The following is a 102278-nucleotide window of genomic DNA, read 5'->3' as shown; positions in this document are numbered from 1 at the left end:
TTTATTTTGTACAAAATTTAAATTTTCTGTAGCATACAATCTAACTTAACCTGTCTGGCCAGTTCATTTAAACAACCTAAACACATGAAACCTAGAATAGGGAATAAGATCTTGTAATTCTGAATACCAAAATGTAATACACTGTTACATACCAGAGTATGTTGGGCAGATAATAGAAATGTATTTGCAAAGTCTCTTTTGGGACTGGAGAAAAATACAGAACTATTAAACTTTCCCATCTGGGAAATTCCTGATACTCTCTCAAGCATTCGGGACTCCCAATTTAATAGTCCAAGCTCTCAATCTTGAGGCCTGCTCTTATGAAACTTATTTCTGTAAAGGGAAGATAAGCCTACTTATAATTATGCCTAAAGTGACTTTCAGAAAACCTCTTTTGTTGCTCCGATGTGGCTTCTCTCTCTCGAAGCCCAACTCTGCAAATAAACTCATTACCTCCTCCCTCCCCAATGTGGGACATAACTTCCAGGGGTGTAAGTCTCCCTGGCAATGTGGGACATGACTCCCAGGGATGAACCTGTCCCTTGCTGGCATCATGGGATTGACAATGCCTTCTTGACCAACAGGGGAAAAAGAAATGTAACAAAATATGGTTTCAGTGCTAAGAGATTTCAAAGAGAGTCGAGGGGCTATTCTGGACGTTACCCTTATGCAGACTTGTTTCTATGCCAGCTTAGCCTGGAAACCCAGGGGTACCAGTCTCTCCAGCTAGTTGCATCAACCTCATCATATCGATACCCCTTCACATGAAGAAGTTAGAATGGTTATTATTGCCCAAATATCCCTTGAGTTTGAGAGAATGATCAAATGAGAGGGAGGGTTTGTAACAGAGAAAATAGGATTTAACAATTGATTATGACTAGTGAATCATTATACAGATATTTCTTTTTAGTCTTTAATGTTTGGAATACCTGAAATTGTGGAACTGAAACCTGTACCATACTTTGAAATTTCCTCTATAACTACTTGTTAAACTCTACCTTGATATTTATCACTTTTCTGCATATATGTTACATTTCACAATAAAAAATGATTAAAAAAAAAAGACTTAAAAGGAACAGGGAGAAAGCAATGTAGAAGGCACAGGGAAGAGAAAGCACAAAAGCAAGAGCAGACTTGAGTTTGTGGAGGAATAGCAAGGAAACCAGGGTGACTGGGTGATATGATCAATTATGCCTAATCAATTACTGACTTGACTAAAATCAAAGTTCTCCAAATGACTTGACAGTCAATTTTGAAATAACAATTCCTTGATGTCATTTCTTTGGGGTTGGGAGATAGGAGTGATTTGGTCCTGAACACCTTATTAAGTCTTTGAAAACATAAAGTAACCTGAACAATTGAAAAGTAATTCTAAATGTTTTGGTCATACTTAGCTCTTGAGGTGTGTCTCAAACAGGGAAACAGGGTTTCACGTTTTCTCTTTATCCAGTTTTTCCTTTTGGGTTTCAACTAAAATGGAAGAAATCTTTCTGATTAAAAAGTAAGGGAGAAATACTGGGCAAAAAGTAAATTATTTTTAAAAAGTAAATTATAATTTGATGACACTGTGCCATAATATTACCTGGTCAAAGAAAAAGAGGGGCCCAGTGTCCAAGGGCGTGGCTTGAGTAAAGTCTTCCATTCTGCCATAAGACCTAAAAAAGGAGAAATTGAATATGTGAAAACAAATTATTATGTCTCTAGGCAATATTTCAAAGCACTTGATAGCTTTAAAGTTGAGATGTTTTCTTTTCAGTGAAGTATTAAAAAAATAGATGGGGGATAAGATCATAAGAGGAAATACAAATTGGAAAAGAAAAAAATATATATTAAATTTCTCCTGGTGCAAGAAAGGGAAAGAGACCAGACCCTTGCCTTTATTTAGAGCATTCTTTAGAAAATTTATCATTGTAAAGCCTTTCCCCAACCCTTTGAGATGCATGTAAATCTTTTTAAAAGCTAAATAAGTCTTTTGCCAGCTTTACAATACAGGAATATCTTTCTCAAGGACCTGGGAGGCTTCTGTCTGAAATGTAAACATCAAGGAAATTAGCACCCCAATCTCCCCATTTCCATGGGACTTTACCTTAGGCATCTGGCTCCACATGGTAACTATTTACCTGTCATAGAGATCTGAGATTTATTATTTCTTCAGATAGAGGCAATTAGGAAACAAAAAGACACCCCAATTCCCAGGTGAAGTAAGATGAACTGTGGGTGACAAATGATGCTTTCAAGTCCTCTTACTTGAGGACTAGCTATCATTTATCTTGAGAACTTGTTTGCAATGGGTTGTATCTGCTTGGCTATATAAAAGGGTGAGATTTCTTTCTTTCTTTGCAATCTCTCTAGCAGACTAGTTGCTAAGTGCTTATTCAATAATGAAATTTAGTGCTTATTTAATAATAAAATTGCTCATCTTACTCTTCTACCTTTGTGGAGAGGTGTTCTGGGTTAGGAGAAGATTTTGTTTTTCTTTATATTTCCCCAACAGGATGCAAGTGTTCCTATAGCTCCATCTTCATTCATAGGCTATTGAGTTGACATTGATGCAGTCAGAATGATTAAATGCTTTTGGCAAACAAATGAATATCATACTAATGCAGACTTTCTCAACTTCAGCTCCACCGACATTTTGGGCTGGGTATTTCTATGTGGCAAGGAGCTGTCTTGTACACTGTAGAATGTTTAGCAGTATCTTTAGCCTCTACCAAAAGATGCCATTAACACTCTACCTCACCCAACTGTAATAACAAAAAATCTCCTGACGTTGCCAGGGTGGGTAAGATCACACCTGGTTGAGAATGACTATGTCAAGACAATGCCTACCCTCACCCCCCCCCCCCAAAAAAAAAGTTTTGACAGAGAAAGAACTGACACCCATGAGGATGAGTGATGTTGCAGACGACAAGTCCATTAGAGCAGTGCCACTCAAAATGTGATCCCTAGAACAGCAGTAGCATTGCCTGGAAGCTTATTCGAAGTGCAAATCCTCAGGCCATATCCAGACTTAATGTATTAGAATATCTGGAGTTTGGACCCAGGAATCTGAACAAACCTTCCAGATGGGAAGCACTGACTGAGAAGACACATTTCCTAAGTTGGTTGTGAAAGCCCCACAATTGTGAATGGAAGAATTATGTCTGGAGCTAGTTGAGCAAAAGCTAATGGCCTCGTGAGTTTGTGTGAGGAAAATGACCACACAATGGAGGACTGAACAGCAGCAAAAGCAACTGAGGTCTGGGATACAAGGTGAACTGCTGATCATTAACTATTATTGTTATTAACAAAGAAAATTTTCTGGGGTTTATACTGGACTAGCCCTTCCCTAAAGAGGAGTAGGAAAATGCCTTTAAAATGAGATTTGATGTATACCAAAAGCTCCTGCTTGTCTAAACATCTCTTCCTAGTTGTCCTGACACTGTAACTACAGATCCTACTTTGAGTAAATGCAGTATCTACAAAATCCCTGGTTAAAATGTAAATACAGGAATTTCTGCTGTAACATGATATATGCATTCCTGAAAAACCTCATGGGCTACAAAACTGTGTATGAAAATAGTAAGGCTTATGGGAAAAATAAAGTAGGGGCAAACCACTTAAAACCGATGCAATTTTACAACCAAGGGGCTAAAGAAAAACAATAACTGGTAACCTCAGGAGATACTTAGCACAAGCAGACAGTTCATTTTGGCCAGAAGCTGCTTCAGGAGATATTAAAGAAACAACAGAGTGAAAAAGCACACTTGTTGGTACTGAGATAATGCGGACAGAAGGAGTCACCTTTAAAGTGGGCATAGAAGGAAAGGCAGCCTGCCAGAAGCTAAGAGCTCTGAAAGTCTGGAGGTGTGCCTCTCTGGGGAGAGAACCCAAGGTATTAATGCTCCTTTTTACTGTTTTTTAAAAAAGAATGGACATAGTTCTTGCCTGTGCAGCAGTTGAGCCTGAAGGCTTTTTCCTTTCCTCATTAAGGTTATAATTCTACTGTTTGTATTGTGGCCCCCTGTTGTGGACTGAATTGTTACCCCACAGAGAGATATGTTCAAATCCCAATTCTGAAACCTCTGAATATGATCTTATTTGGAAATTGGGTCTTTGCAGATATAATCAAGTTAAGATGAGATCATACTGACCCACCCTACCCTAATCCAATGACTGATGTCCTTATTAGAAGAGGGAAATGTGGACATGAAGAAAGACACACACACGGAGAATGCCATGTGAAAATTGAGGCAGAGACTGGAGTGATGCATCCACAAGCCAAGGAATCCCAAGGATTGTCTGCGGCCACCAGAAGCTAGGAAGAAACAAGGAAGGATATTCCCCCAGAAGCTTTGGAGGGAACTTGGCCTGCCAACACCTTGATTTCAGACTTCTAGCCTCTAGAAATGTGAAATTATAAATTTCTGCTATTTTAAGCTGCCCAGTTTGTGGTAATTAATTACAGCAGCCCTAGGAAACTATTATATCCCCCTTTCACTGGACATGAAAAATCAAGGATAACAACTTCCTCATTTTGCTAACATTATTCCCCTAATAATCATGAGTTAATTTGCATTATACAAACATAAATTGTGGTAAAACAGACTGTATGCTTCCTTGTTTGGAGAGAAGAATAGCTTAAACAAACCAACATGTAGTGTTTCAAATGAGGTCATTATCACATTGAGACCTAGGGAGCAGACACAGAGGAAATGAGGGAGGTAACATGGTAAGAAGTATGTGGTAAATTGAATTATGTCCCCCACAAAGACATGTTCAAGTCCTAACCCCTAGTCCTATTGGTGTGAACTCATTTGTGAATAGTATCTTTGAAGATCCTATTTAGATGAGGCAGAATTGAATCAGAGTGGGCCTTAATCCAAGCAGAGGATATTTATTGGAGACACAGATACCCGATCAGGAGAAGTAGAGAGAGATCTCCATGTGAAACACCTACAAGTCAAGGAACCCAGCAAATCAGCACCAAAACACTACAAACTCTGGGAGATAGCATGGTCTGGAGATGTCTAGCCTCCAAAACTGTGAGACAATAAATTCCTCTGGTTTAAGCCAACCAGTGAGTGGTATTTATTATAGCAGCCCTGGCAAACTAAGACAGCAGGCCTTAATCCAATATCACTGAAGTCCTTCCAAGCAAAGGAAATCTGCATACAGAATGGAAGCGGGGGGGGGGGGGGGGATACAGAAGGAGACAGTCATGTGACCGAGACAGACTGTCAGCAAGCCACATCCAGAGAGATACAGACTTCACAGAAAGCCTGACCCTGCCAACACCTTCCTTTTGTACATCTAGCCTCCAAAATTGTGAGAAAATAAATTGCCTGTTGTTTAAGCCAATTAGTGTATGGTATTTGTTATAGTATCCCTGGCAAACTAAGACAATGAAAGAATTAAAAGGTTGACCCAAGAATATCAAAGAACTTCAAACAGTTCTACCCTAAACCTACAGCAAAAGAAAAGCTAGAACTATCAAAAATCAAGCCTCAAGAGGACTCAACACTCTTCCAAAAAATAGGAGGAAAAACTTTCCAAATCATTCTATGAGGTCAACATTACCCTGATATCAAAACCAAAAACATCACAAAAAGACCAATATCCCTTAAGAAAACAGAAAAAAAAATCCTCAACAAAATACTAGCAAACCAAATTCAGCAACATATAAAAGGTGAATACACCATGACCAAGTGAGATTTATCCCAGGAATGCAAGGTTTTTTTAACATCCAAAAAGCAAACAATTTAATACACCATAATAGAATGAAGGACAAAACCCACATGACCATCTTAGCAGATGCAGAGTAAGTATTTGACAAAATCGAATACCCTTTCATGAAAACATTTTCAGCAAACTTGGAATAGTAAGAAACTTTCTCAACTTTGATAAAGGGCATCTACAAAAACCCCACAACTATACCGAAACCACTCCCACTAATAGGAAAACAACAAGGATGTCTGCTCTTGACACTTCTATTCAGCACTGCACTGCCAATTTTAGCCATGGTGATTTTCAAGAAAAAGAAATAAAAGGCATCCAGATTGGAAAGAAAGAAGTAAAGGTTCCTTTATTTGCACATGATGTGATTCTTTTTTTTTAAATCATCATTTTATTGAGATATATTCACATACCACGCAGTCATACAAAACAAATCGTACTTTCGATTGTTTACAGTACCATTACATAGTTGTACATTCATCACCTAAATCAATCCCTGACACCTTCATTAGCACACACCCAAAAATAACAAGAATAATAATTAGAGTGAAAAAGAGCAATTGAAGTAAAAAAGAACACTGGGTACCTTTGTCTGTTTGTTTCCTTCCCTATTTTTCTACTCATCCATCCATAAACTAGACAAAGTGGAGTGTGGTCCTTATGGCTTTCCCAATCCCATTGTCACCCCTCATAAGCTACATTTTTATACAACTGTCTTCGAGATTCATGGGTTCTGGGTTGTAGTTTGATAGTTTCAGGTATCCACCACCAGCTACCCCAATTCTTTAGAACCTAAAAAGGGTTGTCTAAAGTGTGCGTAAGAGTGCCCACCAGAGTGACCTCTCGGCTCCTTTTGGAATCTCTGCCACTGAAGCTTATTTCATTTCCTTTCACATCCCCCTTTTGGTCAAGAAGATGTTCTCCGTCCCACGATGCCGGGTCTACATTCCTCCCTGGGAGTCATATTCCACGTTGCCAGGGAGATTCACTCCCCTGGGTGTCTGATCCCACGTAGCGGGGAGGGCAGTGATTTCACCTTTCAAGTTGGCTTAGCCAGAGAGAGAGGGCCACATCTGAGCAACAAAGAGGCATTCAGGAGGAGACTCTTAGGCACAAATATAGGGAGGCCTAGCCTCTCCTTTGCAGCAACCGTCTTCCCAAGGGTAAAACTTATGGTAGAGGGCTCAACCCATCAAACCACCAGTCCCCTATGTCTGTGGTCATGTTAGCAACCATGGAGGTGGGTTAGGCGAATACCCCTGCACTCTCCACAGGCTCCTCAAGGGGGCACTATTTCTTTTTTTTTTCTTTTTTTTAACTTTCCCTTCTTTTTTCAAATCAACTGTATGAAAAAAAAAGTTAAAAAGAAAACAAACATACAATAAAAGAACATTTCAAAGAGACCATAACAAGGGAGTAAGAAAAAGACAACTAACCTAAGATAACTGCTTAACTTCCAACATGTTCCTACTTTACCCCAAGAAAGTTACATAATATAGCAACATTTCTGTGAACTTGTTCCTACTATATCCATCAGAATTTAACAGACCATAGTCATTTCTGGGCATCCCCAGAACGTTAAATACCTTATCTGTTCTTCTTGGATTATTGTTCCCCCTTCCTTAATTGCTCTCTACTGCTAGTTCCCCTACATTCTACATTATAAACCATTTGTTTTACATTTTTCAAAGTTCACATTAGTGGTAACATATAATATTTCTCTTTTTGTGCCTGGCTTATTTCGCTCAGCATTATGTCTTCAAGGTTCATCCATGTTGTCATATGTTTCACGAGATCGTTCCTTCTTACTGCCGCGTAGTATTCCATCGTGTGTATATATCACATTTTATTTATCCACTCATCTGTTGAAGGACATTTGGGTTGTTTCCATCTCTTGGCAATTGTGAATAATGCTGCTATGAACATTGGCGTGCAGATATCTGTTCGTGTCACTGCTTTCGGATCTTCCGGGTATATACCGAGAAGTGCAATCGCTGGATCGAATGGTAACTCTATATCTAGTTTTCTAAGGAACTGCCAGACTGACTTCCAGAGTGGCTGAACCATTATACAGTCCCACCAACAGTGAATAAGAGTTCCAATTTCTCCACATCCCCTCCAGCATTTGTAGTTTCCTGTTTGTTTAATGGCAGCCATTCTAACCGGTGTTAGATGGTATCTCATTGTGGTCTTAATTTGCATCTCTCTAATAGCTAGTGAAGCTAAACATTTTTTCATGTGTTTCTTGGCCATTTGTATTTCCTCTTCAGAGAACTGTCTTTTCATATCTTTTGCCCATTTTATAATTGGGCTGTCTGTACTATTGTCATTGAGTTGTAGGATTTCTTTGTATATGCAAGATATCAGTCTTTTGTCAGATACATGGTTTCCAAAAATTTTTTCCCATTGAGTTGGCTGCCTCTTTACCTTTTTGAGAAATTCCTTTGAGGTGCAGAAACTTCTAAGCTTGAGGAGTTCCCATTTATCTATTTTCTCTTTGTTGCTTGTACTTTGGGTGTAAAGTCTAGGAAGTGGCCGCCTAATACAAGGTCTTGAAGATGTTTTCCTACATTATCTTCTAGGAGTTTTATGGTACTTTCTTTTATATTGAGATCTTTGGTCCATTTTGAGTTAATTTTTGTGTAGGGGGTGAGGTAGGGGTCCTCTTTCATTCTTTTGGATATGGATATCCAACTCTCCCAGCCCCATTTGTTGAAAAGACCATTATGGCTCAGTTCAGTGACTTTGGGGGCCTTATCAAAGATCAGTCGGCCATAGATCTGAGGGTCTATCTCTGAATTCTCAATTCGATTCCATTGATCTATATGTCTATCTTTGTGCCAGTACCATGCTGTTTTGGCAACTGTGGCTTTACAATAAGCTTCAAAGTCAGGGAGTGTAAGTCCTCCCACTTCGTTTTTCTTTTTTAGAGTGTCTTTAGCAATTCGAGGCATCTTCCCTTTCCAAATAAATTTGATAACTAGCTTTTCCAAGTCTGCAAAGTAGGTTGTTGGAATTTGATTGGGATTGCATTGAATCTGTAGATGAGTTTGGGTAGAATTGACATCTTAATGACATTTAGCCTTCCTATCCATGAACATGGAATATTTTTCCATCTTTTAAGGTCCCCTTCTATGTCTTTTAGTAGAGTTATGTAGTTTTCTTTGTATAGGTCTTTTAGATCTTTGGTTAAGTTGATTCCTAGGTACTTGATTTTTTTAGTTGCTATTGAAAATGGTATCTTTTTCTTGAGTGTCTCTTCAGTTTGTTCATTTCTAGCATATAGAAACATTACTGACTTATGTGCATTAATCTTGTATCCCGCTACTTTGCTAAATTTGTTTAGTAGCTGTATCGTCAATTTCTCAGGGTTTTCTAGATATAAGATCATATCATCTGCAAACAATGACAGTTTTACTTCTTCTTTTCCAATTTGGATGCCTTTTATTTCTTTGTCTTGCCGGATTGCCCTGGCTAGCACTTCCAGCACAATGTTGAATAACAGTGGTGACAGCGGGCATCCTTGTCTTGTTCCTGATCTTAGAGGGAAGGCTTTCAGTCTCTCACCATTGAGTACTATGCTGGCTGTGGGTTTTTCATATATGCTCTTTATCATGTTGAGGAAGTTTCCTTCAATTCCTACCTTTTGAAGTGTTTTTATCAAAAAGGGATGTTGGATTGTTTCAAATGCTTTTTCAGCATCTATTGAGATGATCAATTGATTTTTCCCTTTCGAGTTTTTAATGTGTTGTAATACATTGATTGTTTTTCTTATGTTGAACCATCCTTGCATGCCTGGAATGAACCCCACTTGGTCATGGTGTATGATTTTTTTAATGTGTCTTTGGATTCGATTTGCAAGTATTTTGTTGAGGATTTTTGCATCTATATTCATTAGGGAGATTGGCCGGTAGTTTTCCTTTTTTGTAGCATCTTTGCCTGGTTTTGGTATTAGATTGATGTTAGCTTCATAAAATGAGTTAGGTAGTGTTCCCTTTTCTTCAATGTTTTGAAAGAGTTTGAGTAAGATTGGTGTCAGTTCTTTCTGGAAAGTTTGGTAGAATTCCCCTGTGAAGCTATCTGGCCCTGGGCATTTATTTGTGGGAAGATTTTTGATGACTGATTGGATCTCTTTGCTTGTGATGGGTTGGTTGAGGTCTTCTATTTCTTCTCTGGTCAGTCTAGGTTGTTCATATGTTTCCAGGTAATTGTCCATTTCTTCTACATTGTCCAGTTTGTTGCCATACAGTTGTTCATAATATCCTCTTATAATTTTTTAATTTCTTCAGGATCTGCAGTTATGTCACCCTTTTTCATTCATTATTTTGTTTATATGGGTCTTCTCTCTTTTTGATTTTGTCAGTCTAGCTAGGGGCTTGTCACATCTTGTTGATCTTCTCAAAGAACCAACTTTTGGTGATATTTATCCTCTCTATTGTTTTTTTGTTCTCTATGTCATTTATTTCTGCTTTAATCCTTGTTATTTCTTTTCTTCTACTTGGTTTAGGATTGGTTTGCTGTTCATTTTCTAGCTTCTTCAGTTGATCCATTAGTTCTTTGATTTTGGCTCTTTCTTCCTTTTTAATATATGCGTTCAGTGCTATAAATTTCCCCCTTAGCACTGCTTTTGCTGCATCCCATAGATTTTGGTATGCTGTGTTCTCATTTTCATTCATCTCTATATATTTAGCAATTTCTCTTGCTATTTCTTCTTTAACCCACTGATTGTTTAGGAGTGTGTTGTTTAACCTCCAGGTATTTGTGAATTTTCTAAGTCTCTGATGGTTATTGACTTCTAATTGTATTCCATTGTGGTCAGAGAATGTGCTTTGAATAATTTCAGTCTTTTTAAATTTATTGAGGCTTGTTTTATGTCCCAGCATATGATCTATTCTGGAGAAAGTTCCGTGAGCACTAGAAAAGTATGTGTATCCTGGTGATTTGGGATGAAATGTCCTGTAGATGTCTGTTAAATCTAATTCATTTATCAGATTGTTTAGGTTTTCAATTTCCTTATTGGTCTTCAGTCTGGTTGATCTATCTATAGGAGAGAGTGATGTGTTGAAGTCTCCCACAATTATTGTGGAAACATCAATTGCTTCCTTTAGTTTTGCCAGTGTTTCTCTCATGTATTTTCTGGCACCTTGATTGGGTGCATAGACATTTATGATTGTTATTTCTTCTTGCTCAATTGCCCCTTTTATTAGTACGTAGTGGCCTTCTTTGTCTCTCAAAACATCCCTGCATTTGAAGTCTATTTTATCTGAGATTAATATTGCTACACCTGCTTTCTTTTGGCTGTAGGTTGCATGAAATATTTTTTTCCATCCTTTCACTTTCAGTTTCTTTGTGTCCCTGTGTCTAAGATGAGTCTCTTGTATGCAACATATTGATGGTTCATTTTTTTTGATCCATTCTGCGAATCTATATCTTTTAATTGGGGAGTTTAATCCATTTACATTCAACATTATAACCGTGAAGGCATTTCTTGAATCGGCCATCTTATCCTTTGGTTTATGTTTGCCATATTTTTCCCTCTCTCTATTAATATCCTTTATTGTACCCATACCGAATCTCTTTAGTACTGAACCTTTCTCCAAGTCTCTCTGTCCTGTCTTTGTTTCTCTGTCTATAGGGCTCCCTTTAGTATCTCCAGTAGGGCAGGTCTCTTGTTAGCAAATTCTCTCAGCATTTCTTTGTCTGTGAAAAATTTAAGCTCTCCCTCAAATTTGAAGGAGAGCTTTGCTGGATAAAGTATTCTTGGCTGAAATTTTCTCTACTCAGAATTTTAAATATATCGTGCCACTGCCTTCTGGCCTCCATGGTGGCTGCTGAGTAGTCACTACTTAGTCTTATGCTGTTTCCTTTGTATGTGGTGAATTGCTTTTCTCTTGCTGCTTTCAGAACTTGCTCCTTCTCTTGTGTGTTTGACAGTGTGATCAGTATATGTCTCGGAGTGGGTTTATTTGGATTTATTCTATTTGGAGTTCGCTGAGCATTTATGATTTGTGTATTTATGTTGTTTAGAAGATTTGGGAAGTTTTCCCCAACAATTTCTTTGAATACTCTTCCTATACCTTTATCCTTTTCTTCCCCTTCTGGGACACCAATGAGTCTTATATTTGGACGTTTCATATTATCTATCATATCCCTGAGGTCCATTTCGATTTTTTCAATTTTTTTCCCTATTCTTTCTTTTATGCTTTCATTTTCCATTCTGTCATCTTCCAGGTCACTGATTCGTTGTTCAACTTCCTCTAGTCTTGTACTATGAGTGTCCAGAATCTTTTTAATTTGGTCAACAGTTTCTTTAATTTCCATAAGATCATTCATTTTTTTTTTAGTCTTGCAATGTCTTCTTTATGCTCTTCTAGAGTCTTCTTGATTTCCTTTATATCCCGTACTATGGTCTCATTGTTCATCTTTAGTTCTTTGAGTAGCTGCTCTAGGTGCTGTGTCTCTTCTGGTCTTTTGATTTGGGTGCTTGGGCTTGGGTTATCCATATCGTCTGGTTTTTTCATATGCTTTATAATTTTCTGTTGTTTTTGGCCTCGTGGCATTTGCTGAACTTGATAGGGTTCTTTTAGGGTTTGTAGACCTATTGAAGTCCTTATCTCTAATTTATCAGATCTACAGCTTCGTGGAGTACACTTTCTCTAACTAACCAGCAGGTGGCGTCCACGAGCCACCTGTTCTCCACAAGCCAGTTCTCCCCTGCTTAGCCTTTTTGGTGATTGGGGGAGTGAGTCTTGTGGGGCCCAATTGGTGTACCAAGCTTGCGTGTGTAGTTGGTGTTGCCTGCCCTGTATGTGGGGCGTGTTTCTGGGCAGTCAGGGAGGTGGGGGTGGCCCTAACAATCAAATCTCCCTGGTGATCCTAGAGTTTTAAAGCTGCTGCAATAGTCTAATCCTTCAGTTCAGTCCTGCCACAGTTTGTCTCTGCCATTGACCCACAAGTCCTTGGTACTGGCGTATGGCTCCTGAGACTTGCAAGTGGGCCCCTCTTCCAGGCTGTGCACCCCGGGTTCTCTGTTGAGGGATGACTGTGCTATGTCACAGGTGAGTGCCGTCCCCCCAGGGCAGTTCTGGGCTGCTGGGCTGTGTAGGGAGGCTCCCAGACTGCTGAAATGATGGCTGAATAGGGCTTTGTTAATTCACACTGCTCCACCTTCCCAACTCTGGGACAATCAGCTGAGGTTGCAGGGAAGGCTAATGTCCACGCCCAGTTTTGTGGTGTGTGCCTGTTATTTGAAGCACTTCCGTCACACTGGGTTGTCTGGGGCAGTTCTGGGCTATGGGGCTGGCGATGGGCAGGAGTGTTTCCTGTCCACCAGGATGGTGGCTGTGAGCGGACACCCCCCTTTTCTTGGGAAGTTGTGGTGTTTAGTGAATTTTCTCAGCCACTGGATTATTGCCTTTTGTCTCAGAGCTCTCTTAGTTCTGCTCTTGACTTGACGTGCCCAAATTGAAAGTCTTTGAAGCTTTCTGTACTGGGCTTCTTAGAGTAATTGTTTTGGAAAAAGAAAAAAGGATTAAAAAAAAAAAAAAAAAAAAAAGGGCCCTCCTCAGAGATCTAATGGGTTATTGAAATGCTAAGAGACAAAGCAACCAGGGCCATTAAGGAAAGGTCCACAGGGCAGAGAGATCAGCTTTTCTTCGAGGATTTGCATATGCGCCTCAAGGCCTCAGCTCCGCCCTTCCCCTTTCTGTGTTCACCAGAACTCCAAAAATCCTCTGCTTTTATTTTGGAGTTTTTCGTGTTGTTTTTTTTTCTCTATGTCTGTCTCCTCTCTTCTGTGCTGGCTGCTCTCAGATTCTCTGGTGTCTGGTCTCAGTCTATCTATGGTTGGAGTTTGGATCAGTAGAATGAGTTTCCGATAAGGTCTGCCACTGCAGTTCTCCCTTCTCCTTCCCGGAGCTGACAGCCCCTCCTCCCACGGGACTGAGCCTGGCAGGGAGGGGCGCGGGTCCCCTGGCCACAAAAACTTACAGATTTCGCTGATCTCAGCAGTTCGACATTTTCATGAGTGTTGTATGAAGTATGCCCAAAGACAGATTGCTCTGTGGTGTCCAGTCCACGCAGTTCCTGGCTTTCTACCTACTTTCCTGGAGGAGTAACTAAAACATACAGCTCACCAGTCTGCCATCTTGCCCTGCCTCCCACATGATGTGATTTTGTGTATAGAAAATCCTAAGCCATCTCCAAAAAATTTACTAGAGCTAATAGACAAGCTCGGCAAGGTTGCAAGATACAAGATCAACATACAAAAATCAATTATATTTCAGATTTCATAATCTGAAAATAAAATTGAGAAAATTCCATTTACAATAGCATCAAGAAAAATAAAATGTTTACGGATAAATTTAACAAAAGAATTGCAAGACGTGTACACTGAACACTAGAAAACATTGTTGAATGAAATTAATTGGAAGACTTAATACTGTTAAGATGGCAGTACTACCCAAAGTGAAGCACAAAGCCAAGACAATCCCTCTCAAAATTCCAAAGGCCTTTTTGCCAAAATTGATGTCAATCCTAAAATTCATGTGGAAATCAAAGGACTCAGAATAGGCAAAACAATCATCAAAAAGAAGAATAAATTTGGAGAATTCATACTTCCCAATTTTCAAAACTTACTACTAAGCTGCTGTAATCAAGATAGTTTGGTACTGGCATAAAAATAGGCATATAGATTAATAAAATAGACAATCCAGAAATTATCCCTCATATTTATGGCTAATTCCTTTTAAACAAGGGTGTCAAGATAATTCACTGGGGAAAGACAAGTCTTTTCAACAAAAGCTAATGAGACAGCTAGATATATACATGCAAAAGAATGAATTTGGACCCCTACATCACACTATATACAAAAATTAACTCATAATGGATCAATGGCCTAAATGTAAGAGTTAAAATATAAAACACTTAGAAAAGAAATGTAGGTGTAAAATATTAATGATTTTGGATTAGGCAATTATTTCTTAGCTATGACACCTAAAGCACAAGCAATCAAACAAAAATAGATAAATTAGACTATGTCAAGATTAAAATTTTTATGCTGTAAAAATACCACAAATAAAGTGAAAAGATGACACCCAGGATGGGAGAAAATATTTGCAAATCATATATCTGATAAGGGTCTAGTATCCAGAATAAATAAAAATTCTTACAACTCAACAATAAAAAGAAACCCCAATTTTTAAAACAGGCAAAGGATCTGAATAGACATTTCTCCAAAAAGAATATGCAAATAGCCAATAAGCACATTAAAAGATGGTCAACATCATTAGCCATCAAGGAAATAAGAATCAAAACTACAAATGAGATACCTGTGCCCACCTACTAGGATGGCTGTAATCAAAGAGACAGACAATAACAAGTGTTAACAAGGATGAGGAGAAACTACATTTGTACACTGCTGGCGTGAATGTAAAATGGTGCAGCTGCTTCAGAAAAGCATGGCTGTTCCTGCAAATGTTATACACAGAGTTATTTTATGAAGGAACAATTCAATCCTAGGTACGTACCCAAGAAAACTGAAAAAATATGAACACACAAAAACTTATACATGAGTGTACTTAGCAGCATTATTCATAACAGCTAAAAAGTGGAAACAACCCAAATGTCCATCAACTGATAAATGGATAAAAAAAAGTGATATATCCATAAGATGAAATTTTATTCAGCAATAAAAATCAATAAAGTATTGATATATGCTATAACATAATGACTCAAAAACATATGAAGTGAAAGAAGTCTGACTCAAAAAGTTACATATTGTATGATTCCATTTATATGAAACATCCAAAATAGGCAAATATATTGAGACTGAAAGTGGATTAGCATTTGTAAAGGGCTAGGGAGAGGGACAAATGAGGAACGACTGCTAATAAGTATGGGATTTCTTTTTTGGGTTGATGAAAATATTCTGTAATTAGATATCACTGATAGTTGCACAAACTAGTAATTATACCAAAACCCACTAAGTTGTATACTTTAAAATGGTCAGTTTTATGCTATGTGAACTATATCATAATTAACAACAAAAATTTACCCAAGAGCCTTGGCCAGTTCCAGCTTCTGCCCATACCAACCTAAAGATGTCAATTGCCAGAAATTACATCTTAGAAATATTTGAGAGCCTTAAAAAGTATCTACTTGCTGCCTCCCCAGCTGCTGCTAGTATTCAGATCCAGAGAATATTAGCAATCTGTTGGTTCTGACCCCAAAAAACTTTATACCAGAGTTCCATTCAGAACCTTGAGGCTAGTTGATTCCATCTATGCCTTTTAAATCTGTCATCCTCCTTCACTAGAAATGGAAGCTTGAAATTTCTGAATCAAGAAAGCATACTGAATGCATGATTTTTTTCTTGTTGCTGCTAGGTCCTTATTAAAATAACAATAAAAAAATAAAAAATATATCAACCCATGACAACACCATGTGTAGTGGTTTGAAGCTGTATGTACTCCAGAAAAACATGTTCTTAAATCTAATCTATTCCTGTGGATATAAACCTATTATAAATAGAACCTTGCTTCAGTTAAGAGATGGCCCGCCTCAATCAGGATTGGTTTTATTCCTATTACTGGATATAACTTTATAAAAGAAATGAATACAGAGAAAACCAGGGAAGCAAGAAGCTGAAAGCTATGAAACCTGAAAGAGAAGGGAGAGACCAGCGGACGCCACCATGTGCCTTGCCATGTGACAGAAGAGCCAAGGATCACTGGCAGCTGCTCTATGAGAAGAAAGTATCATGTTGATGATTGCCTTGGTGCTTTCATTTGGACATTTTTTCTGGCAAATTCTGTGAGGGAGTAAATTCTCATTGTTTAAAGCCAACCCATTTCCTGCTATTTGCTTTGAGCAGCCTAGGAAACTAAAACAGTATAGAATAGGAGCAGGGCTTAAGAGTATAAGGGATATTGCATTTTTTCTGACTGAAAGTGGATGAAGAAGTGGGGACTCATGAAACAGGATGGAGGAAAACACAGCCTTGAATAACGTTCTGTTGAAGAGGGACCCAATCAGCCTTGCAAAACCTCAGAGAAACTCAGCACTTGCAAACACTAAGTATTCCAGAAAGTAGAATCTGGCTAAAAACAGAGGGATTAACTTAAAAGTTTGTATTGAGAATTAAGTAGATAAGGCTTAATTGTCTGGTGTCTAGGCATTTCTCCCTAGGAAAAAAAAATTAAAAATAGAGGGTTGTCTTCTAAAGAAATTGAACAAACAATCTGGGAGCATTATGGAAATTAGAAAGGAAGCTGACATCTAAGCACTAAGTCCTCTACGTTCTGGAGTTTGTATCAGTTAGCATGACTTTGTTTATATGCATTAGAAATCTCTGTTTTTAACAACATGGACATTTAATATCTTACATGTTTGGAGGTAGAATGACTCTAGGGTTTTCCAACTCAGTGGCTGAATAATATCATCAATGGCCCAGCTTTATTTCATCTGTGGTCTTTAGACTTCACCCCCAGGGATCATTCTCAGACTTGAAAATATCTAAAAGAAGAAAAAGTACTATATGTATATTTTTTCTGACAGAAAATAAAATTTTATTTGGCATCTGCAAAATAGTGACTCACTACACTACAAAATTTTTGTTTTTGCCTTTATCTAAGAACAAATTAATAATCCACTGCTTATGGGCATGACTTGGTTCTCCATCTAGCCCAGGGGTGCCAGACCTGGCTACATAATAGAATCACCTGGGGAAATTTGTAAAAATATGGAAACCTGGGTCCCACCCCCAGAGAGGCTGACATAATCAGTCAGGGATGTCACCTGAGCATGTGGATTTTTAAATTTTTCCAGGTGATTCTAATGTGCAGCTGTTTCAGTTAGCTAAAGCTGAGGAAATCCAATATACCAAAAACGGGTTGGCTTTTACAGTGGGGATTTATGAACTTACAATTTACAGTTCTTAGGCTGTAAAAAAAATGTCTTAACTCAAGGCATTAGCAAGATAATACCTGGACTCTGAAGATGGGCTCCTGGCTCTGGGACACCTCTGTCACATGGGAAGGGCACATGGCTGTCATCTGCTGGTCCTTTGCTCCTGGGTTTCATTGCTTTCAGCTTCTGGCTTCAGTGGCTTCTTCTCTGAGCTCCTGTGGGTCCTCTCTTAGATTCTCCGGGGCTTTTCTCTAAACTTCTCTCAATTCATCTCTTAGCTTCTGTATGTGTTTTATCTTCTTATAAAGGACTCTGGCAAGAGGATCAAGACCCACCCTGAATCAGGTGGGTCCCCTATCAATTGAAATAACCTAATCAAAAGGTCCCACCCACAAGAGGTCTATACCTGCAGAAATGGATTAAAAGAACATGGCCTTTTCTGGGGTACATAACAGCTTCAAACTACCATAGCAGCCAAGGTTCAGAAACATTCCCCTAGATTAATTAAATCAAAAAAGTACTATATTTTGTTCATTGTTTTTTTAAGATCTAGAAAACCTTTTCCAGAAGTTCCTAATGGCTTTATTTCATGTCTCATTTGCCAAAATTGCAACTCATGCCTAAATAAATCACTGGCAAGAGGGACTGAAATTATTGAATGTTATCTTTGCCCAATCAGGTTCTACCCTTGAACTAAAGACAGGCTCACCTGAGTAGGCACATGGTGAGGCAGAGAAGGTGGATACCTGAACTAAAGCAGGAATATATTAGCAAAGGAAAAACTTTAGATTCTGGAAAGGAGTCCAAACTATGTCTGTTACAGGGGCTCAAAGTTTATGGTCTGCCTCTTATCCATTTGCACTGAAGTAAACCCTCCAAATTTGGCAAAGCCCTGTCCACAGTCAGTTCATGGTCAGTATTTCCAGTAAATCATTTAAAAATATGTACTGCCAAACAAAGCTCATTGGACATTTGAGGGATGCCTGCAACTTGGAAGTGAAAGATTATGATAAGAACCTCTATTTCTAGTCATGATGACTGGACAAGACCTTCCATCATAAACAACTGTAAAACTGGGCAAAATAAATAAAACAACTATTTTTGGACATTGGACAATAGGAAATATAGAACTATGATTCTTGACAGAAGGGAAACAAATGAAGCAAGCCTCATAATCACTGAAACTTTTTGGCCTGGATGCACTTACCAGGCCATAACAGGGAGATAGAAGTCAAACAAAGCATAGCAGTCTCGCTAAGCTGAGGAGAGGGTATGAATATCAAGGAAAAAGAAGCTGCACAGAGAAGGAATTCCAGAAATCTGAATAGGGAAAGACTCCACAAAGCTAGGCAAAGAACTCTTAGGAAGAGAACAACTACCAGTGAACAATTACCAGAGATTGCATAGGGTGAGAAGTGTTAAAGTTCCAACCAGCTACAGTGGAGAGATGTCATTAACCACACCCAAAACTTAGTAGACACCCCAGAAAATTCAGGTTTTAAGAAGAGGGCTAATCTAGCACAACAGCATACTGTTTAGTAGAAATGTAATCTGTGGCACAAATGTACTTTAAATTTTCTAGTAGCCATTTTAAAAACCATAAAAATAAACAGGTAAAATGAATGTTAATAAAATATTTTATATAATCCAACATAGCCCAAATATTATCCTTCACCATGTAACCAACATAAAAAAATGAGATATTTTACAGTCTTTTTGTCACACTAAGTCTTTGAAATCTGATATGCATTTCAAATGCTTAATAGGCATATGTGGTTACTGGCTTTCATATTGCATAGTGATTCCCTTGAATAAGGGCTATTATAGATCTGTCTTATAAAGCTTAAAAACAAACCTTAACAGTATCAAGGTAGGCTGCAAATAAATTAACTGACTACCAGAATAATATTCAACTCTCTAAACAGAAAGATGACAAAAGCCAAAGTAGCATCCATAGCGTCCAACATAAAATAAAAATTATTTAATACAAGAAGAATTGGAAAAGCTAGATATTAAAATTCTTCTCAATTCTTCCTTAACCAGGAGAAAAAATTATGAATTCATAAATAAGAGAGATGATGAAACTAGGAGATAAGGACTTTAAATCAGCCATTTTAAGTAAACTCAAAGGTTTAAAAGAAAACATGGATGTAATGAGGAAACAAACAAAATTCTCAATAGAGAAATGGGAATTATAAAAAAGAAATGGAAATTCTAGAACTGAAAAGTACAGTATCTGAAATGAAAAATTAAATGGATGGGCTTGACAGGAAATTAGACTTTACAGAAGAAAAGATAAGTGAATTTGAAGGCAAGGCAATAGAAACTGAAGCAAAGAAGAAAAAAGACAAAAAACAAAATAAATAATAGAGCCTCTGTGACTGTAAGACAATATTAAGTTGTCTGATATATATATAATTGGACTATAGAAGAGAGGGGGAAAGATTGGGACAGAAAAACTGTGAAAAATAGTGGCTGATAATTTACAAATTTAATAAAGATATAAACCCACCCACAGATCCAAGAAGCTCAACAACCCCTGAGCAGGATGAACACATAGAAAACCACACCAAGACACATCATAATAAAATTACTAAAACCAGTAATATAGAGAGAACATTAAAAGTAATTAGTGGGACATGTGAGTGACCACAGGGTCTTGGATGCTACAGGCTCTGCCCAAAGTCTAACCTCTGCCATCCTCTTTCTTGAACTCAATGTCTGACACCAATTAGGGTCTGGCCTCCATCCCATCCCAATTTTCTAATATGCATATCTAAATGATATGCCTTAGAGAGCAGAGAATGCACTCAGGGGCCAGGATATGGGGCAACTGAGCAAGACAGCTATCTTAAAAAGAAACAATGACTCAATAGTATATGACATGAGAAGCAGAATCTAAGAACGGATGAATCAAAATTTTAAAACAGTGATCTATAATCATAAATTTAACACAACAAAAAGAAGACATAGTAACCATGTGAAACATGAAAAAACCTGAAAAGAGGCAAGTAGAAATATTAGGTAATATAAATATAATATTATCATTAAAAAAAGTAATGAGTGGAAGAAAAAAGCATTTACATATAGAGAAACAATGATTAAATGTTTGATTTCAGAAAAGAATTTTAAGGAAAAAAAGATGGAAAACCAGTTTTAAAGTACTCAAAGAAAAAAATCTGGTATTCTATATCCTTCAAACTAAAATGTAGAACTTTTCAGGCAAATGGTGAGAGAATTTGTTGCCACTAGATTTATAGTACAATAAATATTTCTTAGACAAGATCTAAAAAGTACAGACATAAAACACACAATAAGATGACCTCCAAAATTAAAAATCTTTGCTCATCAAAGATCCCTTTTAAAAATGACCAGATAAGGCACAAACTGGGTGAAAATATTTGCAGGATATTTATCTGACAAAGGACTTATATTCAGAATATATGAACAATTCTCACAACTCAGTAATAAAAAGACAACCCAATAAAATATAGGCAAAATAACTGAACAGTCCTTCCAAAACAGAAGCTATGTGAACAGTCAACAAGCGCATGAAAAAGTTTTCAACATCATTAGTAGTTAGGGAAATGAAAATACAAATCACAAGATATCACTATATAATCATTAAAATGGGTAAAATTTGAGGAAAAGCTAAGGCAGCAAATGTTGATCAGGGTTTTGAATAACCAGAAATCTCATATATTATTGGCAGGAATGTAAAATGGTACAACCACTTTTCTTTTTGGAAATTGATCTGGCAGTTTCTCATAAAGTTAAATATATACCTGCCTGTATTAGTTTCCTAGCAGCTAAAACAAATACCATAAAATGGGTTGGCTTAACATATGTTGGCTTTTGGTTTCAGAGGCAGGAAGGCTTGCTTCTCCCCGAGGTTGGTATCTTTTGGCTGGCCAGCAATCTTAGGGGTTCCTTACTTTTCCATCACATGGCAATGCACATGGTGGTGTCATCTCCTTTCTCTTCTGGGTTCTAGATGCTCTCTGTGGCTTATTTTCTGTTTCCAATTTCCTTTGTTTATAAGGACTTCAGTCATACTGTTTTAAGGTCCATCCTCATTCAGTTTGGGCACACCTTAACTAATAACATCTTCAAAGGTCCTATTTACAAATGGGTTCACACCCATAGGACCAGGGATTGGGATCTGAATATGCCTTTTGTGGGGGGCATGATTCAATCCTCAATACTATCCTATGGATCACCAATTTCATTTCTAGATAGTAATCTAAGGGAAATGAAAACACGTTCACACAAAAAGACTTGAACAAGTATGCTCACAGTGGCTTTATCTAAAATAGTCCCTGTTCCAGTTTGCTAATGCTGCCAGAACACAAAATACCAGAAATGAATTGGCTTTTACAATGGGGGTTTATTAGGTTACAAATTTACAGTTCTAAGGTCACAAAAGTATCCAAACTAAGGTATCAACAAGAGGATACCTTCACTGAAAAACAGCTGATGGTGTCTAGAACACCTCTATCAGCTGGGAAGGCCTGTGGCTGGCATCTGCTGTTCCTTGCTCCCAGGTTGCATTTCAAAATGGCTTTCTCCAAAATGTCTCTGGGTTTCTCTTAACTCCTCTCTCTCAGCTTCTTTCTTCCAAGATGTTTCTCTCTAAGTGTCTCAGGGTCCTCTCTTAGCTTCTCTGGGGCAAACTCTGAGCTTCATCTCTTAGCTTAGCATCTCCAAATGTCCTCTGTCTGCAACTCCGGTTGCAGTAAGTGGGGCATTTTGTCCTCCAGCTCTCTGTGTGAGCTCTCTTTAAAGAACTCCAGTGATCTAATTAAGACCCACCCTGAAAGGGCAGGGTCCACATCTCCATAGAAATAATTCAATGAGAGGTTCCACCCTAATCAACAGACTAATCAGTTTGCTCCCACAAGATTGCATTAAAGAATATGGCTTTTGGGGGGACATAATATATCCAAACCAGCACAGCCCTAAACTGAAAATAACCTTAGGGTGAAAGAAATCCATGGTGAAATGAACTAGAACATTGGCTCTGTGGGGTGGGAGAGGCAGGATTGACCAAGAAGGGGAACAAGGGATATTTCAGGGTTAATGGAAATGGTCTATATCTTGATAAGGGTATGGGTTACACATATATGCATTTGTCAAAACTCTTTAAACTGTGCACTTAATATCTTTACATTTCACTTGATGTCAATTATACCTCAATAAAAAAAAAAAGAATGAATTTCAGAGGACCAAAAATAGTGATACAACTATTGAGAAGAGTGAATAAGGGGATGTTGTGTTGAGCTAAATCTTTATCTATCACAATCACTAAGAATGCCTAAAACAAATCCATTTTTAAAAATAACACCATAAGTCATTTAGAGATGAGAAAGAAAAGTGGTTCTTAATGGAGAACTTTCCTGTTGCTTCTTGTCACAAATTAGTGCTATGTAATTTTCTAAACACGTGTTTATTACTTTAATAAATATTAACATTTTATTTTAAAAATAATGAGCTCCCATAGTCACCTACCCGCTCTTCTACAAATTTTCAGCATACTGCCTCTTTGTTGTCCTGTGAAGTTGTGTAAGTCATGCCAACTCACTCATTGACCTAGGATTTCCTTTTTTAGCCCAACTTCTGCCATCATTTTGGGTAACAGTAACATCTACATAACAGATGATCTAAAATGCTTGCTTCATGCTTTGCTGACCTCTTCAACCATACTATTCATGTACATTCCATTTAACACATCTGAAGCCATGTCATCAAGTGGAAATAGTCTTTTCTGAAAGCTTAAACTCCAATATGAAAGCTACAAAGCAATACTTTTTTGCAAACTTTCTTGAAATGTAGTCCATGATGACCACCTCAACTTTTTCAACTTTCATTTATTCCTCACTTTCACTCTCCGTAACTACTATATTAAAATGTGATACTCTGTATAGTCTAACCCAGTAGTTCTCAAAGTGCGGTCCAGGGTGTATGAGAGCCAAAACCATTTTCATCACAATTTAAGAAGTTGTTTGCATCTGCTTCACTCTCATTCTCTCCTGTGTATATACTGGAGTTTTCTAGCAGCTAAGATGATGTGTGATAATGCAACAGAATAAATGCAGAAGCAAATAATTGAATCTGGCTCTCTTCTACTAAGCTAAATATTAAAGAGGTTTGCAAAAATATGAAACAATGCCTATTATTTTCACTATTTTTTGAGACTATGGTTTAACATTGTTATTTTTTAATAAATGAATAAATATTTTTAAATTTTTATTGTATATATTTCTAATACAGTACATAATCTATAAAACAAAAATTCTTTGGGGTTCTCTATAATTCTTCAAGTATGAAAGTCTCCTAAGTCCAAAGAGTTTCAGAACCTCTATCTAATCCTTTTCCATATTACAGCCTCATTCATAATACATTCTTAGTTTACTCTGCCTTCAAAACAACCCCCATCCTGTAATAGTGGGACTATTACCAGGAGAGAACAGAGGAGGCTGAGTTGTAACTTCACTTGTTCTCCGTGTTTCATCTAGCTGTAATCTTTATTTTTTGGACCCTTGATATTGCATGCTTTGTGGCCTGGTCAGTAAGCACTTGAAACTTCCATTTGGGTAATGATACTACTTATTGACATCTTGGCCATAGAAATAAGAAAATCCAGCCTCAAATACATGCATGCTATATGGAGATTATGGGAAAGATACAGAAGGTCAACTGTTAGGTACCTAAGTAAACTCCAATTACAAAAGGAGACAATAATGTATTGCAAAATAAAAGGTAATTTAAAATGTCACTGGACACAACTAAGATAGGAAAAGAGCAGAATAAGGCAAGAAAGGACCTCTCCAGGAGAACAAAAGAGTAGAGTAATGCAGGCATCACTGATGAAGTGATTTTTCTTCTTTGCTCCTTGACCTGGTGTCCAGGAGAGTGTGTCTCAGTCTCTTGTGAGTGTACTTTTTTTGTTCCCCCAATAAGAAAATTGTTCTCACTAAAGTCACCAGTGGCCTCCCAATGGCCAAAATCAATGGTCTATTTTGACACGTGGTACTACTTGATCTTTCTACAGAACTTGATATTGCTGACCAAACTTTATTTCTTTTCTCAAACTTTTTCAAACTTTTTCTCTCTTTGCTTCCATGCAACTATTCTCTAAAGCATTTCCTCCTCCTTCTACCATTTTTTTTTGTATTCTCCTTAACAGCATTTACTCCTTCCTTTTCCCCAAACAAGAATTTAAAAAACAACAACCACCAGACCCCAAAACGTTAGCATCCTTCTATTTTGTTCTGTTTTTGGTCCTTTTCTCTTCTCCCTGAACTACCTCATTTATAGTCTTCTATCACATCTAAGCCCTAATGACTCCCATGTCTATCTCTAGATGCATATTTCTAACTGACTACAGGATATCTTTGCCTGGATGTCTTGCAGGCATCTAAAAGTTAGAATTTCAAAGCTTATCTTCCCCCCACTCTGCCTTTTCCAAAACCTACTCCTCCTCCTTTTATCCCCCTATCTTAGTGAGTGGTGCCACTCTCCACCCAAGAACTGAAGCCAGAAACCTGAGTGAAATCCTCAACTCCTTCCCTTCATGTTCAATGAACCATTAAATTCTCTGCAATCCAACCTCTCCTCTGTAGACCCTAACCACAGCCCTAACCTAAGTTTTCATCATCTCCCAAGTGGACTACAGCAATAATATCTTAGCAGATCTTCCCTACTAGCAGCCTCTCTCCTTTCCAATTCTTGCTTTAGAGAAGAGGTTACCGGACTAAGGGATTTCACTATGTAAAGTTTCAAAAAATGGTTTTGAAAACAGACATAGCACTGTTTTTAAAAAATTTTTTCAAAGCACAAAAAACCAACACCATCTATTCTTACCATCATTTAATTACAAGAAAAAAAGACTAGCTTTAAAAAGTTACAAGTATATGCTCAAAATAGAAAAGTTTTTGAAATTAAATGTTTGGCTTTTTAAATGAAGCACAGTTTATGGAATGAGAAACACTCCCTAGAATCTGGACTGTCATCAAAATGATCTTTTACAAAATAAAAATGACCACTCCATTCCCCAACATAAAAATCTCTGTATGGTTTTGAAAAATTTTAATTTATCCATGTAATCTACATGCACATCATTTTACTGTCTTTTAATAGCTATATGACATTCATTGCACTGACAAGCTATAGATGTCTGTTGTGGTCTTGTATTACTAGGCACTTGAGTCACTTGAGGTTTTTTTAAAATTAAAATGTAAATGTAAATATCCCCTGCTAATTTTACCCTGAGCTCTTAGGACAAAAGGAGTACCCTTTAAGATTACATAGAAGGTCCTTTATGATCTGGTTCTAATTTGCTTACTCTTTAGCCTGAATCCTACCCTAAATAAGCCACATCCTTTCATGCCTCTATGCCACTGGTCCTCAAGTGGGAGCAATTTGCTCCCCACCCCTACCCTCAATTCCACTGCCAGGAGACATCTGACAATGAGTAGAAACATTTTTGGTTTTAACAACTGGGCAGGAGTGGGAGGTACTGGAATCTAGTGGGTAGAGGCCAGGGCTGCTGCTAAATATTCTACAATACACGGGACAGATCCCCACAATAAAAAGTCATCTCCTTCAAAATGTCAATAGTACTGGGGTTGGGAAACCTCAGAATGGCCTTCCCCTCTTCTACACTTGAAAAACTTTTCATCATCTATCAAGTTCAACTTAAATGTCACCATCTGTGAAGACTTTCTCAGTGCTCTAGCAGTCTATCAACTTTACATGCACACCTCCCTAAGTAGTCTGTGAGCTCACAGACATGAGACCTTATTTATTTTTGTCTCTGCAACACCTAGCTCTGTGATTGACACATAAGAGTGGCTCAGTAAACATTTGTTGAACAAATCAATATGCTTCATGTTGTGTGCATATACTGGGAGAACTAGAAAACAATACAAGTCTTAGACTCTATAGCAGGAATGGATTCTCCAGATCATTTAAGTTAATTAACCCTCACTCCATTTCTATTTTACAGATGGGAAAAGTAAAAAAATATGATATGAGTTGTCCAGAGACAAGTTGTAGCTAAAATGACCACTCTAATACCAGAATCCATGTCTCCTCTTTTAAAAGCATTGAATGTCTTCATATTCTTTGTTGAGTACACTCATTTATCCCTTAAAGTCTCCTTTCAGAGCATTCTTAGAGTGTATGCATATATTCTGATGTAGCCATAATACATAAGTATATCTATCATGTTCCATTTGTCATGGACATCTATCTGAAATATATAGATATATTTACTACAGCCACACCATCATTTTTAAATAGTTCTATAACATTGGTTTTAGCTTATAGATATGAAAAAAAAAAAATCCTCCCTAATGTTTCCCTTAATGTCAAACAATTGGTCTTTCCCAAGTGTCTTAGTGGGTTGGTTTAAACGGGAATTTACGGTTTTGAGGCTAGAAGTCCAAAATCAAGGTGTCATCAAGAGGAGGCTTTCTCCCAGGCTGGAATTCTGGAACAGGTTGCTGGTGATCCTTGGTCCTGGGCTTTTCTATCACATGACAATGCACATGACAGCCTCTCCTGGCTTCTCCCTTCTCTTCCTGATTCTTTTGACTTTCAGTTTCTGCCTCTCTCTCTCTCTCTCTCTCTCTGACCTTCCTTATAAGGCCTTCAGTAATAGAATAAAGACCCATCCTGATTCAGCTGGGTCATACCCTAACTGAAGTAACCTCATCAAAAGGTCCTATTTACAAGAGTTCACATCTACAGGAATGGATTAAATTTAAGAACATGATTTTCTGGGGTACCTGGCTCCATACCACCATACCAAGTTTTCCTGATTTATTTTATTAATATATTTCTTGTTATTCATTGCTAAAGGAGACTATATAATGCATAAGTGTGCCTTAGTATATTAGTTAGGGTTCTCTAGGGAAACAGAATCAACAAGAGATATCTATAAATATAAGATTTATAAAAGTGTCTCACACAACTGTGGGTATGCACGAGTCCAAATTCTGTAGGGCAGGCAGCAAACTGACAACTCCAATGAAGATGTTTGATGAACTCCTCAGGCAGCAAACTGGCAACTTCAATGAATATGTTCAATGAACTCCTCAGGAAACACTTTGCTGGTTAACTGGAGGAGAAGTGAAAGTCCTCTATCTTTCTCACTTAAAAGTCTTCAACTGATTGGATTAAAATCAGCTGAATGCATTCTCTCATTGTGGAAGGCACACCCTTTGTTGATGTCATCAGTCACAGCTGCAGCCAATTGACTGATGATTTAATAAACCAGCCTTCTGGTTTATTAACTAGCCACAAATGTCCTTGCAGTAAAAGGCCAGTGCTTGCTTGACCAGACACCTGGGCACCATCACCTGGCCAAGTTGACACACGACCATCACACTTAGGACATCTAGGCTGTCATACAACCCACAAAAATGGAAAAATTTCAAAAGAATGGCTTACTAACAGTAACAATAGCTAACACTTTTACTATTGTGCCGGGCATTGTGCTATCATACTAGGTGCTTTCCTTCCATTTTGAAATTTAATTTCCATAACAGTCCTATGATATGGTACTTGTGCCAGTTTGGATGTATTATGTCCCCCAAACACCATGTTCTTTGATGCAATCTTGTGGAGGCAGACGTATTAGTGTTTATTAGGTTGGAACCTAATGATTGAGTGTTTCCATGGAGATGTGACTCAAGCAACTGTGGACAAGAACTTTGATTGGATAATTTCCATGGAGGTGTTACCCCACTCATTCAGAGTGGGTCTGAATTAAATCACTGGAGCCATATAGAACAGCTGACAAACAGAAGGAACTCAGAGCAACTGTGAGTGACATTTTGGAGAGCAACTTAGAGAGACATTTTGAAGATGGCTGTTGAAAGCAGACTTTTGCTCTGGAGAAGCTAAGAGAGGATAAAACACCCTAAGAGCAACATTTTGAAGAATGCACAGGAGCTGAGAAGGAAGGTGGGACACAATCCGGGATCAGCAGATGCCAGCCACTTGCCTTCCCAGCTAAGAGAAGTCTTCCGGACACTATTGGCCTTGCTTAGCTAATGGTACCCTATTGTTGATGCCTTACCTTGGACACTTCATGGCCTTAAGACTGTAACTTGGTAATCAAATAAACTCCCTTTATAAAAGCCAATCCACTTCTGGAGTTTTGCAAAATGGCAGCATTAGCAAACTGTAACAGTACTATTATTATCCTCATTTTACAAATAAGAAAATTGAAATTTGGAGAGGTTAAATGACTTGTCCAAAGCCATATCACTAGCAAGGAAATTCAAAGTAATGCTGGGACTAACTATGTTGCCCATTTTGGAATAAAGATTTTTCTCAGCAGTAACATATTTTGTTCTGACAAAGTAATAAACATGTCTTAACAGAATACGTTGATATTATAATAGGAAAAGTATTTCCCCAAGGAAATAAAATCTCTTTTTTGTCTGCTTGTCTGATTAACCATCTGAGACCAAATGACTTCATGTAATTAGCCAGAAAAAAATATTCTAGCCTGTGCTAGCATTGAGTTGTATTTTTTTTTAAATTACAGTTTCTCCTCTTTGGATTCTTAAATGAGATTTCAAAATTTCTCATTCCTTTACCCATTCAATTTCTCTTGTACAGAAAACCAAATGAAGAATATGATGTACCCCAAGGGAAGCTCGTCATTGAAAATCTTAACTTCCAGACCCAGAAAAAAAAAAAAAATAAGCTGGGGTGTCATGGGCCATCATTTTAAGTCTAGTTACTTAGTTGCCTCAAACTCTAGAGTGTCCTGGAAAATAATAATCCAGCATAATCTCCATTACCATGAATGTATAGTTTTTTATTATCAATTTAAGATTTTATTTTCTTGCCTCTGTTTTTGGGAAAAAGAGGGAGGCAAGGGGGAGAGTACAATCCCTTATAGCAAAGAAAAATTATTTTATCATTGCATTTTAGCATTTTATTCTTATTTATTTACATGTCTGTCTCATTAAATGCTGAACTTTCTTGAGGGTACTGATTTGTGTTTTGTTCACTTTTTTATCTTCCACCAAGCAAAATTACTTTCTCCTACTCTGCAATCAAGAAATATTTACTGAATTGAATTGAAATTTCAATTGGGAAAGGCAGAATACAGAATTATTAAACTTTTGATGACCTGGGTTTGGATTCTGACTCTGTTATTTACTTGCGGTATGACCTGGTACAAATTACCTAAACTTTTTCAATCTAATTTTCTCAACTCAAAAGTGGATTAAATGAGGTAATAAATGTAAAGTGCTTGACATGCAGATAACATTTCTTAATTTCTACACATATGAGTATTTACTGAGCTCTACTATGTTCTATGCCTTGAGATGCTGTTGATGGAGTACAAAATATGCAAGGCTCCTGCCTTTGTGGAGCTCAAAGTGGTTGGGGAGACAGACACTAAAACAAATAACAGAAACAAATTAATAAAATTGCAATACGTATCATGAAAAAAGGTTTAGAATCCAACGAGAGATTGTAGGAGAGGATGCCAGAGAGTTGAGGAAGGATTCTCTAAAGAAGTGGCATTTAGGCTGAAACTTGAAGGATGAAGAGATTCTCCATTTCCTTATCTCTCACTCATTCTTGGACCCTCTTTAGGATGGCTTCCATGCCTCTCTCTCTACATAAACAACTTTCGCTAAGATCATCAAAGGCTAAGGTCACCAATGTTACTATATACCTTTGACATTTTTCAGCCCTCTTACTTGACCTCTTAACAACTCAATACAGTTGATCACTCCCTCCTTCTTGAGACATTTTTTACCGTTGGTTTCTCTAATAAATACCCCCTGATCTCTTCCCTCCCTCTCTGGCTGCCTCTTTAGTCCCCCTTGCAGGTTCATCCTCCCCAAACCCATCTATTAAATGTTAAAGTTCCCCAAGGCTTAGTCCCAGACCCTCTTCTCATCTTACTCTAGACTTATACTGCCCAGTAGAAGTGTAATGTGAGCCACATATGTATTTTAAATTTTCTAGTAGTCATATTTAAAATAGTAAAAAGAAATAGATACAATCATATGAAATTTTAATTTAACCCAATATATAAAAACATTTTCATTTCAACATGTAATCAATGTAAAATTATTAATGAGCTATTTTACATTCCTTTTTTTTCTACTAAGTCTTTGTAATCTGGTATGTATTTTGCACTTACAGCACATCTCAATTTGGACTAGCCACATTTTAAGTGCTCAATAGCCACATCTGGTTAATAACTACCACATTAGACACCACAGGTATGGGCCTCATCTAGTTCCACTTGCTAGAGTTCATCTAATCTCATCTTTGTCAAAGATCCAATTCCCATTTGTAAGTTGATGACTCAAATATTTATCTCCAGCCCTAGCTTTTCTTCTGAGCTCTAGTCCCTTACAGTCATCTGCATGATTGACATCTCCTCTTGGACAACCCAGGACAACATCAAACTCAAGATCTTCCCTTTCAAATCAGGGAGTGTTTTCTGCCTCTGTGATTTACATTACCATTCAATTCATCTAGGTTCCCAGGCACAAACTTAAGAGGACTCTCTGATGCTTCCCTTCTCCTTCATTATACAACTCATCACTGAGTCTTGCTCATTTTATCTCCTGAATATCTCTTAGATCTATTCAGCATCACTCTGGTTGAAGCCACTTTCAACTCTTGCCTAGATGACTACAATAGTCTCTAAATTGGTCTCCCTGCTTTTACTCTGGCCTCCAAATCTTCTCTCCATGCTGCAACCATGGTGATCTTTTCAAAATCTAATCATGTTAACTGTCTCCTCACCCATTAAAATACTTCAAAGGGTTCCATTGCTCATAGAACAAAGGACAAAGTCTTTAATATGGTTCAAAAGGCCTTGAAAGGACTCCTTTTTCAGTTCTCCTTCCTCCAAGGCCTGTACTTACCTTTCCAGCATAATCTCATGACATTCATTCCCCCTTCCACCTCTTCGCACTCTATGATCTTTTTCACTTTCTTAAAAGTATACTACTCCTGTTTTACAGATGAGGAAACTGAGGCTCACAAAAGTTTATGTGAGTTGCCCAGAGATACAAGTTACAGCTAAATGAGCACTCTATTACTAGCATCCATGTCTCCTCTCTTAAATACAATGAATTCCTCCATACTATTCACTCTGCCTAGAATGCTTTCCCTAAACTTCTCCCTCAGCCTTTGCCTACTTATCCTTCAGATCTCAGACTAATTGCCACTTGGTCAGGGAAGCCTTACTGGAACCTCCTAGTCTAGGCAAATTCCCTTACAATATGCTGTCATATCACCAGTTGTAAATTTACTTTTAGAAGTATCATTAATTGATTACGGTATTTTTTTCCTAATAGAGTCCATGATAAGGGCCATATCTGTTTTTGCTTTCTAATCAATTGCCAGATCCAGGCATGTACTAGGCATTGATTGGATGGACGGATGAATGGATGGATGGATGTATTAGCCAGGCAAACAGCAGCCAAACCAGATGGAAAAGTGTGTGAAATGCTCTGAGGTCAAAAAGAACTTTGAGAGCTGGAGTTAGAGTGAAGAGACTACAGAGGTAGGCAAGGGCTAGATTACGCTTGGCATTTTTAAGGATTTTGGATAAACCGTAGTTACTTCCACTTTCTTGGTATTGTGCTTGGTTCATCAACTTTTACATTGCTAGCATATCAACCAGAGAAAGCAATATAAAATCTAAATAGAGATATATTTAGAAAGAGAAACAAACATATGTAAAGGAATGAGAAGTAGTTTTTCTTTGGGTTTGAGAGGCTTTGCCTGAACAGATAATGCTTATGCAGTTGGGTCAGAGCCTGTTTACTGTACAATCTGGCAAGAAGGCCCTTAAAAGACATTTTCGTTCCAATGAAGCTTGGCCCCTAGTTTAAAATTAATGAAAACTCCTTAGGTGGATAAAAAGCTGTATTGAGGAGAAATTCAAAAAGGAGTAGCTGCAGGCAATCACAAATACACTTAAGCCACAGACTAAACCTCAAACTGCAGTTTGAACACGAGGCTCTTTCATAAAGGATTGGGAGTATGGGAAAGGGCAAAATTAAATTACATTCTAATGATACTTCCTAAGTCCAAAGAAAAGATGGCAGGAAAAAGAGAAATTGAAGTGTGAGCTTTTATCTTTAATGGGAGAGGCTGAGTAAGTGTGGGAATAGAGGTGGGGGTTGGGAGGGTGAAGAGGCGGTTGGTGGTTAGAAAGTTGCGTATAACATGGAGAAACTACGAAGACAGGGAGGGAAATATGAGCTGTTCGAACTTGAAACTCTGAACCAGCAATTCCTGTCATCAATTGGAAAATAAGAGTGTGTGTGCGGGGGTGCGGTGTTGGAGCACATGCAACTAACGTAAAATTCCAGCTTCCAAAGTTATCTTAAGATCCGGACGGCTTCACCGTGTGCTGTGAATGTGAATATCAACGCAGTCCTTTTGAGTCATTAAAAGAAAAAGGAGTACTAGTGAACATACTTTGGGCTCCTCTCTTCTTTTCATGTGCGCTTTATAAAACCTCGAACATAAAACTTTTCGGTTCCAGCCGGGAATGCTCCTCCTTTTGCGGGCTGAGCCTCTCCACAGGATAGGCACAATTATTTCAGGATAGGCACATTTATTTCCAGTTCACTCGGGAGCTAAACAATCTCCTTTCGACTTGAACCTCCGTGGACAGATTTGCCCCGGGAATGCCCAAGGCATGGGGCGAAGCGGGTGTGCAGTCTGCTCAGTCAACCTCGGTCAAGTCAGCCCAAGCCGCATTCCAGGTACCACAAGAATCCCGCCAGCCGCCAGGAAAATTGGGCACCAACTGCCTCCCGGCCCCTGCGGCCGAGTCCTCCACCCCGTCCCAGCATCCCTTGCGCCCCTACCATCGAGAGCAGCTTCCGGAGTCGCTGGTGTGGGTGGGTGAAGAAGGAGCGGGCCTTTGCCGCTCTGTCTCACTCCCTCGCGCTCTCTCGGGCAATATGGCGGGCGTGGAGGGGGCAGGGGCCTCCGGGAGCCACCTGAATGGCGACCTGGACCCGGACGACAGGGAGGAAGGAGCTGCCTCTACGGCTGAGGAGGCAGCCAAGAAAAAAAGACGAAAGAAGAAGAAGAGTAAAGGGGCTGCCACAGGTGAAGGAAATTTTATGTTTTCCAAGTACCCACTAGGGATGGCCGAGCGGCTCTGGCTCGGCGGGGGCAGCAGCGACCGGAGACCTGGATCCTGGGGCTGGACTGATTCCCAGGCCTGAACGGGTGACAAGGCCAGCCTACAGAGCCTAGTCTCGGAGAGAGGCTGCTTCTCCCTTGGGACAAGGGGGTCTGTGGGTAGGGGAGGAAGGAGTACCTCAGCTTCCCCTGTGGTGGCTTTGGGGGTCCCTGGGCCTGAGAACCTCTGTATTACCAGAAAGCTCAGTCTCACACAGACCCCCGAGCGGACTTGAAAACCTGCCCAGGTCTCCAGCCCTATCACCTTCCGCACGCCTTGGTAGCCTCCTCCAGTATGGGGTCTGGCCCATACTGCCACCTCTTTGCTGGAGAACCCTGGGATGTATTTTTGTCGAGGGTGGGTTGGGGTCGCCAAGTCTTAGTACCTTGACCGCACACCTTCCCCCCGCCACTCCTGGGTTACATGGGTGTTGGGGTTTGTGTGTTTAAGTGTATGTGTGTGTACTCTTGTGCACTAGTGCGCTAATGCCATTAAGTAGTAGAATTTGTGGTGGTGATGCGAATTTTCACTTGTCTGATCCCATATCATCGTCAAGCTTTAGGGCTTTAGGCCTGAATTGTGATGCCACTTGCAGGCTTAGGGAGCAGTCCAGATGGGATATTCTGTGGCTCAGAATGGGACGTCTCAGAACTTTAACTTCTAAATCCACTGGTAAGAAAAGGAAAATACAGCTGAATGTTTACAGTTGGATCATATTATGAGCTAGGAACTTTACGAATATTTAATTTTGATAGATCAGTTTTTGTTGTTGTTGTATAAGGTCCTTCATTTAAGGAAAAATTATTTTTAATTTAAAATCAGCCAGAGAAAGAGTGAGAAAAATGGAGAGGTGAGAAGTGATGAATACTGGAGTTGAGAGAGGTTGGAGAGGAATAATCTGTATCTTCCTGAAATTTGATTAGATGATTAGCCTGCTCTATACTCTGAATTGGATTAGCGTGGGTAGAAGGGGAGAAAGGGAATTGTGGAGTTCCTGGGACTCTTCCAGGGCAAAAACTTAGTGCTAGGATATAAGCTTTTGGCTGTTTCTGGCTTTCAGATGAAATCCAAACTATTCAGTTTATCCTTTAAAGTGTTCAGCATTTGGACCCTAATATATTTTAAACAGTTGTAGCTCTTGATATGAATCTTCTAAAATTGCCAGGATGACGCTTCCTTGTGTGCTACCTGGTATTTACTATCTCTTTCTATACACATACTGCTTCTATAGCTATATTGCAATCAGTTCCAGGGCAGGGGCCTGGTCTTGTGCTTAAATGTTCAGGAATTTTGTTTTTTAATGCTGGAATATCTTTTCCTATTTATTTCGATAGTACTCAGCACATCCTGACAACTTCATGAAATTCTGGAGCCTAGGGTGTCCTACTTGAATTGTCTTACTAGAGCTTTCAGGATTTATTGCCTGTCTTAAGTACCTTTCTGGAAATTAAACTGCTATTTGTTGTAGTCTAATTGTTGAAGCACTTTAAAAAGTTCAACTGCTTAAGGATAGGGACTAACTCTCTTTTGTTTATCTTTATAGCCAATAGCAAAAAAGTGTGTAATGGATATTTTGTTAAATGAATTAATTAATGGATCTACCTAGGTATGGAAGATTTTTCTCTGTCATTAAACAAATTCTGTTGTGATCACAATAATATTTTTGTTTTTGCTTCCTGAACATTTATGATGAAAACTCTTTTTGTGTGTGTGTTCTACAGGATGCTGAGAACATATTCTAGTGGGAAAGTGTTAGATTTGATTTATGCTATTTTATTTGATCAACAGGGCAACAGGAAACTGACAAAGAATCAGGAGCTTCAGTTGATGAGGTAGCAAGACAATTGGAAAGACAGGCATTGGAAGAGAAAGAAAGAGATGATGATGATGAAGGTAAATGGAAATGGCCAATTTGATCTTTGTGATTAGAAAAGCTAGAAAATGTGACCTTCTTTAGATGAAATCTGTTTATTTGTCCATGTAATTGATTATTCTCTGACATTTCTCTTGCTAAAATGTCAATTAATGCCTCAGAAAAAAGGAAGCGGTAGTTGTTAGCAACTCTTTAAAAACTTGGATGTGTTGAATAACTACTCAGATAACCCAGATCTCAACTTTTAAAAATGTACTTGGTAGAAAATCAAGTAGTGGGTGAATGCTAATAAGATAAAGTTGAGGGCTGTTTATTTAATTAACATTTATTAAACTACTCAAAGTTGAGAGCTATTTATTTAAGTAACACTTATTGAATAGCTAGTATGTACTCGGGAACTATCCTAGAATACTTCCACATGAATTCTCATTTTATAGATTGGGAGATAGTGCTTATATGATTTGCCCACTGTGATACAGCTAGTGCATGTAGAATAGAGCTGGAGTTTCAAAACTGAGCTCTGATTCCAAGACCATTTTTTTTACTCTCTATACCAAAACTACCTCCAAATTCTCAAAGGAGCATATTGGAGTGCTCCTAAATTCCATGAACTTCCTGGCCTTTGCTTTTTATGGTATTTGATGCTATACAGTTTCTTTTAAGACAGCAGCTGCAATTATTGAAAATTTGTGTGACATGGCTCCTGTTTATCTTTAAAATTCGTGTAGATAATGTGTTTTGCTCCATGATACTCAGGCCTACTGTAAGAGGCTTGACGAAAAATTCTAGGGATGAAAGTGGAAATACAGAGGCATAGATAAAGCCCAAGCCTTTGTGTAAGGTGAACACAGACTAATCAGTAGTTTTTCAATCTGATAGTGAAAAAGGGAGCTCCCAAAGCAGAAAATGTAAACAGTAATTTGACATTTTTATAGGTATGGATTTCACAATCTAAAATTATTGCTGCTAGCCACTGAGTTACTGCCACCAGGTGAAACATTTAAGAGAATACTATGTGGTGAGCATACTACTAGATCACCAACTTCTAATCGTCGTGGACAGCATTCTAGTCATCCCTATTTCATAGCAGTGTGCTTTGTGGGTAGGTTAGGGTGCTTCAAAAATGATTACTGAAATGTATTGAGCAGTATTTGTAAAAATTCAGAAACTTAGGTCTGTTTTGATACCTTTATTTAAACTGCTCTAAGTCACAATTTTATTTGATGTTGGCCTTAATAGTATCCTTAACCTTTTCTCAGAGTTCAAGGATATGGGCATGGGCTTCATAGAAAATTATTTTTAAAAACACACAGGTTTTATTAAAAAAAAAAAAAATAATAAATTTTGGTGAGGATGTGAAGAAAGACAAACTCTTTCATTGCTGGTGGGAATGTAAAATGGTACAGCTGCTGTGGAAGACAGTGTGGTGGCTTCTCCAAAAGTTAGACATAGAATTACTATTTGACCTGGCAGTTCCACTTCTAGGTATATACCCCAAATAATTGAGAGCTGGGACTCAAACAGGTACTTGCATGCCAATGTTCAGAGCAGCATTATTCACAATAGCCAAAAGGTGTAAACAACCTAAGTGTCCATCGACAGATAAATGGATAAACAAAATGGAATATTATTCAACTGTGAAAGGGATGAAGTTCTGATACAAGCTACAACGTGGATGAACCTTGAAAGTGAAATAAGCCAGATTCAAAAAGACAAATATTCCACTTAGATGAAATATGATTCCACTTAGATGAAATATCTAGTCTGACCAAATTCATTGAGATAGAAAGTTTGTTAGCGGTTACCAGGGCCTTAATGGGTACAGTGTGTTTGGGATGATGAAAACGTTTTGATAATGAATGGTTTTGATGGTAGCACATTGCAAAAGTGATTAATGCAACTGAATTACACACCTTAAAATGACAAACTTTTTGTTATATATATATTACCACAATAAAAATTTTTTAAAAGCAAACAAAAAACCTCACAGTAGATCCATGGGTATTTTGGGTCCTCCTTCCTTTTGCCAACTATGTTCCAAAATAGTTCTTACCCCCCTGTATTAGTGTCCTAGGGCTGTTTTAGTTTCCTGGGCTGCTTAAAGCAAAATGCCATGAAATGGGTTGACTTTAAGCACTGAGCATTTATTAGCTAACAGTTGGAGACCATGAGAATGTCCAAATCAAGGCGTCATTAAGGCGATGCTTTATTGCCGAATACCACCAGTTGCCAGTGATCCTTGGTTCCTTTGCCACATGGTAGCATCTGCTGGTCTCTCTCTTCTCTTTCAGGGTTTCAGCTTCTTCCGTGGCTTTTCCTTTCTCTCTATTCATTCATCCTCTTATAAAGGACTCCCATAAGAGGATTAAGACCCATCCTGAATGAGGTGGGTCACACCTTAACTGAAGTAACCTCGAATGGGTTTATACCCACAGGAATGGATTAGATTTAAGAACGTGCTTTTCTGGGGTACATACAGCATCAAACCACCACAAGCTGCCATAAGAAATGCCACAAACTGGGTGGCTTAAAACAACCAGAGTTAATTTTTTCCCAATTCTGGAGGCCAGAAGTTTGAAATCAAGGCATTATCAGGGCCATCTTCCCCTCAAAGGCCCCAGAGGAAAATCTTTTCTTGCCTCTTTCAGCTTCTGGTGGCTCTTGGCTTTGCTGGTCTTGTGACAGAATAATTCTAATCTGTACCTCCTTATTTTCACAGGGCTTTCTTCCCTTTTATGTGTCTGTGTCCTCTCCTTTTCTGATAGGACACCAGTCATGGGATTTAGGATTTACCCTAAATCTGGGATGAGTCAGCTCAAGATCCTTACTTACATCTGGAAAGACTTTATTTCCATATAAGATCACATGCTTTGGGTAGACATGAATTCCTTGGGAACACTCTTCAACCCACTAAACCCCCTTTTTTGAATCACTTTGTTTTGAGAATCAGAACTATCGACCCAGGAAAAGTATATGCCTGTACCAATTTTTGCAAACAATTTGACCCAGAAGGAGAATTCTGTTTTTCTGGTAAGTTGTGGAAAAAGACATTTTAAAATGTGAGACCCCAAATATCCCTTCATACAAAATCAGGAAAACTGGATTAGCAATCAGGTGACATATTCTTGGTCCAATTCTACCATTTACTAGTTGGAATTATTTTGGGCAAATCCTTTAAACATTTAATTCATTTAAACATGCCTCATAGGGTGGCTTTGAGGATCAGATGAGGTTATGAAATACAAGTGTTTAACTACAAAGCATATGTAAATTTTAATTGGTATTTTAGGTGAAGTTGCAAAGCCATTGTTATTGACATTAAACTAACACTAGTTATTTTTCCTGGCTTTTTAAAAGAGAAGTTATTTAATATATTTTGTATTATGAAAAATATATTATTCAGCAATTCTTTTGTTAGAGTAAGTCAAAGCAAAATTTGCTAGTACTTTTGATTATACAAATCAAATTCTATATTTAAAGCTAGCAATATACAAAATTCTTTTCTAAAAGTATTGGGTCAACTTTGTCTTATTCTATTTAAGATTTATAGTGTGTGTGCACAATTGTATGCTTGTGAGGTTTAAATGACTATGTACCTGAAATTGTCTTTTCTTAGATGGAGATGGTGATGGAGATGGAGCAGCTGGAAAGAAAAAAAAAAAGAAGAAGAAGAAGAAAGGACGTTAGTGTCTTAAGTTGCTCTTACTTCATAAAGTTAGAAATGGTTGTTACTGGCATGTTTGGAATTTCTTAAGATTTAGTATAGGTCAGGAAAATAAATCTAGGCTTAATAGAAAAGTTGATAACTATTTAACAAATACTTTGGTTTAACAATTGTGTTGGTATTTTCTTCAGTGTCATTCAGCTAAGGAATGTTAATACGGTGTTCCAGTTTGTTAATGCTGCCGTTATGCAAAATATCAGAAATGGATTGGCTTTTATAAAGAGGGTTTATTTGGTTATACAGGTACAGTTTTAAGGCCATAAAGTGTCCAAGGTAAGACATCAATAGGGTATCTTCACTGAAGGATGGCCATTGATGCCTGGAAAACTTCTGTTAGCTTGTAAGGCACGTGGCTGGCGTCCACTTGTTCCCAGGTTGCGTTTCAAAATGGCGTTCTCCAAAATGTTGCTCTTGGGGTGTTTTGTCCTCTCTTAGCTGCAGCTCCTCTTCAAAATGTCACTCACAGCTGCTCCAAGTTCCTTCTGTCTAAACTCCTTTATAGGATTCCAGTGATCCAATTAACACCTACCCTGAATGCGCGGGGTAACAGTTCCATGGATATTATTCAATCAGACTTTTCACTCACAATTGATTGAGTCACATCTCCATGAAACAATCAAAGGATTCCAATCTAATCAATGCTAATATGTCTGCCCTCAAAGATTGCATCAAAAATAATGGCATTTTGGGGGACATAATACATCCAAACTGGCACATACAGTTTGGTCGCATTTTACTGCAAGTTAGGGATGAGTTCCCTAAAACTTACATAATTAAAAGAATAATTCTGTCAAAGTATGCCTAAAATGGTGCCACCAAGCGGTAATAAGATAAACACAGTTTGTAGTTCACCAGCTAGCTTTGAAATATGAGATTCTTGATGATCATTTGAGGAGTCATATTATTTAAAATTTGTGCATATGGTGAGATTCTATCAATTTTTATATTGTACTATTTCAAATTTGCATAAAATATCCCAACTCTTGTTTTGTTTCTATAAATAGCAGAGCCAAACATAATCAGGGGCCCGGAAATACAAGGAGAAACTGTAGTATTGGGGCATAAAGGTTGTGTTGAGAATCAGAACATTTTATTTCTAATCTTGGAAGTCTTTCAGGCTATAGGGGATATTGAGTATCTGGTTATACCTTCCTTTAAAAACTTGCAGGCTAAAATTCTGTGAATCAGAATTTTGGAGGCTTTATTTCCGTTTTTATCTCTGTGATCAGAGAAAAACTTAAGTCATCTTTTAAGGAAGCTCTTGTCTCTGTCAGCCGTTACTTCCCTAGTTTAGAAGGAGGTAAGATAGCTTTCAGGTATCCATCCTTCCTAGATGCTTCTACTGTCATAAGAAGAAATCAGTATTCCTTAGCCTGGGAGGTACATGAATCTGTATTTGGTGAGTACAGGCTACTTGCATTTGTGAATCTACCAAGGATTATGATGTCATATTCGTTCCATTTAAAATCCCTAGAAGTGTGGCACTGAATGTTATTACCTGTGGCTTGAGAGAAAACATTTCTTCAGATATGTTACAAATTGCCCCTTAACAAAGGTAGACCAGAGGGAGGAGTGTTAAGGGGCAGTTTTGTATTTGCCCTTGATAGAATTCTTCTACTGATGGATGTTTTAGCATGATGCCATAAATCTTTATTGTGCCTTTTCTGAACATTTTGAATTTATTGTTCATTATAATTCTTTATGAGTACTGTCAAGAGACACTCTTGTCTGGTCATAATATCAAGAGTAGTTGTGCTTCCCCTGACTAGATGATCTGTTTTTATCTCAGAAATACCATGATCTGTCAAATAACCTGGCTTTTCCTTTTACGTTGGCTGCTGAAAGGGTTAGAGCCAAATCTGGATTCTATATTGGCCTTATTTCCATTTCTATTTTATGTCCTTTTCATTGTTTTGATTTTTGCTTTTTAATTTACTCTGAATGTCTCTTCTGTAGTTTAGATATCCTTGTAGGCTACCTTAAATCACTTCTGGAATAAGCCAAATAATATACTCCTGAACAATTTACTTATTTTCCTCATCTATAAAGTGAGAAAATTGTAAATTATAGTTAATGATAACTACTGCATAAATTAACTCGCAAGCAACTTCTGACATTCCTTAGATATAGTATTCCTCCCTAAGTCAGTTCTTATAAGAACCATATTACTAGTTCTTATGAATTCTAAAAAAATTTTAGAAGAAAAATCTGGTTAGATTTTTTTTTTCCTTCTTTTTAAGCATTTTGGGAACATTGGTGTCTTTTGGAATATGGTGTTTGGGAAATATACTATAGTGTTTTCCAAGTAATATAGTTTTTTTTCAGGTAACTGAAATTTGCCTTTAAGCATTGGGTATGTATGCTTTTAAATTAACCCTTGAAATAATACTTTTTCACCTTTATTAATACCTAATTAGTTTAAAGTTTTACTTTATTGCTATAGGACTTTCTTACTTTCTTGTTGGTTCTTTGGTTTTTATTTCTGAGAGCCATCCTCTATTTGCTTTTCCATCTTAAATATGGTGAATGTAGAAGAAAACTTGTATGTTTGTGCTTTCTGCCAAGACATGTACTGTTTGGGTACATAATGAAGTTCTGAAAAGTTGAGCATTTCTATTTCTAAGCAGCAGTAATCAGAGGAGGTGGTCAGCATGGTTAAGTGTCTTGTGCTTGTAACTATAATGAGATAGTGTGGAGGTTCCTTAAGTCCAGGGCTTGTAACAACCATTAGGGGCTGAAAAAACTGTAATGATAACTGCTTAATTTTTGTTAACTACAGAAGTTAATTCTTTATTTGTATCTCACAGCAAAAGTTCAAACAGACCCTCCCTCAGTTCCAATATGCGACCTGTATCCTAATGGTGTTTTTCCCAAAGGACAGGAGTGCGAGTACCCACCCACACAAGATGGGTAAGGATCATAAAATAACTTTAAATTTGACTTTTTGAAAGTTGTGGCTTAGCAGTAAAGCAAAATTTATTTTTCTTAGGTCTTTGCTCCAGTATCTTAATAAAAGCTTGTAAGTTTGTGGCAGAGGAAATACAATAGAAGCCCTCTTACCCAAAATGATTGGGCCTAGTAGTACGTTGATTAATCAAAAAAAGTATGCTAAAGTGGAGATCATAAAAAATAAAAATCTATAGTTAAAGTTTACTTAAACAAATTTATTTTATTTGTTTACCACTCTTGATAATTGAACATGGATTTACATTGGGTGTTCACTGTTTTTTTTTTCTTCCCATAAACCATATCCCTAATTCACTGTCTGTGATTTCAGTTTGAGTTCTATGAAGAGGGACAAGAACTGAGTAATCTGAAGGCCGATGCCTGCATCATTACACTTTTTGCCCAAAACCAATTATAGTTTTTATCTACACTTAATTTGATGGAAGTATTTTTTGATGACTTGCCTTTATTGAGACTTTTTAAATCAATTTAGTTTTCATAGAAACCATTCTTTTCATGTAATATGTAATTAAATTACACAATTATAGTAGCTAGTACAGATGGCTTAAACAGGTCTGGGAACAAATTTACTGATTCTTGGAAGTGTTCCAGAAGGCACATTTCAGTTGGTGAACAGGGGCCCATAGAGTCAGTACACAGAATAAAGAGCATGAAAGCTGGGACCAAGCTGCGTTTAAATCCCGGCCCTGACACGTTTTAGCTTTGGACTTGGGCAAGTAACTTACCTTGGCTGTGCTTTCATTTAGTCAGCTATTAAATGGACACCTCATAGAGTTGTTGTGAGGAATAATATGTGCAAAGCACTTAGAAGAGTTGCAGACACGTAAGCACTAAGTGTTAGCTATTATTATTTTTTTATTATTCAGAATAATAGCCTATCAGCCGTTAATAATTATAATACTCTGGACATTGGTTGGTATATTTTACAGAGGGAATCAAGAGCATTAGTTAATCCAGTGGTGTAATAGTTGGTTGAGAAAGCTTGTACTGTAGCATTATTTCTTCAGCCTGTTTTCTTTAAACATAGAAAAGAACATAATGTTGTTGACACCCCCTTTTCAGTCCCAATTGTGAATACTCTTAGGCATAAGTCTGTAGGGTTCTAGAGTTTTATGACATGGATTTCTTTTCTTTGAATTTGAATTCATCAATCATTATCCCTTTCTTAAAGCATTTATTTTTATATCACAGATACATGTAATTCTGTATCATAAAATTCCCATAGTATGTATGATGTGATCACATTTATTTTTAAATATAATCTTTTAAATTTCTTTTTTTGTTTGTTTGTTCCCTCTTCCTTCCCCTCCTTCCAGAACCATGTTAACCACCCAGCAGGTAGCCTTCCATATTTTTCTATGCTTATATATGTGTATATGTACGTCTGTTTATGTAAGAGGGGTGTTTTGGTCATTGTTTTACCGAAATGGAATCGTAGGCACACTTTTCTCTACCTTGCTTTTCTCATTCAGTACTACTTCTTCAAAGTCCTTCCAAGTCAATCAGAATAGATCTAATGTTCTTTTGAATGGCTTCATAATATTCTTTGGTGTGAATGTGCCATACTTTTTTCCACCATTCTCCAATTGACGGGTATTTACTTTGTCTCCAATGTTTTTTTTGCCGCTATAAACCATTCTGCAATCTCTCTCTCCCCCTCTCTCTCCCTCTCTGTCTCTCTCTCCCTCTCTCTCCCTCTCTCTCCCTCTCTCTCTCTCTCTCTCTCTCTCTCTCTCTCTCTCTCTCTATATATATATATATATATATATATATATGTATGTATATATATACACGCACACACATACACACACACATATATATACCTTATCTAACAGTAGTTTTATTTTTAAATGATAGTTTTCCAGGAGTGGGATTGCTGATCAAAGAATTAATGTATTCTTTAGTTTATATTTCCCAAACTTATAGTGATTTTAATGATCTTTTGATTGTTAGCTTTGTTTATGGTATTGTTGCTCATCCAGGAGTTAAAAATTTTTTAAATAGATCAGATGTCTGTATTTTATACTTCTGGGTTCCTAGCAGTCTCTGAGATTTTCTTGAACTTTTTATTTTGTGTTTTATTACATTTCCATGTTTAATTGATCTGGAATTTTTTGTTTATGGTTGGGAGTGCTAATTTTATTGTCTTTCACATAGATGGCCAGTTTGCTAGAATTATTTATTAAATAATTCATCCTACTGAACTGAATGACCACTTTTATCATATACTATATTCTCACATACATGGAATCAATTTCTGGATTATTTATTCTGATCTGTTGAGCCATTTGACTATTCCTATGCTAATACCATCTTGATTTGATATCATAGACTTTATAATATACCTTGATAATTTGGTAAGACAAGTCATTCTTTCCTGCTGCATAACCCAAACACAGTTCTTTTTGATACTTTTCTTGGCTGTTTCAGTCATACAGTCTTTTATACACACACATACAAAGAAATGCCCCTGTTAGAATTCTTATTGCAATTGTGTTATATTTATATATTAGTTTCTGAAAATTGTTTTATTACATTGTTTATCTAGTATCATGGTATATTTTTCCATTCATTCAGTTTTTTTTTCTTTTTCCCAAAATGGTCCTGTCCCTTTCTTGTTAAACTTAAATCTATTCTCAAATGTTTTATGTTTTTTGTTCCTGATGTGAATGACAGATTTTTATTCCCATTTTCATTTCTAGATGCTTATTGCTAAAACGGAGGAAATCCATTGATTTCCCAAACATGTTAACCGGTCACTAATATTTGTAACAATGTGAATATTATAGAACACTTAAAGTTAACGCTTAATACATGAAAAAAATGCTCATCACACCCACTAGATTGGCTGTTATTAAATGGAAAGTCAACTGTTGGCAATGATGTGGAGAGACTGGAACCCTCATGCATGGTTGCTGGGAAAGTAAAATAGTGCAGCCGCTGTGGGAAACGGTTTGGCCGTTCCTCAAAAAGTTAAATATAGAATTACATATGACCTGACAATTCCACTCCTAGGTATGTACTCAAAAGAATTGAGAGCAGGAACTCAAACAGATACTTGTGCACCAGTATTCATAGCAGCACTGTTCATGAGAGTCAAATGGTGTAAACCTAAGTTTCCATCAGCAGATGAATGGATAAGCAAAATGTGGTACATACACACAGTGGATTATTATTCAGCCATAAAAGGAATGAAGTTTTGATACATGCTACAACATGGATGAACCTTGAAAACATGCTAAGTGAAATAAACCAGACAGAAGAAAAATACTGTATGATTCCCTTTTATGAAATATCTAGAATAAGCCAATTCAGAGACAAAAAGGTTAGAGTTAACCAGGGTCTGGTGGGAGGTGGAATGGGGAGTTACTGCTTAGTGGGTTTCTGTTTTGAGCAGTAAAAATGTTTGGTAATGGATGGTGTTGATGGTAGTGCAACATTGTGAAAGTATTTAATGTTACTGAATTGTATGCTTAATGATGGGAAATTTTCTGTTATATATATGTCTCCATGCACACAAAAATTGAGATTTTGAAAATCTCAAATTTCCTTCCTTTCATTATTTACTATGCTTCTGTTGCAAATTAAATATTATATAGGTAGAATAAGTTCTGTTTTGAAATAATGGAGGAAGATATTTATATTGTATAATCATTCATCAAAGTAATTTTCTCCTTGAATATTGAAAGTAGTGTCGTATGCTGTCCTAAAGAAATATGAAAAAGTGTGAAAGTGTGGTTTTGTTTGCTTTTTAGATTTCAGTAATTTTTGACATTCATATAATCCGTTTTGACTATTTACAAGTAGATCAGAATCAATAGTCTTAAAGACTTAGGAAAGTATTGAATATAGTTTCATATCTTGCCTTCATTTTTTTTAAAAAAGGAAGTTTATTCAAAATTGCATGAATTATATCACAGAGAACTTAACCTGTGTAACTACTACCCAAATTGAGTTCATTTCTTTTTTAACTTTTTGTTTTGAAAAAATTTCTTACTTACAGAAAAGTTGTGAGAATAGTATAAAGAGCTCCTATATACCACCAGCACAGATTCGCTTTTAACATTTCGCCACATTTGTTTTATTGTTCTCTCTTTAAATGGAATATGAGTGTCATTAGTATCATGCATAATATGCAAATAACATTCTCTTATCTCCTTAGAAGATAGGAAGCAAATGTGGAAAATGTTAAGTTGATGAATCTATATGCATACTATTTTTTTCTGAACCTTGTGAGAGTAGGTTGTATATTTTTGCCTGGAATACTAAAGAAGTGGCTATTTGTTCTTTTAAGTGTGTCACTTCTAGAAGTATGTGATGTTAATTTGCTTCTTAGTGGTGATGTTAATTTTTTATCACTTGGTTAAGGTATTATCCAGTTTCTCCAGTGTAGTTACTGTTTTTTCTTTTTGTAATTAAATGTAGGGAGTTACCTTGGGAATAAATATCCTGTTCCTTGTGAAACCCTGCCTTCACATGTAGCATTTGTTGATGGTCCCTTTCTAAATTGGTTTTTACTTCGATAGTTGTTGCCTTTTTAAAAACAACTTAACATTAATATTCTATGTGCATTTCCTATGTCATTAACATTTTTTGAGACCAGGTTTTAATGACTTTAACACTTTTCTGTTCTGTATCCAGCTTAATTTTATTAGCTATTCTCTATTTCTAAACATTTATGTAGTTTCCAGTTTTTTAAAATCTTTTTTTTTTTTTTTTAAATGAAAAAAGTAAGTTTACGGAAAAAAAAATGCAGAAATACAGAGTTCCCATACCCTTCCAACTTCCTCCCATCAACACCTTGCATTATTTTTGTTTCCAATTTTTTTACCGTTACAACGAATTCTGTGGGTTCTATCTCTTATTCAAATCTGATTTTTCTCTTTTTCTGGATCTCAAGAAAGTGGAATGAAGAATCTTTTTGAAGTCTCGATACCTGTTCTAAATTTAGCGGGCAATCTGGGGGTGGGGAGGTTGGGGTACTTATTAACTTTACAGCAACACATATTCATTATAGAATAGGTAGAGAATACAGATAAGTAAAAAGGTGAAAATAAAAATCTCCTTAATTCTGCCAACAAATAAAAACCCTTGTTACTATTTTGATGTGTTTTCTTTTAAAGCCTCTTTATATAAACATGTATCATAAATACCTAGATAAGCTTTTGAAGACAGAATTATGCAGGAAAACAGCTTTTTAACCCCTCTTTAAATTCATTTTTTGTCAGTATGGAAACCAACAGTATTTCTAGTGGGTGAATAATTCACTCTGTATATACCATAATTTATTTTCCCAATCTTCTTTTGTATATAGTTTATTTCTAGTTATTTTACTATTATAAGCAATGCTTAAATATAAATAAGTCTCAGACATCTTGACTGTCCTTCTAAAAGCTTCAAGCATTTCCCAAGAATAAGGACAGCCTCTAAATTATTACATCTAAGTAAATTAACAGTAATTACCCAGTGACTTTCTAGTTGTTTACAGAACTTCATTTTAGCCGGTTTTTGTTTTTGTATATTTTTTTCCTTCCCATAACCTAGATCTGTTCATAATTCACACACTACATATGGTTAGAATCCCCACCTTCTCTTTACCTCCATTGCATTGATTTTTTGAAGATATCAGGCCAGTTGTAGAAAGGATCACATGCAGGGATTTTCCTCCATTGATTTCCTTGTGGTGGTGTTAAACATTTTCCTCTATTCCTGAATTTTCTGTAAACTGGAATTAGATTAAACATTTTTGATAGTGGATATATCGGAAATGATATTATAGATTTCAGATTTTATCATATTCTGTTGCATCAGTTGTAATGTCAAGTCACTCCGCTAGTAGCTGTACTGTGTTTGATCACTTGGTTAATGTGGTGACAGCTAGCTCTTTTTTAAAGGTACTTTTTCTCTTTAAGGAGTTTTCTCTCATCAACTGAAGATCACTATAATTTTTTCTTAAAGACAGAGTTAGTATTTTATTCTTTTCTTTCAAGTACCAGTTTTCAGAAGAAGGAGTTATCATATTTGCATACATCTTTAATTATTTCTGGGTTAAAAGGAGTACATTTTTAAATGGTGTGATGTTATGCCTCAGTGATCACTGAGTTATGAACTGTATGTTTAGTATATTATTTAAGAATGTAAGGAAGTTGTAACAAATGATAGGTTTTTCACTCTAAAGCAATTGGTTTTTCAAAATTGCTTGAAAGGAGTCACTAATGGAACAATTCATTCCCAGATACTGAGTATGTTAATGTTTGTTATCCCTGGCTGTTTTTGAAAATGTGAGCCCTATCTTTCAGGGAAGATTTCCTCTAGTATATGTGCAATTAGAAAAATCCTGCAATATGCAGATTTCCAGGTCACGTTAGTACTTGCCCTATTGGCAAAGTTAACTGCTTGGTTTCTAGAACTATTTTCTAATTCTCTCCATCTGATTTTATGTTGGCGGGTTATTAGTCCTTTTGATTGTGAATTAAATCTCACTTGGTTTTTTTTTTTTTTCCTCAGAGTCTTACAAAGGGTATAACTTGATTGGGATTGAGTGCAAGTGTGTGACTACTTGTATTTCAGAAACTTTGTTGACACTTAATAAACTGAAAATTAACCTGTTTTTATCTAAAATGTCAAATTACTTAGTCTATTTTTATCTCCGTCAGCTTTTTATTCTTGTTCTACTATTTCCTAAATGACTAATACTGTGTGCTATGCCTATTCGAAAGGCGAACAGCTGCTTGGAGAACCACAAGTGAAGAAAAGAAAGCATTAGATCAAGCTAGTGAAGAGATTTGGAATGATTTTCGGGAAGCTGCGGAAGCACATCGACAAGTTAGAAAATATGTTATGAGCTGGATCAAGCCTGGGATGACAATGATAGAAATCTGGTAAAATGAATACATTTTTCTAAGAACATGCTAAAAAAAATTTTTTTTTTTGCATACTTAACTCTCCAATTGCAGTATTTGGCTTTCATTACTGCTTTGCTAAAACTTTTAAGTAAAGGTTCTAAAAATCTAAATTCTTCTTGTAGTGTAGTTGTAATAAGGAAGCCATAAGAGGAAAATATGCTTGCATCTCAGCCTCTCTTTTGTGTATACATACATTCACGTATACATGTACATGCACAAATTAGGCTGAGACTTATTTTCTCTCTGGAAACCTATTTTGCTATCTAAAATTAACAATTTAGATTAAGAAATTAAAATTCTACGATAACTTGGAATAGGTGCCTAAACTCAAAACATATAATATACAAAAATAAAAATCAATTATTTTTCCAGCTATTCTCCTTGGGAAATTATTAGCTGTAAAGGCAACTTAGTTCTCTGATTCAGGTAGTTGTCAAAATGTGCAACATTGAACAAATAATGTATAATTGGCATTTAAATTAGTCTTAACTCTAGAATATTACTTGGTAGTGTAAACTAAGTTAAAGTGGATTTTTCTCCAGATTTCTAGTGGAATTAAATTCCTTGTCTTTTAGAAATAAGCTATTATTTTCATGACATCAGAGAACTGTTATGTATTCACATCCAGAAAGTGCTCACATCACTCCAGAATGTAATATAAGGGCTTTAATAAATTTTCTGAACTTGATGAGCTGTTAGGGGTATAAGGATAATAATGTAAAAGTAAACAAACACCTTTTTCTTTTAGTGAGAAGTTGGAAGACTGCTCACGCAAGCTAATAAAAGAGAATGGCTTAAATGCAGGCCTGGCATTTCCTACTGGGTGTTCTCTCAATAACTGTGCAGCCCATTATACTCCCAATGCTGGTGACACAACAGTATTACAGTATGATGACATCTGTAAGATAGACTTTGGAACACACATAAGTGGTGAGTTCTTAGAAATAATTCCCACTGCATCCTCCCCTACCCAAAATTCTAGTCTTGTCCCTGTTGAATGGGACTGTATATACTGAACTCCTAATTTTGTTCTCTCCTGCACGCTTTTCAGTACAGCTGTGTTGAAGCAGTTTTTGTGGTTTACTTTAAGGTAATCCCACTAAATGGAGTAAAATGGAAACCACTAGGTAATTGAGATCTATTTTTGTGTCAAGGAATGAAATATATTCCTATTTAATGATGTAGGTATTATTTCAGACATCATTTACTGGTACAGTAACAACAAACCTTAGAATCTTTAAGTTTACCAACTTTTGTATACATACTAGTTTTTCTAAATTCTCTCCCAAACCCTGGTAAATACCTTGTTATTCTTACTTAACTGATGAGAAAACAGGCTTTATATTAATTAATTACCTGTAGTTACAATAAATTGGAGAAGCTGGGATAGGTGCTCAGGGTCCTTGGGTCCTGTATATTTTCTCTATCCTGCACTGATATTCCTTGGTTACCCGTCTTTTCTTGCTTTGATTTGTACCTGACTATATATCTTTTTATATAACTGGGCAAGTACTAAATTGGTACTGCCTTGGAGTAATACAGACCCTGGAATTGCTCTTTTCATTCTGAGACATTTATATACTTTATTTATATTCTTTTGCCCCTTGGATTATGAGTGATCTTTGGGTACTTGGGGATACTGCCCTCAGTTGAGCTCATTGTTTCATTTTCCTGTTAACTAGCAAGGTTTATTAGTAAAGGCAACAGAGTTCATAAATTGACTATGTGATAAGTAAACTTAAAGAATAATTTTCTCTTTCAGGTAGGATTATTGACTGTGCTTTTACTGTCACTTTTAATCCTAAATATGATACATTATTAAAAGCTGTTAAAGATGCCACTAACACTGGAATAAAGGTATGTTAACTGTAAGCATCCTTTTATTCAACACATTTTGAGCACTTACTTTATAGCCTGTTTATGGTCTTTGAGTTAAGATGAGTAAGATCTGGTTCTCTGCCCTTGGGATATTAATAGGGTAATTGTATATGGTGTACCAAGAACTTTTATACAGGAGGTTGTAATGTGCAAAGTAGCTTTTCTTATTCTCTTTGATTTCAAAATAATAGGGAAGAAATTAAGTTTCTGTAAAATTCTGTGCTTTGGATGACAAAGTACATAAAATTCTGTTTTTAGTGTGCCGGAATTGATGTTCGTCTATGTGATGTTGGTGAGGCCATCCAAGAAGTCATGGAATCCTATGAAGTTGAAATAGATGGGAAGACATATCAAGGTATATTCTTTTAAAATATATCTTATTTTTAAATGAATATGACCCCTGCAGAATTAATTTAGCAAACTACTCTTGAGTACTTCCTTTGGGTCGGCTGCTTCATCTTTATATCTTAGGAATGTAAAGAAGGAAAATAGGGGATCTGACCTGCTCAGAGCATTGTAGGAATAGTGTGGTCACTATCTGGGAACTGACTATGGGCTGCTCTGGTAGCTGGTAACAAGACACCTGGGATCTAATCCTAGGGTGTCCAGAATGCAAACCAGGGTTTCTTTGACTAGCCAAAGCAAAACCAAAGGCCTTTTGCATTCATGGCTCCCCCACCCCATCCCGCCCCCCCCCCCCTTTTTTTCCAAGTTGCATTTAGAATTTGGAGGCCATTTTGGTGTGTGGCCCTTCTTTAATCTTCATAAATTCCATTTGTCTCCTAGTCTTTTCCTAGCCACTGTCTTAGGTGTGCAGTCCCAGAGTAACCTTAGATTTCCAAATATTTTCTCCCATTCTGTAGGTTGTCATTTCACTTATGTGATAATGTCCTTTGGTGCATAAAAGTTTTAAATTTTGAAGAAGCCCAATTTATCTGCTTTTTCATTTCTTGCTCATGCTTTTGGTGTCATATCTAAGAATCCATTGCCTAATAGAAGGTCCCGAAGATTTTCCCTTACGTTTTCTTAGAATTTTATGGTTTTAGCTCTTACATTTATTTGTTGGTCCACTTTAAGTTAATTTTTATACGTGGTATGAGGTATACAGTTATGTGAAAAGATAAAAACAGAATTTCATTTTTTAGCAGGTAGCTATCCAGTTTCCCCAGCACCATTTGTTGAAAAGACTTTTCTTTCTGCATTGAATAAGCTTGGCACCCTTATCAAAGTCAATTGGCATAGATGTATGCGTTCAATCCTGAATTCTCTTTTTATTTTTTTAATTTTATTGAGATATATTCACATACCATGCAGTCATCCATGATGTATAATCAGTTGTTCACAGTACCATTATATAGTTGTGCATTCATCACCACTATCAATTTTTGAACATTTTCATTACCACACACAAAAAAGAATAAGAATAAAAGTTAAAGTAACAAAGAACACCCAAAACATCCGGTAACCCCCATCTCTCCATTATTCATTGACTTTTTGTCCTCATTTTTCCATTCATTTGTCCATATACTGTACAAAGGGAGTGGGAGGTACAAAGTTTTCAAAATCACACAGTCACACAGTATAAGCTATATAGTTATACAATCATCTTCAAGAATCAAGGCTTCTGAGTTGCAGTTCAACAATTTCACGTCTTTCCTTCTAGCTATTCCAATACACTAAAAACTAAAAAGGGATATCTATATAATGTGTAAGAATAACCTCCAGAATGACCTCTAAATTTTGAGATCTCTCCACCACTGAAACTTTGTTTCCTGTCTTCCCCTTTTTGGTCTAAGAAGGCTTTCTCAATCCCATGATGGCAGGGAGATTTACACCCCTGGGAGTCATGTCCCATGTAGCGGGGAGGGCAGTGAGTTTACCTGCTGAGTGGGCTTAGAGAGAGAGGCCACATCTGAGGAACAAAAGAGGTTCTCTGGGGGTGACTCTTAGGCAAAATTTCAAGTAGGCTTAGCCTCTCCTTTGCAGTAACAAACTTCATAAGGGCAAGCCCCAAGATCGAGGTCTCAGCCTTCTAAATTGGTAGCCCCCAATGCTTGTGAGAATATCATTAATTCCCCAGGTGGGGAAATTTAATATTTACACATTTCCCCAGTCCCTCAAGGGGGCTTTGCAAGTACATCTTTATTCTCTGCCCAGATTACTCTGGGATATATTGGGGCTTCACATTAACCTGTACAAACCAACCAGATTTCACTCTCTATTCAGTGTTCCATGTAATTATGTTGTTTGAATAAACTGACCTTACCAGTTAAATTATATAGTGTGTTACAAAAAATATAGATTTTACACCTAATAAACATCTCTTCCTTTCGTCTCACACAGAAGTTGAAGTTTTAAAAACACCGTCACTATCGTCCTTTATCCTTTAGTCTGATTTACCTTAATCCTAACCAAGTTCATTTCATTCGTATCTCTAATTGAAGTCTGATCTCTTTGTGTAGACTCCTTAACATTTGCTCTATGGGGTAATGCTGACATTCATAGCTGTCGGACTCTGGCTCTGAGTCTCAGGTGTCACACTGATACCCAAAGTTCCAGGGACTAACCAAGTTATATACAAAGAGCTCAGCATCTCAGAATTTAGAAATAACACTTACAACTCAGGAATAGGTGTAACTGCTGTAAGTGCTTACAATCTAGGAACCTTTACAATAAGCCTTCCCTTAATAACCTGTTCTCCCAGACTCCATTCTTAAGAGTTTGCACATTATAGTTAGTCTATATTAGTGAGGCATTAAGTTTTTTTTTTCATTTCTGGTTTATTTCACCCAATATACTGTACTCAAGGTCCATTTACGTCACAACTTCACTCCTTCTTGTAGCAGCTCAGTATTCCATTGTAGGTATACACTAGTTTGCCATGCTGTTCATCAGTTGATATACCCTTTGGCTACCTCTATCATTGCAAATCATGAATACTGACACCATAAACCCCACTGTGCAAATGTCTATTCATGTCCCTCTTTTCAGTTCTTCCAAGTGTACCCAGTAACTAAGCTGCAGGACCATGTGGCAACCCCATGCTTAGTTTTGTGTGGAACAGCACACTGCCCTCCGGATGGGCTGCACCTCCAGATGGGCTGCACCATTCTACTTTCCCACCAGTGGTGATTAGATACATCCTTTCTCCACATTTTCTCCAGCACTTGTATCCCTCTATTTATTTTTTAGAGGGTTTTATTCACACATCATATATGCCATCCTAAGTAAGCAATCAATGGTTCCCTGCATAATCACATAGTTATGGATTCAACACTATCTATATAAGGAGATTCCCTTTTCTTCTACAAAGAAAAAGGAGGAGGTGAAAAAAGTATAAAGAAAAAAAAATGACAGCTAAAGAGCAACAGAAGAAAAAATAAAATTAAAATAAAATACAATTAAAAAAGTCAGACAATGCCGACACCAAGAATCCCATACCCCTCCATTATATCCCTCTCTTACAGACATTTAGCTTTGGTATATTGTCTTTGTTATAATTAATGGAAGCATATTACAGTGTTACTGTTAACTGTAGACTTGAGTTTGCATTGATTGTATTTTTTTCCCAATATCACCCCATTTTTAATACCTTGCAAAGTTGACATTCATTTGTTCTCCCTCATGTAAAAACATTTGTACATGTAATTACACTCATTGACCACTCTAGGTTTCACTAAATTATTCAGTCCCAGTCTTTATCTTCTATCTTTCCTTCTGGTGTCCTACATGCCCCTAACTTTCCCCTTCTAACCATACTCACAGTCATCTTTGTTTGGTGTACTTAGATTATTGTGCTGCCATCATCCAATACTGTGCTCTAAACCTCTCTCCCCTGTCTTTTCCTGTCTGCCTGTAGTGTTCCCGTTAGCATTTCCTGTAGAGCAGGTATCTTGTTCAAAAACTTTCTCAGTGTCTGTCTGAGAATATTTTAAACTCTCCCTCACTTTGAAGGACAGTTATGCCAGATACAGAATTCTCTCCTTCGGTGTCTTAAATATATCATACCACTGCCTTCTCACCTCCATGGTTTCTGCTGAGAAATCTGCTTGTAGTCTTATCAAGCTTCCCTTGTATGTGATGGATTGCTTTTCTCTTGCTTTCAGAATTCTCTGTCTTTGACTTTTGATAATCTGGTTGTTAAATATCTTGACATTGGTCTATTTGGATCTGTTCTGTTTGGGGTATGCTGTGCTTCTTGGATCTGTGATTTTTTATCTTTCATAAGAGATGGGAAATTTTCAGTGATTATTTCCTCCTTTATTGTTTCTGTCCCTCTTCCCTTCTCTTCCCCTTCTGGGACACCTGTGACAGATACATTCCTGTGCTTCATGTTGTCAATCAGATCCCTGAGATGCTGCTCATATTTTTTCATTCTTTTCCCTGTCTATTCTTTTGTGAGTAGGATTTCAGATAGCCTGTCCTCCAGTTCGTGAATTTTTCTTCTGCCTCTTCAAATCTGCTGTTGTATGTCTCCATTGTGTTTTTCATCTCTTTTATTGTGCCTTTCATTCCCAGAAGTTCGGCCAGTTGTTTTTCTCAGACTTGTGAGTTCTTCCTTACGTTCACACAGTGTCTTCTTTATATCCTTCATCTCTTTTGCCATATCTTCTTCCCTCAGCCCATTGATTTGATTTTGGAATTGATTTAGCATATTTGTTTGAATATCTTAAATTAGTTGTTTCAATTCCCGTATTTCAGTTGAAGTATAGGTTTGTTCCTTTGACTGAGCCATATCTTCATTTTTCCTAATGTGACTCCTAATTTTTTGTTGTCTAGGCATCTAGTTTCCTTGATTACCTCAGTCAGATTTTCCCACACCAGATGGGCCCAGGTCTCAGGAGGAAAGGTTTCTCAGTATCAAGTTTCCATGAGGAGCAGGTTGTCAGACTTTCCTGTGAGGCCTCTAGACTCTGTGCTTTTCCCATCCTGTCCAGCAAGTGGCACTTTTCATCCCGCAGCTCCCCGATGATGTAAAGAGCTGTGGTCCCTTTAATTCTCAGTGGACCCTGTCCTGGCCGTGGTGGAGATTATCAGAAGCCAAGCTTAAGTTGTTCTTGTTTGTTTGTTTATTCTCCCCCAGGCCTTGTGGTGTGAATTCTCTGAGTGAGGGCAGCAACTTCAGCTGGGCCCTACCCCTCCTTTTCTTAGGGAAGATACACCCTTTAGAGAGTTATCTTCTACACTTAAATTCCTCCTGTGTCTCTCTGGCTCTTAACTTTCCTGGGCAGTGTTGGCAATTGAAAATGCCTGAGGTTTTCTCTAATGAGCTGCTTAGAATGAGAGAACAAAAAAGGAAAAAGCAAAAACCCTTTTCAGAGCCAGTCCACAGGCACCCAGTTTCGCTGGTTAACTGGTGTTAGTACCCAGTTTTCTGTGCCCGTTTTCTTGGGGCACAGCTGTTTTCCAGTATTCTGAGCTTGGCCATCTCCAAAGACCTCTCTTTTTATTTATTTGTGTTTCATTTTTTCTTTTTCTGTCAGCCTTGCCTCCTCTTTACCGGGAGGGACGTCAGATTCCTTCGTTTTTGCTCTTAGTTTATGTGTTCTTGTAGCTTGTATTCAGTAGTCCAAATTTGTTAATTAAAACCACAGTTGGAGTTTGGTTGAGCTACTTGCCCTCACTCCAGGTAACTAGCTTGTTTTTCCCAGAGGGAAGTGTTTCAGCTCAACCTGCCGTGCCAGTGGGGGAGGTATGCTGGCTCTGCAGTTTGGAGAGCTTTACTTACAGTTCTATGCTGCGATCCCAGCCATTCCACCCATTCCAGGCTGGTGTATGATGCGTGTCCAGTCATGGAGTCCCCCCAGCAATTGTTCCGTAGTAGTTACTAAATGTTCCTGGCTATTTACTAGTTGCTCTAGAGGACTAATTCCACACCTCTCTATGCTGCCATCTTGCTCCACCTTCATTCCTGAATTCTTAATTCTTTTTTATTGGTTTATTTTTCCTTATGTCAGTCCCATACTGTTGATCATACATCTGATAAGAGTTTAATATCCGGAATATATAAAAAACTCCTACCATTTCAATAAAAGATGAATAACTCAATTAAAAAATATGGGCAATGGACTTGAATACACGTTTCTTTAAGAAGATATACAAATGGCCAGTAAGCACATGGAAAGATGTACAACAACTTTAGCCATTAGGGAACTACAAATCAAAACCACCTGCACCCATTAGAATGGCTGTTATTTAAAAAATGGAAAATGAATACTGGTGAGGATGTAGAGAAATAGGAACCTTTGAGTCCATCAGCAGATGAATGGATAAAGAAAATGTGGTATATACACACAACAGACTATTTTTCAGCCTTATAAAGGGAAAAAGTTCTGATACACAAAGTTTAGAATCTTTAAGTTTACCAACTTACATGCATATTAGAAAGTAGATAAGAGGTTACAGGGGTTGAGGGAAGGGGGCACTAGGGAGTTGTTGCTTAATGGGTAAAGAGTTTCTGTTTTGGGTGATGAATAAATTTATTAATGGAAGGGGGTGAAATTGGATACACCCTGTAACCTCTAAGGACCCAAGGTTCTTTGACTATAATAGGGTTAATGATATCACAGGTTGTTTTAAGAAATGTAAATTTATATTTACAGTACTTGGAATTTATTAGATATTCAATAAATATTTGTCCCTTTGCTCACAATTTTGGGATTGGTGCTGCAGTAAATTTACTTTAAACTTTAGCTGAGCTCTCAACCTATAGTGCATATTCAGGTTCCTCTCTCAAATCCTTTTCCCTTCTCTCTTAAAATTACTTATTTATAAGGAAAGTAGCCAAACAGGCCTGAAATTCCTTAACTTTTGCCAGGTAGCAAAAGGAAAATTACACCTTTCATCAATTCTCTGCTCTTTAAGGAAGAAGAATCCTTCTGTTCAAGGATAATCCTACTTTGATATGGCCCCCTATTCCTTCCTTTTCCTATAACTCAGGCTTTCCCCAGTGGGGGAGAATGAGAATCACAGTACTAGATTGCCTCCTGTGATTTAAAAACTGTTTTAGTTTTTATTTATTGTCATGTGAAAAAATTTTAATTTCTTGAAAAGCAGGGGCCTTTAATTTGCTTAGTACCTTAGTAAGGCAAATCTACTTTTTCCGTGTGTTCTAGCTAAACAATTTTTAAAGGCAAGAAGATAGCATATCTTGTTTCCAGTTTGCTTTTCTTTATAAAATGTTGTTGAGTCCAATTCTTTAAGAAAAACTTAGAACTAGTTTTAGGATTTGCTGCTTTTGTTAATACCTTAGACTTAGTAACATGAGCTTCCCAGATGCAGTATTGTAACCCTGGAGTAAACTAAGTTCAAGAGAATAAATCCAAGTTATTTTGGGAAATTTATGGAATTAGAACATAGATTTCCAGTTTCAGTGAGCTGAATGAACAGTGTCTATTCTATTTTTTCCAGATTGGGTTTCCAAGGCATTCACTTTGCCTCAGTTCTGAGCAGTCTCATGCCTAGAAGTGTTCTTCTTACCTTCCTCTCCAGGTTAAACAAAGGAAGAAGGAAAGCCCCTTCTCCAAGGCCTTAGGAACCCCTGCATTATCCTCCATTACCCTCAGCACGTGCCAGATGTTGTGATCTGGGTAACTTAATGACTGCTTCTCTTGAATTACATTTTATTATCCAGTCCAATTTCTGTAGCTTCATTCCCCAGGCTGTATCCTCTCTATTAGGGATGCTCAGTGGAAGATAGGAAGTTCAGGGTTGTTCAGCACCGCTATAGTGCCATCAGGGTCCAGATTCCTTGTCCTTTTGTTCAATTGTCCTGGTGCATAGCTTCCATTCCCAGGATCACCTCGTGGTCCAGGGTGTTTGCTGGTACCTTGGAGGACTAAAGGAGGAAAGGCAGAAAAACCAAAAGGGGTCCTTTAACTAGTCTGGAAGTGTCATTCATTTAGCTCCTCTGCTCACCTCTTATTGTCCAGAACTTAGTCCTTTAATCATATCAAGCTGCAAAAACAGCTGTGAAGTTTTTAATTTTTAAAAAATTTTAGATGGCGGGAGTCTAGATAAAAATCAGACTGTCTTACTGAAGAGGAAGGAAAGAATAGGTGTGGAGATAGGTAACTAATGGTTTCTATCACAGATTGCACATTTTGACTGCCAGTCTTTTATATGTACTCTTCATGTGCAAAGAACTTATTCCCCATGACAGTCTCAAAGTATTGTATCTAGTCCTTAAGTTACTGGATGTGTCACAGTTCACTGTCTTTGGGAGATCATAGGCTTGTTTTTAAATTCTAGATGTGTTTCTTATGGTTCAGAAAACTATAAAGACAAGTTATATGCTCCTAACACACCTGCTTTATAATGGTAGACAAAGAATAAGATAAACACAATGAAAGGTCCCTTTCACAAAAGTAGAAAATAGAAAGCAGCATCATTAGCCTGTAACAATTTTCAACTCCTAAGTGACAGAAATAGTGGTAAACTATTCCTTGTTTAGCCCATCTGGCAGCCCCTGTTTGCTCCTCCTGTGAGGGAACTCCCTATCCAATTGGCCTTTGCAGTTCTGACTTTGTCCTTTGGTAGACCCTGGGGAAGTTGCCTTCATGGGTACTGCACAACTTTGACAGCTAATTTCCTACTTATGCTGTTCAGAGGTTAATAATTCTTAGGGGATAATAGACAAAGGCTTTTACAGAGCAGTCTGCTGGGATTATTTTGGTAATAAAGATCCTTTTCACACTTAATAGGCTGATTAGTCAGGTTGCAAATAACCACAGAGAGGGTTTATCTCTTTACATCAGTTTTAAGCCTGATGACCACTCTTGTCCTTTATTGGCTCCCTTGTTTTGCCTATCCGCCAGCCTTCAAATTATTGGTGATTTACTTGAGACTGTTTGAAATAATACTCTTGGCAAGAAGGCAGCACTCTTAATTTTATCTTAGCCATATGCTAGCTCCTATTGCTTAGTAGAAAGCCCTAGAAAAGATGCTTTCTTGAAAGAAACTTGAGGTCATCAACTTTTCTCTTGTCCAGGCTATGGTTACACCACTTAAAAACTACTTTGAGGTAGGGTTCCAAATTTCATGACTCTTGGTCAACTTTGATTGAAAATCACAAGCAGTCTATTTGATGCTAATCTGTCTGACTAGCTCTAGCCAGATTATTTCTCTTTTATGAGAATTTGCTGAAATTCTCAAAAATTTCAACAGCAACCAGCATATGCCAGTGTCCTAAATTTTTCCTTTCATTTTGTCTAAATTTTTCAGCCTTGGTTGGTGTGTGGTCTATGTTGACATGGCAAGTTATACTTTGAATTAATGTTTAGTCATCGCATAACAATCCCAGCCTGCAATATTGTAATCCTTAATATCTGCCTTCTTACCTCTTGCGCTAAGCCAGTGCAGCATTTTTAGTTCTTTTATTTCATTACTCCACTTTTGACACTAGTTATGGTATTGATCAGGGTTCTTAGTTGAAGACAACAGAATTCGTTTGCACTAGTTTAAGCAGAAAAGGATTAGACAAATCATAATACTGGGAAGTTGAAGAAATAGACTCTAGGCTGAGCTTCCAGGAGCTCCCAAACCACATAGTAGATGGGCTCTCAGGGCAGTGACTGGCTGCCTTGATCAGGAAAATGCAGAATTGGAAAGTTACCATTATAGCTATAGGTCCCAGAATTCACCTACCGCTGTCAGTCACAACCGGTATCAGAATAAATGGATACCCATGGTTGTTTGCTTATAACCTGGTACATGTTGAGTGATAGGGCTAAGAAACCTTTTAAATAAATATTTGATTGACTTGTGTGATCAGATTGCCAGGTCTTGGGGAAACAGTAAAGATTGCTTAATTTTAAGATCAATTTAACTTATTTATATAAAAAGGATTTTTTGAAGAGATAATTGAGAATTTTAGTTTCGAGCAAAATGATCAAATGTTTAAAAGGTTTCTGTATCCCCCCTCCCCAAATTTGTAATATTCTTGTCTTTGCTTCATTGTTAAAAATTTGAAGAAAAAAAACTTGTAACCTAATTCTGCCATACATTGAGAAATTGTAGCTCTTTCTCAGGATACTAAACATTGTATGGCTAGATTTTTTTTTTTTTTTTTAATTTATTATGAAATATAATCCTGAAAATGCAGTATAAAAATTTAACTGAACAGTCATTAAGTTATATAGCCTCACCCCTTGAGATATTGCAGGCCTTCCAGAAGCCCCCCAGCCTTTTATACTCCTTCCTGATTATAATGCCTTTCCTCTAGGCGAACCACTGTCTTAACTATTAAGGTATTTGCATTTGTTTTCTTTATATCTTTACTAATTATGCATCCCCAAACAGTTTAATTATGTTTAATTTTGAACTATATATAAATGGGATTGCACTATATATATAAGTATGCCTTCTTTTGCTCATTATATCTTTCTGTTTTATTTTAGTTGTTGCATTATCCCCGGGTCTTCATTTTTTACTGTTGAGTAATGTTCCATTGTGTGAAAGTACCACAGTGTGTCTGTTCTTTCTACCACTGATCTCAAGAAATTTCAGTTTTTTAGATTTTGAACATATTACATTGAAATGATATAATATGTAATAAGAAAATTTAAGATTCCATAATTCTACCATTTTTCATATTTCCAATTGTGTACATGACAGTTCGTCTTTTTTATTAACAACACCATATTTTATCTTGAAAATAACCTCTTTAGAGGACGCCCATTCTGTCATCAACCCATTTTTCCCCTTCATTCCCTTACTCTTCTCGTTTTTAATCAATAACATTAAACATCTTTTCATATTTCACTAGATTTCCCATTTATTTTTAACTACCATAATGTGAGGTTATCTCGTAGAGCCATATCTTGTTTTTAAATAAATGCTTGAGCTCTGTACCAGAAGGCCAAGAGATATTTGTGCTTCTAGAGACCCTGATATTATTTTCCTATTTATTATGATAGTGAAACCAATCCGTAATCTAAATGGCCATTCCATTGGGCCATATAGAATACATGCTGGGAAAACAGTGCCCATTGTGAAAGGAGGAGAAGCAACAAGAATGGAGGTATGTTTGCTATTAACACTTACTTGTTTTTTGTGAAAAGCATTCTGATTTTTTTTCCAAACCAAAGCTAGTGATAGTTCAGTTTAAAGTATACACTATGTTGAGCAAAATTAACTTGCCATCCTTACCCACCCCAGTAGGAATTGGGCTGTGTGAGTGTAGGAAATATATCTGGTCAGACCAGTGCGTAATGAACAGTTGGGACTGTCCAAGAATTGTTTAATCAACACTATTTAATCAACAATATTTATTGAATATCTACTATATTCTAGTGTATTTACTTAGCACCAGGGACTGTGTTAGTGAACAAAACAAAATTTCCTGCCCATGTAAAGCCTACATACTAATTGGGGGACACAAAGACCAAAAAGTACTAAGGAGATAAAATAGGGAAATGTGGATAAAGAATGCCAGGGGATATTTCATGTTGCTTCTTACATGAGGTAGGGAATACATCAGCCTTGAAGTCAAGAGATGGTAATTGATTAGTTCTGAATTTTTCTTCTCTCTCCTTGACCCTTACATATTCTTTTTTAAGGAAGGAGAAGTGTATGCCATTGAAACCTTTGGCAGCACCGGTAAAGGTGTGGTTCATGATGATATGGAATGTTCACACTACATGAAAAATTTTGATGTTGGACATGTGCCTATAAGGTGAGAGATTTTAATATGAACAAGTTTCTTTTCCTAGTTAACAGCATTTTTTAAGATGTAACAAACTTCCAAGGTGGTACAATTCTGTATCCTTACAATACAGCAAAACAGTTGGTCACTTAAAATTATTTCCATTGAGATGGAAATATTTTCTTCAGATTCAGTTTCCAGTAATAATTTGAGATTATTTTGCTAGCATTTATAGGTTTTTGTTTTTAATATATTCCCATTGGTAAACTTTATATGTTACTTTTTTTTTAACCTTTTGAAGATGGTTGAAGGATGGATTTAACACCTACTTTATATGGATATTGAGCTTGATGCATGAAAACCCCCACCATTCTACTCTGTAGATGAATCTGTACTAGAAATTTAATGTATACATAAATACGCCCATAATTGTGATTAAAATGGCCTCCAGCTGGTCCCCTTTCAGCTGGCATCTAATTAGGTACAGGTCTATTATACACTCTGGTATTTGATTGTTAAAAGAGGCAATAAGAAAAATTAATTAATTAATGGGGGGAAAGAGGTGGTAACTTCAACTGTTAATTTTGGATGTTCTCTTCCTAGGCTTCCAAGAACAAAACACTTGCTAAATGTTATCAATGAAAATTTTGGCACCCTTGCCTTTTGCCGCAGATGGCTGGATCGCTTGGGAGAGAGTAAATACTTGATGGCTCTGAAGAATCTCTGTGACTTGGGCATTGTAGATCCATATCCACCATTATGTGACATTAAAGGATCATATACAGCACAGTTTGAGCATACCATATTGTTGCGTCCGACATGTAAAGAAGTTGTCAGCAGAGGAGATGACTATTAAACTTGGTCCAAAGCCACCTCAACATCTTTATTTTCTAAGCTTTGTTGGAATACATTATACCAGAATTAATTTGCAACATTTTGTCTGTTTTAATAGTGGACCTATGTAATATTTTTATCCATGTTAAAAAGGAAGGAATTTGATCAAAGGCAAACCTCCTAATGTAATTAACCAAGGAAAAAGCTTTCAGAACTTTTCAAATGTTAACTGTTTTTTCTCCCATCAAGGAAAATGATCTAAAGCTCAAATTAGTTAGGAATGAATTTTACATTTTGTTTTGAACACGTAATAGATGCTTTCCAGATATTTATAATACCATATTCCAACTTGAATGCTTTGAATGACTACATCCAGTTCTGCACCGATGCCCTCTGGTATTGCTTTTTAACCTTCCTGGAATCCATTTTCTAAAAAAATAAAGACATTTTCAGATCTCAGAGCTACATTTCAATGTCTGTGGTTATAATTCTGGATAGGAACTAGCTAAACTTACTGTAGGGAAATGTAGAGTTTTGTGTCTAGATTGTAATCCCTCTACACTGAAAACTTTCTTCTGACATAGTGACTAAAACAAGATCTACAAATGCAGAAAGTGGGAGAATCATCCTTATTTTATAAATGAATATACAGCTTTGGGAATATTTTGCCTTTATTTTCTTTATAGAACCATGGTAGTCCTTGTCTTTCACTTTTTTTCTGTCATTGGAAAGATCCACTAATTGAGAACATTACTTAGTAGAGCATTTTTCCAACTTGAAACCTTGATTTAGTAAAGTGGGAACATTAAGATCTTTTGTTCAGTAGTATTTATTGGGAAATGTACTTGGCTTACTCAAGAGAGACCCAAGGGCATTTAAAGCCACAAAAGCAAAGAAAATAAAAAAAAAGCTTTCATGTTTGGATCTTACTCTATTTAGAAAATCTAAATTGAAGATATTAGGATTTTTCATTAGCAAGCCAAATTCTTTAACTTAAACCTTCCCTGCCCCTTGACTGGCTTGGATTCATATTATGGGTGGTATTTCAGTCACCCTGCTAGTAGCAGCTAAGTGCATAAATTGACTGTAAGATGCGTAATATTTGTTTGAACTGAGCCCTGCTACTGATTCTTTAATGAATTGCTTGAATTCTTACATGTAAATGATTTGTTCCAACACAATTTCAAAACTTATGTACCAAGGTAAAGCCTTAATTTGTATGTTTTAGCAAAATATTTTATTGCCTCTGGGATGCCTTTTAATTTGTATTTTGTTTAACATTTGTCTGGTAGAGAAACCTATGATTTCTGTACCTAGATTCAAAAGCTGCTCTTTTCAGTATTAGAGCTATAAATGAATGTTACCTTGTGGGATACATAATGTAGTTTTTAGCCACATGAGCCATGTTTATTATGGTGCTAATGTTCAATAGCTACCTTTGAATAATTTCTCCATTTTCTGTGATGCTGTGCTAGTGGCAGAGCTCACCAGTTCATGCCTAGACAGATATATTGGGCCCTCCAGCTAGCTCCTTTGGGGATTTGAGTGCATACCTTTTCTAAGCTACTAAGCCCAGGAATTTTTGAATTGACCCTTTTAAGAAAAAAAAAATTAGAGCTTTGATTATGTGCTCTAAAGCTCTCTTCCCTGGTAACTGTTGGGAGTAAAGGCATCATTGCATGTCCCTGGAATGGCTGGAAGGAATTTATGATCTTTTAAATAGGAAAGCTGTCACTTAAGAATTGTATTGTTTACCTACTAGCCGTGTTTATTTTGTCATGTTTACAATGATGTACCTTACTAGTAACAAATTATTAGTTTGATGTTTAACAATAGTGCCTTTTAGTAAATTATTTTACAACCAAAATGTTGTTTTTGTTAGATTAATTTAGCAGAATGCAGAAGTCCATGCTGAGATTTTATGTAGTAAGAGATCTGTTTCTGTTCATTGTCTAGGTTTTAGTTTTATTGTTTCTTTCCCATATATTTTACATGGACTGAAGAAAAAGCAACAATTACAAACAACATCGCTTCAAGAGTTGTTTAAAAAACTACCATTAAAATTAGGTGCTAAAGGAAATTTTGACTTTCTAAGCTAAAATGTATGTGGCAAGTAACCTAGGTAAAAACTTGTTCCTGAAATTAAAGAAGGCTAGACCTGGATATCTTGTCCACATAAATCTTTAATGAGGTATAATTAACAGTTGAGGTAACAACTTGCATAGGTATTTAATAAAGGAACGATTGTAAGCCCTAGCCATTTTATACTCAAACTGTATTTTTGGCACAAATGATTTGTCTGTTCAGTGATAAATTCTCATTGCACTTCAGTGTCAGCTGCCTTAGATTTGAAGAAAAATTTACCAAGAGGTCCTTTTCAAGATGATCACTAGTGGCAAACAGTATTAATACTCTACAGGATTCTCTTTTGTTGAGATCTCAACCTGCAAACAAACCAACTTAAAAAGGGATAAATGATCATCCAGTGGTTAATCAGATCTTACAGAGCTGATCTACAGAGTTAGTGGACCATCCCTTCTGAATAAGATTTAGCAGCAGTATGACTATAAAGAGATCTGGTAGAATTTTTAGGGAAAAGCAGAGTGTCTCATACTGTATTTTTAATAAAATGCAAGTTTAGATCATTTTTAATGTCTTAAAATACTGAGGCTTACTGTTTGAATATCTTAAGAGGTTCATCCCTCCTAGAATTCACATAATCCTAGCCAAAAGTAATCCAGATTTTAGTTTAGAAAAATGAGATGCTAGACATATTGCCCGGTGCCAATTCTGCACAATTATCTTTGCCCTATGCAGTTTTCTCTTGACTTATTTCTATTCCTTTGAACTAAAAACCTCTGAGCTTCTTTAAGAGTTCTAATCTTAATCAAATGTATAAAGTGAATTCATGCCCAACTTAAATTGTACGTATATGACATAATATTGTTTGCTAAATTCAAATTTTTGATATGACTGCTTTACTATAATCTGGATAAATCTATTTGCTTAAGTCTCAGCCATCATTTTTTTTTGTGTGCAGAGTACCAAAGTTCACTTAAATATACTATTAATAAAGCTGCCATTTTCATTTGGATATAGTTTGACTATGCCAAATAAAGAACAATTATTAAAACTTAATACATTTAAAAAAAAAATAAGTTCCATTAACCAAAGTAATGTCTATTCTGAGCCCTAAAATACAAGCCTCAGGAATATTAATGAATGTGATTAAGTATTTCACATTTAGGTGATACCTTGATATTTCACTTTGAATGTAGTGGTCTAACTCCCTTCAAGGGGCAAATGTGGCTTCAATATACAAGTGGTGTGAAATGCCTTTTTTTTTTTTTTTTTTTGGTAAGACCATATTAGTGAAGTGTCTAATTTTCACATCTAATAAGGTTTGTATAGAAAATAGCTACAAAAGATAAATAAGTAACAAATGTACATAAAATGATGCAATCTGAACTTCTTTGGTAGAAGACTGCACAAAGTCATGATCTGAGCCAAATAAGACATCAAATTAAAAAAGAGGTAACACCAGTCTGAGGTAAACACTAAAAGTTTAAAACTTCCAAGTACTTTGTAAAAAGTTGTTACCTGCTGTTGATAGACATGCATTTATACTAACTGTTTTTGTAAAAAGTTTTGTTGTAGCTAGATACAAAATATATAAACACAGTGTGCATTGATTCATAAGTAAAAAATAGAAACAGTGAAGCTCAAAATTGTAAGTCAGCCCTTTTAAAAAGTATATATACAAATCACAAGAAAAAAGCCCCAATGTCTTTGGATCAGCTAAAGATTTCATTAGAAGACGTATCAGCTTCTTCATTGGGATGTTGGCTACCAGACAGGAGCTCTGGAGGCAAGAGTTTAGAATGTCCATTCTCAGTAACTCGCTGGGTATAAAACAAGATATAAGCTTGGGCCTTGCATACTTCATCCATAGTGCACATGCTTAGCTTGGAATCATTGCAGTGTACCCAGAACCCTAGAATGAAGCATAGAAATATACCTTAATGTTTATAAAAGAATGTTAGAAATTTCTAGTATTAAAAAAAATGGATTTGAGAAAAGGAGTTACAGTTTCAGTGAGAATTCAGCTTTTTTAAATGGGAAAATAATTTTTTCTAGCCATTTCATTTTTCTTTTCTTAAATGAGAAATATAGCTTGGGCAATATGCTACTCTGGAATTAACTACCTTTATCCTAGAAGTAGTCTGACCAATTAGTTCATCTGACACTCTAATTCTTGGTATAATCCTACCAATTAATGCTTTTGCTTCTAATCATACTGTAAAGCAAATGGCGTATAACTAACCCTTGGTAGTTTATGTTGTATTATTCCTTTCATGGTACCAGGCTTTTTGTCCACAGCTCTTTTCTGTTTGTTTCGTGTGTGGGTGGGAAAGGGAGGGTTGTTTATTAATTCTTCAACAGTAGGTGGAGAAAGGGGAAATTAAACATGAAAGCTTAATCCAATCACTTTTGCCACCTGTAAAGACTACCTTAGAAGGGCCAATGGAGGTGATAAATGAAAGTGAATTTAATGTTAAAACCTGAACTCAAAGTGTGTTCCAAATATTTGCAGTTCCCCAGTTCATTCGATGCCCTGCCTCATTCTTTAACAAAATTAACCAAAATAAACCAATAAACAAAGGAACTGCTCTTGGAAGTAAGCCTTTAAGAAAAGGTACTGCTCTCTCTCTTGACTTTTATTTTACCTTATTATTTTCCTAACCTTACTGATAAAGGCTGTTAATCAAAACTACTTGGTGCAAACCCACAGAAAATATCCCTTTTTCTGCATGAACTCCCATTTTTAAAGAACACTGCATCAGAAGCAGACATTCTAGAAAGAAAACAGGTGGTCAAATGCTTTGCTTAAGATAATTTAGTGATTTTCGAAAATGCTAAAGCCTGAACTCCAGCTTGCATATCTAATCCAAGATGAAATACTTTCCCCCATCTTTACCTCCTTCAGAATTATAGCAGTAAGCAGTGTAGTGTCCTGAGCCAAATCCTTTCCCATGGTGCATTACTACAGCAGATAAGTCATAGATAAAGCATTCTGGTCTGAGAGATTTCAGGGACTCCCTGCAGCAATAGGGCTCCATGTTTAAGATTTCCTCAAAGCTAACATGAACACCAATCTTCTCTCGGTGATTACGTCCTGACCATCTGTGAACAAATCAGAGTAAAATTATCAACAAAATCAAGGGAAAATAACCCATACTAGGTGTAGGTGGAGTCCTAATAATAGAAAGCCCCAGAAAGCAAAGTAACATATATTATAGGATAAATATAAAAACAGATACTAATGGATAAGTTGGGTACCCAGTATTTTATGCTAAGGAATGGACATACAATAACATGATCAAAAAAAATATATATATATATATATACCCCAAATTCATAATACTGGCTACCTAAGGAGATATGCAACAGGATTGGGAGGCATACCCAGGAAGCTTCTATGGTATTAGAAATGTTCTGTTTCTTTCAGTTCTCCAAAAGCTCCTAAGCCCCCTCCCCAATCTCATTTTTCCTTTTCCCTAGAGGTAACCACTATCTTAAAAGTTGTATATACATTACCTTGCTTTATTTGATACTTTAATCAAAAATTTTTAAGTTTATATATGTAAGACTGAAAACATGCACATAACATAAACATACATACATGAGAAAGATTAAGAAAATGTTGAGAGAGAAGTCGGATATTTACATTCAAAGAAGTGAACCACAAGATGACAATGACTCCAAAGAGGCTATCCCACAGTGCCTTTTTCCCTCTCCCCACCTCTGGTAGGAAGCCATAACAACCCAAACACATCACTGAAAATATAAAAAGTTCACATCCTATCAGTTTTCTTAACTATATTTAGTAAACTGATCAACAGTAAAGCTTAGATTATTTCTCAATTTTGGAATTAAATTTATTCCTATTGTAACCTATGACTCAAAAGTAAGAGACACATAACTATAAAATTAGATTCATTTTTTCCACTACTTGCTCTGTATTGATATTGTGTGAAATATATTACCTTCAAATTTAGTATTCTGCTCAATGCTTTTTCTCCGTTTTTAATGAAATCTGTTTTTCTACAGGTATGTAGCTACTTGCTAATTCATTCCAATGTATGATAATTTGCTTTTCTATTTGTATTGTCTGTACAGAAAATCATTCAAAGTAATTTTATATGTTGGCTTACTTTTTTTAGTTGCCTGAAGTTCAGTTTACTGAAGTATACTAATAGTATTTGCTTTTATAATATCACCTGTAAGGAATAGGACTTTATTTACTAATACATTTCTTAGGTTTTGTGGCTTACTAACAGCACACCAGTGTAATTACCAAAAGTAATTATAATAGTTTTCAGCTATGTACCTGTTTATTTTTCACAAAGTTCGTGGTAAACTATGAGTGAGTTTTTCTCTACAAAGCCACTTTAAAATTACTTCTAACACCTACTTGAAGAAAAAGACTTCTCCCCAATCAAAAATATATGCTTTAAAAATTGAGATTTATCTTTCTTATAACCCATGTGCCTTATATACTGGCAAATACAATACTTTTTGAATGGATGAAGAGAAAGAAGATCAATACAGTAGGAAAGACAGAGTAACTATAAACAAAGCCTCTGGATCAGAAATAAGTATGGCATGAAGAGTCGAAATGTTTTGGATAGAAGATGGAAGAGGACAGAGTCAAATAGTTAAGTTTGAATTGAAATAAGGAGAGCTTTGAATAGATTAGAAGTTTAATAGATTAGTTCTTAATAGATTAAAAACATTTTCTGTGGTTGGAAGGAAAGAATTGAAATGGTGGAACTTGTAACCCATAGCATCCTTTGAAGTTTGTTCTATAGCTACCTGTTAAATTGTAATTTGAAAGCTATATCTTTTTGTATATATGTTTTATTTCACAATAAGGAAATAACTGAAATTATGGTACTATATCTCATAATAACTTTGGAAATTTCCTATCTATTTACTTGTTATATCATACTTTGAAAGATAGTTATTTTGTATATATGTTGTATTTCATAGTAAGGAAAGAACTGAAACTGGAATTGTAACCTATAATATTCTTAGAAATTTGCTCTCTTAACTACTTGTTAAATTGCACTTGGAAAGTTATCACTTTTATGTGTTTATGTGATATTCTACAATTAAAAAAGGATAAAAACATTCTGGCTATCACCCATTGTAATATGATGGGTGATAGCCAGAATGTTTTCGAAAAGGGTATTCTTCAATAGTTTATAGAAGCCAATTAAGTTCCAACTTTAGAAAAAAACTTAAAATTCTTTCAGTTCTACCTTTACAGAATCTCATCTTTCCTCTTTTCCTGGCCCATGTTACTGGTGCCCCGAATACATTAACCACTTACTGATCCTCCTGTTTTCATGCCACTTATTTCATACACCATGGCAGGACTTAGCTGACTTGTCACTAAAGCTTTTGTTGTGTACCATTTCCTGTTCCTTATTCCATACCTCTGTTCATATCGTTCTCTTAAGTTAAAATGCTCCTTCTTCTGTATGCACCCTATTCATTCACTTCATAAATATTCTGGGGCATCTACTTTGTGCTGAGCATGGCTCTGGGCCTTGAAATTTAGGGATGAAAAAGACAGAATCTATCATTAGTGAGCTTCTGTTACACTGTCAGGGGGAGAGGAACAAGCTATTAAATTGCAGACAGTGGTTTTACCATTAAAAAAAAACAGGGTAATGTGATTTTGGGGGTTGGGTAGTGCTACCTGTAAATATGATGGTCAGGCAACCCTTTTTAGGTTCTAATGAATTGGGGTAGCTGGCGGTAGATACCTGAAACTATCAAACTACAACCTAGAACCCATGAATCTTGAAGACGATTGTATAAAAATGTAGCTTATGAGGGGTGACAATGGGATTGGGAAAGCCATAAGGACCACACTCCCCTTTGTCTAGTTTATGGATGGATGAGTTGAAAAATGGGGCAAGGAAACAAACAGACAAAGGTACCCAGTGTTCTTTTTTACTTCAATTGCTCTTTTTCACTTTAATTATTATTCTTGTTATTTTTGTGCGTGTGGTAATGAAGATGTCAGGGATTGATTTTGGTGATGAATGTACAACTATGTAATGGTACTGTGAACAATTGAATGTATGATTTGTTTTGTATGACTGTGTGGTATGTGAATATATCTCAATACAATGAATATTAAAAAAAAACACAGCAGGTCATTCAACCAATAGAAGAAGTGAATAAAGGTTGGATAAAAGCATGATGTCAAGAAAGGAAAAGTGGATTGAGCTAGGTTATAGTAAATTAGAGTCTTTTTATCAGCAACTTTAAAAAAAAAAAATGATGGTCAGGAAGTCCTCTCTAAAGACATGAAATATGAACTGACACTTAAATGATATAGAGCCCCACATCATTAGAGAGGTTTGAGGAAAGTTTTAGACATCAGCTAACTCCTTCCCAATTCTCCAATAAATCTTTCTTTGTATACAGTTTGTGATACTTAGTATGTCTACTTCACTGTTATTTTTGTGCATGCCTGACAATAATCTTCTTAAGAAAAGGATCCTATTTTATATTCCCCCAAGAATACTAAACATCATCTTGAATTTAAAAGCACTCAAATGATATTTGCTGTTTGTACCTTTAACAGGTACAATCAATAGTTTCAGTAAATAAGCAAACGACTGAAGTTAACTGTAATTATCTCTGGGGAGTGAGACTGAAAAGGAAGAGGTACTTTTACTTTGCCTTCTTTAATGTATGAATTTTTTTAACATGTATTCCTTTAATTATAAAAAAACAGCAATAACTAGTATTTATGAGAAATATGGTCTCCGCAGTTTTCAAATCATAGCACATTAAGTAACTTCCTTGGTGGGTCTTGTTAAGGTCAACATCTTAAAAGAACAATAAGCCCCACAGGTTAATATAGTTAACACATGGTATGAAACTATACACTTTGATTAATCAACAGATTCACCAATTAATTCACCTGATTAAATAAATTTCAGAAGACTAGAGTATTTTAGGTTGTTCTAACCTGCTATGAGTTCAATGACTGTATGTTTGATCAAATATTTTCCAAGGACAAAGCAAATGGGCCAAATACTCTAGGCTACAGATGAAGTGAAAAAAAATTTACATCTAAACTATGCTGAATATTAAACATCATAATAAGCAGAATTAAATATATAGAGAACGGCATCTGCTGCATTCTACGAGGGAAGCTAATTAGAAGGTTAGTTATTGAATATGGCATCTGCAGTTCACTAGGGACAATGAAAAGAATTTTTTTTCTTAAAAAAAGCGTAAGTAGATGCCAATTGTCTACTAGCTAAGTATATGGTATTAAAATGTAATTCACTACATGTATTTAAATTTTGAGGCACTATAAAATGCAAGGAATAATTAAGTTATAAGTGTATAGCTGGCAGGCAACTACTAACCTGAATCGTTTGAGATGTAGTCTGAGAACCTGAGGTAGGTGGCATATCATAAGCTGTTTCTGGGCCTCTGTGAGTACAACTGGTTTTGAGGAAAACCTTCTACGCTTTGCTGTAATACCAAAGACAGAATGAGAATCAAATTTAACTTGAGAATACAAGGAAAAGCTGAATAAACTTTCTTCTTAATTTAACCACGAGTTAAAACATTTACTATGTTAAAGGCATTGTACTGTGCTAGAGATAAAGACATGGGCCCTGTCCTAAAGATATTGACAGACATATAAACAAATACAGACATGAATAATAATAATTCTGCAAATAAGGCAAGAGAATGAAGAACAGTGTTATAATGTTAAAAAGTGGATGTGGCTGTAACAAGTAATAGGAAAAAGTTATTTCAACTCTCCCTATATTATTATTCTCCTCCAAACCTCTTAATTAAAAAAAAAAATGTGATTAGTTCATTTATTGACGCTAATTGGGACCCCAAGGAACATGGATTCTTTTTTTAAATTTTATCAATTTTTTTTAAATTCAGTTTTATTGATATATCATCCACAGGGTACCATCAACTGTTCACAGTACCAACATATAGTTGTACATTTATCACCACAATTTTTTAACATTTTCATTACTTCCAAAAAAATAAAAATAAGAATAAAACTAAAAGTAAAAAAGAACACCCAGAACACCCCATCCCCCACCCCCCCATTATTCCTTTAATTTTTGTCCCCATTTTTCTACTCTCTGGGACATGGATTCTTAATGTCTAGAACACCACTCACCACATTTCCTGGGGATTCACCTCGGCCCTGGCCTAAGAGAGCAGACCTTTGCCAAGTTCCACATCTGCGGACTCCCTCCCTTTTCTAGCACCAGATTTTAGAAAAGTGGAACTTGGGATTCTTCTTATCCCCACTCCCCTGAAGGTGTCTCTATGGACTGTTCCTGCAGCTTCTGGCTGGGATACTGACTACCAAAGTTTACTCTTGATGTCCAGGAACTGCTCCTTCAACTTGTACACCAACTCTAACTCCAGCCATAGTAGCACGGCTTCTCATTTATGAGATGGAATCAGTCCACCATGACACTGTCCTCTAAGCTATCTCCACAAGCCACCAGCCTTTCCTACAGGTCTACAGTCCTGAGATCCAGGTTTCCAGATGCTGCTAAATGTTCTGCACCTACTCTGGGTTGCCTCCTAGAACATATGGTCCAGAAGCAGCTAGACAGGAGATGTCAACTCCTTCATTTATAATTTTAAACATTTGCCTTTCTGTATTAAAGCAGCTCCTTTAGGACTTGTATTTAGTAGCCCTGGAGGACACATACAAACGTGTTATAAAACCACATTCTGAATTTATAATATCTTTCTACTCCCAAATTTGGTGATGAAAACATCTAGGACCCTTCAAAATTTTTGTCCAAGAAAGAAATACTTCATCACATCAAATTTGACACAGGTTTATTTTTCATAATACCTTATATATATCTTAAGTTACATATAATAGAATTCATATCATCTAACATTCAAAAAAAAAATTAAGTGTAAGTCATTCTAGAAAACCATCAATTGAAGTGAGATTTCAATGATGGAATATCTGATGTTTATTTTATATCACCTTAAAAGTTTAGTATCTAAAACACCTAGAATCATTTTTTGAGACATGGAAATTAGGGAGAATAACTGTAAATATATAGTATAACCACAGAAATACCATGTGCATGTGGATAAAGACACCAGATAAAGATACAACACATCTGATATGGTTTTATACACTATTTCCCTGGAGGAAGAGGCTTCTCACTGAGGTGGCTACTTCACTCCCCAGGGTCAAGATCCTGTGCTCACCTCTATTGGGGCACTCACCTCTACTAGAGTGGATCCCAACTGTCCATCAATTTCCTCCATATGAATGTGAGCACCTTGAAAGCAGGGACAGTGTCTTACTCCTATCCATAACAACTAGAACAATGTCTAATACAGAAGAGTTACCCAGTAGATGATTTTTAAATAAATCCTTTATGTTTTTATGAAGCCAATGCCCACAGCAGTAATCCAGCTATATACTGGATTACAATTATAAAGCAGTGTTTAGACTGATTTATTCTGATGAACCAAAAAAAAAAAAAAAAAAAAAAAAAAAAGTTCATTTTCCTAACTGCTACTTAATGGATTTTTTCCAGCTTCCTCTCATTTGTGTCTCACTTTGTTCATCTTAGAGAAGCACAGAGAAAATACTGTCTCTACTCACAGTTACACTGGTCACACATGTAGATTTTTCCTTCTAAAGCTTCAGTTTCTGTGAATTTGGCCAGCATTTCAGTAACCAGACAAGGCTGGGAAGAAGTATCTTTTCCACTGCACTGGTATCTTTCTGGAAATTCCAGTGACAGGTCCCAGAAAGGTTCTATGGTATTTGATTTATTGTCACATGCAAGACACGTAACCTGCAAATGAAAGTATGAGTGTCTCAGATTACAATCCTTCCATCAAAACATTTACTCCTTTCACTAAAGGTCACTGCCATTAAGTAAGCTTTGTTTCTAAAATACATCACTAGAATTCTGAATAATCTGCTTTATATTATTGTCAGGGAATTATTATTATTATTACAATTTTTCCTTTCAAAAGACTGTCATTAAACTCATTATGAATTAGTGGACTTATACTAGTGGAAATTCAAAAAGCTCCAATGGCATTAGTTAAATCTGGAATTTAGATAAAAATCCAAACCACACACACACACACACACACACACACACATTACTATGTTTAAGTTTTTAGGCTTGAAGTTCCTTAACTTGTTCCCGTCCTCATCTTTCACTGATTTTTTCTCTCCCCAAATTCCTTTAACCTCTTAACTCAATCCACCTTCTCAAACATATTACAAGTAAAATACTATAGAGTGTATTTTATTATACAGATTTTGAAGTCCTACCAACCAATAATTCTACCACATAAATGATATAATCCCACTTAAAGCAAACATCACTATATGAAAATCTCTATTCAAATACAGGAACCACAGGAAAATGGGACAGTTATAACAACTTAAATAGGCAATATAGTACCTGGAAAGGGAATGAATATTAACTTTAGTGACGCATTCAGCAGGATTTAATGCCAATAAACATGTCTGCATAATAAGACACACTATACAGCTAATAATCCATGCATTCAACATGATATGAAATATTACAAAGCTCTTACACAGAAGCTATATTCCTGGCACAGGCAACAAAATAAAAGCCAGTTCTAATATAGATTTCAGATTTGACAAATTGACACAAAGAAACAGCACCCCTGGTGTTTGATCTGGGCACTCAGTAGGGCTAGGGCCTGACCTTTTGAGGGTAATTTCTTTTTTTAAAAAAAGCCCTTCCTTGTTGCTCAGATGTGGCCCTCTCTCTCTAGCTAAGCCAACTTGAAAGGTGAAATCACTGCCCTCCCCCCTACGTGGGATCAGACACCCAGGGGAGTGAATCTCCCTGGCAACGTGGAATATGACTCCCAGGGAGGAATGTAGACCTGGCATTGTGGGACAGAGAACATCTTCTTGACTAAAAGGGGGATGTGAAAGGAAATGAAATAAGCTTCAGTGGCAGAGAGATTCCAAAAGGAGCCGAGAGGTCACTCTGGTGGGCACTCTTACGCACACTTTAGACAACCCTTTTTAGGTTCTAAAGAATTGGGGTAGCTGGTGATGGATACCTGAAACCATCAAACTACAACCCAGAACCCATGAATCTCAAAGACAATTGTATAAAAATGTAACTTATGAGGGGTGACAATGGGATTGGGAAAGCCATAAGGACCACACTCCACTTTGTCTAATTTATGGATGGATGAGTAGAAAAATAGGGGAAGGAAACAAACAGACAAAGGTACCCAGTGTTCTTTTTTACTTCAATTGCTCTTTTTCACTTTAATTATTATTCTTGTTATTTTTGTGTGTGTGCTAATGAAGGTATCAGGGATTGATTTAGGTGATGAATGCACAACTATGTAATGGTACTGTGAACAATCGAATGTATGATTTGTTTTGTGTGACTGCGTGGTATGTGAATATATCTCAATAAAATGAAGATTAAAAAAAAAAAAAAAAGCCCTTCCAGCAATCAACTGTCTGAATCTCCTGAAATAACCAGTTTTCTAAGAGTTTATTACACATTTAAAGGGAAGAGAAGCAAAAGGCTAGCATAATTTTATTGATTTCAAAATTCATCCATAAAGGAAAAAACAGATATATACCCACTCTCAGACTATATAAACATAAATATAAAATGGTATAAACTTTCTGGAAAGAAATCTGTCACCAAGTTATCAAAAGTGCTACCTTTTGACAAAGAAATTTTACTTCTAGGAAATTATTAGAAAAAATATATTAATTGGCCATGACACAATTTATAATAATGGAAAAATTGGAATTAGTCTACAAGTCAACAAGAGGGAAACAGCTAAATTATGCTACATACATGTAATGGACAATGAAATTTTTTGAAAAGGGTAATCAAATATTTTTAATGACTATGGAAAATCCTTACAATAGTAAATGAAAAAAGCAGGTAAGTACAACATGACCACATAATTGGTGGGGCAATATGTATATATGTTTAGAAGAAAAAAAATGACTGGAAGGAAATATACTAAAATACTAATAGTTTTCTCCATGGGTTGTAGAGTTACGGGATTGGGGAATGATTTTTCTTTTCTTCTGTTTAGATTTCCTGTATAATATAGATTTTCTATAATTATATCTTCTTTTACTTATAATAGTATATTTTTAAACTTTTGCATAGAAAAGATGGAAATGATACAGAGAAAGATGGTGGAAAAATAAAACTACATGTAATACAAAAAACACAACACTTATTTGCTAATTGGCACAATGTAGAATCTTTACATTTCTGATACAGAAACCAAAATAAACATCATGGATATTCCCTAAGAAATACATTGGAAATATTTAAGCAATATTGTAGAAAAGTATGCTCTAAAAACAAAAGGTGGTATCAGCACAATGAAAGTTGAACAGAGGAGCAGAAGCAGGCGTGTAGGGAGAAGGAAATGAACTAAAAGCCTAATTATCCCAGTTTTTCTTTTTTTAAAGCTCTATGCTATGGAAAAAAAGGGAGCCTTATGTCTAGTAATAACTCAACAAGTTCACTCATTTTAGAGAACCATTCATTATATGTAAGATTCTGGGTTTTTGGTTCACCTTTCACAACCAAGAAACCTCTGCAGTAGTAATTGAAAAAAGGAAAACCATTTAGGATTATTCTAGATGAAATCATGTTTGTTTACCTTAAAACTTCCCTACCTACTCATTCAAGTTTTTAGACTTCGATTTCATAGGATGTCTTTCACAGCTACTTCCTGGTCCCTGAAATTACTCAAGTGTGTACATAACCATTCCCTGTAAAGCAGCATCTTCAAATGGGTTCCTCTGGGATTAAACCCTCCTCTTCTCAATCCCTCTTTATAGAATGTATGTTATATTACTAATCTAGAAATTCTAGCTCTGTTTCCAGATCTCTCTCCTGACCCCCACCTCCCAAAAAAAGCTTTGATACCATAAACATTAAACTACTTTCAATGATTCATGAAGGAAATAAATATAAATGAATGAGCTGATTTCTTTATACACATTTATAAAAATGATCCATTTTGATTGTAGTAGCTCTAACACACTATATAGAAGGCATGCATTTTTTAGGCTTTACTTCTTTAATTGCCTGAGAATAAAACATTTTTTTAAATCCATACCTGACTAAGAAGTTGTCCATGAAAAATATTATTCACAACATTCAGAACCTGTTTGATAAGTTTCCTTTGAGAAGTAGGGATAAGAGCTGGTAACCTGGTACCAGTTGTTTCTAGTTCATGTTGTATTTTATCCAAAAGTTCACAAAGAAATTCCTGAGCATCTTGTTGGCCATAACCACGAAAAGCAGGGATTAGTCTCCACACTGAGTGTAGCATAGCAAATGGTGAGACTAAGGCCCACTTTCCAGACCACATGACTTGGAACAAAGTATGTAATTCATGACAAAGAGAAATGTACTGTGAACTTGGCTCCCTTGGCTGAATAAGTTCCATCTTTCTACTTTTTGATGCTCCACCACTTAGTCCTGATGATAAACTTGGGTATCTGAAGCGAGGAGAACCTGTGTCTTTTTCTTGGCATTCATTCATTTGAATTATTACTGTATCTGTGACTGTTGGATGCTTGTAAGATCTTGTCTTATCACTAGCAGTCACAGCCAGCCACTGGTGCAGATCAAGCTTTAAAAAACATTGTCGAAAAATAAGTAAATGACTCAATACTTGAAGAACAGAATTCATATAGCAAGTATTTCCCAAATTTCTCAATCCCGTTACACCAGGAGTTACTATTGGCCTTCGTTTAATTGAGTTATCATTGACTTGCTTATATCTTACATCTTCTGAGGTAGATAGTACTTTATCTTTTGCTGGTGATGCTGGGGTTTGTGGTGGCACTTGAACAGGAACTATTTCTATTGTGGTCGACTGAGCTAGACCTTGCAAACGTAAGCTCTTTCTTGGAGGCATACTTCCCAACTCTGCTTTAACTTGATGCTCTAATTCTTGCCGTCTTTTCTTCACTTCTCTTTTTGTTATTTTTTCCTGATATTGTTCTTCTTGCCTTTTTCTTCCAATAGGTGACTGTTCAAACCAAGTTCGAAATATTTTACCCATTAGCATCCTTCTCCTGTGCCAAAGAGCAGTAAACATTTGATCTTCATTTTGAAACAGAAATTGGGTGTCATCATGTATGAAATAAGAATCATCACTTGTACCCATAGACCGTAAAATCCTTCCACTACGAGCGGTATAGTGATAATTCTGACTTTTGATTGCACTTAATGTACTTCTTAGTAATTTCAGGTCTCCAGTTGCATTATCATTAAGAACATAATCATCGCAAAGGTAACAAAAAACATACATCTCATTCACTTCCAATGCAACAGGATGACCGCTATCTTGAAAGTGCTTGAGTGCATGCTCTTCAATATATCTTCCACAGGCAACATGGGAACAGCTAAGGCAAGCCCAAATTGACTCAGTAGTATTGCAGTCCACACAATGCCATTTCTGAGGGCTGAGGATGGAATGGTCATGAGCAAGCCGCAACTGCCCAATGTGTTTGCATTTATCCATTGTTAGCATTTATTTGGTCTAGCTGAGAAACACATAATCCAAAGAAGTCTCTGTTGACAACACTTGAAGCATCTGAAAACTAAGCAGAAAAATGTCAATTTTTAATAAAATGAAAACAAGAAGTAGCCAATATTTTTCTATTTTATAAGGTATTTTCCAAAGAATAAACTGAAAATTTGATGCTCCCATTGCTCCCAATTTCTGGATTACTTGTCCTGACACTATGGGCAAAATCTCCCTTTTCCCTTGCTCTAGATTTCCTAATCTCTTATCTGCCTTGCTCTGAAAGAACACACACTTCACTTTCTCCATCTAGTGGTGAAGAATGGGTAGTGTCAGACCACTTTTCACATTATTAAAATAAGATCTATCCTTTCCTGAGTCAATAAAATCTGAGAGCAATTTCCAAAACTACATTACTCTTCTTAAAAATTAGGACTTTGAGAATCCAAATATATCTCGCTAGTAGTAACAAAAATTGTAAGAGCTCCATGTGGAGTTAATAAAGCATAATCAGAGTTAAAACCAAGGGTTTTGAGGCAGATGGACTTAGGTTTGAATTCTACCTCTGCCACATAGCTGATAATTTTGAGCAAATGTTTTACCTTCTCTAAACTTCATCTGTAAAACAAGGAAAATCATACCAACTTCATTGAGTTGTTGGAAGGATTGAGATAAGACAAAGTATTTATCTACCACACAATAAGTGCTCAATAAATGGTAGCTATACCTAAACAAATCTTAATATTCTAAACACCATTACACTTGACTTTCCATTTAGTAAATCAATAATTACCTTTAACTCATAGCCCTATAACATACCAACTTTATAGACTTGACAATTTGCCTTAGAAAGATGGGGGGGAGAATGTGCTTTTGTGTTTGAACAGACTCTCAGGAACATACAAAGATATGTAAGCAAATCAAGAGAAAAGAGGAAGAATATAAAGTGGATGGCAATGCAATGAGCTTTTAGATTTTAGTAAGCCCAAGCATTACATAAAATCGTAAGCTTCTTCTAAAACAAAAACCTGTTATTTTGACCCAGAACTTGGCCCTTTATCTCCTTCAAGAACTTAAAAATAGTGAAATCGAGTGAAAATTAGCAAACACAGGCATTTTCTTCACGGAGTTAATTGAACACATATTTCAGGGCACAAGTGGGGACACAGTTACATGTAGAGGGCGATTAAGGTAGCATGCATGAAGTCCACCTTCAGCTATGCCGGAGATGTGCAACATGGCCGCCAGGGCTGATACAACAATAGCTTAAGTTACCCTCAGCCTTCTTTACGGAAGTAGTTCGCGCCAAAAGTGCTAGTTCGCGCCAAAAATGCTAACCCTACATCTGCCATCCGCCCTAGCAACAGCAGCCACCAATCCTAGACCGCCACGAGCCCTTGCTAGCCACTTCCCCTTCTCCTAGAGTATATATACTCTGCCTCCTCAATAAAGATTTGCAGCTTGATCGGAATCTTTGTCTTGCTGTCATTCCTCGTGTCTCTTGTCCCATACCATTCCTCCCTCACAGGACTCGGAGCCTCCGTTGAACGTCCCGCGGGCTGGGACAAACTGGCGCCCAACATGGGGCTCGGAGTTCTGTGAGAGACGGAACGCCGCACTCAAAGAGAGAGGCCTCTCACACTCACCGCACCCGGGATCGCCGCGAGGAAGCGCGCTCGCGAGACAGATCCGTTCACCAGTCGATCAGTGCCAGCGAAAGGAAGAAACGGAAAGAAGAAAAGAAAGCAACGAAAGGTAAGCCCCCATCCCCAACATGGGACAAGCAATCTCTCAACATGAATTATATATTAGTCAGGTCAAACAATCGCTCAAGGCACGAGGAACTAGAGTTAAGAAAAAAGATCTCACGCGCTTTTTTGATTTTTTGTTAAAAACCTGCCCTTAGTTCCCTCAAGAAAGTACTATAGACCACCAATGCTGGCTAAGAGTCGGCGACTGTTTAAAAGATTATTCCCGGACCTTTGGTCCTGAAAAGGTCCCGGGTTACTGCCTCTTCTTATTGGAATCTAATTAATGAAATCCTAAGAGTCCATTCTTTAGCTCCAGACATTCAAAACCTCTGCAAAAAAGGAGAGGAAGCTTTAAGAGAGCACTCTCGTCCCGCTTCAGCATGCAGCTCAGTAATTATTAACATACCTGAAAACCCCCTAAACAAAAACCCCAACAGGGATAGGCCAAATACCCCAACCAGTCAAGCTAGTCTATCGCCCGATCAGCACAGTATCAAACCAGAGGCTAAAATTTCTCCCTCTTTGGAGGAACCGGAGGCTAAAATCTCTCCCTCTTTGGAGATCAACTCCCTTCCTCCGTTTCGGCCACCCCCTTACGCACCCGATTTTCCAAAACCATATTCTCATTTTTATCCAGTCACGTCCTTACCTCAGTTTCGGCCACCCCCTTACGCACCCGATTTTCCAAAACCATATTCTCATTTTTATCCAGTCACGTCCTTACCTCAGTTTCGCGCTTTGGAAGAGGCCACAGAAAACCTCCGGCTACACGCCGATAACTTTAAAGAAACCTTTAATCAGGAGCGGCTGCGAGCTGCCAATTTACTCACCGACCTCCGGTCGGCAACTCAAAGCATTGCAGCCCTTGCGCTCCCAGAAAATGCCCACTCATCACGTCCCCATTGCAAAGTCTTGGCTTTTCCAGTTACACGTAGTCAGACCCAAGACCCTCAAAATGGTGCTGCTGGCGCCCAAAATGGCGCCGCCGGCTCCCAAAATGGCGATTCTAGTAGCGAAAGCGAGGAAGAGGAACAATCAAATACCCCTAGTTCTAACGAAGAAGAGCAGGAAGAAGCTAGCACTACCTCAACAGTTAAATATAAAAAACTCAGTTTAAAATATTTAGAAAAATTAAAAAAGGCAGTGAGTAATTATGGCGCTACCGCCCCCTTCACGCTCACCCTATTAGAGTCTCAGTGAAAAAGAACTCACTCCTAACGATTGGTCCCAATTAGCCAGAGCTGCCCTGTCCGGCGGTGATTTCCTGTTGTGGAAATCCGATTATGAAGAGCATTGTAAAAAGTATGCCACCCGTAATGCCCGTAAAGCCACCTCTAAAACCTGGACATTAAACAAATTTTTAGGTCAAAGCCCCTACCATCAGAATAATAAGCAGGCTCAATTCCCCCCAGGTCTCCTAGCGCAAATACAAACGGCCGCGCTCAGAGCATGGAAAAAACTTCCGCAAAAGGGTGCCGCCACTGCCTCTCTTGCTAAATTAAGACAGGGGCCCGATGAACCGTATAGCGAATTCCTTAGCCGCCTGCAAAACATGGCTGAGCGCCTATTTGGGGCCAGCGAAAACGAAAGTGATTTTATTAAACACCTGGCCTATGAAAATGCTAACGCTGCCTGCCAAGCAGCAATCCGTCCCTTTCGTAATACCAATCTTAATAATTACATAAAGCTCTGTTCTGGCATTGGGCCACTCAAACTCTTGGAATAGCCATTGGTGCTGCCCTTCAAAATTTTGCAGCGCAGCATAAAAATTTTACGGCACAAGCAAAGCCTCCAACGTGCTATAACTGTAAACAACCTGGCCATTTTTCAAAAAATTGCCCCGTGCCACAAACCAGTTCCTCTTTACCCATTACTAATAAACCCCCATTGCCGCCCTCTCTTTGTCCCCACTGTAAAAAGGGGTTCCATTGGGCGTCTGAATGCCATTCTCGAGCAGACATAAATGGCCAACCCCTTAAGCCTAAGCCCCAGGGAAACTTCCAATGGGGCCGGCCCCAGGCCCCAACCAGAATGAACCCAGGGGCAGTACGGTTCGTTCGACCATCCTCAGTCACAATACCAGCTCTCCCCACCATAAACCATGCTGCCGTGTCGCAGACTTATGGAGAGCAACAGCAGGAAGCGCAGGGATGGACCTCTGTACCACCTCCAAATCAATATTAACCCCAGAAAACAGTCCTCTCCTCATACCAACAGGAGTTTATGGACCACTGCCCCCAAATACCTTTGGCCTCATCTTAGGAAGAGCCAGTACCGCCCTTCACGGGATTCAAATCACCCCAGGTGTGCTAGATAATGACTTTAAAGGTGAAATACAAATAATTGCAGCCACCTCAAACAATATTATCCCTATTCCTTCTGGCTCTCGAATAGCCCAACTTATAATACTCCCCATTCAGCATATCAACTCAAACTTCAAAAAACTCCAGCGCCCTACAGAGGCCCCTGGATCCTCCGATATTTTTTGGGCACAACCAATATCCCATAATCGGCCCATCTTACGATTAAAGTTAAATGGTAAACCGTTTGAAGGAATTTTAGACACAGGGGCTGACGCCACAATTATATCCTCAAATCACTGGCCTAAATCCTGGCCTCTCACGGCCGCTGCCACCCACTTACAAGGAATAGGCGAAACCACAAATCCCCTACAGAGTTCACAAACCCTTAAATGGGAGGATGAGGAAGGAAACACTGGTACAGTTATACCATATGTTATCTCCCATCTCCCCGTCAATCTATGGGGCAGAGATATCTTAACTCAAATGAAAGTTTTTATGTGCAGCCCTAGTGATACAGTTACTGCTCAAATGCTAAAAATGAATTTTCTCCCTGGCAAAGGCCTAGGCAAAGCTAATCAAGGAATAAGACAGCCCATCTCTATAACACCTAATATAGCTAGAACAGGACTCGGGCTCTCCCAAAATTTAGCCTGACGGCCATTGACATCCCTGTACCCCATGCTGAAAAAATCTCTTGGAAATCCATAGAACCAGTATGGGTTGATCAATGGCCCCTAACTCAGGAAAAAACCTTAGCGGCTATAGAGTTAGTACAGGAACAACTTAATGCCGGACATATTGAACCTACTCAGTCCCCTTGGAACACTCTTACTTTTGTTATAAAAAAGAAATCAGGCAAATGGAAACTTTTGCAAGATTTACGAGCTGTAAACAAAGCAATTTTGCCCATGGGAGCACTGCAACCTGGCCTCCCTTCACCAGTTGCTATCCCTATTAATTTTCATAAAATAGTCATAGATTTAAAAGATTGTTTTTTCTCCATACCTCTTCACCTGGAAGACAGGCAACATTTTGCCTTTAGTGTTCCTCAAATCAATTTTCAAGGCCCTATGCCCCGATTTCAATGGAAAGTCTTGCCACAGGGCATGGCCAATAGTCCGACTTTATGCCAAAAATTTGTTGCTGACGCTGTTAACCCTGTCAGACAACTGTGGCCACAGATCTACATTCTCCATTACATGGATGATATCCTGTTAGCGAGTCAGGACATGTCCAACCTACATTCTTGTTTTCAAGACCTTCTTAAAAATTTAACAGCAAAAGGTCTTCAAATAGCCCCTAATAAAGTACAAACTTCAGACCCCTTTTCTTATCTAGGGTTCAAGCTTTGGCACCAGCAAGTTTTAACACCCTGCATTCAACTGCGAACCTCCCATCTACTAACGTTAAATGACTTCCAAAAACTTTTAGGGGACATTCAATGGCTTCGCCCCTACCTAAAGCTACCCACTGAAGCTCTTCTGCCACTCAATAATGTCTTAAAAGGAGACGCAAACCCCTCCTCTCCCTGAAGCGTAACTCCAGAGGCAATGCAGGCACTTACCATCGTAAACCAAGCTATCCAAAATCAAACTTGCTATCAAATAAATTACCACCAACCCTTAATTTTTATAATTCTTGCTACAACCCACACGCCTACAGGCGTATTCTGGCAATCCAATTTAAAACAACCAAACGGGCGAGGCCACCCACTACTCTGGGTTCATCTCCCAGCTACTCCAACAAAGGTGCTCTCACCGTATATTTCTCTTATAGCTGCCCTCATAACTAAAGGCCGACAAACTAGTCGCCAATTGTTTGGAAAAGACCCTGATTCCCTTATCGTCCCGTACACCCAAGATCAAATCCATTGGCGTTTTCAAACCGACGACGAATGGGCTATCGCATACTCTTCACTCCTAGGCGATACTGATAATCATTACCCAAGCGATCCATTAATTCAGTTCGCCAAAATCCATCAATTCACCTTCCCAAAAATCACTAAAGCAAAACCCATAGACTCTGCTACCTTAGTCTTTACTGATGGTTCAGCAAATGGGACTGCAGCATACGTCATCCAGGGTCAAGCATTTTCCGTGCACTCTCCCTATACTTCAGCTCAACTTGTCGAGCTCTATGCAGTCTTACAGGTTTTTTCCCACCTTCAAAACCAACCTTTTAATTTATACACGGATAGTGCATATATAGCTCAGTCCATACCGTTATTAGAAACAACTCCATTTATCAAACCGTCCACCAATGCAGTCCCCTTATTCTCAAAGCTACAAAAATTAATTCTCAAACGACAGCTCCCTTTCTTCATAGGACACCTCCCTGCCCATCAGAACCTGCCAGGCCCTCTAGCGGAAGGCAATACGCTAGCAGATGCTGCCACCCAATTAATATGTTCCAATCTTTCTAATTCTCTAACCTTAGCTTCCCAAGCCCATGCCCAACACCACCTAAATGCAAACACCCTCCGCCTAAAATTCAATATTACAAGGGAACAAGTAAGGGATATTGTTAAAGCCTGCAAAAACTGTGTAACCCAACTGCCAGTCCCTCATTTGGGAGTTAACCCAAAAGGGCTTATCCCAAATGAAATCTGGCAAATGGATGTCACCCACTTTGCCAGCTTTGGGCAACTCAAATATATTCATGTTTGCGTTGACACATATAGTGGATTTATTCAAGCTAGTTTGCAAACAGGAGAAGCTTCAAAACATGTTATTTCTCACTTGCTGCATTGTTTCACCATTTTAGGCCAGCCTAAACTCATTAAAACAGACAATGGGCCTGGATATACTGGCAAAAATTTTCAAACCTTTTGTCAGCAATTACAAATTAAGCATATTACGGGAATACCATATAACCCCCAGGGCCAGGGAATAGTAGAACGAACACATTGCACCCTAAAAAATGCTTTGTGTCGCCTAGCCGAAAGCACTCTCAACCTCACAAAACAACGTCCCCGAGACCTTTTACATCATGCTCTTTTTGTTCTTAACTTCCTAACTCTGGATGATAAAGGGCAATCTGCAGCCAACAGACATTGGCATCCCAAAACACAGATGCAACAAGCCACTGTTATGTGGCATGACCCCTTAACGTCAAAATGGAATGGACCTGACCCCGTTATCATCTGGGGACGAGGTTCTGCTTGCATATATGACCAAGAAAAAGAGGGTCCTCGCTGGCTTCCAGAAAAACTAATTAGACATGTTAATCCTCCACTGTCAAAACAAGCCCCCAAATCCCCCCTTCCCTTTAACAATAACCTTTCCAGGGAACAAACCCCTCCCTGAGAAAAAATTTCTCTCCTTTTTTCTCTTCCAGCACGTCGCCAACTTTGCTGTAGCCTGCCCAGAACACGCCCAGCCTATGTGCAGCCGGCAACTAAGAGAAGCCCAACTTACAGGTTTGCCCCATCACTGAGACCACATGAACTATTGGCTCTTACTAATTGGCTCTCTGGCCTTACTGTTTGCGGCTGGATTGGCAGCCGTTGCCCCAGAACATTGGAACCCGTTAGAGAAAATCCTGCTTGCTACAACGTACTTGTGCGTTGTAGGGTGTATCACTCTGCTAGCTTGCTTTCCTTAACAGAACAAAAAACCTATAACCCCTATTAGTATGGCCTTGTTAAGCCTACTACCACTCAAAATTGCCGCTTTATGCCTTCTCCTACCTAGTATATCGCATGGCAATCCTAATCGCAATTCCAACCCCCATCAGCCTTGGAAATGGACCCTTGCGTGATGGGAAGATTCCAAAATAATTCTTTGCAATACCACTGCAGGACGCCCCTCTTTTGTTTTTAATGCCACTGATCTGTTTCCCCCTCCTAATCCAAAACCTGTCGGTTATCCTGGCAGCCTTAATATACAGAATTATTACATGTGCCCATCCTCAAATCCTGGAAAACCGTACTGCAATTCCCCCTATGAGTACTACTGTGCATACTGGGGGTGTGAAACACTGGCCACTAGCTGGAAACCCTATGCCCCTGACAAATTTCTAAATCTTACAGAGGTCCCATATACTTGCCAGAACCCAGGCAACCACTGGTACGATAGGTACCTCTGTCCAAAAAAACTTATGCTCACCGTACTAGACCCTACTGATACCTCTTGGCTCATGGGTCGAACTTGGGGCTTCCGAATCTATTTAGCAGGATCCCACCCGGGATCTCTTATTCTAATAAAAAAAGCAGTACAGCAAAAACCATCCGCCATAGGGCCAAATGTACTGCTAGCTCCCCCGTCCCCAACATCTCCTCCTCGCAAAACTGCCAGTTATTCCTCCACTACCAACCCAACATTGTCACCCTCAAGCTCTTTCATAGAGCCAATCTATAACTCACTTTGGTCAATACTCCAAGCCACCTTTCTCTCTCTAAACTCCTCCCAGCCTAACCTTACTCGCAGTTGCTGGCTATGTTTCTCTATTAATCCCCCTTTTTATGATGCTGTAGCCCTTAATACCTCATTTAATATTTCTGACGAAGACAATCCTCCCCAATGTCCTTGGAATACAACAAAAATTGGCCTCACCATGCAATCCGTTATCCATTCTGGGCATTGTATTGGTAACGTTTCCCCCTCCTTAAAAAAGGTCTGTGCACAGTCGTCCTTTCCATCGCAAGGTAAATTCTATATTCCCCCTACAGGGGCAAAATGGCTGTGCTCTTCCACGGGGCTTACTCCTTGCGTATCAGCAAAAGCCCTCACTGAAACTAAGGAAATGTGCCTCTTGGTGGCTGTGCTACCCCGTGTCCTCTTCCATGAAGAAAAAGACCTTTATCAACACTGGGACGAGCAATCTCCAACCATGCTAAGAAACAAAAGAGAAATTATCACGGCTGTCACTATTGCCTCTCTTTTAGGTATTGCTGGCCTAGGCACCGGAACCACCTCTATCATCCTCCAACACCAAGGCTTCTCCCACCTAAGAACTGCTATAGATGAAGATTTAGCCCGCATTGAAACCTCCATCACCCATCTTGAAAAATCCCTTACGTCCCTATCGGAGGTTGTTCTCCAAAACAGAAGAGGTTTGGATCTGCTTTTCCTTAAGCAGGGAGGGCTTTGTGCTGCACTAGGTGAGGAATGTTGCTTTTACGCTGACCATTCTGGCACAGTTAAAGATTCCATGACCAAACTTAGAGAAGGAATTGCAAACTGCAAACGTGAGTGGGAAGCCCAAGGAGGCCCCTCCTGGGGATTCAATGGAGTCCTCCCTTACCTCCTCCCTATATTAGGCCCCTTGATAACCCTAATCCTAATAATATCTTTTGCTCCTTGGGCCATAAGAAGAATAATACAGCTAGTAAAGGACCAAGTTGATTCTGCCCTAGGCAAGCCTATTCAAGTGCATTATCACCGGCTTCACCTCGCTGACCAAGGTGTGGATCCAGAAAATCTGCCTGCTACCCACCCTTTCGGGTAAGAAAGCCCCCTCCTACGGGAGCAGCATATAACTCGAAAGTATGCTTCTAGCTTATGCTATGATTGGTACCGCCGGGTGCGAGGCAAAGCACTGCAAAGGAGGGTCAAAACAATTAAAGGCCATTTTCGAGCTCCTTGAGAAGTATGCCTCATTTGCATAGGGGTTCGCTCTGCACAAATTCCCCTCCCCAGAAAAACAGAAGCCACAAACAACTTGGGGAATGAGGCCTCTACTTCCCCCAGCAGGTTAATGCCAAAAGAATGCTCGATCAGCATTCTTCCTCCATCCTTTTGAAAAACAAAGGGAGGAGATGTAGAGGGCGATTTAGGTAGCATGCATGAAGTCCACCTTCAGCTATGCCGGAGATGTGCAACATGGCCGCCAGGGCTGATACAACAATAGCTTAAGTTACCCTCAGCCTTCTTTATGGAAGTAGTTCGTGCCAAAAGTGCTAGTTCGCGCCAAAAATGCTAACCCTACATCTGCCATCCGCTCTAACAACAGCAGCCACCAATCCTAGACCGCCACGAGCCCTTGCTAGCCACTTCCCCTTCTCCTAGAGTACATATGCTCTGCCTCCTCAATAAAGATTTGCAGCTTGATCGGAATCTTTGTCTTGCTGTCATTCCTCGTGTCTCTTGTCCCATACCATTCCTCCCTCACAGGACTCGGAGCTTCCGTTGAACGTCCCGCGGGCCGGGACAGTTACAGAACACTGAGAACACTGTATATGGCAAAACGAATGCTTTAAAATATTATGGCAATTTTAAGACGATGATTTTCAGTGGTATTTGTAGAATGCCACAGCAGGGCACTATGAAAACTGCAAAGATATTTACTTTTGGACCTTTCTTTGAAAAATCCCCCATCTTTCAGTCCCCATTCCTTAACTTTTAGATATCAATCATCCTGAATATAGACTCAAAACTGACGAGTTCCAACCCTCACACATGTACACATTCCAAACGCACATTTTAAATTTACTTCTCTTCCCTTAAAATTTCCTAAGGTCCAAAATCTGGCCAAATATAATGTTTTATTAGAGCTCCCAGGACTCAACAATAGCTGCTAATGCCAAAATTGAGTCATCACTGATGATTAAGATACTCCATTATTCTAAACTTCCACGTACTCAGGCAAAGAACCTTGGAGTTATCCTGACTTTCTCTCTCCCCACATCAATCCTTCAGGAAAAACTGTTGGCTCTACCTTCAGAATATATTTAGAATCTGAATTCTTATTACCTCTACTGCCACCATTCTGGTCCAAGCCACCATCAATTCTTACCCAGACTACTGAAACAAGTCTTCTAAATGGTCTCCCCACTTCCATCCTTACCAACTCCGAAAGTTTACTCTCAACTCAATGGCAGCACAGTCTGCCTTTAGACTCTGACAACCAGGGTGCAGACCTGACACCTTAGGGGCCCTTACTCTGGCTCTCCTCCATTAATATGAACACACAGGGCCAAGGGGATGTGGCCACCTGGAACCTGCACACACACGGCCCCCCTTCTAGACCTACTCTCTGGTACCTGAGACTGGGAGAATTCTCTGCCCAAACATCCCAAGCCTGCTTCTAGAGTCAAATGACAGTGAAAAGCCAACGAAGATTCCCTAGAGGAAAATGACATAAGATTTGTAGGTTACAGAGGAATCTAAATGGCAAACAGATCTGGAGAGGAGATTAGTGATTAAAGATGCTACTAATCCAGAGATTATAAGGAAATTAAAGCTGTAGCAGTGGTGAAACAAAGAAAGGAGTCAACACAGAATTAGTGCTTAATAAACAATGGTTAAAAAAAGTGATTCATATTGAAGATTAAGAATAAGAGAAGAATCTAGGGCTCTCCTATCTACTTTTATTTAAAATGGACCAAATCATAGAGATAATTTAAACATGTTTGTGACAAATCACAGAATAATTATTAATTCAGCTTCCCTGCAGACATGAATGAAGAGGGAAATAACATTTGTTTACACTAAGCATTTTCATTTTTAAAGTTCCCTTCAGCAAATCTTTAAAGTTTAAGATTTTTTCATTATAAATTTTAAAGAGGTGGTATGAGTTGGCACCTTGCATAACATTCAGAAAAGGTGGCTCAATAGAAAAAACCATGGAAAGAATATGCTTCTGTTTATTCTGGGATTATCTCTGGGTAGTGGAACTACAAATTCTTCTATTATCTTCTATCTATCCACACTTCCGAAGTTTTAAAAAAAATGAACATGTTACTTGTATAACTTCAAAGTAGAAATAGCCCAGAAAGATAGTGCTATGTAGATGCTAAATTATACACTAGACTCTTCACTCCTTTCACCTCTTTTCTGCAAATATATTCCCTTGGTTACAAAGAATGTGCCTAATCCATTGCAGTTGTTACCAAATATATCTATTTTGATGACAGCAGGGTGTGACACATATAATTGAAGAGCATGACTCCATTCCAGGCAAGACTGTGAAAAGGGTCAATGTTGATCAGATGCCATCTCTCTGAGAGGGATTATAGCAGAGGAGAGGTATTATAGCAAAATTGTTAGAGAGTACACTCTGGAACCCAAATGTCTGAAATTTAATCGCTGTATTTACTATGTGACCATGGCCAAATTATTTATACTCCCTGTACCTCAGTTTTCTTCTATGTGAAATAAGTAGTAGTAATACCAAACTCAAAGGGTTTTTGTAAATTTATATACTTGTAAAGCACTTAGAAAAATTCCTGGCACTTAATGAGACCCTCAGTAGATCTTAGTTGCCATTATTATTATTATCATCATTATTATAAATGCTAGTTTTCTTCTGGTTTATCATTTTCCCCAGACATTTATCCAGGGGTCCATTCTTCCCAACCAAATGTGTACTAAGCCCCACTACGGTGCTAACTGATAATTAAGATGTTAGCCGAGAACCAAGGTCTGACCTCTCCCAGGGGTATTTGCATTTTAAAAGGGGGTCTCTCAAAGATAAAATCTTTTAAAAATCCAAAGAAGTGAAACCAGAATGGTGGAGTGACAGATCATGAGATTAATATTTTAGGGCAGGGGGCCCACTTACCCTGTCTACTTATGAAAGAAACTGGTCCTGGCAATGACGGTCAGAGAATAAAGCAAGCGCAAACACACGGGGTAGGGGGGTGGACCGACTGAGAGAAGGGCACGAAAGAAAGGATGAGAGAGCCAGGCTGCTGCTTGCTAGCCAGCAGAGATGTTCAGTTTGCTCTACTGCCTAGAGGCCAAGAAGGCAAAGCCCTGAGATGGTTCTTAGAGGAAAAGAAAGTGGGAATATTTTCTTGAAACTTCCTATTTTCCTTTTCTGGATTCAGAGCACTTTTCATTTGCTAATCCACTGCTGTGCAGCTATGTATGAATTCTGTGTGGCTCCAGAAGATTGGATATATGATTTCTGGCAGTGTATTCATATTAAAGAGATATGCCATAACAAAAACACTTTATACTCCCTATGCAGATTCTGATAAAATATCACCTGTACCTATATATCACCATACAAATAGTTAACAAGATTTGAATTAGATATATAAAAATTAAAATTATCTGTACTATTTTTGCATATTTTTAAAATGTTTCACACTTGAAATTCAAATTAGTAGGTATGAAATAGCTTTTTTTAACCAAGTTATCTTTATTTTAAAGGCAGATGAACTTAGAAATATGCTAAAAGCTTCTACTGGTCATTCTTCAGTGCTTAAAGCCAATAAAAATTTAAATTTCATCAAAGAAAACCATTCAAACTATTCATGCCATATCTAAGCATTTGCATTTTTAAAATTCCCTTCAGCAAATCTTTAAAGTTTAAGATTTACTGAAAACTAATTGTTTTACATAGAATATAACATTAAAGCAATTATAAAATAGAAAGCTGAATGACTAAAAGACAAATAAAAACATAAGATCTTATTAAAGTATTTTTAATCAACAGTTTATACCATACCCCAATGTCAAATAAGATGACAGGTAAATATAGTTCAACAGCACAAATTCCTTATACTTAGCACCCAGTGAAGACTCTGAAATTAATTTTCATTTACTTGAGTTATAGCCTTTTGCAATGTATAATCCTGGCTTTAAGCATGTAGAAATACCTTCCTGATCTATTTTAAGGGCTTCTCTTCTTTAAACTATGTTCAACCTTCTTCTTATAGTGAACCCCTACCAGCAGAGGTCAATTATCAAGTCTAGATATATGATTACCAAGGTTTAATTGTTAGCCCTAACCTTGCGAACCAGTCTGTCTCAGGAACACCTCATACTTGGTTTACCTATACATCTTGCTTTCACAGAATTAAGTTTCTTTTCCAACATTCTCTTATTAAAGACACTGTATTACCATTCTAGTTGCTAGGCTAGAAATCTTGAAAGATTTTTGACTCCTTACTTCCATCTTATCCACTCCCCCATTCAATTCGTCACCAAAGTATATAGGGTTACCATGCCCTAAGTCTATTCCTTTCCCTTTCCAGAACTATCACTCTCGTTGTGGACTTGATTACATCATTCCTGAAGCAGAGCAGTTGCCTCCAAACTGGTCTTTCATCATCCAGACTCTCACTCTCTTCCACACTATCCTGACAAATTAATCTCCAAGTTTTGCTTTGAGCTTTCAACTCTTTTACTTAAAATACTCCAGTGGTTCCACAAGGTCCAATAAAGCAGTGACTTTTGAACTCTGAGGCTCTGAGTAAGAAATTTTATACTGTAACCCTGTAAATGTGTACACATACACACACATACCCTGGAGCAAAAGTTCAATCCTTATAATAATGTATTCTGATTGATACTTCCTATTTTATTTCATTTTTTAAAAAATGACTCATTAACCTGATTCATAACAGTTTGAAAAATACTGCAATAAAAGTATTATACTTTCCTTGGTCTTGCTTTCAACAGTTTTCACAATCAGATCCCAACTTACCTTCTTTGCCTCATCTTCTTACCACTCTACCTGTCATGTGTACATTCCAGTAAAAAAAAATCACTCATAGGTAAATTTCCCAAACTCATCTTCACCATTCTCAAGGTCCAATTCCTCCATAAAGCATTCCCATAAAAAACTCTTCTCCTCTAACTTCTTAAAGGACTGGGGTTGTTCCACTGTTACGTCACTCACAAATATGAAGCCTCATGTTTGTGCACACATCCTTTCTCTGCTACCTAACTGTTGTGTAGCTCCTTAAGAACAGGGACAGGCTACATCTCAAACATCGTTTTACTGCTTGAAGGGTAAATTTAAAAGTTTCTAAGGGTTTTATGAAGATCTCAATGGATAGCCATATTGTTTCAGGCTGCTAAAATTTCAAATATCAAGAGATATGGTGGGTCTTGGTACTTTCTTCTATGATCAGTGATTGAGATGCTTCATGGATCACTAGTGACCAAAACCTTTCCCCACCTCAAACAAGTGGCCATTTTTCTGCATGATCAGTCAAGGCACAGTTTCCTGATACTCTGTGGTGTTATTATTCTACTTGGTAACTTAACCAGAGCGTACTATGTGCCACGCCCCATGTTATATGCATTCAGAGACCCAAAAAAGGTTTTATACAATTTCCCCTAATTAGGTTACCTTAAATTTTGGTGTGAATATGCAATCAACTGTTAAATAAATACTTGTTCTCCAAGTAAATACTACAGACTACAAGAATCACTGAAAAATGAGGGGATCTAACTTTTCATCAAAAATTAACATTCCATTGTAAATTTCAGTTGTATTTTTTCAACATAATCTTCTCAACTACTCTTTACAAGGAAAGCATGGGATGGTACAATATAGTTTAAGCTTTGGAAGTTCCCACAAGAGGTCAGATACCAATGGCCAATAGTATGAATAAAGTAATCTGTATCTTCCAATCAATGCAATTAATAGTACAATTTTCAGATTCTTCACTTTAAAAAGTATGTTTTAATGAAAGTCAGGAAGTTATTACGAAAAACAAACATCACTGATTTCAGCTGGCAGTGGACTCACCACCCCTCCCTCTCATCCCACACAGGCAGTGACTTTTCATTTTCACTCCTATAATTTAATTCTTTGCATTGTATGTATCATGATATGAAATATATAGTTGCATACATGGAGACAAATTTTGGAGAACATGTACTATACTTCCCTTCTTCATTGTAACTTTTTTTACTCACAACTAAAATTCTTTAAGCAGTTAAAAAAAAAGACAAAACCTACCCTCAGACCCTCCCCTCCTCCTCTCCAGAGATGCGTGGGGTGGCAGTTGGCGGGGAAGGGGATAGGGAAAGCTGAGGCGGGTGGGAGGGCAACAGGCTCAGGCAATTGTGGGAAATGGCTTATATACATTCCTAAAAAGAATTAGTCATCTGTTATTTTAAAATCCGAACAGGCATTAAAATAACATCATCATGCCCTATTAAGAAGCTTTCCCTTTTCGTATCTCATACTTAGGTCAAATAATTGTCATATTTACACTTTATATAATTCTTAGTATGTCTTATATATAACAATAGGCAGTTTTACAATTGTTAAAGAATTTCTTAAAAGTCTTGAAAGACCACAAAATAAATCTAAACTCCTTCACATAGCATACAATAGCCTTCAAAATGTGGCACAATATATACTTTTCTACTCTCATCTATGACCAGTGACTTCCCCCACATCTTTTGTAAAAATATATATTTTTATATATAAATGTACAAATGACCACGTTTTGAATACATTTAATTCTAACGACTTTCATAACTGGGATAGGAACTACTATTTCATAGGAAATGGGCATACACATTTTATATAAATACTTAAACATACTTTGATTAAAGAAAAACATTAGTACCATTGGACATAAAGTAGAATAAATTTTTAAATAAACTTTCTCACAGTAACCATCTTTATCTCCTTTAAGAAAATCCTCCTCCCTGAGACCTCCAACAGAAATGGGTAAAGAGGAGGCATATGTTGAATTTTATTTTAACAAAGATAATTTTTGAAACAAAACTTATTTTTCCTTTAACAGTACAAAATAATCTAAATAGATCCTCTAAAGATAGGAAAAGTAGGAAGATTTATTTCTCATAATAAAAGGTAGGAGGAAATGGGAATTTCAGTACATGTAGGCCTTAGGAATTACTAAACCCCAACCCCCATTTTAACCACCACAATCGTTATATCCATTTGGATAAGAATGAAATACCTTTAGCCATAGTAATTACGGCAAATCCTACCCACTCTTTAGAAGCAGTTTCAATTTTCCATTTCCTCCATGGAACCACCAAAGCAACCTGTCTTCTAAAGAGATGTTTGGAAAACGCCAAGGGTCAAGCATACTGTCTGGTACATAGAAAGGGGTGCAATATTTTTGAATGAACTAATTATTGAATGAGTGAATACAATGGGTCCTCAAACTCTCCCTGCTCCCTCTTATGTATGCTATTATGCCTATTATGTGCTTTGGCACCTCTCATCAATCATGATGTATTTCTCTTCCTTTATCCTTAGAGAAAGGCCCTGGTTATTCTTTCTTCCCCTAGAGATCTAAAATCTGTAATTATCCTTATCTCGCTTGAAACTCATTAAACAATAAAAGGATACCCTTTTTCTCCTGGATCTTCCTCATGTCTCTAACATGCTCTTCTGAAGCACAGAGATTGAATCTAGTTGACTATTTATAACACAAAGCTCCAGGAAAGCAAGTTCTGCCTCCAGGTTATTTGAATTTATCACTCATGCCTACTAACAAGTAATTCATTCATGGGCAATTTTGGTCCAAAGTATTTATCGTTAGTGTCAAACCACCATACTTACACATCAACCAACTGCAGCTAATTTCATAACAATGGGGGAAACATTCAGCAAAATACTGCACATTCTACTACACGTTAAATAAATTGAGTCACAAATACTTTGCTTGTGTGTAAAATACCTAGACTCTCCACTCTATCATTTGCATACAACCATGATTTGGTCTAACAAGTACATCTTTGGATCATAAATAATTTTTTTCCTATGACAGGTAAAATTTCATTAAACATTCTTTATAATAAAGTTTTTATGATGTCTGAAAGTTCTGTGAATGTCAACTGTATTTTTTACAATAATCTTAATCTTTGCCAGAAAGCCTGTATTTATAAACTCTTATATTTTAGTTACTTGTCACCGATTTAGACTTGGTTCTAATGGCAAAACAGTCCCATTATTGAATCCAGAGAATGTTTTGGGCACACAATTTATTTCCTATCTTGATTGGACTCCTGAGTTTATGCCCCAGCCTCTCTAATCTCCTTTGACCAGGCAACACCATTAGAATCGGGCAACCATGACTGTTCTGTGTAACACTGCAGAAGAGAAACTTAAAAACACCATATTTTCCTGCTCTTAAGAATGCAAAATTTCTCTGTACCTCTACTGTTCAACAACCCAATTCAACAAACATTTACATGGTTTTTCGCCATTATCTTAAGCAGTTAGCCAGGTGCTAGGGTTACACAAAATAGTCAGGCAATGCCCTCAAAAAAAAATAACAGAAAATCCTTTTCTGTATCCACAAAATGCTATAACACTCAATAAGATTAGAGTGTGCATAAGAAAAGTTTGGTAGAGAGTATATGACAACTCATTCCCTATTTTTTATTTTTTGTAGCACAAAAAGAACAATCTATGGGAAAGAAAGGGAAGAAACAGTTGGGTAGAGACATGATTTCTATCACTGCATTCCAAATATTTAACCCAAATCTTCTACAGGTTTTCTATGTTAAATATTTCAAAAGATGTATTATATTACAATACTGTACTTTGACTCAATTGCTTAGAATTTTTTTATTAAACTAAAACAAAATCTTGAAAAATTAATATTTGGAGGAAAACAAGACTGATGCATAATCAAAACAGCCAAAACATTTCAATTTTCTTAACTATATGCATTGAACTGTTACCTTTCTTCAAACTCTCAATATCTCTAAATTTCAACTTTGATATTCTACAATAAAAAAAACTGGATTGAGAAATCCAACATCCACTGTATTAACAGCTAATATACAAAAAATTAGAGAAACTGGAGTGGGGAGAGGGCAGCTGAATGTGCCAAAATGTTTAAAATCTCTTTCAAATCCACTGAGATGCTAAATTAAGGATACAGAGATTAGGGTTCCAAGAATATAAAGTTTTCAACTCCTTCAAGACTAATGAATATTGAATTTTACTGAGAATACGTAATATTCTATAAACATGTGCTTAATTCATGTTTAGCTTTCTGAATATGATCACAGTGAACAGCCAGTTCTTTTTCCTTGTTTACACCAAATGCTGGTTTTGAAGACAAGTCAAAAAGGAATTCCAAGCCCAAAACGTTATCATCCTTACTTTTACTCCCCCCCACCCCAGGTAGCTACTTAACAGATAATAAGAATCAAGGGCAGGGCTTCTGGCTTCAGGGTCGTATTTCCACGGTAATTTCAAAAGGATTGGGGGTGGTTGAGGAAGAAGTGAATCTCCCAAGAAGTGATAAATTACTTTTTATGACGAAAATTAAAATTGCAATAGTTACCAGTAGAATTTACAACAGTTCACACTTGCAGTTGAAATTATGTTTCACTTTCTTTTTTGTGAGGGAGGGCGGTGGGCTACCATCTCTTAACCTTGAGCAGTCTTTTTTTTTTTTAATTAACCCTTTCACGCCGACGTTTCTTATGCCAAAAACTGAGTTTAGCCTATCAGCATTTCTTCCCCGAAGGCCAGCGGGAATGATTTTAGCGAGCTGGTATTTAAAAACTGGAAAAGTCTACATGTGGCAGCAGGTGCTGGCAGCGCTGGGACCCGATCGATGCAAGGCAGGCTAGACTCGGAGAAGCACACTTCTCCTAACGGGGCACTACAACCACCCTTCCAAAGTATCCCAGGGACTGCGAGCATCACTTCGAGCAGTCTGGGCCAGGGGTAGGATGCGGTTTTATCACGACAGTGCCCAGAACAAGAGCCCGGGTCAGGTTTTCTCAGCGCTCGGGGCTGAGGGTCAGGGCACAACACTTCCCTCCGTATCCCCTCCGGTGTATTCCGCCCCTTCTTTCCTCGAAGCGTCCCCCTCCAGCCCAGTCAGAGCGGGATGACTACGCTGTGCCCCGGCCACAAAGGACGCAGCATCCCCAGGCATTCGTGAGGTGACCACCAGGACACCGTCTGGGGCATCGCACGACCCACCGAAACTTCCCAGAGGCGCCAATTCTAAATTCGCCGGACCCGCCGCCGCCGCCTCCGCGCGCCGCTCGCTCGGCTCGCTCCGCTCCGTCCGTCCGTCGCCCCCTCTCCCTCCCTCAGGACCCCCTGCGCGGCGGGAAAACGCCGCCAGGTGCCTCCCCGCCCTGGGGGCTCCAGTCGGACATCCGCTCCGGCAGAAAGCCTCGCTCTGCCAACCGCCGCAGCCGCACGCGCCTCTCACGCACACTCACCAGCCCGAGCCCGAGCGGCCATCTTAGCGCTCTCCCCCGGCCCTCCCGCCCCTCGGTTCGGCGGCGGCGGCGGCGGCGGCCCGGTCCGGCGGTTACGTCATCGTGACGCTACGGCGGGCCCCACCCCCGCGTCCCCGACGAGCCCCGGAGTCAGTCGGCGCGGTTACCGCAGTGGCAGGGGACAGCTACAGGGACTGGCTCCCGCGGTTCAACTCGGCGTTCGGGGCGTTGGGTTTTGCTAAACGCTGTACGCGGCTCTGCGTAGACCATGATGCTTCCTTCCCCGGTGGGCTTCGCACCTGTGTATCTGTCGGCACCTGGAAGGATATATCCGCTGTTTCCTACGTGCTTGTGAGATGCAGAATATTCCACAGGCGTCGTTACTCTTTTGCTGAATGTCTGTGACTCGCACAGCCTCGAGTTGTTCGGCAGAAATACGTGCCAATTCCGTTATCTTCAAAATCTGCCCGAGTTTAGCTGAAGTAGAAACTGAGTGGATGAAAGGAGAAACCGGGCTGCAAGAAAACGTTTCCTTCCAGAGGAGGCACCTGGCTGTTAGCTCATGTGGCGGTGACGGCTTTAAATTCGGCTTCCTCAGACAACAGTACGGCGAGGAATGCTTGAGATTGGGCAACTTCCTGAGAAATACGATTTAAGGGACACGAAAAGCCGTTTCTGTCCAAAATTACCCAACCTGAAATTGCCATCTTTAAAATAATGAAATAGATACAGAAAATAGACTAAGAGAAAAATCTGGAGAAGAGGAAAATCAAGGCTAAAGGTACATGAAAATTAATCTATTAATATTTATTGAGTTCTTTATGCCCAGCTTTGGGCCAGATCAATATCCCAGCGACCCTAAGAGGGGGGATAGGGGAACTGAGAATTAAAAGACATTATCTTCCTAAAGTGAACTTAAACAAGCAAGTCAAAGTTAATAACACACGTCAATAGAGTGCACAATCTTGCAATATATAAGGCAAGCTATAAAACCTCATATTCATGTCCTTAAATCAGCAATTCCCCTTTGGGGACTATCTTTCAATGGTATGACCTGAAAAGGAAAAATGACGTGCACAAAGATATTCATAGCATATTGTCCAAGTGCCAGAAATTTGGAGAGAGAAAAAATGTCTAACCAAAGGGAAATGGTTACTTAATTTCTGGACTATTAATCTCAGAAATTCTTGTGTAGATAACAAAATGGCAATAGAGTCTAATCAATTCATATTTGGAAAAAAATACCAAGTTTGTACATGAAGAGGACAACCATGTAAAGTATAGTTTTGCATATAAAGATTAAAGAAATGAATTTGATAAACGTAGCTTAATAAACTGTTTCATTCTTTCCAAGCCAATTCTGTCCCCAGTGCATTCCTCCCACTCAGAACATATGAACTGCATGTCTTCTAGTCTTGCCCACCACTTGAATTGCAAAAATGCGCTAAGAATACATGAGGGCATCTCTAAGAGGAAGTATTTCATCAAATTAAGTATTTTTGTGTTCAATATGGTTTTCCATATGGTTCCTAGAAACCAAAATCTAAAAGGTCAAAAATGCTTGCTCTCCTTTTCTAATGTCATAATAAAACTATTCCGGACAGTCATTTGGCAGACTGTATCAAGCCTTTAAAAAGTTATCGTCCTGTGAACTAGTAATTCCACTTTAGGAATACGAAGAGTTTTACCTGAGACTTAGCTTAGAAGGTTGTTCATCTCAATGCTATTTAGAATAGTGAAAACTGGAAACAATTATTCAGCACTATGGGGATGGTTAGGTATACCTGGTGTATTAAAGAATATTATAGAATCATCAAAAATCTGTTTTTTGAAAAATATTAAATGAAGGATGTATAGGCATATGTGCCTATTATACCCATTCTTCCAAAGGGTTCCTTCTTCATACTTTCACTTAGTGGAACCACATAAACCCTCCCCTCCTCTTGGCAGCTTATTGGATTGACCTAATGACAGTCAATCCATAGGAAGCTTGTTGAAGCTCTACCCAAAAAACTGCTCATGGTGAAAGATAGATTGGATGGATTGAATAGTGGTTT

General features: G+C 37.6%; 2 protein-coding genes across 2 annotated transcripts; one reads left to right on the top strand and one right to left on the bottom strand.

The window, feature by feature from the left end:
• The first annotated feature begins 33527 nt into the window (after nt 1–33527).
• On the top strand, nt 33528–64118 carry METAP2 (methionyl aminopeptidase 2). Its single transcript, XM_037845958.1, has 11 exons — nt 33528–33750; nt 35615–35719; nt 39316–39381; nt 42231–42333; nt 49110–49271; nt 50044–50225; nt 51058–51152; nt 51432–51528; nt 62090–62193; nt 62732–62847; nt 63421–64118. Exons 1-11 carry the CDS (start codon nt 33600–33602, stop codon nt 63671–63673), a joined length of 1434 nt encoding a protein of 477 aa, XP_037701886.1. The 5' UTR covers nt 33528–33599; the 3' UTR covers nt 63674–64118.
• A 2870-nt stretch (nt 64119–66988) lies between these two features.
• Nucleotides 66989–99992, bottom strand: USP44 (ubiquitin specific peptidase 44). Its single transcript, XM_037845957.1, has 6 exons — nt 99974–99992; nt 78883–80377; nt 75368–75563; nt 73113–73221; nt 68630–68835; nt 66989–67645 (listed from the first exon to the last, which is right to left on the bottom strand). The coding sequence occupies exons 2-6, from the start codon at nt 80305–80307 to the stop codon at nt 67446–67448; spliced, it is 2136 nt and encodes a 711-aa protein (XP_037701885.1). The 5' UTR covers nt 80308–80377; nt 99974–99992; the 3' UTR covers nt 66989–67445.
• Nucleotides 99993–102278: the final 2286 nt, after the last annotated feature.

This window comes from Choloepus didactylus, chromosome 8 (genome assembly GCF_015220235.1).
Source record: "Choloepus didactylus isolate mChoDid1 chromosome 8, mChoDid1.pri, whole genome shotgun sequence".
NCBI lineage: Eukaryota > Metazoa > Chordata > Mammalia > Pilosa > Megalonychidae > Choloepus > Choloepus didactylus.
The sequence above is the reverse complement of the archived record's forward strand: the minus strand, read 5'-3'. Positions and strand labels throughout refer to the sequence as shown.

What these genes read in the sequence shown, in the direction of transcription:
- METAP2 (XM_037845958.1), top strand. Translation starts at nt 33,600, where the DNA reads ATGGCGGGCGTGGAGGGGGCAGGGGCCTCCGGGAGCCACCTGAATGGC. An exon ending in CCACTAACACTGGAATAAAG is followed by an intron (nt 51,153 to 51,431) that starts GTATGTTAACTG and finishes TTCTGTTTTTAG; the next exon opens with TGTGCCGGAATTGATGTTCG. An exon ending in GAGAAGCAACAAGAATGGAG is followed by an intron (nt 62,194 to 62,731) that starts GTATGTTTGCTA and finishes TTCTTTTTTAAG; the next exon opens with GAAGGAGAAGTGTATGCCAT.
- USP44 (XM_037845957.1), bottom strand. Translation starts at nt 80,307, where the DNA reads ATGCTAACAATGGATAAATGCAAACACATTGGGCAGTTGCGGCTTGCT. An exon ending in ATGGACAACTTCTTAGTCAG is followed by an intron (nt 75,564 to 78,882) that starts GTATGGATTTAA and finishes TTTCATTTGCAG; the next exon opens with GTTACGTGTCTTGCATGTGA. An exon ending in CATGTGTGACCAGTGTAACT is followed by an intron (nt 73,222 to 75,367) that starts GTGAGTAGAGAC and finishes TTGGTATTACAG; the next exon opens with CAAAGCGTAGAAGGTTTTCC.